General features: G+C 41.9%; 1 protein-coding gene across 1 annotated transcript; it reads right to left on the bottom strand.

The window, feature by feature from the left end:
* Positions 1 to 4,965: 4,965 nt before the first annotated feature.
* spire1b (spire-type actin nucleation factor 1b) lies at positions 4,966 to 85,134 on the bottom strand. Its single transcript, XM_060900303.1, has 16 exons — positions 84,751 to 85,134; positions 73,674 to 73,705; positions 53,663 to 53,896; positions 47,766 to 47,891; positions 31,601 to 31,675; positions 29,367 to 29,531; positions 24,390 to 24,476; positions 23,947 to 24,076; positions 18,387 to 18,535; positions 18,204 to 18,297; positions 17,955 to 18,097; positions 12,617 to 12,754; positions 11,123 to 11,193; positions 11,005 to 11,032; positions 7,438 to 7,574; positions 4,966 to 7,115 (listed from the first exon to the last, which is right to left on the bottom strand). Exons 1-16 carry the CDS (start codon positions 85,037 to 85,039, stop codon positions 6,851 to 6,853), a joined length of 2,163 nt encoding a protein of 720 aa, XP_060756286.1. The 5' UTR covers positions 85,040 to 85,134; the 3' UTR covers positions 4,966 to 6,850.
* Positions 85,135 to 104,702: the final 19,568 nt, after the last annotated feature.

The following is a 104,702-nucleotide window of genomic DNA, read 5'->3' as shown; positions in this document are numbered from 1 at the left end:
TTAAAAACTGCACAACACAAAATTAGAAATAACATAACTTTTTTCTCTGCATTGCAATAGTATACTAATCGAAAATTAAATTATATTGGGCCATAACATAATTAGGCTAATAGCTGGGGTATAAATTCCAGTGTTTAGCACTTTGTGGAAGCCTGTTTTCTTTTTGCCCTTTTTAAAATGAAAAATGACAAGAGAGTCAAGTTTCGTTTACCTTTCATTCTAAAGGAAGTATTTTGTTAATGTAGAAATCTGGAAATGGCATTTCTTTTATGTAATAAATAAGCTACTTGATAAAAATCTGTTCTCTTCAGCAAAGGTGCTCAATTTTCATGCAGGCCTATTATGTTTGGTGACCTTTGGTGGCATTTACTGTTACAACTTTTAATCATTCTGCAAATAAAACAAAGATTCAGTGACGTATTGTGTGATTAGAATTTTTTATTCATTTAAGAGTTGTTAGATTAATGTGTGGCTACATAACTGACTGGACTGGTAGTACGCCCTTGTTGTTAGATACTTTCAGCACTGTTAACTGGTGAGCTTTTTTTTGGGGGGGGGGCATGGCCACTCCTTGTGCATAGGGCCCAGAATTTGGTGCAACGCCCCTGATCTTCCCCGAATGGGTGGCACATGAATGTAGCTAGTGGCTCGAGCAAAGCAAAGCCTTGAAATCGCTTCTCAAACTCTGACTGGAGAATTTCAATCTGCTCAGTGTAGCACGCACTGTTAAGTTGCGCAAACGCCCTCCCTTGCATCTCCAGCTCCGAGGCGAGGTTTCGGAAGTTTCCTAAATCACGGCGCTGCATCTTTGAAACCAGCAGTTTCATTTTGCTGGTTGTCATGGTAACCTAATGTAACAATTTTTTTTGACGCAGCGCTTGGCTGACATTTCGCTTCAGGGAAAAAGCGAATTTGTTTACATGTAAAAATGACCACGACTTTTTTTTTTTGTAATTTCATAACAAATATATTAATATTTACATATCAATCATGAGATCTACCATCCCTGCCTTCACTCTAAAAAATAATGGGGCCAGTACCGGTTCTTCAGGGCGATGCCATAGAAGAACCTTTTTCAGGGCTTCAAAGAACCGTTCATGCAACAGTTCTTTAAAGAACCATTTAAACCATTTGTTTGAGCAGTGAAGACAGATTTGTGTAAACATAACCTATGTGCATTGACCAGCAAATGGTAAGAGAATGCCAGGCTCTGAAGAACCATTTCCAATGTGAAGAACCTTTCGCATAATGTAATGGTTCATCACAGAGTTTTGACTCTCCATGGAACCATCCAGAGATTTGAAGAACCACTGAAGCACCTTTATTTTTTAGAGTGTTCAAGATCGACTGGTCGATCGCGATCGACGTAGTGGGCACCCAGGGTCTAGGCAAATGAAACTGAACAGGCTTAATGTTGAGCAATATAAGATTTATTCCTCAAAATTTGAATGAGAAATTCAAAAAAGGTATGTGGATTCCATGAACAATTTCGCAGACGGGGCGGCACGGTGGTGTAGTGGTTAGCGCTGTCACCTCACAGCAAGAAGGTCCTGGGTTCGAGCCCCGTGGCCGGCGAGGGCCTTTCTGTGCGGAGTTTGCATGTTCTCCCCGTGTCTGCGTGGGTTTCCTCCGGGTGCTCCGGTTTCCCTCACAGTCCAAAGACATGCAGGTTAGGTTAACTGGTGACTCTAAATTGAGCGTAGGTGTGAATGTGAGTGTGAATGGTTGTCTGTGTCTATGTGTCAGCCCTGTGATGACCTGGCGACTTGTCCAGGGTGTACCCCGCCTTTCGCCCGTAGTCAGCTGGGATAGGCTCCAGCTTGCCTGCGACCCTGTAGAAGGAAAGCGGCTAGAGATAATGAGATGAGATGAATTTCACAGACACACACGGACAGACTTCCTCTTTGAACCTTTTGCGCCGTGTCCAAACCTGCATTGCGGTTGGTGCATTTTTAGAGAATTCTCTCATAAATGCACGCTGTACAGTCTTGTTCGACTGTGTTCGAGCGTACTCTAACACACAAAACGCCTTTTCTTTTCCAGTGAATGGCATTTTTATACCTAAAAAGATAAAAACAAAAAACATTCAACATAAAATTTTGACCTGTTTCCACGCATGCTGTTAAAATTTAAGGTCAACTGAACAAGAACTGGCAAAGTTATTAGATTGTGAAATGATATCAATTCTTTTGAAAACGCCTGTATAAGGTAGGTTTCCAACTCCTCTTAATTATCACAACAGCAGTAGCAGTTTGAAGGTATTGCATTTGTTTATTATGATCGTCCAGATTTTGGGAAACAAAAATGATCACGGTCACAGATCCAATGCACAAGCACAGATGTACATGCAATTTCCAGTTGTCGTTTGTATGAAGGTACAGATTCAGCTGAACTCCACAAGTCTTTTTTTTTTTTTTAAACTTCACGCATGACGACAGTCCATCATGGTCCTTCATAAATGCAGAACACCAGATGTTACATGTGCACCTCTCTCAGATTCCATCGGCTAGAAATGCCTGTTTAAATGATGAGGCTCTTGCTCACAGGTCCAGGTTACTGTGCCTCTCAGTCCTGTAAGATCAACCCACAACTTCCTGGTGAGGCAGTGCTTACAGGGCTTGTTGGAACAGCAAAATCGTGTCTAAGGACTCTCGTGCATTTTAGTAGTGTTGTGCTTCGCTTCAGTAGTTGTTGTAGTATTCAAATAGCTGTGCGTATGGTTTTTAAGGAATCTGTGAACCATCATGAACTTCATGGAACAGAGAAAGGCAATAATTATAAGGTGATAAAATACAGGAACATTTCTTTGGGAAAAAAAAAAATCTCAAATAAGCAACCAGGCATCGATGACGTTCTTATATCACCGACTGGAAAAAAATGTCATTGTCTGTGTGCTTTTCTTCCTATATTACCGCCCCAGTAGAGCTTTGAGACTGTTAGTATTCTTAGTTCGTAACCTCATGAACCAGTATCAGGATGCATCTATTGGTAAAGACCTCAAAGCACTTCTGTAAGTCACGCTGAATAAGGGCGTCTGCCAAACGCTGTAAACGTAAATGAACAACTACATAACATACTACTTCATAAATATAAAATAATACAATAAAAAATAATTTGATATGAGGTTGTATACTTCAAAAGGCCTAAAAGATTGCCATAACATTCTATGGATTACTAAACTGTATGTAGTATTGTCAAATAATGCAGAAAATATAACTTGTAATGTTAATGTATTACATTGGGAATTCATTTTTATAAGAATAACGCGATAAGACGTAAACAGTAAATCCGTCAAATGATTCAGACTCAATAAAGAAGGCATTATTTGAGGTACAAAAGAGTTTGTTATTTTTATGATGTTCAATTTGAGAAACCGCAGTTCATTTTAATTACATTTTCGCCTTTTAGAATGCGCACGTTTATTTGGCAAATCATCTGCCAGGATATTTTAATATACACTCGCTGGCCACTTCATTAAGAACACCTGCTGTTTGATGCAGCTCTCTAATCAGCCGATCCCTTGACAGCAGCACAACGCATCAAATCATGCAGATACAAATCAACAGCTTCAGTTAATGTTCACTTCAAACATCAGAATGGGAAAAATTGTGATCTCAAAGTGTGACTTTCTTTCCACACAACAGTCTCTCACGTTTACGCCAAATGGTGCAACAAAAAACACCATTCTGTGGGTGGAAACAAACGCCTTGTTGATAAGAGAGGTCCGAGGAAAATGGTCAGATTGGTTCGAGCTGCCAGGAAGGATATAGTAACTCATAGCAACTCTTTACAAAGGTGGTGAGCAGAAAAGCATCTCAGCATGCAACAGCAGAAGAACACATTGGGTTCCAGTCCTGCAACCAAGAATGAATTCCTATTAAAGTGGCCAGTGGGTGCAAATGTGTTGTGCTTACTAGAGAACTCCTGATTTAGAGAATCACTGTCGCTCCAAACTGAGGCTCTAGTTTCCGTGTCTCCTGTATGAGGCATTTGGGAATTTGTGCAAGTATTAAATACGGATTAAATAAAGTGTAAATTATACGTTGAAGTCCAGTTGTGTATTTGAGAAAGTCAATGGCTTTAAGGTAAATAAACATCTTGTGTGCAGGCTATGTAGCAAAATGAAAAAAAAAACCACCTGCATAATTAGGTTATTTATACAAAAGAAAAACTATCAAATATTTCAGTTCATACCATTATTGACAATGTTCACATAGAGAAATACTGTACATTCTTTCCAGTGGTGCAGGATGGGTAAAGAAAGGGCTAAATAAAGGAGTACTAGAAAATGCAGAGAACCAACATGGCTACCAGTGACACTTCACATCAAACTGCTGAGAACAGTACTGACACTGGTAAAATCTCATCACTGTGGAACTGGGATTAGATTAATAAAGGGGATTTGGAGTGGGACTGGCACCAAGGCATCATTACAACATCTCACATCAGTGGCTAAACAACAGCATGTCACTCGGTTCATATAAAAATAAATACAGCTCGATTGACGGTCTGTACACCTGCAGCAAATACACGTATTTACAAGACAAAACGGAGACTGGTTCAGTCCAGCCTGTTGTACATTACACACATCATAGGATATGACAAGACATCTGCCCATAATCAGTTTTATTCTATCCACATTCACTGAATATGAGCAATCGCACACTCTGATTGGCTACTCTACTACTAGGCTATCAGCTCATATACTGCGAGTAGAGAAAAACAAAATGTTGGAGCGCATCAATTCAGATCACTTTGATGTCAATTATTTAAAAGAAACAGAAATAACTCAAGGGCGGCACGGTGGTGTAGTGGTTAGCGCTGTCGCCTCACAGCAAGAAGGTCCGGGTTCGAGCCCCGTGGCCGGCGAGGGCCTTTCTGTGCGGAGTTTGCATGTTCTCCCCGTGTCCGCGTGGGTTTCCTCCGGGTGCTCCGGTTTCCCCCACAGTCCAAAGACATGCAGGTTAGGTTAACTGGTGACTCTAAATTGACCGTAGGTGTGAATGGTTGTCTGTGTCTATGTGTCAGCCCTGTGATGACCTGGCAACTTGTCCAGGGTGTACCCCGCCTTTCGCCCGTAGTCAGCTGGGATAGGCTCCAGCTCGCCCGCGACCCTGTAGAACAGGATAAAGCGGCTACAGATAATGAGATGAGATCCCCATATCTCCTGTTCCACACTCCAGCCCAGTTGGTGGCGATAATGCGCCTTTAAGTTGGTTTGCCAGCCGCCAAAAACCGTAAAGAAGAAGAACACGGTGAAGCGTGTTGCTGAACCAACTGAGGATGAAATAAAAAACCCCAACAAAATATAGAATGAAAGTATTTCATAGTAAGAACGTATTTTTTTCTGCAAGAATTATTATTATCGCATTTTTCCACAAACTGCTAACGTCATTTCGCTGGTTTGTTTACAGTCTAAGTGGAAACGATTTTGTTGGATGTTCTGTCCGAAGTTATGTATTGGATTTGCAAAAAATAAAAATGATCTGTTTTTCAAAATCCAGTGAACGTGAATAGAATAAAATAATAATTCCACTCAATCTCGTCGTACATGGCTTATAGCCAACTTGGTGCTATGTGCCTCGTCAGCTCATGTACGACTCGATTTTGTAAATAACTTAATCATACCATGACAACAGAAAAGGATCCGGTCAAAAATGTTTTCACAAGTTTTACTTTAAAATCACTGAGAACATTTTTAAATTCGGATAAGGTACCAATATTTTTGCCATATTGATGAGAAATTTCTACACAAACAACCCGGTGTTCACTCCTTTGGATATTTTATGTTCGCTTTATGTTAGCAATGTTACCATTTTTCAAAATGGTGGAACTATAGAAGCCCAGTTAGCAGTTGACGCTAACTGTATTTAGAGCAACATTTTAGCTGTATGGAGCATTTTTTTTAGAAGTTGACCAACACATCTGAGGTAAATATTGATATTCTCTACAACTTTGTCTGGTTTCTGCATTCTCTCTCTTTTGGTTTACATTCTTTACAATAAAAGACTTGCAGGTTACTTGCTAGCTAGCTAGCTAAATTCTTTGCCTCAGTCATTAACTCGCCTCCATTCTTTGCATCCACATTTCCCAGTTGCTTAGCAGCAGTGTTAAACAGCAAATAAAAAATAATACCTAAATAAATAAATATCTCTAAGCGATAGTGCCTTGTTGTGTGAACTTGACCACGTTTTCGCACAATTTTTATACATTACCCACTAATAATAAAGTATTGGTACCCTTAGATTGATTTGGGTGTGATCATGGAGCAACAAACTTGCCTTGGGCAAGAATTTTAAAGTAAAATAAGTTGGTTTTGGGGTTTTTTTGGTGGTTACATTAAAAAGTAGTCAATTAGTCAACTACTTATGTCTGTTATGAATAATCATATCGATTTAAAGGTAAAAATATTAATTAACTTTTGTGTAAATGGATTCCTGAGTCAAAGCGACAGTTCTGTCCATTTTAAACCTTCCAATGAACATTATTATGGTACTGCTTTTCTTCTCTCCTTTATGTTTTCAAAAATAAAGGTTCTCTGTAAGACTTCTGTCCTTGTGTTGCTTTCTGAATGTGGCAGACTTTATCTCAGAAGCTCAGGGAGTGTGGAGATATTTCGAAGCGTCAACAATAACAATGTGTTGCGTATCTTCTAACTGATTATCGACACATGCCTCTTTGTATATACACCTGAACAAATCTCTTTAAGAAGAAGTCCAACGTGTTTAAAACGATTTTATGGCCACCATATTACACAGTCAACAGCTCACGTTGTAGTAAACTCCAGGACAAACAGAGGGACATGAAGACCCCACTTTAGGAAGTACGTCGGTCTCGTAAAAGTTATGATTCAGACCTCATGAATGGTTCTCTCAGACGGCCGGTACTCGGATCCTGTGGCTGAGGGCAGGACGAACGAGTGTGTCTTGCGCTTCATTCGGCTGCGTTTGGTGGCCAGAGAAAGGCTGTGCTTGCTGGACGAGATGATGTCCAAGATGAACCTCTTGCAGTCCACACACACCTCCATGGTGCTCCAGTCTTCAGTCAGTTCCTTGGGAAGCTCGATGTTCTCGCGTGAGGATGATGCTGAGGACTGACGTGATGACTTGGACAGTCTGAGAGATATTTAAGAAGAGGTAAAAGAAAAAGAATGAAATATCAAAAAATTGGATTTGGTCTGGGTGATCGAGTACCCGAGTGTTAAAACGCAAGTCACATCACGCTGGAGAAACAATAATTAAGCTTTTCTAATATTTGGAAATCACTTGTTTCTATGGCAATGCAAACCACACCAAAAAGTGATAGTGATGCTCCAACATCTGGTTCTGGATAGAAAACCTTAGGTAATCTGGACCTTTCACTTTCTCAGGGAACAACACAACATGATGCCATTCAGACCTACTCCAAGATGCCCGTGAAGGCTGAAGAGTATGGTACCTGCTCATGGTGCGCTGAAAGCTAGGCCGGCGCTGGCTTGTGCTCGTCTTCTCCGATTTATCCCGGGACAGCGTGGAAGTGGATGGTCCCAGAGTGTAGATGGGTAGGCTGCTGTATGGTTTAGAGGGCAACCGAATCTGTACAAGTGTCCGGAAACACAAATGTCTGTCAAAATATGGTCTGAGACAAGTAATGAGTACTCGCTTGTCTATTTAGTAAAATCCTTGAATTAAAGGTAGAAAATAAAAGTCTTGAGGATAGGACACCAGGCTTGCATTTTGGTATTTATATACTTAGGACATGTAGAAAATAAATAATGTACATGACGTTTTATTTTATTCTCTCTCAAGTCTGGGTAACTCAGTCAATTCTCAAAATTGAACGGAAATTCATTAAACATTTGTATATAGAGAGAATATTACATGGTTGCGCAAAGATATGAAGTTTATCTTCGAGTAGTGAACAATATATCCACCACTCGAAGATAAACTTCATATCTTTGCTCCACCGTGTAATGTTCTTTATATTACATAGACACATCCAGAATAAAAAAAAATTCAAGTTGATCAAAAGAATTTTAATTTTGAACCGGTTCGCCATTTTGACAACGTGTGTCTAGTCAGCGGGAAAACACTGGGCGTGACATCATCGGAGGGAAATGTTGGGAATTATTATACATACAGGACACTTTTTCGATGGAATAAAAACATGTGTTCTATTCCCTTCTAGCAGGTTTCATTTATTTGGTTTGATAGCACGCAATATTGTTCGCATATCGCTTATCATATGTGGATTACGTCACTCTATCCAATGTAGAACGAGTGTTGAATATGGTTTACGATATCGCATGGTTGTCAAGACAGCATGATGTCACACGTCGGAGACGTAAAACTTCTGCGCTAGTGAGCGACTGTGACAATTTGTAAACAATCATGGCTGCCAAGTTTGCTTTGTTAAATACGGAAAATTTTGAGAGAATTTTGAAAGAGAAAGACGCGTTGAACACCCAAAAGGAATGTGTATGTATAATAATAATAATAACAACATTGGCTGGCTTTTTTTCCATGGTATCCATTCATCCATCCATCATCTCTAGCTGTTTTATCCTTCTACAGGGTCGCAGGCAAGCTGGAGCCTATCCCAGCTGACTATGGGCGAGAGGCGGGGTACACCCTGGACAAGTCACCAGGTCATCACAGGGCTGACACATAGACACAGACAACCATTCACACTCACATTCATACCTACGGTCAATTTAGAGTCACCAGTTAACCTAACCTGCATGTCTTTGGACTGTGGGGGAAACCGGAGCACCCGGAGGAAACCCACGCGGACACGGGGAGAACATGCAAACTCCACACAGAAAGGCCCTCGCCGGCCCCGGGGCTCGAACCCAGGACCTTCTTGCTGTGAGGCGACAGCGCTAACCACTACACCACCGTGCCGCCCTTTTTCCATGGTATATTATATATATTCCATTCAGCTACTCATCTTCGACTCATTTAATATCATGCTAGCTGAATGGAATATATCTGATATCCCACTCAATGCCAACCAGTATTATTTAAATAGGTCACTCAGAGCCATGATGCATTTACTATGAAAAATGCGAGTTTTTCAACACGAGAAGATAAACTTCACATCTTCAAGCCAACATGCGATTTTCTTTTTATTATATAGACACATTCACAAACAAACAAAAAAATGCACATTTATCAAAACAATTCATCGATTTCCTCACAAGTGACATACATACAGGTAGTTGTCGACTTACGACCTATGCGACTTACGACCGATCGACTTTACGACCGTCTGGTTATGACTGGCAAGTGTTTCCCAGCTGAGCGTACAACAGTTTCCGCCCCAGCTCCCGGCAGCGCCTCTCGCTGCGTACAACAGTTTCCGCCCCAGCTCCAGGCACATGCGCAGTCTCTCTCGCGCTCCCTCGCGCACTCCGTCATACAGTTTCCACCCCAGCTCCAGGCACATGTGCAGTCTCTCTCGCGCACTCCATCATACAGTTTCCGCCCCAGCTCCAGGTTTATGAAACGAGCAAATCCTCCCGCCAGCCCGAGCGCTGCAACAGCTGATGACGACGTAGACGACCCACAGCCAAGCACCAGTGATGCCAGTGGTCACTAAGTTTTGTATTTTGCTATGTTTTACATTTGTATTCTGGTACGTTTCAAACTAAAATGTTTTCTATTTTTCACACCTGTATTTCATATTTTTCGTTTTGCACATATTAAACGAATTGTACTGTACGCGGTGTAGTATGCAGTGTTTGACTTAAACCAAATAATGAGCCAAGGTAATGAAATAAGAAAATGTTGATAAAATAAGACTTTAAGATGATTACAATATCATTACACATCACAATATACTTACATTCATTTAACATAGGCCGACTTACGACCAGATCGGTTTACGACCGGTCAGTCGTAACCAAATGCAGTCGTAAGTCGACGACTACCTGTACATGTTATTTACCAGCTGGGAGGTCCGTATCATGAAATACCATGACCGAGGTCTTGAAAGTACTGACCGAGGCCCTCTGGGCCGAGGTCAGTATTCAAGGCCGAGGTCACGGTATTTCACCATACGGACCGACCTTAAGCTGGTAAATAATATATATATTTTTTTCTTTACCAAATTCTAACAGAAAACGAGAGCGCCTGAAAGGGAAAACTGAGGAGAGCCGCCATTTTGAATCCTCATTCACGGCTGTAATGCAAATTGCTTCCTCCTCAGTATACAAGTGCACTTCCATGGCAGGAAAAAAACTACATTTTGCTGCCTATGTAGTCCCCTATTTATACAAAATTGAGTCATTCAGGATTCAGCCATGCTTTTGCTCAGCATTAGCAAGTTAGAGGTTTTTAGCTTTCTCCTGAAATGTTTTCTTTTATTTCTTCTTCCTCAGGGTAGTAAAACTCACTTTCGCTGTGAACACTGTCGTTATCACTATCCATGCTGTAAAATTAATGCTATTCTCCTGAGAAATGCTCACAAAAATTTATAAGACTTTTGATAAAAATCTTATAAATAAATCTTATAAAAAAGATAAATGCTGACAAAAATTGCTACCATGTTTGTTGTTGTTGTGAACGAGCGAGTCGCCAGAGGTCCGTAACTGGGGTTCGTACCGTAGAATAGGGACCCGCTCGCCAGCCAATCATAGCGCGGGATTTGATGGAAACCGCACCGCGAAAAAAATAAAGAGATTTATGTCACGGTTTTCGTTCTCTATGTCCCGGATGTAGCTCATATGAAAAATACAAGTGGCGTATTTCCCAGTAAAACACTCGTGTCCATATAATATATTGTGTTCTGTAACCATTACCTATCCTCACAACAGAGTTTGTGGAAAGTTTCCAAGACAAAATGGCTCACCCATACTTTTCCAGGGGCATGTATTAAATTTGCATTTTTACTGGAGAAGGAGTTTTACTTTCGGCTGTTCTGGATATAAGCCAAGCTATTTGATACATCCATCCTTGACTTCCTGTTTTAATGAACGAACAGCAGCTCTAAACCGGCAGATGTTGATCAGACGTTGAGACTTACCTTCTTACAGCATTGTGAACACACAGGTCTGCAAGGAGGAAGGAAAAATCTCTGATATAAAAGTTGTAACACAGCTCATCTACATCTCAGATTTCATCATGAATCGTTGATACTCTACCTTTTGCAGAACTGGCAGGTGTAAGACCAGGTGAAGAAGGAGAACCGTTTAGTTCGACAGCAGAAGCAGAGCTGCGTAAATAAATAAATCTCTTTTAGCAGGATATTCTACTCAAACTCTCAAAAATATTTGTCCCAAAACGGTTCCAGCCAGCTTTTTGCTTTCATCCAACAGCTACCAAGGGGGTGAAGGCCAACACATGCTTCCTCCAAGAAGTTTAAGAAAAAACGAAGCTAAACCAACCTCATCTTTTGAAACTGCTGCTCAGGCTGTGTCACAAATAGAGGAAAGCGCTATTTGCCCTTTTCTGCATACATCAGCACACAATTGGCTAGTGTCACCTAGGGCGTAATTTTGGGTAGGGACGCTAGGGACGTCTCCCTACCAATATTCAGCCACTACTGTGTAATCACGATCAATAAAACCGATGTCCTAACCTGAGCAATGATTATATGGCACACAAAGGGTTAAATGTATGACACTGCTAATAATCCCCCCTCTAACGTAGATATCATTCTCTGATCAGCTACCTGTTTCTCGCTAACTTACATGGTTGGCTATCCCAGCTGTCACTCCATCTGCTGTAAAAGCAGCACACTTCCCACAGCAGCCGTGACTACCCGCCCATCAACCCCCCGTATCTCACACGTACACACCTGACCTACCCCACGCACCCCCCACTCTCCGTCAGCCTACAAATTGAGCTGGACTTCGATGTCCATGCATGCTTGCCCTACGACTCGCATGCTGACTTGAGTATCATGGATGACGGCCCCCCTCCCAAGAAACGAGACATTCGTTCAAGTCAAGAATGTAAGTGCAGGGTTTCCGTCGAGCTTTAAAAACTCAACAAAATCCTTTTGATGTATGGAAACCCTTCATAAAAGTATTGCTGCGGCTCCTTAGGCAGGTTTAGCAACGTGACAGGACGCATCAGAGCTAGGCTACTGCATAGCTGCAGAGAAAAGGAATGCTGGAGCAATGTAACTTGGTGTTAGATAATATCCTCGATGAATGAATGTTAAATTTATAGACCTAATGGTTTTACAGAATGTAAGTAGTCAGATGTAGGCTACTGCATGGCCATGCAGATGTGCGACTTGCATTTCAGAATCAACAGCGTGACAGCCGCTGAGTCTGCTGCGTTCACCGTTTTACAGAGACCTCTTTCTACTACTACTAGGCTAGGCTAGATACAACAAATCCATGGTCCTTTACTGCCACCTACAGACGAATATTGGTAACTGCCTTGGATCACTTTTGTGTCCCCACCAATGTCAAAATCAAAGTTACTCCCTTGAGTGTCACTATGATTGTCAGCGGAGACAGAGTAAGCCCCTCCCATCAAGAAATCACGGCTAATTTGACTTCCTTTACAATAATTTTCTCTGTGTTTTTTTTTTTTTTTGATCTCTGTTACTTATTCTCTTCATGACTCATCTGTAACATGCTTGATATTCGTCAGGTGTTATGTAAGCAGTAATCCTTTCCTACCTTGCCTTTCTTTAGAGCGTTGTAGATGTCTTTGTACTGCTGGAACTTCTCCAGCTCGGCTTTGACCAGGACCTGCCGGATGTGCATCACCTCCTCCACCGTGAGAGCCAAACACTCCACCGGGAAGCAGAACTCCTCCTGAACACCCACACAGCGAACAATTTAGCACACACAGCACACGTTACAAAGGAGTTAAAGTTTACATAAAAAAAAAAAAAGCCGCACAGAACCATATAGCCTACATATTCATATACGAATGATTCTAAGATTCCTGTGAGTGGGCGGTCACAAAAATTTTTTTTTTACCAGTAAGTTGTTTTATTGACATATATTTTATTAAAATATTATGTTCATTGTTTCACTGGAGCTGTATTGCTAATTTCTAATCATCGTTTGCAAGCAGCCAATCAGAGCAAAGCTTGGGACGCTCCTGCTCGTGCGCCTTCAGCTGGAGCTTTCTGATCTTATGACTAAAATCCTGCTGCTGTAGACAAACCATAAAGGTTTGCACTTCATTAGATAATGTCACCTGGACTCTGATTCACAATACACTCAATACCGTTTGTCTTTACTCTTCTACACCTGCATACTGTAATAATTTAGAATCTCACTATCCACTGGCAACCAGAAAACAAGGAGGAGTTCCCTTTTGACTCCGGTTCCTCTCAGGTTCCTTCCTGATGTCATCTCAGAGATTTTTCTTCATCATTCTCACCTCTCGCTCTTTATCGACATCCAGATTTCTGTCAAGTTGCTTTGTGTCTCATTTACTCAGCCACCAAGTTGTGTATACGTTTTTTTTGCAAACCATGTCAGATTTGCAAACGTTTCAATACCACTGATTTTCTTGATGAATGCCAATAGCTGTAAATTACCAAACTAATTAACTTTTCGTGGAAAAACTTCGCAAAACTCGTTAAAAGGCAAAGCTCACAAACTGAAAACGACTAAATGACAACTAAATGGTGAACGAGCACTTCGTAAGCGAGGTGTGTGATAAATTTAACCTTCCAATAATGCAGCTCAGCCAGTGCAGCTCGTCTCCAACCTCATACACACTAACTCTTCCTCCTTTTATATCTTTTCTAACTGAATAGCTAGTCTTATTTGTTTTCACTTATTGAATTGCCTTCTTTCAAGTCATTAATATCTACTGAATTTCGTACAATTTCCAATCAATTCATAAATACATCAAGGAAAACAAACCAAACGTCCATAAACAATTACAGTGGGGCAAAAAAGTATTTAGTCAGCCACCAATTGTGCAAGTTCTCCAACTTAAAAAGATGAGAGAGGCCTGTAATTTTCATCATAGGTACACTTCAACTAGGAGAGACAGAATGGGGGGAAAGAATCCAGGAAATCACATTGTAGGATTTTTAATGAATTAATTGGTAAATTCCTCGGTAAAATAAGTATTTGGTCACCTACAAACAAGAAAGATTTCTGGCTCTCACAGACCTGTAACTTCTTTAAGAGGCTCCTCTGTCCTCCACTCGTTACCTGTATTAATGGCACCTGTTTGAACTCATTATCAGTATAAAAGACACCTGTCCACAACCTCAAACAGTCACACTCCAAACTCCACTATGGCCAAGACCAAAGAGCTGTCAAAGGACACCAGAAACAAAATTGTAGACCTGCACCAGGCTGGGAAGACTGAATCTGCAGTAGGTAAGCAGCTTGGTGTGAAGAAATCAACTGTGGGAGCAATTATTAGAAAATGGAAGACATACAAGACCACTGATAATCTCCCTCGATTTGGGGCTCCACGCAAGATCTCACCCTGTGGGGTCAAAATGATCACAAGAACGGTGAGCAAAAATCCCAGAGCCACACGGGGGGACCTAGTGAATGACCTGCAGAGAGCTGGGACCAAAGTAACAAAGGCTACCATCAGTAACACACTACGCCGCCAGGGACTCAAATCCTGCAGTGCCAGACGTGTCCCCCTGCTTAAGCCGCTACATGTCCAGACCCGTCTGAAGTTTGCTAGAGAGCATTTGGATGATCCAGAAGAGGATTGGGAGAATGTCATATGGTCAGATGAAACCAAAGTAGAACGTTTTGGTAAAAATTCAACTTGTCGTGTTTGGAGGAGAAAGAATGCTGAGTTGCATCCAAAGAACACCATACCTGCTGTGAAGCATGGGGGTGGAAACATCATGCTTTGGGGCTGTTTTTCTGCAAAGGGACCAGGACGACTGATCCGTGTAAAGGAAAGAATGAATGGGGCCATGTATCGTGAGATTTTGAGTGAAAACCTCACTCCATCAGCAAGGGCATTGAAGATGAAACGTGGCTGGGTCTTTCAGCATGACAATGATCCCAAACACACTGCCTGGGCAATGAAGGAGTGGCTTCGTAAGAAGCATTTCAAGGTCCTGGAGTGGCCTAGCCAGTCTCCAGATCTCAACCCCATAGAAAATCTTTGGAGGGAGTTGAAAGTCCGTGTTGCCCAGCGACAGCCCCAAAACATCACTGCTCTAGAGGAGATCTGCATGGAGGAATGGGCCAAAATACCAGCAACAGTGTGTGAAAACCTTGTGAAGACTTACAGAAAACGTTTGACTTCTGTCATTGCCAACAAAGGGTATATAACAAAGTATTGAGATGAACTTTTGTTATTGACCAAATACTTATTTTCCACCATAATTTGCAAATAAATTCTTTAAAAATCAGACAATGTGATTTTCTGGATTTTTTTTCTCATTTTGTCTCTCATAGTTGAGGTATACCTATGATGAAAATTACAGGCCTCTCTCATCTTTTTAAGTGGGAGAACTTGCACAATTGGTGACTGACTAAATACTTTTTTGCCCCACTGTAACAGTTATTCCACAAAATCGAGTCGTACATGAGCTGATAGCAGCCGAGGCGTGCCAAGTTGGCTATAAGCCATGTACAGTGAGATTGAGTGGAATAACTGTTTTATTCTATCCACATTCACTGGATTTTGAGAAACGAAGCATTTTTATTTTTAGCAAATTCGATAAATAAAAACTTTATACAAAATGTCCGATAAAATAATTTCCGCTTAGAATGGAAACAAACCAGCGAAATGACAGGAGCAATTTGTGAAAAATGCTATAATAATAATTCTTGAAAAAAAAATATAATAATATACGTTCTTACTATCAAATACTTTTATTCCATATTTTGTTGCTTTTTTTTGTGGTTTTGTTTTTGAGTATAGTTTTTATTTCGTCCTCGGTTGGTTCAGCAACACGCTCCGCCATCTTGTTTTTCGTTAGTGGTTTTTTTTTTTTTTGGCGGTTGGCAAACCAGCTTAAAGGTGCATTACTGCCACGGACTGGGCTGGAGTGTGGAACAGGACATATTGTGGGAGAAAAACTATATTCTTTTAGCGATTTCTGCTTATTTAAAATACTCGATAAAGTGATGTATCTGACTTGAGGCGCTCTGCCGTTTTGTTTTTCTCTACTCATGGTATATGAGCTGATAGCCTAGTAGTAGAGTAGCCAATCAGAGTGTGCGATTGCTTATATCCAGTGAACGTGGATAGAATAAATACAACCCCGATTCCAAAAAAGTTGGGACAAAGTACAAATTGTAAATAAAAACGGAATGCAGTAATTTACAAATCTCAAAAACTGATATTGTATTCACAATAGAACATAGACAACATATCAAATGTCGAAAGTGAGACATTTTGAAATGTCATGCCAAATATTGGCTCATTTGAAATTTCATGACAGCAACACATCTCAAAAAAGTTGGGACGGGGCAATAAGAGGCTGGAAAAGTTAAAGGTACAAAAAAGGAACAGCTGGAGGACCAAATTGCAACTCATTAGGTCAATTGGCAATAGGTCATTAACATGACTGGGTATAAAAAGAGCATCTTGGAGTGGCAGCGGCTCTCAGAAGTAAAGATGGGAAGAGGATCACCAATCCCCCTAATTCTGCACCGACAAATAGTGGAGCAATATCAGAAAGGAGTTCGACAGTGTAAAATTGCAAAGAGTTTGAACATATCATCATCTACAGTACATATCATCATCAAAAGATTCAGAGAATCTGGAAGAATCTCTGTGCGTAAGGGTCAAGGCCGGAAAACCATACTGGGTGCCCGTGATCTTCGGGCCCTTAGACGGCACTGCATCACATACAGGCATGCTTCTGTATTGGAAATCACAAAATGGGCTCAGGAATATTTCCAGAGAACATTATCTGTGAACACAATTCACCGTGCCATCCGCCGTTGCCAGCTAAAACTCTATAGTTCAAAGAAGAAGCCATATCTAAACATGATCCAGAAGCGCAGACGTCTTCTCTGGGCCAAGGCTCATTTAAAATGGACTGTGGCAAAGTGGAAAACTGTTCTGTGGTCAGACGAATCAAAATTTGATGTTCTTTATGGAACTCAGGGACGCCGTGTCATTCGGACTAAAGAGGAGAAAGACGACCTGAGTTGTTATCAGCGCTCAGTTCAGAAGCCTGCATCTCTGATGGTATGGGGTTGCATTAGTGCGTGTGGCATGGGCAGCTTGCACATCTGGAAAGACACCATCAATGCTGAAAAGTATATCCAGGTTCTAGAGCAACATATGCTCCCATCCAGACGACGTCTCTTTCAGGGAAGACCTTGCATTTTCCAACATGACAATGCCAAACCACATACTGCATCAATTACAGCATCATGGCTGCGTAGAAGAAGGGTCCGGGTACTGAACTGGCCAGCCTGCAGTCCAGATCTTTCACCCATAGAAAACATTTGGCGCATCATAAAACGGAAGATACGACAAAAAAGACCTAAGACAGTTGAGCAACTAGAATCCTACATTAGACAAGAATGGGTTAACATTCCTATCCCTAAACTTGAGCAACTTGTCTCCTCAGTCCCCAGACGTTTACAGACTGTTGTAAAGAGAAAAGGGGATGTCTCACAGTGGTAAACATGGCCTTGTCCCAACTTTTTTGAGATGTGTTGTTGTCATGACATTTAAAATCACCTAATTTTTCTCTTTAAATGATACATTTTCTCAGTTTAAACATTTGATATGTCATCTATGTTCTATTCTGAATAAAATATGGAATTTTGAAACTTCCACATCATTGCATTCCGTTTTTATTTACAATTTGTACTTTGTCCCAACTTTTTTGGAATCGGGGTTGTACATTTAGAATCTGGTGAATAAAAGAGTTACATCCTGACAAGACACATGGTACAAATGGTTTTGTTGTAGATGTTGATTTAATGCCAGAAATTTTGCGGTGTTTAGGAAAAGGCATGGCTTCATCCTAAGCAACTTTTTTTTTTTCATAAAACCAAAAATCATTAAAATTGAGCATGCAAGAGATCCTTATTGACCCACTAAGGATCTGGAGCTCTGTCTGCAAGGAGGGACGAACTGACGGACGTTGGTGGGCGTCTCCTTCTCTATGGAGTGTCTCCTCTGTGCTGGCTGCTTCCTCTCTGGCTGCGGTGTGGAGGAGATGGGCAGGAACATAGGCGGGGCTAAAGGGAGCAGAAATTGTACATTATTACAAAGAAAACCAAACTTTTTAGATAGTGTATTTGATTTGATTTGATTTTCCAGTGTCTATCACTGCAGGTGACTCACTCTTCTTTCCCACTGCAGACTCCGGCGATGTGTCTTCAACTATCGGTGTGGAGATGCTGGAGCTGCTGGCTGACCTTTGACCCACTGTCTCGTCCTGCAGAATGGAAGATATGTCTCCACTCACCTTCCTGCTAGTCCTATTAGCATTTTTTTTTAATGTAGTGTTCCTTCATACACACTCACGTCTGAGTCTGAGCTTCCCAGTTCAGCAAGAGTGGGCGCATGAAGTCTCTTCCTCTGGAAGCCGCTGGTGCCGTTTGGTTGGCGTGACGAGCCATTAGCTAACGAGAGCGAGCTGGATGTCTTCCTCGCTGCATCAGGGGCGGAGACGTCTGGACAAAATGACATGTTGCTGTTACACAACAGCACACTGAGGGTGTATGGGTGCACGAGTGTGTGTGGTAGAGAAGGTTGGAACAAAGGTGAGCCCGTAAGCTGGTGTTACACACAAACACATACACAACATGTGAGTCACACAATGTGCTTCGTGGATCATTTTGAAGCTGACGGATCCCGTCAGCTGAGCACACCATCATCTGTGCCACCAGATCAAATTCAAAAGGTTGCCAGATTGGATCAAAAGTGACCAATCTGTGGTAGGGTTTGTTCACCAATTAATCGGGTCTTTCGTTCAGTTGAGCTGCTAATGACACAAAAGCATGAAATGATATGACACGCGTTGCACGTTTGACTGAAGCATCACGAACAAACCAAATCAAAGGACCGAATCACAGTGAAAACAGGGTACAGGCAGATCGCATAGCTTTACCTGAGGAGTCAAAACTCTGAGACATGCTAAGCGGCCGAATTACTGCAAGGACAAAACAGTCAGTGGGTTAAAACAGGCAGATTTTCCTGGTATATTAGAAACAGTGGAGAAATCTCTTCCGGTGAAATTATGACGAATATTTAAAAAGTATTCAGTGATCAAAGGTTTAGTGTCTTGAAGGGTCAGGAAATTGCCTTAATGGGATAATATCAGTAGATCATTAGAGCTTCAATCTAAACTTTTAACTGAGTAATGGCTAGACACATTGGGCCTCATTTATCAATACGGATGGATTTATTCATGAATCGTTCATATGCGAGTTTACACAAGAAAATGAGGTACACTACCGTTCAAAAGTTTGGGGTCACTTTGGAATTTCCTTATTTTTGAAAGAAAAGCACTGTTCTTTTCAATGACGATCACTTTAAACTAATCAGAAATCCACTCTATACATTGCTAATGTGGTAAATGACTATTCTAGCTGCAAATGTCTGGTTTTTGGTGCAATATCTCCATAGGTGTATAGAGGCCCATTTCCAGCAACTATCACTCCAGTGTTCTAATGGTACAATGTGTTTGCTCATTGCCTCAGAAGGCTAATGGATGATTAGAAAACCCTTGTACAATCATGTTAGCACAGCTGAAAACAGTTTAGCTCTTTAGAGAAGCTATAAAACTGACCTTCCTTTGAGCAGATTGAGTTTCTGGAGCGTCACATTTGTGGGGTCGATTAAATGCTCAAAATGGCCAGAAAAATGTCTTGACTCTATTTTCTATTCATTTTACAACTTATGGTGGTAAATAAAAGTGTGACTTTTCATGGAAAACACAAAATTGTCTGGGTGACCCCAAACTTTTGAACAGTAGTGTATTCATGAAAATCCTGTAAATTCAGAAAAACATTCATATCCTAGTCACGCTCCGGAATGTGTGTAAATTTATGCATAAAAAGACGAACCTCAAATCTGATCGGCTTCAGATAAAATTTGGCAAAAACCATTGTCTTAGATTACTGCCATTGATTAAAGAAAATGAAAAATAAAGAAAGCAAGTCAAAACAAACCCGTAAATTAAGACAAAAATATACTTTCAGTTCTGACAAATCAAATGCCAACGCATAAACGGAGGATGGGCCGGTCTTTCTCCAAATGCCTCAGCTGATGGAGGATTTAATGCTTGCTTTTTGTTATTGGTATCATATTTTAGTTAATAGTTTTACTGGTATAGAAGTGAGTCAAAATAACGACTATTTCTGCATTACCCTGATCTTTCATTTCAGGCTTCCAGCTGTTTGTGCACGTGACCTTTTATGGAGTTTTGTGGGCGTTACTAAATGCAAATGAACTGTGTTTTTTTTGTTTACAAACAACTTTTAATCATAAAAGATTGATAAATGAGACCCGTTGAAAGTGACTGGAGCAGACTGTGAGTTTTATGCAGCATAGCAATGAAAAGTCTAATGAACATCTTTAAATCAACAATTTGTGGCTCAATTGTCAATTTAAATGGACTTTAGGAGAATATACAGCATATTATCATCATAAGATGAATACACAGTGCTGTGCAAAAGTCTTTGGCACATGTAAAGAAATGCTGGAGACCAAAAATGGCTTAAAAATAATGAAATGAAATGTTTCAATATTAAAAAATACTCTAAACAGTAAGCAGTAAAGTCATAATAAATGAAACAAAGTCAACATTTGGTGTGAGATGACCCTTTGCTTAAAGCAGATACGCAGAACCTTTATTTTTAAATAAATTTGAGTGGGTAGTATCGCCATCCTTGACTCTTGTATGCTGCATAAATGGGAATAAAAAATATATATTTTTGAGAGTTAAAATCGAGCGCAAAGTTGGCATTTGAGCTGCCCCGCTGAGCCAGCCAGCCCTGAGTGCGTGACGTCACAGAGGTAACCGGTTTTAAGGCCGAGGCCTTTTACAGCTCTAGACCAAAGTCTAATAAAAAAATAAAAAAAATAAAAATATCTGGTGAAAGTAAGAAATCCCGTTACCGACTTGCTCAACTAAGACTGATTTGACTTCATTGATTGTGGGTTGACTCTCATTAAAACAGGATGGGTGTTATAACTTATGCAACATCCACGTACATGCACGCATTTTCACTGATAAAACATCTCATCTCATTATCTCTAGCCGCTTTATCCTTCTACAGGGTCGCAGGCAAGCTGGAGCCTATCCCAGCTGACTACGGGCGAAAGGCAGGGTACACCCTGGACAAGTCGCCAGGTCATCACAGGGCTGACACATAGACACAGACAACCATTCACACCTACGGTCAATTTAGAGTCACCAGTTAACCTAACCTGCATGTCTTTGGGGGAAACTAGAGCACCCGGAGGAAACCCACGCGGAGAACATGCAAACTCCACACAGAAAGGCCCTCGCCGGCCCCGGGGCTCGAACCCAGGACCTTCTTGCTGTGAGGCGACAGCGCTAACCACTACACCACCGTGCCGCCCTCTGATAAAACATAAAAGGCTAATTAAATAATCAGATGAACTGAGAAAATCACATTCTGAAGCAAATTAAATACTCATACCGGTAACTTAAACACACAATACAAGTTACATGTATTAATCTAAATGCAGGTAAACAACGTGTTTTTGTTGTTTTATATCCAAATGAGAGTTGGAGCTTACCCGTCTGTGTTCTCACTTCTTGAAGGCCGATCTTGCAGCCGATTGTTTTGAAACAATCTGACTTTCAGTTGTTCGTTCAGTTCTCCGTTCATTCGCTTCTTCCACGTAAGGGCGAAATGGCAGCAATATCCGGTTTAGAAATAAGACGGCTGCTGCACTCATTCTCTCCATACTGTGTACTCCGCCATTACTGCTCGGCTCAGACAATTACTAAAACCCGGGACAGAACAGGATGTCATCGGTTTTAGCAACAACCGCGTGGAGGTCACTGCCCGAGCGATATGTCACGTCCCGTTCCATCCCGGGTTTTACCAACAACCCTCAGCTCACACTCCAGGAGGACTGGTGCAACTGAACTCACTTTAAAAAAATAAAATAAATACTTTCCTTTTCTTGTTTTATTTTCTTTTAATTGTTGGTACTGCACCCTCTTTCAGTATGGGCTTATAGCCAACGCTCTTCAACAGATCAGAGGTCTCGTACGAGTCTTCAGTAAAATGTGCAGAGCAGAGGAGAGACCACTTTGTAGGCGCCCAATGTGCCCGTGAACTTCTCACAAAATGCGTCCAAATCTTTGCAGTTTGAACATTCTTGGGCCATGAATGCAACGTAAATCCACCTTCTGTCGTGTTGCTGCACCGGCCAGCAACACATCTACGTGGCATGGCAATAAATTAGCTCAAAATGGAGGCTCGGAGTTGCAGTCAGCTCTGTGTTTTAGTATAGCGGAAATGGTGATGAGACCGATAGACTTCCTGCTGTGACATTACGGACGTCAAGGTCATTCACTCAGACCGCTACCTATATAAATCACTTTAATCATAAAAATTACTATATTAGCTTTATTGTTAACGCTTAAAACTATTCCTGTGCCATTGTTGAGGTCTCAAGGCATTTATAAACAAAAGTGAGGCTCTGCGTATATGCTTTTTTTTTTTTAAAGAGTAGTCTGAGGTACAGTGAGTGCAGTTTTATAAGGAAATGAGCTGTAGGTTTTACTGAGCATCTTACAGAACCAGCCACAGTTCTTCTGGACACTTTGACTGTCACACTCGCGTCTTCATTTTGCACCAAAACCCAGCAGCCTTCATTATGTTTTCTTTTTTAATCTGAAAAGTGCTCTCTTATGTAATATGCTGCTCAGATACACACATTTTTTCCCGTAACATTTTATTTTGTGCTGGAAAAAACAACAACGAACATTTGGACTCTAAAATGTTTATGTACTGACCTGATAATGTAGAAGTCATAAAACAGAAATCTATAACAAAGTTTGTATGAAAAAAAAATAGGGTGCCTAAGACTTTCGCACAGCACCGTCTGTCTGTATATCATGTGTGCATGTTATTCAAAGCTCTGTATCAAATCACACATTATGCATTACACTCTAAAACTATTCTCGCTGTTCATTACTAACTGGATTTTACAGGGTAATGTAACAGGATCATAGCAGTTTTGAGTTTTTATGCTGAACAGAAATGTAGTGTGCAGTGTTCAGTGTAAAGAATTGAGGAGATTTAACATTTCAAATGTCTCATATTTTAAATACACTCACTGGCCACTTTAGTAGGAACACCCATCTACCTTTGACGCAGTTCTCTAATCAGCCGATCCCTTGATGGCAGCACGATGCATCAAATCGCGCAGATACAAATCAAGAGCTTCGGTTAATTGTTCACAATGTTCAAACATCAGAATGGGAAAAACCGTGATGTCAAAGTGTGACTTTCTTTCACTGTGGCACGGGTGTTGGTTTGAGTCAGATGGACTGGTTTATTTGAGTATTTCAGAAACTGCTGATCTCCTGGGGTTTTCACACACAACAGTGTCTAGAGTTTACACAGAATGGTGCGAAAAACAAAACACATTGAGTGGAGCGAGCGACAGTTCTGTGGGTGGAAACAAAAGCCTTGTTGATAAGAGATGGCCAGATTGGTTCGAGCTTCTTCTTTTTTTTTTTTGCCAGGAAGGCTATAGCAACTCTTTACAACCGTGGTGAACAGAAAAGCATCTCAGCATGCAACAGCAGAGGATCACATTGGGTTCCAGACCTGCAGCCAAGAACGAGTTCCTATTAAAGTGGCCGGTGAGTGTAATTACACACGTCACCACTTGTTTCATTCAAACCCACGCAGCAGCGGTTACTTTATCCCTTCATCTTTTCTGTTTTAGTAAATTAATTAATTAATAGTACAATTAATTCTCATAAATGTGAATGTGGACCAAAAGTGGCTAGCGCGATATAAAAAGGTACAGGATATGGGACGCCACCCAATAGATTTGTGCGTACGTGTGTGTGTGTTTGCAGTCTCACCCAGTCTGCTCCTGCGAATCTGGTCAGGTGACACTGGGCGGAGCTTCCTCTCCGATTTGATCTCCTCTAGGATCCTTTCATGGAGGCTCGGCGGACGTTCCACCTGGGGCTTCAGCTTACGTGCTGCCACCTGCAAAAACACACACACACACACACACACACACACACACACACACACACACACACACACAGAGAATGGTGTTGTGCATCTGGAATTGTCACTGGAGCAGCTGAAAATGAATAGCTGAGCTGAATAACTAGGTTACCGTCACTCACTCACTTACTCAAACTAAAGTATTTCAAGTATATAAAGCAGCGTTACATTCACAAGCTATGCATCACGATAAATGTACGTAACCAAGATCACCAGCTTGCTGAACACGATCATTAGGAGCCCTCAACAATGCTTTTGTGTGTTTTGATGAATGTGTGATAGCACTCACAGGATTGAGGGGAGGTCTGGATCGGATGAACTCCAGGATGACCTCATGTGCGCTCTTCTTTAACCTTGGAGGGATGTCTCCGTTCACCTGAGGGACGTACAAGAGCGTTATGGGTCTCCATTTGGTCTAAGTAACTAGGAGTGTGCAGGAAGTTAAAGGTTTTTTTTATATACATATAAAACCCTTCCACTAGGAGCGTTTGTACGTTTGATGACCCTACATACAGTGCTCAGCGTAAATGAGTCCACCCCCTTTGAAAAGTCACATTTTAAAACAATATCTCAGTGAACACAAACAATTTCCAAAATGTTGGCAAGACAAAGTTTAATATAACATCTGTTTAACTTCTCATCTCATTATCTGTAGCCGCTTTATCCTGTTCTACAGGGTCGCAGGCAAGCTGGAGCCTATCCCAGCTGACTACGGGCGAAAGGCAGGGTACACCCTGGACAAGTCGCCAGGTCATCACAGGGCTGACACATAGACACAGACAACCATTCACACTCACATTCACACCTACGGTCAATTTAGAGTCACCAGTTAACCTAACCTGCATGTCTTTGGACTGTGGGGGAAACCAGAGCACCCAGAGGAAACCCACGCGGACATGGGAAGAACATGCAAACTCCACACAGAAAGGCCCTCGCCGGCCACGGGGCTCGAACCCAGACCTTCTTGCTGTGAGGCAACAGTGCTAACCACTACACCACCGTGCCGCCCTCTGTTTAACTTATAACGGGAAAACGTAAGGTTAATAATATAACTTAGATTACACGTTTTTCAGTTTTACTCAAATAAGGGTGGTGCAAAAATGAGTACACCCCACAACAGTGACATCCAGTCACTAAAAGAGGTCATTGTTGAAGAATGGAAAAAGATTGATGTTGCAAAATGTCGCCAACTTGTTCATTCCATGCCTAGAAGACTTGGTGCCGTCATTAAAAGTCATGGAGGCCATACAAAGTACTAGATGTAGTAGTTTTTGTTGTGGGGTGTACTCATTTTTGCACCACCCTAATTTGAGTAAAACTGAAAAATGTGCACTCTAAGTTATATTATTAACCTTATTTCCATGTTATAAGTTAAACAGATGTTATATTAAACTTTGTCTTGTCAACATTTTGGAAATTGTTTGTGTTCATTGAGATATTGTTGAAAATGTTACTTTTCAAAGAGGGTGGACTCATTTACGCTGAGCACTGTATTTCCCCTGTCAATATTCATATTCTGGGGTAGAGTTTTAAAAAAAAAGGCAGCTCACATGCACAGGGAAAGTGCAGTATTGTTTTTTTTTTGCATACTTATTATCCTTAGGATTGCATTACTGACCTAACCAACATTTTATTCAACAACGTGCAACACGGTCCGTCTCCAATAACAATACAGAGGAATGTCGGTTTCTGTCCTTGCGGCATATCAGATTCTTTACTTATGTGTATTCAGACACGAAATACCAATTAACATCCTCGGAAATGCAAATATCAGTGTTTCGTTGATCTAAAGTAGACTTTGCAGTCTGCAAAACATAGCTTGGTGCTTGGTAGCTGCTGCATTCTCAGGGACTGATGTTCTTCAAATAAATCAAGATTAAAATGCTATACAGGTGGCATGGTGGTGTAGTGGTTAGCACTGTCGCTTCACAGCAAGAAGGTTTTGGGTTCAAACCCAGCAGCCGATGAGGGCCTTTCTGTGTGGAGTTTGCATGTTGTCTGCATGGGTTTCCTCCCACAGTCCAAAGATATGCAGGTTAGGTTAATTGGTGGCTCTAAATTGACTGTGTGTGTGTTAGCTCTGCGATGAGCTGGTGACTTGTCTGGGGTGTACCCTGCCTCTCACCCATGGTCAGCTGGGATAGGCTCCAGCTTGGACCCCACATGGGATAAGTGGTTACAGATAAAACAACAACAAAATGATATACGTTTACAGAGCGGAGTCATTACTGCTAATTCAACCCAATGGGAACTTGAACAGATTTGCTGTTTTTTTCTTGATTTATTATTATCATTATGCCTCATTTAGGCACGGTGGTGTAGTGGTTAGCGCTGCCGCCTCACAGCAAGAAGGTCCGGGTTCGAGCCCCGTGGCCGGCGAGGGCCTTTCTGTGCGGAGTTTACATGTTCTCCCCGTGTCCGCGTGGGTTTCCTCCGGGTGCTCCGGTTATCCCCACAGTCCAAAGACATGCAGGTTAGGTTAACTGATGACTCTAAATTGACCGTAGGTGTGAATGAGAGTGTGAATGGTTGTCTGTGTCTATGTGTCAGCCCTGTGATGACCTGGCGACTTGTCCAGGGTGTACCCCGCCTTTCGCCCGTAGTCAGCTGGGATAGGCTCCAGCTTGCCTGCGACCCTGTAGAACAGGATAAAGCGGCTAGAGATGATATGAGATTATGCCTCATTTATTATTTATTAACTCTCCTCTTATATTACACTAGAAGGATGATTCCACAAATCGAATGTAGCGTAGTTCTGGCAGACCACGAAGTCAAGCTCAGCCCTCAATCCCAGCTACATCAGCTGACTGCAATGGATCTCAAGCCAGCCCACATCAGCTGTCAGCTCAGCTGATTCCCTTCGACGCATTCTATTGGCAAATCTCCCATACAGCACCTTATTTAAGCTGCTTTAACCTGCTTACCTTTGCTGTTTCCTCTGCAAGCCATTTTGCAACCCACCTCCACGCCAACTCCTCCCCTTTCATGCCGTCTGACTTGAAAGGAGAACTGAAGTCATTTTTAAACTTGCTTTATTTCTTAATTAACGTGTTATTCAATGATGTTTTCGGTTTTAATAACCTTATATCATGACTCGTACTGACAACTAATTGAAGTTAAATATTATACTAATCGGCCTATTCGGTTTTTAGCCGTGTTGAATTTAGTTCGTTTGGTCCACGGCAGGCGTCGCTTATCCGCGCGATCTTCACGAGACTTGGGCAAGACTTCGAAACGTCAAGTGTCAGCCAGGTGTCAGTGCCGCCATTTTGAAAACTGTTTTCCAAACTAAATATTGCACAAAAACGAGTTTAAATGACGATTACTGCCTACTTTTTTTTCCAAACTTTCCTGATTGCTATCAAAACAAACAAAACATCAGCGTTCGAAAGAGGGCACGCGCGTCTTTTGACAGCGTTGGCAGATGTCGGTCACTTTGATTTCCGCTGTACGTTTTACTTCCATCCTACAATGTCTCGCACAGGTCTCAACGATTCTCGTTTACGGCCGTCGCTTTGACATATGAACTGATATATTACAGAGCATATTCCAAACACTCCTAACTTGCTATAGCAGTGACACAATAGCGATCAAAAATGCATTCCGATATATAATAAAATGAGATAAATAGAATTTTGATAATAAAAAAATTTCCCTTCAGTTCTCCTTTAATCTATCCCTGTGTCTGAAATCGCTCCCTACTCACTATATAGGGCACTATATAGTGAGGACGCCATTTTGTAGCGCTGTCCGAAACCTTAGTGAGGATTATTTACACCCTATATAGTGCAAAGTATCCCACAATGCATCACGAAAAGTAGTGCACAACTGATGGTCACTAACCAAAGCAATATATCCCATCGTGCATTGCGGTCGCGCTGAAAGAAATCAGAGTCTGAAATTTGATTTAATAAAAGGCAGAGGCAAAGAAGAAAGTATTCAGCCTTGATTTAAAAGAACTGAAAGATTCAGGTACTTTGTATTTATTAATGTTGGAAATGCGTCTGTATAATATGTATTTATCACAAAAATACATGCATGTATTTATTACTTTGAAACCCACCAGCCGACTGATCTGGCACGTTTTAATTGTGCGACAGTAATGACGTAAATACCAGCATGACGGACTAGTGTCCGAAAGCGTTTTTTCATTTTACCAGTGAGCTCACTGTATAGTCCTCTATCTAGTAATTCCCTATATAGGGAGTAGCGGACGAGTGAGCGATTTCGGACACAGGGTATGTCATTTCTGTATCGTTGATGCTGGCTTGGGGCGGCACGGTAGTGTAGTGGTTAGCGCTGTCGCCTCACAGCAAGAAGGTCCGGGTTCGAGCCCCGTGGCCAACGAGGGCCTTTCTGTGCGGAGTCTGCATGTTCTCCCCGTGTCCGCGTGGGTTTCCTCCGGGTGCTCCGGTTTCCCCCACAGTCCAAAGACATGCAGGTTAGGTTAACTAGTGACTCTAAATTGACCGTAGGTGTGAATGTGAGTGTGAATGGTTGTCTGTGTCTGTGTGTCAGCCCTGTGATGACCTGGCGACTTGTCCAGGGTGTACCCCGCCTTTCGCCCGTAGTCAGCTGGGATAGGCTCCAGCTTGCCTGCGACCCTGTAGAACAGGATAAAGCGGCTAGAGATGATGAGATGAGATGATGCTGGCTCACAACCCAGTCCAGGCCACCTCTTCCATTGCTCCATGGTCCAGTTCTGATGCTCACATGCCTACTGGAGACACTTTCCTTGGCGGACAGGAGTCAGCATGAACGCCCTGACCAGTCTGCACTTCCTCAGCCTATACAAAGCAAGCTGTGATGCACTGTGCATTCTAACACCTATCATAGCCAGCATTAACTTTTTCAGCAGTTGTGCAGGTGCTCTTCTGCGGTTCAATGATTGTCCTTCCTTTGATCGCTTTCTGATAGATAATAAATCACAGCATCACCGGTAACACCCCCATGACCTACAATTTTGGAGATGTGTTGACCCAGTCAGCTAACCATTGTATTTGGCCCTTGTCAAAGAGGCCAAGATCCCTAATCCATGCATTTTCGTTGCTCCCGCCCTCCCTGCTTTTGCCGTTCCACGCAGGCACATGGAAGGGCGGGGAGGTGTGCTCTCCCTGCCTCAAGGCTTTCCATGTATGCACGTGGAAGGGCAGGGAGCCACCTGCCAAATACAACTTGTTGCAAATACTGCAATGTAAATAATATTCCTTGACAAAAGTGGTTCTGACAGAATTGGTGTTCAGTGATCGGAGTCTATTTTATTCACCATGACTTTGCGCAGTGTGTAGCGTTTGGCGCGGATGTCGTCCATGAGCATCTCGTAGGGCGTGAGCTGAAACTCGATGGGCAGAGGGTTGTACTGCCGTTCCTGCACCTTCTTCAGCTTCACGCCAGTCCTCAAGTCCCTCATCACCTGCACCCAGAACCGCGCCTGCACAACACAACACACACTTTTAAACACCACAGACCGCAGTCACACACTTTAAAATGACTTTTGAGTTTGTTTGTTTTTTTAAAGTCCTATCTACTTTAAATGCTCACTGGTTAAGATATAACATTTTATTCTATCCACATTCACTTGATGTGAGCAATCGCACACTCTGATTGGCTACTATACTACTAGGCTATCAGCTCATATACCGTGAGTGTCAGTAACACGACAGAGAGCGCCACTTCCAGTCAGACTACAAACATGGCCGATCTGAACTACAACACCCAAGAACCACAGCGCCCTCTATCACTCATTTCCTGGTTAATCAGCCCACGCTATATAAACACCTCTCCCACGCTCATTCGATGCGAAGTATTGTTCAGTGTCTTACCAAGCCTTGTTATTCTGCCTGCCTTATCGTGTTCCCGTTACTCTTTAGTCTAGCCCTCATTACTCTGTCTACTGATCGATTGACCCCTGCCTGTCCCTTGACTTCGATTGCGTCTAGCGTTTTGGATTTGTTTGCCAGTCTGCGTTCCCCGCTCTCACCTGCACATACAGCCGTAAGTGCTTGCATCCTGACAGCAAGTAGAGAAAAGCAAAATAGCGGCACGTGTTGCTGAACTAACCGACGACAAAATAAAAACTCTACTCGAAAACAAAACCCCAAAAATTATCACGTATTTAAAAGAAACAGAAATAGTGAAAAGAATAGTTTTTTTCTCCCCAATATCACCTGTTCCACACTCCAGCCCAGTCGGTGGCAGTAATGCACCTTTAAGTTGGTTTGCCAAACGCCAAAAAACCCTAAAGAAGAAGAAGAAAACCCCCAAAAATACAAAAAAAAAATGGAATAAAAGTATTTCATGGTAAGAACTTTTTTTTTCAAAAATCATCCCATTTTTCACAAATTGCTACCGTCATTTCGCCGATTTGTTTACATTCTAAGTGGAAACGATTTTGTCGGGCCTTTTTGTATAAAGATTTTATTTATCGAATTTGCTATAAATAAAAATGCTCCATTTCTCAAAATCCAGTGAATGTGGATAGAATAAAACAGTCAATCTTGTCGTACATGGCTTATAGCTAACTCGGTGCTACGTGCCTTGTTGGCTATCAGCTCCTGTACGGCTCGATTTCCTGGAATAACTGTTAAATATAATACAGGTAGTCGTCGACTTACGACCTATGCGACCGATCGACTTTATGACCGTCTGGTTATGACTGGCAAGTGTTTCCCAGCTGAGCGTATGACAGTTTCCGCCCCAGCTCCCGGCAGCGCCTCTCGCCGCGTACAACAGTTTCCGCCCCAGCTCCAGGCACATGCGCAGTCTCTCTCGTGCTCCCTCGCGCACTCCGTTATACAGTTTCCGCCCCAGCTCCTGGTTTATGAAACGAGCAAATGCTCCCGCCAGCCCGAGCGCTGCAACAGCTGATGATGACGTAGACAACCCACAGCCAAGCACCAGTGATGCCAGCGGTCACTAAATTTTGTATTTTGCTATGTTTTACATTTGTATTTTGGTACGTTTCAAACTAAAATGTTTTCTATTTTTCACACCTGTATTTCGTATTTTTTGTTTTGCACATATTAAACAAATTGTACTGTACGCAGTGTAGTATGCAGTGTTGGACTTAAACCAAATAATGAGCCAAGGTAATGAAATAAGAAAATGTTGATAAAATAAGACTTTAAGATGATTACAATATCATTACACATCACAATATACTTACGTTCATTTAACATAGGCCGACTTACGACCAGATCGGTTTACGACCGGTCAGTCATAACCAAACGCAGTCGTAAGTCGACGACAACCTGTACTGTATAAGTGTAGTGTAGTGCACTGTGTAGCCAGTGAAACATCATTTGAGATTTAACCACAAACAGGACAAGTCCAATAAGTGCATGGTGTAGGTTCTATTCACATGTAATATCAGTTTTAGAACAGGTATTTCCTCGACGACGTGCATTTATTTGAGCGTCGTCTTTGAAACACAAAGAGATGCTGCTGAAGCTCATCCTAGGATTCTGTTTTTAAAAAGAGATTTCGTGCTGATTCACTCACCCAGTCTGCGTTCTGGAGCTCATTCAGGTCTCTGGCTGAGTCGGCAGTCGTGTTGCCTTCCATCTTCCGCAGGTTCTGACCAATCACAGGCAAAAGAATAGATTTTTACACCTCTGACATCACCACCAGAGACAGCATTCTACAGTACCAGACAAAAGTTTGGACACACCTTCTAATTCAATGTTTTTTTCATTATTTTTATTAAATAAAAGTCACTTCCGGTCTTAAAGTAATGATGGATGCTGTTTTTCCTTACTTAGTCAAGCGATTCTTGACGTAATATGGGTTACTGCATTTGTGGTGTTGAATAGGGCTATTTATTACCTCCATCAAGGAGGTTATGTTTTCGGTAGCGTTGGTTTGTTTGTTTGTTGGTTTGTCTGTTAGCAACATTACGGAAAAAGTAATGAACGGATTGCTCTGAAATTTTTTCCAGAGGTGTGACTGGGCACAAGTAACAATCCGTTAAATGTTGGCGGTGATCCGGATCACCTTCTGGATCCCGGATTTTTTTAAAGGATTCATTTTTCCCCATTGAAATGAATGGGCGCGCGACGCAAAAAACAGATTTTTCCTTCTGTAGGCCAAACCGTAAGGTGTAAAGTCATGAAACTTGGTACACTGATAGAGGAGTGGACCCTGATTGATTTCATCAAGTTTCATGTTGGTACGTCTCACGCTCTAGCGCCACCAACTGATCAAAATCTTACATGCGTTCATGCACGTAACTTTTGATCCATATGTCTGATTTTCATAATTCTGGTGCCGTCGGAATCCTTGGAGCTAGACGATTCCAACGCACCCTATGACGTCATTCTCCGCCTAATTAGATTTTCCGCCATTTTGGATTTTGTCCAAAGTGAAGGTAGAGTGACCTTGGCTGCATGTTTTGTCCGATCATCACGAAACTTGGCACACATGATCTCCAGTCCATGCCTAATGAATGATATTCGTTTCGCTCTCATACGTCGAAACGTTCGGCCGTAGCAGCCAAATGGCGAAGCCACCAAACAGGAAGTGAGCTCATATCATGGAAACGCTTTGATGTATCAAGACCATATTTAGTGGCATGACTTTGGACACCAGCCAAACTACCCTCATCAAATATGGTGTCATTTGGCCTTTAGGGGTCGTCACAATTAGCAAAAACGTATTTTGGCTCATATCTCAGAAATGCTTTGACGTATCAAGACCATATTTGTTGAGATGACTTTCGGCACCAGTTCATGTACCCTCATCAAATTTGGTGTTATTTGGCCACTAGAGGGCGCCACAATGAGCAAAAATGTGTTTTGGGTCATATCTCTTTATGGATTTAGAATTACATCTAAATTTTCATGTTAGTGATGCTCTGGGATGTCCCTGTAAAGAACCTTGCCAGCCTGTCATCTCCGTATGAGAATCCATCTTGTGTCTTGGCCAAACTTTCGCGTGTTGACACAAAATTTGGCGTGCGGCCGCCTCTCTTGCCGGGTCGCCATGGCGGCGCACCTGAGCAAGCACACTTTCGCATTTTCTCCGGAAATGCATTCTAGTTATTATTATTACCGCCGCCAAGGAGGTTATGTTTTCGGTAGTGTTGGTTGGTTGGTTGGTTTGTTTGTTGGTTTGTCTGTTAGCAACATTACAGAAAAAGTAATGAACGGATTGCTCTGAAATTTTTTCCAGTGGTGTGACTGGGCACAAGTAACAGTCCATTAAATTTTGGCGGTGGTCCGGATCACCTTCTGCATCCCGGATTTTTTTAAAGAATACTTGGTGGAGGTCTGCGCTCTCCGAGTGCTTTTCTAGTTATTTACTATTTGATCTCAAACGCATTAAGAAGGCAAGAAACTCGTCTGCTAATTAACTTTTGACGAGGCATGCCTGTTAATTGAAAAACATTCTGGGTGACGACCTCATGAAGCTGGTTAAAATGATGCCAATAGTGTGCAAAGCGTCATCAAGGTAAACGGTGGATACTGTGAATAAAATATGAAAAATTGTTTTTTTTAAACACTTTTTTGTTTACCACATAATTCTGTATATGTTCCATGTGTTATTTCATACTTTTAATGTCTTCAGTATTGTCCTACAATGTAGAAAATACAAAATACAGAAAAACCTATGAAGGATACAAACCTATGAAGGGTGTACAAACTTCTGACCGGAACTGTATAAGTGTCAGTTCAATTAAGTCAGGCTCAGTAAAGGAGGCGTGGCCTCAGTGACGATCATTCTGAGTGAAAGAAGCATGGCTCCTGTGCTCATCATTTCCAGTGAAGGAGGCGTGGCCACTATTTCTGTCACTCCCAGCAAAGGAGGCGTGGTCTCTGTGTCTGCCAGTCCCAGTGAAGGTGTGGCCTTGGTGTTTGTTCGTACCAGTGCTTTCTTTGTGCTTAAATTCAAACAGTTTTGCACAATATTGCAGTGCATTGGATCACAATGTATCAAATTAAAAGCAGACGTAAAGTATATTCTATTAAATCAATGGTTGCTTTAAATCCACCTTTCTTAATGATCATGCACTATATTATATGGACACGAGTGTTTTACTGAGAAATACACCACTCGTGTTTTTCATAAGAGCTCCATCCAGGACATGAAGAACCAAAACCGTGACATAAATCTCGATATGTCACTTGTGATGAAATCGATGAACTGTTTTGATAAATGTGGGGCGGCATGGTGGTGTAGTGGTTAGCACTGTCGCCTCACAGCAAGAAGGTCCGGGTTCGAGCCCCGTGGCCGCCGAGGGCCTTTCTGTGTGGAGTTTGCATGTTCTCCCCGTGTCCGCGTGGGTTTCCTCCGGGTGCTCCGGTTTCCCCCACAGTCCAAAGACATGCAGGTTAGGTTAACTGGTGACTCTAAATTGACCGTAGGTGTGAATGTGAGTGTGAATGGTTGTCTGTGTCTATGTGTCAGCCCTGTGATGACCTGGCGACTTGTCCAGGGTGTACCCCGCCTTTCGCCCGTAGTCAGCTGGAATAGGCTCCAGCTTGCCTGCGACCCTGTAGAACAGGATAAAGTGGCTAGAGATGATGAGATGAGATGAGAATGTGTCGATATAATAAAAAGAAAATCACACGTTGACTTGAAGATATGAAGTTTATCTTCTCATGTTGAAAAAGTTTCATTTTTCATACGAAATGCATCGCGGATCTGGGGGACATATTTAAATAATATTGGCTGGTGTTGAGTGGGATATCAGATACAGTGGTGCTGGGTGAACCCTTTAGAATTTTCTATATTTCTGCATGAATATGACCTAAAACATCATCAGATTTTCACACAAGTCCTAAAAGTAGATAAAGAGAACCCAGTTAAACAAATGAGACAAAAATATTATACTTGGTCATTTATTTATTGAGGAAAATGATCCAATATTACATATCTGTGAGTGGCAAAAGTACGTGAACCTTTGCTTTCAGTATCTGGTGTGACCCCCTTGTGCAGCAACAACTGCAACTAAACGTTTCTGGTAACTGTTGATCAGTCCTGCACACCGGCTTGGAGGAATTTTAGCCCGTTCCTCCGTACAGAACAGCTTCAACTCTGGGATGTTGGTGGGTTTCCTCACATGAACTGCTCACTTCAGGTCCTTCCACAACATTTCGATTGGATTAAGGTCAGGACTTTGACTTGGCCATTCCAAAACATTCACTTTATTCTTCTTTAACCATTCTTTGGTAGAACGACTTGTGTGCTTAGGGTCATCGTCTTGCTGCATGACCCACCTTCTCTTGAGATTCAGTTCATGGACAGATGTCCTGACATTTTCCTTTAGAATTCGCTGGTATAATTCAGAATTCATTGTTCCATCAATGATGGCAAGCCGTCCTGGCCCAGATGCAGCAAAACAGGCCCAAACCATGATACTACCACCACCATGTTTCACAGATGGAATAAGGTTCTTATGCTGGAATCCAGTGTTTTCCTTTCTTCAAACATAAGGCTTCTCATTTAAACCAAAAAGTTCTATTTTGGTCTCATCCGTCCACAAAACATTTTTCCAATAGCCTTCTGGCTTGTCCATGTGATCTTTAGCAAACTGCAGATGAGCAGCAATGTTCTTTTTGGAGAGCAGTGGCTTTCTCCTTGCAACCCTGCCATGCACACCATTGTTGTTCAGTGTTCTCCTGATGGTGGACTCATGAACATTAACATTAGCCAATGTGAGAGAGGCCTTCAGTTGCTTAGAAGTTACCCTGGGGTCTTTTGTGACCTTGCCGACTATTACACGCCTTGCTCTTGGAGTGATCTTTGTTGGTCGACCACTCCTGGGGAGGGTAACAATGGTCTTGAATTTCCTCCATTTGTACACAATCTGTCTGACTGTGGATTCCACAGTCCAAACTCTTTAGAGATGGTTTTGTAACCTTTTACAGCCTGATGAGCATCAACAGCACTTTTTCTGAGGTCCTTAGAAATCTCCTTTGTTCATGCCATGATACACTTCCACAAACATGTGTTGTGAAGATCAGACTTTGATAGATCCCTGTTCTTTAAATAAAACAGGGTGCCCACTCACACCTGATTGTCATCCCATTGATTGAAAACACCTGTGTGGCAGCAGGGGTGTGGCCAAGCAGCAGTCTGTGAATGGAGGGTGGGGTTGGGGAAGGTAAGTGGCTAAGTCATTCCACCTGCTGTCAATTAATATGTGCATGTGTGTGTGTGTGTGTGTGTTAGTTACAGGGACGGAGCATAAAAAGAGGGGGAGAGCAGAGAAAAGAGGCTCCCGACCAGAATGCATGTGTGTGCGCACGCGTGTGTGGGAGTGAGGCTGAAAAGATATATAGCTCTTGAAAAACAAACATTTGTAAGAACTTCAGGTCCCACCTGCCATGCTTCTGTGCTCTACCCACATCAGGGATTTGTTATAGTGGTGCCGAAACCCGGGAGGGGGGTGGAGACAAGAGAAACAAGGAGAGGCGCCTTCGCCTCGTCCACCTGTCGTAGGAACCGCCGCCAGATGGTCCTCCGCCAACTCGATGGCTCGCTGGAGCAACGCCGGGCGGTAACACTGGACCCATTCTGTCATTCCTTCCGGAAGCTGAGAGATGAACTGTTCTAGTGCCACCAGGTTGAAGATCCTGTTGATGTCACAGTCTTCCGCCCTCAGCCACCGCCGGCAGGCGTCCCGGAGTTGTTGGCCAAATGCGAACGGTCGGCCGACCTCCTCCAGTGTCAGTTTCCGGAACCGCTGGTGATGTTGCTCCGGGGAGCGGCCAACCCGCTGCAAAATGGCTCTCTTGAGGTCGGTGTAGTTCAGCTGGCTGTTGGCAGGGAGCTGCTGCGCCGCGAGCTGCGCCTTGCCTGTCAAGAGTGGGAGGAGGCAAGCCGCGCGCTGCTCGATTGGCCACCCCCACACTTGGGCCACTTGCTCAAAGGGAGCGATGAAGGCTTCAGGCCCGTCATGCGGGCCCATCTTCGTGAGGGTGACGTGCGGGGAGTCCAAGGTGGTAATGTTGGATGCCCCTGCTGACGCCAGCAGATGCCAGAATGCCTGGCAATCTTCCCGCTGGGCCAGCATCAAGGCTTCAAAGCCTTGTTCCTGGTCCTTCCGGAGGGTGGTCAGCACTTGATGCTGGTTCTGCTGGACAGCAGCGAGGGCATGGATGAGCTCCATAATTGGCGAGGACTCCATGGGGTGGTTCCCTTCCGTACGTGATCCCAGGTTTCAGCACCACTGTAACAAATCCCTGATGCAGGTGGAGTACAGAAGCATGGCAGGCGGGACCCGAAGTTCTTACAAACTTATTTTTCAAGAGAAAGATATAGCTTTTCAGCCTCATTCCCCCACACGCATTCTGGTCAGGAGCCTCTTTTCTCTGATCTCCCCCTCCTTTTATGCTCCGTCCCTGTAACAAACACACAAACACACACACACACAAATTGACAGCAGGTGGAATGTCTTAGCCACTTACCTTCCCCGACCCAGCCCTCTATTCACAGACTGCTGCTTGGCCACGCCCCCGCCACCACAACCTGACTAATTTCACCTTCAAATTAACTGCTAATCCTAGAGGTTCACATACTTTTGCCACTCACAGATATGTAATATTGGATCATTTTCCTCAAGAAATAAATGACCAAGTATAATATTTTGTCTCATTTGTTTAACTGGGTTCTCTTTATCTACTTTTAGGACTTGTGTGAAAATCTGATTATGTTTTGGGTCATATTTATGCAGAAATATAGAAAATTCTAAAGGGTTCACAAACTTTCAAGCACCACTGTATATTCCATTCAGCTAGCATGATATTGAACGAGTCGAAGATGAGTAGCTGAATGGAATAGATCTGATATACCATGAAAAAAAGACAGCCAATGTTGTTATTATTATACATACACATTCCTTTCAGGTGTTCAACGCATCTTTCTTTTACAAAATTCTCTCAAAAGCTTCTGTATTTAACGAAGCAAACCTGGCGGCCATGTTTGTTTACAAATTGTCACAGTCGCTCGCTAATGCAGAAGTTTTACGTCTCTGACGTGTGACGTCATGTTGTCTTGACAACCATGCAATATCATAAACCATATTCAACGCTCATTCTCCATTGGGTAGAGTGATATAATACACGTAGGATAAGCGATATGCGAACAATATTGCATGCTATTGAACCAAATGAATGAAACCCGCTAGAAGGGAATAGAACACGTTTTTATTCCATTGAAAATGTGTCCCGTATGGATAACATTTCCCAATATTTCACTCCGATGACATCACTCCCAGTGTATTCCTGCTGACTAGACACGCGTTGTCAAAATGGCGAACTTGCGTATTTTTTTGTGGATGTGTCCATACAGTATAAAGAACATTACAGGGTGTAGCAAAGATGTGAAGTTTATCTTCTTGTATTGAAAATATTTTCACTCATTCGCTTTTGCTCACTCGTGAATATGTTTACCACTCCAAGATAAACTTCATATTATCGTGCAGCCGTGTTATATCGTCTGTATATTGTCTCGGAGGGAGAGATAAACACATCTTGTTCAAAATACAGAATGTTTAATAGATACATGTTATTTACCAGCTGGGAGGTCCGTATCGTGAAATACCGTGACCGAGGTCTTGAAAGTACTGAGCGAGGCCCTCTGGGCCGAGGTCACGGTATTTCACCATATGGACCGACCTTAAGCTGGTAAATATATTTATTTTTTTCTTTACCAAATTCTAACAGAAAACAAGAGTGCCCGAAAGGGAAAACCGAGGCGAGCCGCCATTTTGAATCCTCATTCACGGCTGTAATGCAAATTGCTTCCTCCTCGGTATACAAGTGCACTTCCATGGCAGGAAAAAAACTACATTTTGCCGCCTATGTAGTCCCCTATTTATACAAAACTGAGTCATTCAGGATTCAGCCATGTTTTTGCTCGACCAAAGTTATACAGTATTATGACCTTTATATTGCATAAATAAAGCCATTTGGGGGCAGCATGGTAGTGTAGTGGTTAGCGCTGTCGCCTCACAGCAAGAAGGTCCGGGTTCGAGCCCCGTGGCCGGCGAGGGCCTTTCTGTGCGGAGTTTGCATGTTCTCCCCATGTCCGCGTGGGTTTCCTCCGGGTGCTCCGGTTTCCCCCACAGTCCAAAGACATGCAGGTTAGGTTAACTGGTGACTCTAAATTGACCGTAGGTGTGAGTGTGAATGGTTGTCTGTGTCTGTGTGTCAGCCCTGTGATGATCTGGCGACTTGTCCAGGGTGTACCCCGCCTTTCGCCCGTAGTCAGCTGGGATAGGCTCCAGCTTGCCTGCGACCCTGTAGAACAGGATAAAGCGGCTACAGATGATGAGATGAGATGAGAATGTATCAGGATAACATGGTCCAAAATGGGCCTCATTAACTAATGAGATCAAACTGTTAGCAAGTTAGAGGTTTTTAGCTTTCTCCTGAAATGTTTTCTTTTATTTCTTCTTCGTCAGGGTAGTAAAACTTGCTTTCGCTGTGAACACTGTCGTTATCGTTATCCATGCTGTAAAATTAATGCTATTTTGAATCCTCATTCACGGCTGTAATGCAAATTGCTTCCTCCTCAGTATACAAGTGCACTTCCATGGCAGGAAAAAAAACTACATTTTGCCACCTATGTAGTCCCCTATTTATACAAAATTGAGTCATTCAGGATTCAGCCATGTTTTTTGCTCGGCGTTAGCAAGTTAGAGGTTTTTAGCTTTCTCCTGAAATGTTTTATTTTATTTCTTCTTCCTCAGGGTAGTAAAACTCGCTTTCGCTGTGAACACTGTCGTTATCGCTATCCATGCTGTAAAATTAATGCTATTCTCCTGAGAAATGCTCACAAAAATTAAGATTTTTGATAATCATAAATAAATCTTATTAAAAAAAGATAAATGTTGACAAAAAAATGGCTCGCCAGTGTGAGGGAAATTTAGTGGATGAACATTCCTATTCTCTGTTTTTCTGTGTGTTGAGCTCAAGTGGCCTAATATACTGAGAAAGATGTTTTTTCCAATGTTGTAATCGCTTTTCTGTGGCCTTGGTGGTAATGAGCAGGGTGCTTGAGTTCGTCCTAACTACGCATCTTCTCATGATGTAACCACCTTTCCTGACCTCAGTGGTGATAAGCAGGGAGCTTGAGCTCTCTCTAACTTGCATCTGCCTCCACATACCAAAGCATGCCAGGTGCACTCATTAGCAAAGCTTCATAGAAAATCTTGAGCCAATCACGTGAAGACACAAGCAGTGAGCGAATGCTTTCAGAGTATAATAGATAACATTCCTAAAACACAACTCCGAGTGCGCATACTCTCGGCATCATCAGAAGTGGTGTCTTCTTCTATTCTTCTCTTTCCTTTCCTATTTTATATATCTGTTATATGATCTACTATAATAAATAACTGAAAAGACGACTGCTAAGCGTTCTGAAGCGTTTATTGAAAATTTCCATTACACCAGCCAATCAGAGCGCAGGATTTGGACTGCGAAAAAAATAAAAGGCAATATTTTCAAAAAAAATTTTGATGCTTCTACAAATACTTCTCAGATTTGTTTTTATCCACTGTTCGTTTTTCGACTGAACACGATGTAAAGGTTTTGGTGGCACTGGTTCTGTTTGGAGCCTCTGGTAGCTTCCATAATAAAGGTAGAATTCAGAGCAGCTTTTTTTTTTTTAGAGTGGGCTTTTTCTTCAGACGCAAAACAAAAGCCTGTAACAATAAACCCTTGTGGGAACAGACAGAACTGCCTTTAAAAGACAAAACATGAGGGAGGAGAGGGACATCTCATCTTACACACACATGCACGCACGCACAAACCCAGACTGGTAACCCAGGACAGTATTGCTGGTGTAGTGTGGTCCATGAGGAAATCCGAAGATCCTTAGCACTGTTTACAGAAGAAACAGCTTAGCTATATGCACATTTTCAATCTTAGCTGAAAGCTCATACATATTTTATCTAGTTTGAATGATGTACACAATGCTTTCATTACAGTTAACTGAAATCTAATTCATATAAATAAATGAACTTAAAGGTGCCCTTCCACCAAAAACGTTTAATACTGGCTCTTTTTGAAATACCATAGTTCACTCAGAGTTGCATATGCATGCTGCATGTGAAAATGTAATTCTGCTCCCATTCCCTGTATTAGCTTATGAAAGAAAATAGTCGGAAAAACAAGCGGATCTGAAAAAGCCCTACGAACTTGCATCACTTCGAAAATTAGTATTCATGGCCTCGCCCACCTTGGCTTGCGACCGCCCATGGGAAGAAAGCGCGAGGAGAGAGACGTAATTCGCCCCGAGGCACGGCGCGGTGCTCCGCATCAGTTTCGTTTCTAACGGTGGCTCCAGCCCGACTTTGCATGCTCATAACTCGGGCAGGGGAGGTCCCAGCCTCCCCAGACTTGGCAGCCAGCGGCCTCTGCCCTCTCCCGAACGAAAGAGTGCTCCCTGGGCGGGCTAGCTCCGCGCCTCGGGACGTAATTCACCTAACCCTAGGTCCCAGCCTCCCCAGACTTGGCAGCCAGCGACCCCTGCCCTCTCCCAAACGAACCAGCGCTGCCAGGGCCTGTCAGCTCCCAGCCAGGGGACGTTATTCCCCCCACACCCCCCGAGGCGAGCTCCGCTCCGTGCCTCGTGCCTTGATGAGAGCTGCTGCCGCAGGGAGTAGTCAATTAAATAAATGAATGAATGAATGACTCCCTCCCAGTCACACACACACCAAGCGTTCTGGTTGGGGAGAGAGCTCCCTTCCTCTGCTCTCCTTCTCCTTTTATAGGGCACGGTTACTGGGGAAGACACACAAACACGTTAATTCCCGTCAGGTACAGTGATTCTGCCACTTACCTTCCCTGACTCCGCCCTCCATTCACAGACCGCCGCTCGGCCACGCCCCCGCTGCCACATCTACATTGTTATTGGTCAAAACATAGATGTCGAGACCATAATAGCCAATCAAAACAGTTTTTACAAAGACACCCACATCCGCTTGTTCTGACCCACTGGAGGTAGCGTCACAGTGCTGTTAGCCAATCAGAGGTAGCACGTTTACATGTCATGAATATTAATGAGTAAGAGCTGAAATCCTGTCGTTCTCCCGCCACCCACTCCTCCACCAAACTATAGCAGCCTGAAACAGGAGAACCACAGCATTTCTTTCACCAAAACCAGCTCACAGGGCATTCGTTCATACTAGAGACCACCGCACAATTAATGAAAAAACGATGCAAGGAGACCTTTAAGCTGTTTAAGCGCTGCCATTTAAAGTGCTGTTTGTTTGAAAGCTAAAACTGGTGACATAATGATGATTCATTGCTGTCGATGTATCCCAGTGTGCAAATTTACTTGATTCACGCTCTCCTTTGTGTGTGTTGCAGTTGTACATCATTTCATAAACACAAACAAGCAATTATAATAGAAGGCCATGAGATATAGGGGTCCTTCTGGAATTCGGGGTGTGTTTCGCATCTCCAAGATAAACCTTTTGTTCTTTTCCACAAAATAAATCTTTAATGAGTCAGTTTTGAACAATAATGCAAATTATGACAAATTTTCACCAATAGCAGTGCTGGATGTACATTTTAGACCCAATTTATCCATAAAACATTAACTAAATGACTCCTGATTCATCCATTCAACTTGAATAAACATGAAGTGATTCAGTCTAACTATCTGTTTTTGGGGGCTTATTCTATTAACTGTTATAAAACCAATTGCATAGAAAGTCTATTTTCTGTATTATGTGAAATTTCAGTCATAAAAAATATTTTTTTTTTATCCATCCCAATGTTCTTGTCAACTCTGTTATAAAACCACATAAGATCCACAAAGACTTTTAATAATACGCATGACACCTGCACCGAGAGACGTCACTTCCTCTGGCGGGAAACTTCAGAAAGGCAGTGAGGTACGTTCCGTTTCTTCTCTCATTAATTTGAACAAAATGTTGAGGATTTTACACCATCGGTAGATTAATTATTCATCAAATCTGTTATTGTGATATTGATGTGATTATTTTCAAAACAATAATACGATCAAAACCCATAAAATTCTGTTTTCACACATGCCAAGCGGTCGCTAGTTTGAGGTTACAGGGTACCCCCAGGATTGTTAAACCAAAATTTAAGACTTAAGACTTTTTTAATGCCATTTCAAGTGAAATTTAATACCTTTGTCGCACTCATTAGGGAAGAATAAATCATATTGAGCACCAGATTAAACCTCAAATAATTACTATTTACGAGTGTTTGAAATAACAAAATTACATTTATTAAAATAATCAATCAGAATTCATTCTACTCACACCCCCTGGACACCATGCAGAGGAGAGCACCCCCATGTAAGTCCAGACAATCACCCCTCATACACACACGCCAGAGAAGCATTCAAAAGACAAAAAGAATAGTATAGCTATAATAGTATAGTATAGCTACCTGCTTCTGAATTGTGGATGCAAACGAAATATGTTTACCACTTTTCATGTGAGAATCCAGAGCTGTAAGCCCCATTGTCCCTAGTTGAAAGGTTTTTTTACACAAAGTGCATAATGCCTCACAGTCATTATTTGGAACCCCCTTAACCCAGGCGTATTTAGGCCCCGGTCACACCGCCCGAACTTTGCTGGAGCGTTCCTGGAGCAGTGAAAAAAATTCATCACCGCTCGTAACCGTTCACCACCGTTTAACAAAAGTTGGCCCCCGTTAAAGCAACGCCGTATACGCTCGGCCACCGCTGATGTTTCTCGAGGGGCCCTCCTACCGCTCTGAAAGTTTTGAGCTGCACAAAATATTGCGAGCGGTGAGGAGGGGGCAATTTTCCGCCCCGGCAAAGTTCACCCCCGCTCCACCAACGCCCAGTCAAAGTTTGGCACCGCTAGACGCAAGTTCGTGGACGCTTGGGTCCGCTAGGCCAACGCAGAAATCTTGAACGCTGGACCACCGCTGCTTCGCCAGCATTGCCCGGGCGGCGATTAAACGTTGCACAAACTTCGGTGGAGCGGTTGTAAGCGTTTTACGAGCGGACACGGGGTTGCTGGAACGGTGTCGGGCGTTGAAGCAGCTATCCATGGCGGCGATGAACTTTGGTTTGGCATTGGTATAGAGGTGTCGGAGCGGGACCAGAATTTGGCTATAAATACGGGGAGAAATGGACCAGGAGCTCATTTGGAATCGAGCTGCCGTTGAGTTCAGACCTCATCTATATTGAATTTGCTCAAAGTTACAGTAAAACTGTATCACCATGGATGCTGAGAGACTTGCTATGATTGGTGCTAAACCAACTTTATACCCCCGCCGAGCCAAAGCCCGCATGCGCAGAACGCCGCTATACCAACGCTCGCGTCACCACTAAACCAACGCTAAAGCAACGCCGGCTTCAGCGGTGCACCGCTAAGCCAACGCCCGTGTTTTCGAATTTTTTTCCCATTTTGTGCGCGGTGACGAGCGTTGTCGAAATTCGGCCCCCCCTCCCTACCGTTCAAGGAACGCTCCAGCAAAGTTCGGGCGGTGTGACCGGGGCCTTAGGGTCGAGCGGCCACTTCGGGTTGAATCTGCACTTCCCCATGCTCTCTCCCCCTCACCCTCTCTGCTCTATGCGCCTGCTGCTCTCGTTTCGTGTGAACCCTTTACGGCGCGACGTGAATTTCCCGCTGTTTGCGTGTGAACGCCAGGGCAGCGCAAAACATTTTAGATTTTGCTTCATTTTCATCACAGAGAATTTAATCTAGGTTACGCAACGATGTTAGACTTTCTTTGGAAAATTAAGACCTCCGTGGAAAAAATTAAGACTTTCAAGATGAAATTTAATACTTTTAAGGCCTTAATTCTGGAAAATGAAATTCAATACTTTAATACTTTTAAGACTCCGCGGGTACCCTGGGTTAGCATGTGGAGTTAAGACACAAAGTGGTAGAAAATGTCAACTTGGTTATCGTCAGTTCTGTTAAAGGAGAACTGAAGTCATTTTTAAACTTGCTTTATTTCTTAATTAACGTGTTATTCAATTACGTTTTCGGTTTTAGTAACCTTATATCGTGACTCGTATTGGCAAGTAATTGCAATTAAATATTATACTTATCAGCCTGTTTGGTTTTTAGCCATGTTGAATTTAGTTTGTTTGGTCCACGGCAGGCGTCGCTTATCCGCGCGATCTTCACGAGACTCGTGCAAGACTTTGAAAGTGTCAGCCAGGGGTCAGTGCTGCCATTTTGAAAACTGTTTTCCAAACGAAATATTGCACAAAAACGAGTTTAAATGACGATTACTGCCTGCTTTTTTCAAACTTTCCTGATTACTATCAAAACAAACAAAACTTCTGGCTTGATTACATCAGCATTCGAAAGAGGGCGCGCGTGTCTTTTGACAACGTTGGCAGATGTCGGTCACTTTGATTTCCGCCATACGTTTTACTTCCGGCTTAAGATGTCTCGCACAGGTCTCAACGAATCTCATTTACGGCCATTGCTTTGACATATGGACTGATTATATTATACAGCATATTTCAAACACTCAACTTGCTATAGCAGTGACAAAATGGCTATCAAAAATGCATTCCGATATTTAATAAAATGAGAGAAGTAGAATTTTGATGATAAAAAAATTTAATGGGTTGCCCAGTTTAACGACAACAGAGTTGACGATGACTAACAGAGTCAACACTTGAAATGTACCTGCAATTACAGAATGGCCCCTCCTTGAATCGCTACCTTAACTTGGTGGAGGGGTTTGAGTGCCTCAGGGATTCTAGGAGCTATGTTGTTGGGGCACTTGCCCCTGGCAGGGTCTCCCAAGACAAACAGGTCCTAGATGAGAGGTCAGATGAAGAGCGGTTCAAAAAGGACCCTTATGAAAGAACAAACAGGTATCCGAGAACCCTCGCCCGGACCAGGGATACTGGGGCCCCACCCTGGAGCCAGGCCCGGAGGAGGGGCTCGTCAGTGAACGCCTGGTGGTCGGGCCTATATCCGTGGGGCCCGGCCGGGCCCAGCCCGAATGAGCAACACGTTACCACTCTCCTGTGGACCCAACACCTGCAGGAGGTGCCGTAAGGGTCCGGTGCACTGTGGATCGGGTAGCAGCCAAAGGCGGAAGCCCTGACGTACTGATCCCCAGCTGACAAAACTGGCTTTTGGGACATGGAATGTCACCTCTCTGGTGGGAAAGGAGCCTGAGCTTGTGCGTGAGGTTGAGTGGTACCGACTAGATATGGTTGGGCTCACCTCAATGCATAGCTTGGGCTCTTGAACCAATTTCCTGGAGAGGGGTTGGACTCTCAAATAACAATATGCTCTTTCAAAATTGATTAAATGAACATATCAGATGCTTGTGCATTATACACAATATGGCCAAAAGTATGAGGGCACCTAACCAGAACACTCATATGTGCTTGTTGAGCATCCTGTTCCAGATTTAGTCCTCCTTTACTGTTATAATAATCTCCATGTTTCTGGGAAGGCTTTCTACTGGATATTGGAACAAGTTTGGGCCCCTTAGCTCCAATGAAAGGTAACTGTAATGTTACAGCATGCAAAGACGTTCTATACAAAATTTGTGGTACAGTTTGGAGAGCCACCACATATGCTTGGGATGGTCAGGTGTCCACAGACTTGCAGCAGTAAAGCAATTTTTATCAGCTGCTCCATTTTGGCCAATTTGGTACATTAGGTTAATTAGCATTATTCTGTCCACATTCACTGGATATGAGCAATCACACGCTCTGATTGGCTACTCTACTACTAGGATATCAACTCGTATACCATGAGTAGAGAAAAACGAAATGGCAGAGCGTGTTACTGAGCCAACTGAGGACGAAATAAAAACTCTACTCGAAAACAAATCCCCCCAAAAAATACTATATATGGAATGAAAGTATTTGATGATAAGAACGTATCTTTCTTTATTTTATCAAGAATGATTATTATAGCATTTTTCACAAATTGCTAAAAGCTATTCTATGGGGGCGTCGTGGCTCAGGTGGATAAGGCGCCATACCATAAATCCAGGGACCCGGGTTCGATTCCGACCCGAGGTCATTTCCTGATCACTCCCCATCTCTCTCTCCCACTCATTTCCTGTCTCTCCACTGGCCTATCCAATAAAGGTGAAAAAAGCCCCAAAAAAAATCTTTAAAAAAAAAAGCTATTCTATACCTCAGCAAAACAGCGCTTTTTGCAAAAAAAGCACTACTAAAGTCAATTCGCGCAGCTATCGTTAGGTGTTTAAGATGTCCGCCTAAGCGGAAATGATTTTGTTGGACGTTTTGTATAAAGTTTTTGTTTATCGAATTTACAAAAAATCAAAATCAAAATGCTGTTTCTCAAAATCCAGTGAATGTGGATAGAATAAAACAGTTATTCCACTCAATCTTGTCGTACGTGGCTTACAGCCAACTCAGTGCCAAGCACCTCTTCAGCTATCAGCTCATGTACGACTCGATTTTGTGGAATAACTGTTAATTACTCTAGCTTTATACTTAAAATTAGCCTTTCTTCATGATCACCTATCAGAGAATCCACCAGATTAGTCAAATATGTAAAAAAGTACATCATTAAATGACACGTGTTGTCTCAGCCATGCTTCTGATCCCTTTCCCACAGTTCTCTCTACCTGTACAAGAAAGCCACACCTCCGAGATCATCATCGTGTAACCGTCACTGATTTGACTCTTCGTGTCATTTAAAGCTTTGAGTGCAATGCGCTGATCAGAAATAGTTCAAATGGCTCCTCACCTCTTTTGCACTCCGTATTTTTTCCAGAAATGTCCGCAGTTCCATGGTTTCAGCATAGAGTGCGCGACAGACGGCCCGGTAGTGATCAGGGGCATCAGCGGGGCTCGGGAGGTGCATTGTGCACAGCTACGGAACAACAATTAGCAAAACATTATTACTGTACATCGTTATTACTTTAAAGAAATATAAACTAAAAAAAAAAAGTCAACTTTGAACATCATTGTAATTAATCCTGTGCATCACTAAAAATGAAATCTAGTTCAAATTAACAAGTCAAGTTTATTTGTATAGCGTTTTTAAGAACAGACATTGTCATTAAGCAGCTTTACAGAAAATTAAAGACTTTGAAACAGACTCCCTGTCTGGGAATCGAACCCTAGTCTTCTGCGTGACAGGTAGAGATACTGTCTGCTATACTAACAAGGAAAACCTGTAATGCTGGACAACAGTTGAAACTTGGAAAATAATTAAACTTTCTTTAGATGTACACTACCGTTCAAAAGTTTGGGGTGACTTTGAAATGTCCTTATTTTTGAAAGAAAAGCACTGTTCTTTTCAATGAAGATCACTTTAAACTAATCAGAAATCCACTCTATACATTGCTAATGTGGTAAATGACTCTTCTAGCTGCAAATGTCTGGTTTTTGGTGCAATATCTCCATAGGTGTATAGAGGCCCATTTCCAGCAACTCTCACTCCAGTGTTCTAATGGTACAATGTGTTTGCTCATTGCCTCAGAAGGCTAATGGATGATTAGAAAACCCTTGTACAATCATGTTAGCACAGCTGAAAACAGTTGAGCTCTTTAGAGAAGCTATAAAACTGACCTTCCTTTGAGCAGATTGAGTTTCTGGAGCATCACATTTGTGGGGTCGATTAAATGCTCAAAATGGCCAGAAAAATGTTTTGACTATATTTTCTATTACAACTTCTCATCTGATCTCATTATCTCTAGCCGCTTTATCCTTCTACAGGGTCGCAGGCAAGCTGGAGCCTATCCCAGCTGACTATGGGTGAAAGGCGGGGTACACCCTGGACAAGTCGCCAGGTCATCACAGGGCTGACACATAGACAACCATTCACACTCACGGTCAATTTAGAGTCACCAGTCAACCTAACCTGCATGTCTTTGGACTGTGGGGGAAACCGGAGCACCCGGAGGAAACCCACGCGGACACGGGGAGAACATGCAAACTCCACACAGAAAGGCCCTCGCCGGCCCCGGGGCTCGAACCCAGGACCTTCTTGCTGTGAGGCGACAGCGCTAACCACTACACCACCATGCCGCCCCTATTACAACTTATGGTGGTAAATAAAAGTGTGACTTTTCATGGAAAACACAAAATTGTCTGGGTGACCCCAAACTTTTGAACGGTAGTGTATTAAATTTTTTAAAAAATATATGTTTAAATTTAAACATGGTCCTCCCACAATGACTAATTTGTTTGCTACTACAGGTATAGCTAACGTTGCACACTACAGGATTTCCACTCTGCTACATATACATACAAAAAAATAAATTTTCTCCTGGAATCAGAAATCAAGTCAAGTTTATTTGTATAGCGCTTTTAACAAAAGACATTGTCGCAAAGCAGCTTTAACCTCCTAAGGCCCAAGCTGTTTTTTTTACATGCATTTTTTATTTCTCTTTGCTATTTGGGCTTATTAGAACCTGATTAGAATAAAAACTAAGCATCATCTTTTGATAAGATGTACTTTTAGAGAAAAAGTATGTCCACATATGTGGATTCTTGTTCCGAATTTCCATAAAGTGCTGTCCACGCATGTGACCGCTAAGCCCTAGGAGGTTAAAGAAAATTAAAGACTTTAAACATGAGCTAATTTTATTCCTAATCTATCCCCAATGAGCAAGCCTGTGGTGACGGTGGCAAGGAAAAACTCCCTCAGACGACAAGAGGAAAAAACCTCGAGAGGAACAAGACTCAATAGGGAACCCATCCTCATTTGGATGATAACGGACAATGTGATTATAAATAACTTGCTTCTATAACGTGTCCTATAGAGTCACAAAATATACAGTGGTGCTTGAAAGTTTGTGAACCCTTTAGAATGTTCTATATTTCTGCATAAATATGACCTAAAACATCGTCGGATTAAGACGAAACAAATGAGACAAAAATATTATACTCGGTCATTTATTTCTTGAGGAAAATTATCCAATATTACATATCTGTGAGTGGCAAAAGTATGTGAACCTCTAGGATTAGCAGTTAATTTGAAGGTGAAATTAGAGTCAGGTGTTTTCAATCAATGGGATGACAATCAGGTGTGAGTGGGCACCCTGTTTTATTTAAAGAACAGGGATCTATCAAAGCCTGATCTACACAACACATGTTTGTGGAAGTGCATCATGGCACGAACAAAGGAGATTTCTGAGGAGCTCAAAAAAAACGCTGTTGATGCTCATCAGGCTGGAAAAGGTGACAAAAGCATCTCTAAAGAGTTTGAACTCCACCAGACAGATTGTGTACAAGTGGAGGAAATTCAAGACCATTGTTACCCTCCCCAGGAGTGGTCGACCAACAAAGATCACTCCAAGAGCAAGGCGTGTAATAGTCGGCGAGGTCACAAAGGACCCCAGGGTAACTTCTAAGCAACTGAAGACCTCTCTCACATTGGCTAATGTTAATGCTCATGAGTCCACCATCAGGAGAACACTGAACAACAAATGGTGTGCATGGCAGGGTTGCAAGGAGAAAGCCACTGCTCTCCAAAAAGAACATTGCTGCTTGGCTGCAGTTTGCTAAAGATCACGTGGACAAGCCAGAAGGCTATTGGAAAGATGTTTTGTGGACGGATGAGTCCAAAATAGAACTTTTTGGTTTAAATGAGAAGCATTATGTTTGAAGAAAGGAAAACACTGCATTCCAGCATAAGAACCTTATCCCATCTGTGAAACACGATGGTGGTAGTATCATGGTTTGGGCCTGTTTTGCTGCATCTGGGCCAGGATGGCTTGCCATCATTGATGGAACAATGAATTCTGAATTATACCAGCGAATTCTAAAGGAAAATGTCAGGACATCTGTCCATGAACTGAATCTCAAGAGAAGGTGGGTTATGCAGCAAGACAACGACCCTAAGCACACAAGTCGTTCTACCAAAGAATGGTTAAAGAAGAATAAAGGTAATGTTTTGGAATGGCCAAGTCAAAGTCCTGACCTTAATCCAAATGAAATGTTGTGGAAGGACCCGAAGCGAGCAGTTCATGCGAGGAAACCCACCAACATCCCAGAGTTGAAGCTGTTCTGTATGGAGGAACGGGCTAAAATTCCTCCAAGCCGGTGTGCAGGACTGATCAACAGTTACCGGAAACGTTCAGTTGCAGTTATTGCTGCACAAGGGGGTCACACCAGATACTGAAAGCAAAGGTTCACATACTTTTGCCACTCACAGATATGTAATATTGGATCATTTTCCTCAATAAATAAATGACCAAGTATAATATTTTTGTCTCATTTGTTTAACTGGGTTCTCTTTATCTACTTTTCGGACTTGTGTGAAAATCTGATGATGTTTTAGGTCATATTTATGCAGAAATATAGAAAATTCTAAAGGGTTCGCAAACTTTCAAGCACCACTGTAACTGTGAAACCAGGAAATTCATTATAGTTTTAACATCAAGTCTGTTTTGTTGAAGTTATAACAAGAAGTTAATTGACGGAAACTTGAGTGCAAAACTGTTCATGACAACTGCAGTCCGACGGTTAGCAAGTTGACTGTAGTCCTCAGGCATAAAAGCATTACTGTAAGTGTCCAGAGCATCTTCCAAGTGCGACTTTTGACTGTCCATATGGGGCCGTCCTTCACAGGAGCAACGTGATGAGACTCCAGCCAGATGTAGAGCATCAGGATGGAAATGTATTTTGAAGACTACAACAGTGGTTCATTCCATTATTTCAAAGCTAGGACTCTTGGCGAAAGGACATTCCAAGCACCCAGAAGTTCAGGACTTGCACTGGCATTCATTTGGTAGAACTAAACAGACGGCTTTTATGAGTTACTCTCTGCTTGATCTTGGCTGCTGATCAGCCAGTTTTCTCACTCTATCAGCAAAACAGCATTGCACCAAGCAACCACGCAGTTTGCTTACTGACAATTCGAGGGACCTGATCAATCCCTGCAGTACTGGACAGTACACTCAGTAGGCTCAGCAGATTGTATAAATGAAGCCAGAAACTTGTAAAATGCTCAACTAGCCGAAATATTCACACATTGATTTGCGTGCTGTCAATTTTATATTCCCAGGGAATCTGAACAAAAACAAATTATTATTATTAGGGGGCGGCACACTGGTGTAGTGGTTAGGGCTGTCACCTCACAGCAAGAAGGCCCGGGTTCGAGCCCCGTGGCCGGCGAGGGCCTTTCTGTGTGGAGTTTGCATGTTCTCCCCGTGTCCGCGTGGGTTTCCTCTGGGTGCTCCGGTTTCCCCCACAGTCCAAAGACATGCAGGTTAGGTTAACTGGTGACTCTAAATTGACCGTAGGTGTGAATGTGAGTGTGAATGGTTGTCTGTGTCTATGTGTCAGCCCTGTGATGACCTGGCGACTTGTCCAGGGTGTACCCCGCCTTTCGCCCGTAGTCAGCTGGGATAGGCTCCAGCTTGCCTGCGACCCTGTAGAAGGATAAAGCGGCTAGAGATAATGAGATGAGATTGGATACATCATGCCTTTTCAGCGGGTAAAATGGAACAGATATTGCGTAACTTAAGACCCTTAATTCTGATTGGCCAATCACAGCGTTCGATAGTGTGTCATTAATGACTAGGCAGCGTAACATTCCAGAAGATTTTGCTACCCTACCGTCATATAAAGATGTCCCCACTTTACAAACCTTAAAGGAACAGTCCACCGTACTTCCATAATGAAATATGCTCTTATCTGAATTGAGACGAGCTGCTCCGTACCTATCCGAGCTTTGCGCGACCTCCCAGTCAGTCAGACGCAGTCAGACGCGCTGTCACTCCTGTTAGCAATGTAGCTAGGCTCAGCATGGCCAATGGTATTTTTTGGGGCTGTAGTTAGATGCGACCAAACTCTTCCGCGTTTTTCCTGTTTACATAGGTTTATATGACCAGTGACATGAAACAAGTTCAGTTACACAAATTGAAACGTAGCGATTTTCTATGCTATGGAAAGTCCGCACTATAATGACAGGCGTACTAATACCTTCTGCGCGCTTCGGCAGCGCATTGATATCTGAGCTCCGTATCAATGCGCTGCCGAAGCGCGCAGAAGGTGTTAGTACGCCTGCCATTATAGTGCGGACTTTCCATAGCATAGAAAATCGCTACGTTTCAATTTGTGTAACTGAACTTGTTTCATATCACTGGTCAAATAAACCTATGTAAACAGGAAAAACGCGGAAGAGTTTGGTCGCATCTAACTACAGCCCCAAAAAATACCATTGGCCATGCTGAGCCTAGCTACATTGCTAACAGGAGTGACAGCGCGTCTGACTGACTGGGAGGTCGTGCAAAGCTTGGAGAGGTACGGAGCAGCTCGTCTCAATTCAGATAAGAGCATATTTCATTATGGAAGTACGGTGGACTGTTCCTTTAAGATTAATGCTAATCAAGCTAGTCTATTGTTATGTTGCTTTGCTAATCCTCGACATGTTTTTTTCTTAGCCAAAGCTTGTATCCTGTTGTAAAATCTTCACTACTAGTTAAATAGAAAGTGCATATGAATCTGTACATAATGAAAAGGAAACAAACCACAAAAATTTCCAAGTTGAATAATGAAAATGACCACTTGTGACCTTAGGATTATGAGGGGACGAGAACGAGAGCATGTTTAACCAGTATTGCGATGCTCTCCCAATGAATACGTATTAAAGCTTTAAGATTTATTCATAAACAGGACACGGGCCATTACCTTAAGAACATCCCGGTAGCGGCGAATCCCACTGCTCTGGCTGAGCTCTTCATCTTCTTCGTCCTCGGTGGCTTCGTAGCCTTCGTCAGGGCAGGGGTCAGGGGTCAGTTCGGTCATGTTGGTCATGAGGTCAATAAGCTGCTCGAGAGGTGGGCTGAGTTCTCTCTCCTCGTGCTCCTTCAGGCCATAGTCCAGAGCTTTGTAGATCATGATGCCCAGAGACTCTATTACATTCTACACACACACACACACACACACACACACAGTTTTCTCAGGGCCGCATTGAAACCACCAGTTACACTACATTCACATAATTATCTCCTACCTGCATTAAGTTCCCATTGATGTGCAAAAAAAAAAAAAAACACCTTAGTGCTGTTATCTTGTCATATGAAACATAGATTTAAATGTCTATAGGGACATTATGATGAAAAATAAACCTTGGCAGGAAGTAGCAGACATGAGTGAGTGTACGTCGCTAGTACAGCTATTTGTTTATCTGCCAATGAAGAGATTAAGCCGAGCATGACAACCGGTGAACCAGTGACATCTTTCTGTTTTAACCAGCATTAACTTTTTTTCAACAGTGTGTGCTACAGTAGCTCTTCTGTGGGACTGGACCGTATGGGCTAGCCTTCGTGCTCCATGTGAATCAATGAGCCTTTGACAATCATGACCCTGTCGTCGGTTCCCCGGTTCTCCTTCGTTGGATCGCTTTTGGTAAATACTCAGGCCTTTCAATTTCAATTACATAATTTGGGCCACACCCTGTATTTCTGAATTTGGGCTTTTCCCGTCGTGATGCAGGGTAATTTGGGCTTTTCTGCGTGCGCAAAGTGCTGTTTTCCCAGCGCTCCGTGTTTAAACCTGCTGCTGCTTTTTTAGCTACAAAGTTATGAATAAATAAAGAAATCTATGAATGTTATTTTTACCTTTATTGCAAAATGTCTACAGCATTAATCTGTTTTGATGTACATGTACATGACAAAAATAATTAGAATACAGTTAGTATTTAAAAGATGCGTTGGGGCCCGAGGAGAGCCTGGAGGAAAGGAACCTGTGAATGAAAAAGCAAGTTCTGCACTGTTGCCATCAAAGAGACAAACCTGTAGCAGACCTGCGACACAAAAGGTTTTCAGTCACGTCACAAGAATCGGCAGCGCAATCCACAGCATGTAGTCGGGTAAAAGATCGTAGTTTAAATGAAAGGCCAGTGTCTGAGACTATCATCAACAAGAGGACCAAGCTCCAAGTCAGTCAGTGCGTTTACATGCACATAGAGAAAATCGTATTTCTGCCGTTGCTCGACTGAAATCGAAGTTCTAAATGCCATGGAAATACCTTAGCTCGGCTGAAATCGAACCGAACTTGATTTCTCGTAATCGAGCTACACGACCTAGATTATGCGATTGTAGCCGAGCTACTTAGTGCATGTAAACCCTATCGAGCCACGTAGTCGAGCTACTTACTTCAGCACTGCCCCTTCCGGAAGTGACGAGTGACAAGACCACAAGCGGGAAACACAACAGCCTCGGTCGGCATGACAACGAATCATGACAACGGCATGAATCTTTTCTTTTTGTGGCATTGTTTGCACTGTTAAAATTTAGCTCACTTACTGTATCACCAAATACATCTGTACAGCTGTTGCATAGCTGTGAATTGTGTACATAAACAAGTCATTGTATTTGTGTGTGTGTGTGTGTGTGTGTGTGTGTGTGTGTGTGTATATATATATATATATATATATATATATATATATATATATATGTCCAACATCTGAAGAATGTCAATAAAAACAAAACAATTGAACTTTTTGTGTGTTTATTAAGACATAAGTTAAATTGTAAGCAAAAAAAAATATTTTTTTGTAAGCAAAAAATGGACTTTAGAAAAATATACAATTGTGCAAAATAAGTTGTCTTACAAAACAGTGGTCTGCGCAGGACAGTTTGTAGTCATACAGTCTGTTAGAGCAAGCCTAACAGCTTGAACACGGAACTTGTGAACACGGAACTGCCAGTGTTGCCAGATTGGGCAGTTTTAAGTGCATTTTGGCGGATTTGAACATGTTTTGGGCTGGAAAACGTCAGCAGTATCTGGCAACACTGCTGATAACTTTGTTTATACTCTTGAATAGCTCTTCTTCATGATGACAACCGGAAGTGTACCAACACAATGGAGCGTGTAGTGCCACCTGTGGCTCGGGTGCACAATGTACCTCACACAATAGCTCGATTTCCTTGTGTGCATGTAGGATTGGATTTCTCTGGCACCCCTGCTGGGACCCTTAGCTCGATTACTGACAGTAGCTCGATTTGGATGTGCATGTAAACGCACTGAGTGATTCCACCCGCACTTACACAACTGTGTGGATTTCAGATGCAAGCTGTATCTTAAATACACACAGTTGTGTCCTGAATAGCTCTTTTATTCGGTCTTTTACCTGATTTAAATCACGACACTAGGTATCAGAGAGATATTGCAGTTGAGGTCAGATAATGTAGGATCTAGGGCTGTTTTTAGGGTTTTAAATGATGCAGGAATTATTAGGGGAATTTAGCACAATAGGGTGTGAAACGTTCTGGTTGACACTCCAGTCCAGAAGGTGGTGGTAATGCACCTAAAAGCTGTTTGCCAACTGACAGAAAACAATATAAAAGAAGAAGAAAGATTTACCTAATGTGGAAATCCTGCTCTGGTCATTGGTACGCGAGTCTCGCTCCTCCACGAAATCATGATGTGCCGATCGCCATCTGGAGAATTCGTGCTCTGTGTGAGGCTTACGGCTAGTTCAACGAACCCGGAACAACATGGGAATGGTGTGGATTTCGCATCAATTACGAGAAATACATGCTAATTCTCGCTAATTTCGGTGTTTTTAAAGAAGAAAGTCAAGACATTGGGTTTTATGCAGCCAAGTTTATTTAATCAACATTTCAGGTTTTTTTTACTTTTGGTAGCATATTTTGGGTGCTTGACCTTAATTTGGGCGCCTTTTTAATTTGGGCGCTTTTGACGTTATCCGTCGCAGGTTTCATGTAATTGAAAGGCCTGGCACTAACCACTGCATACCGGGAACACCCCACAGAATGTTCCATTTTGGAGATGCTCAGACCCAGTCATCTAGCCATCACAATTTGGCCCTGGTCAAAGTCGCTCAGATCCTTACGCTTGCCCATTTTTCCTGCTTCCAACACATCAACTTCAAGAACTGACCGTTCTCTTGCTGCCTAATATATCCCACCCACTGACAGGTGCCATTGCAATGAGATCCATCCATCCATCCATCCATCCATCCATCCGTTATCTGTAGCTGCTTATTCTGTACAGGGTCGCAGGCAAGCTGGAGCCTATCCCAGCTGACTATGGGCAAGAGGCGCAGCACACCCTGGACAAGTCACCAGAATTGTAACGAGATAATCAAAATGTTATTCACTTGACCCGTCAGTGGTCATAATTTTATGGCTGATTGGTGTATATGGAATGATGTGGTAAAAAAAAAAAAAAAGTGTTTAAAAAACAAAATGTTTTATATTTTAGATTCTTCAGAGTAGCCAGCGTTTACCTTGATGCACACTATTAACATTATCTTAACCAGCTTCATGAGGTCGTCACCTGGAATGCTTTTCAATTAACGGCCGTGCCTCGTCAAAAGTTAATTAATGGATGAGTTTCTTGCCGTCTTAATGCGTTTGAGATCAAATAGTAAATAATAAAAATACAGTAAATAGCCCTATTCCATCCACAACTGTAGTAATCCGTATTATGTCAAAAAACGCTTGACTAAGGAAAGAGAACCGACGTCCATCATTACTTTAAGACATGAAGTGACTTGATGAATAAAAATAAAGAAAAAACACTGAATTAGTAGGTGTATCTAAACGTTTGACTGGTACCGTGTGTATATATAGCGACTGCTGTTTATTATCAGAACGAAACATTGTCCTGAATTGGTACAGATTTTTTAAGACCACAGTCTGTTTCCAGACAAGCCAACATTCTCTCCATGGTAACCAGGACATGGCATGAAATTAATATGGAGAAATGTGTGTGTGTGAGAGAGAGAGAGAGAGAGAGAGAGAGAGAGAGAGAAATCATTTGCACTCCATTACATCGAAGAACCACATCAACACTCAGAACGGCTTTGGTAATAATATACGCTTTGTCCCCATGATACCTTCCCCCTTTGAAGGCAGGAAGGTCAATGATGATGGACACCAGCCAAGTGAAGAGACAGAGGCTGTGTGAATGCATGCACTTCAACAAAAGGACCCTTTTGATATCAAGCAATCAACCTTGGCCTGAAATGACACGACTTGATAATAACCACTCTGGTTTGAAAACAGCTACCCCGCTAGCGTTCCGAATACGTTTGTTTATGGCCCATCGTGGAAGGTTAGGGGGAAAAAAACAACAACACAGCTTTCAAAAATGTGAGGTGAAATAAGAATGCTTATCGCTTAATCTAAGACAATTAATATGTCAGCAAAGATCTGAGGTGTCCGAGATACATCAGTGTTAGGAAGCATTCGGTAGTTTGGAAATAAAACCAGTACGTGGAAGTGCGTCAAGATTCTTTCTGACATTGACGGGGTTCAAAAAGGCTAAACACAAAATCACTTGTAATAAAAAAAGATGACAATATGGAGTTGACATTTTTAGCCAACTCCATATAAGAATCATTTTTTAAAACTTTGTGCATTAAAGGAGAACTGAACACAATTTTTATCATCAAAATGATCTCATCTCATTATCTGTAGCCGCTTTATCCTGTTCTACAGGGTCGCAGGCAAGCTGGAGCCTATCCCAGCTGACTACGGGCGAAAGGCGGGGTACACCCTGGACAAGTCGCCAGGTCATCACAGGGCTGACACATAGACACAGACAACCATTCACACTCACATTCACACCTACGGTCAATTTAGAGCAGACCTGGGCATTTTACGGCCCGCGGGCCGCATCCGGCCCTTTGGTTCATTCTGACCGGCCCACGTAAGGTTAATTAGAAATTACAAAATAAACGTATTTTCTAATTTTACCCCATGCATGGACTGAATGTGCATTGCTTTTATTTTGAAGTTGTGTTCAACAAAATCGCAATGCACGCGACATGAACATGACATGAAATCCCACGAAACCTAATCCCGCGATAACTACTTCTGTAATTTGTCCAGACCAAACACAAACTTGTATGTCATCCTCCAAACGGTCCAACCAATCACATAGTGTGACGTCACCAGCAGGCGCCGGAGCCCGAGCCGATCTGTAGATCTGATTCCTACACCGAATCGACTGATGATCATCTGTCAGCTGTGCTTCGCATCTCCACCTCAGACATTCAACCTGACGCTGATCCACTCGTTAAAGACCAACAGAGACTAGATTTCTCTCACTGAACAAATAAAAAACTGAAAAACACCAAATGAGGTGATTAGACTAGAAATGTGGGCATCATTATTATAATATGATGTATCTTGCTTGATATTTGGAGTAGAAAGACAATATTGTGATGCCTTTATTGTGTTTTGGGCTGAATGTGACTGAAAAAAAAATGGTACAAACGTTCACATTTTGTTAACCATTGTTTTGGGAAATTTGATTGAATAAATGACATTTTTTGTAAGGCAACCTCATTTTTTCCATACTCTTACCAGTCTTAGCAGCTTGTAAAAACAATGCTATTTATTGCTTTATATAAAGAAATAAAATTAATATTATGCAGAATTTAGTTCAGCCTTTTGGTCCGGCCCTCCACAAAATTTTCTGTTTCTCATGTGGCCCCATGGAAAAAATAATTGCCCACCCCTGATTTAGAGTCACCAGTTAACCTAACCTGCATGTCTTTGGACTGTGGGGGAAACCGGAGGAAACCCACGCGGAGAACATGCAAACTCCACACAGAAAGGCCCTCGCCGGCCACGGGGCTCGAACCCGGACCTTCTTGCTGTGAGGCGACAGCGCTAACCACTACACCACCATATCAAAATTATATTTCTCTTATTTTCTTAAATATAGGAATGTGTTTTTGATAGCTATATTGTCACTGCTAAATTTGATTTCTTTCAGCGTGACCGCAATGCATGATGGGATATATTGCTTGGTTAGTGACCATCGTTGTGTACTACTTTTCGTGATGCATTGTGGGATACTTTGAGTGCACTATATAGGGTGTAAATAGTCCTCACTAAGGTTTCGGACAGCGCTACAAAATGGCGTCCCCACTATATAGTGCCCTATAGAGTGAGTAGGGAGCGATTTCGGACACAGGGATAGATTAAAGGAGAACTGAAGGCTAATTTTTTTATCATCAAAATTCTCTCATTTTATTAAATATCGGAATGCATTTTTGATCGCTATTGTGTCACTGCTATAGCAAGTTATGAGTGTTTGGAATATGCTCTGTAATATATCAGTCCATATGTCAAAGCAACGGCTGTAAACGAGATTCATTGAGACCTGTGCGAGACATCGTAGGACGGAAGTAAAACGTACGGTGGAAATCAAAGCGACCGACATCTGCCAACGTTGTCAAAAGACGCGCACACTCTCTTTCGAACGCTGATGTAATCAAGCCGGAAGTTTTGTTTGTTTTGATAGCGATCAGGAACGTTTGAAAAAAGTAGGCAGTAATCGTCATTTAAACTTCAATATTTCGTTTGGAAAAAAAAAAAAAGGAGTTTTCAAAATGGCGGCACTGACACCTGGCTGACACTTGACGTTTTGAAGTCTTGCAAAAGTCTCGTGAAGATCGCGCGGATAAGCGACGCCTGCCGTGGACCAAACGAACTAAATTCAACACGGCTAAAAACCGAATAGGCCGATAAGTATAATATTTAATTGCAATTAGTTGCCAATACGAGTCACGATATAAGGTTACTAAAACCGAAAACGTAATTGAATAACATGTTAATTAAGAAATAAAACAAGTTTAAAAATCACTTCAGTTCTCCTTTAATGACTCCCGTCTGTCTTTCTGTTCATCTATAAGCAGCTAGTCGTTTATTCCTTCATGTGCATGGGATTTTATCTTCAACATTGTGCAGGTAAACCTTATTCCAGACCAGGTCATGACCTTACTGACGTGATTGAATCCGAAGGCTTCGTAGTATTAGAAACTGCACATAGTTGATTCGTAAAGGGTTTTATAATTAACTGGAGAGGTGAATCAGCCATGTTTGAGCTTGTGTTTATGACGGAGTCCTGTTGAGTCACGCACATGTGAGAACCACTGGAGGACAGAATAGTGTAGGATGTCTTTTTTTTTTAGAAAAAAAAAAGGAAACTTTGAACTGCACCTATCACAAAGACATGCACATCCTGCGTTTCTTATCATCGATTGTACCAAGTTTTCCTGGACTCATTCTAACCCATGGGTAATTAGATAGCAGTTTAATTACACGTTATGGAATTATTTAACTGGTTACAGTGTTTGAGTCTTTTAATTTTCCAACATAGATTTCTTCCAGGCGGTGATTGGGGGGGGGGACAAAAAAAATAGGTCAGTTTCTTTACAGGGGAGTGAACTGGACTGCAGTTTCACGCTGAGTGGCAGAATAAGGATAAGACGACGAGAAGAAATTCATCCTGTGCTAATATGAGAGTGTGGTGTAGATATTTCTATCCAAACATGTTAGCTCTATTAGCCTTTTGGCTCCTGTACAAAACCAAAATAGCACAGATCAGACACTGAGTCAAACTGTTCACTTCTTCGTATTAAGACACGTCCTTATTAGTGCTTCCGGTCTATTCTCTGCGCATTTTTGGAGATCGAGACAGAAAAGGAGACGCTCACGGATACACTCCCACCTGTTCTGCTCGAATCATAAAATGAGCACATGCCCTGCAGATAATACATAACTAATACATAAAGCACTCATGCTGTACATCTGAGAGTGCTGCAGCTGCGTTGTCTTTCAGGGAGGCAAATTAATCAATGCACATTAAGACCACATTTTCTCACAATTAGGCACTTTCGCTCCTCTGAGACTGTCGTCACAGAAAACCTCACTGTGACTTAAAGGCCAAAGTCACTTGAAATGCAAATGATAAGGTTTATGCAGGGTGATAAGAGCAGATATGTCTGACTGGTCTGTAAATGTCACCAGCTGGAAACCTTCCAAGTCACAGTATGATAGTTCCTCTCACTATGACCTGCTGAAATATTTTAAGAAATGATAATTGTTCTAATAGCTGCAATAATAATAATAAGTGTTTATGTAATACATGACCTAAAACATCATCAGATTTTCACACAAGTCCTGAAAGGAGATAAAGAGAACCCAATTAAACAAATGAGACAAAAATATTATACTCGGTCATTTATCTATTGAGGAAAATGATCCAATATTACATATCTGTGAGTGGCAAAAGTATGTGAACCTCTAGGATTAGCAGTTAATTTGAAGGTGGAATTAGAGTCAGGTGTTTTCAATCAATGGGATGACAATCGGGTGTGAGTGGGCACCCTGTTTTATTTAAAGAACAGGGATCTATCAAAGTCTGATCTTCACAACACATGTTTATGGAAGTGTATCATGGCACGGACAAAGGAGATTTCTGAGGACCTCAGAAAAAGTGTTGTTGATGCTCATCAGGCTGGAAAAGGTTACAAAAGCATCTCTAAAGAGTTTGGACTCCACCAATCCACAGTCAGACAGATTGTGTACAAATGGAGGAAATTCAAGCTCGCCATTACCCTCCCCAGGAGTGGTCAACCAACAAAGATCACTCCAAGAGTAAGGCGTGTAATAGTCGGCGAGGTCACAAAGGACCCCAGGGTAACTTCTAAGCAACTGAAGGCCTCTCTCACATTGGCTAATGTTAATGCTCATGAGTCCACCATCAGGAGAACTCTGAACAACAATGGTGTACATGGCAGGGTTGCAAGGAGAAAGCCACTGCTCTCCAGAAAGAACATTGCTGCTCATCTGCAGTTTGCTAAAGATCACATGGACAAGCCAGAAGGCTATTGGAAAAATGTTTTGTGGACGGATGAGACCAAAATAGAACTTTTTGGTTTAAATGAGAAGCGTTATGTTTGGAGAAAGGAAAATACTGCATTCCAGCATAAGAATCTTATCCCATCTGTGAAACATGGTGGTGGTAATATCATGGTTTGGGCCTGTTTTGCTGCATCTGGGCCAGGACGGCTTGCCATCATTGATGGAACAATGAATTCTGAATTATACCAGCGAATTCTAAAGGAAAATATCAGGACATCTGTCCATGAACTGAATCTCAAAAGAAGGTGGGTCATGCAGCAAGACGATGACCCTAAGCACACAAGTCGTTCTGCCAAAGAATGGTTAAAGAAGAATAAAGTTAATGTTTTGGAATGGCCAAGTCAAAGTCCTGAACTTAATCCAATTGAAATGTTGTGGAAGGACCTGAAGCGAGCAGTTCATGTGAGGAAACCCACCAACATCCCAGAGTTGAAGCTGTTCTGTATGGAGGAACGGGCTAAAATTCCTCCAAGCTGGTGTGCAGGACTGATCAACAGTTACCGCAAACATTTAGTTGCAGTTATTGCTGCACAAGGGGGTCACACCAGATACTGAAAGCAAAGGTTCACGTACTTTTGCCACTCACAGATATGTAATATTGGATCATTTTCCTCAATAAATAAATGATCAAGTATAATATTTTTTCTCTCATTTGTTTAACTGGGTTCTCTTTATCTACTTTTAGGACTTGTGTGAAAATCTGATGTTGTTTTAGGTCATATTTATGCAGAAATATAGAACATTCTAAAGGGTTCACAAACTTTCAAGCACCACTGTACATGTACACTCCAGCACAGCAAAATTCCTCCTTTGCATTTAACCTATCTGAAGCAGTGAACACACACACACACGCGCACACACACACGCGCACACACACACGCGCACACACACGCACACACACAGCAGTGGGCAACTATGGGACCCTATGGCACCCAGGGAGCAGTTGGGGGTTCGGTGCCTTGCTCAAGGGCACTTCAGCCATGATACAGAGGGAAGGGAAAGTGCTGCTCATTCACTCAACTCCCCTCACATTTCTCCTGCCAGTCCCAGGAATCGAACCAGTGACCCTTTGGGTCCAAGGCTGCCCGTATTACAAATGTATAGTTATGACACAAAATTATTCTTATTATGCATCTCTTTAAATCCATTAGCATTCATTAGAGGCATGTTGCAAATACAATTATGAGAATTAAACTCGATTCTTCTTCTTCAAAAAAAACCCCATCCAGCATCAGTAATTGCTACTTTGCATTTTCTCTCTCTTTTTTCATTATCTTCCTTCAAATGTTTGTCATAAATTTTTATAAGTGTACATGCGTTAGCATAAAGTTACACCTACACTTAATAATAAATTTGCAGTGAGACGTCCTCTGAGCCTTAGCTCCGCCCACTCCGCCGACAATCTGCCCTGTGTGCGTAGCAACAACAGACATCTCCAACCAGCATACGTGACATTAACCATTAACGTCGTTAGCAGAAAGATGACCATCTTAATAAATGACTTCTTTAAAAGATGAAATATGCCCATGAGGCATGCACCAATAATCGATTACATAATGAACACACTTTTTAAAATAATCACCACTACTGCTGTGGATCTCATTGTAGGCAGCATTCCAGACTGCGTTTGAGTTCTATCTAATCTTAAACACATTTGAAAAAGACAATTCTTCAATTTTATGAAAAATAATGAATGGATGGAAATCATAGGTTTCTCTGATGAGGCTTGTTTACTGCTAAAATGCAGAATAAACAAACAGTAGGGTTTTAGAGTAACAGGAATAACTGATTATGACAGGGCTTGACATTAAGGACTGCCTGATTGCCCGGGACAAGTGAAACATGCATTCGGGTAAGTGGGATATGTCCCCGACATGCCTGACCAGGCAAGTTGGAATGAGCATGTATTATGAACTAGCACTACAAAAATGAGGCTTTTTGATATTTCATTTCAGTTCCTAAAAGCGTCCCTCACTACCTATCCGCCATTACGTCTTGGCTGTTTTCTTAGTCTCGGTTTCATTTACTGCTTTGCAAGTTATTTTATATCCCCCCGCTGTTGTAGTATGTTACACGGACTGTTTATAGACCCCTTGTGCATGACGTCACGCATCGCGTGATAATTACAGCTGGGGTCAGACAGACACCGTCTTTCATGCAAGAGAGGCTTAATCCGTCTTCAATATGGTTAATTTTTGCACCGTTTTTGCTTGTTCAAACAGAGAAATAGATAAAAAGGCATTACCGTCTCCCCGCTATCAAGAAAAATGTTAGCAAATAGAAGCAAATGCTTCAAGAACAACGAGGAAATGAGTGGTTAAAGAATACAATGAGAGGAGCTCAGCCTGAAAACTCCAGAGGAATTCACGATTTTACAAAAACAGAAAGTCGGAAGTGAGGATGGAAGAGTTTGCCTAAGAATCTCATTTATTTTTTTTCTGCTCGCATTCGAGTTAGCTCTTTCATGAAAGTGTTTGATTTTCTTACAGGTGAAGCCGCTTCCTTATTCGACACAGAAAACCCAGATTGGTTTCAGACAACTCGGGCATATCGGTTCTTTTCTTCATGCTCTCTCGGAAGGCAGTCGCATTTCTCTGCCTCTCCTTCCCTTATCTTCCCTGCTTCTGCTTCTCTGTCTCGTCTGTCTATTGTCTATACTTTTGAGAGACTCTCTCCACACTGCTCTCCAAACTAAAAATCATGGAATTAATAAATTGGTCTCTTCACGCAATTGACACAATTTTCTCGACAAGAAGCCTGGGTTCGGGGGAACCGGCCTGCCCTGCCGGAACGTTCGCAGCTGGCTACACGATGGACGCGTGGGAGAGGTGGGAGGTCATGTGCCTGGCGGTTCTTTCTGTGGAGGACGTTGAAGACATCTACCTATTCGGAACCATGATTACAGGACTTTTGCTGATTGGATTAGGCATTGCCCTGGTGTATCGAGGAAATCAGAAAACGGTGACAGCTGTCCAAAGCCCCATAAAGCTGCCCGACATGATTGAAGCGGTGGGCAGAGCTGTCAGCACTCAGACTGTGGCTATTCAAAACTTGAACCGCAACATGGATAACATCATGGAGAAGCTTTTGGCTTTGCAAAGGAAAATGGATCGATTCGGGGACCAGAATGGACAAACAGAGTAGTCGTGTAAAAGAATGTGTCTACTCGCCCCAAGACCAAACAATCCCAATCTTATCTGCTTTCGGCCCCCTCAGACAGCACTGGCCTTGGCCAAGGCCGTTGCTGGAATAACAACTCCCCCTGAAGATCACTGCAGTGAGACACTCTTGCATTCCTTCCCCCACTTCCCACAGTCGCTGCTTTTTACCCCCAGTGTGACAAGCTGGGGAAGTGCAGTCATGGCTGCAGACCGGACTGCTCGTTTGCGCTGGGTTACCTATACCTCTGCCCCTTCCATGATCGCCCCCACCCTCACCTCCTCCCCCCTCGAGTCCCAAGTTTTCATGTTGTAAAAGTGTAGTGTTATTTTGTGCTTATGTGCTGAGGTTTCTTTTTTTAATGTTCCCACACTGTACTCCCCACAGGAGCATAGTGTGGGGGTTGCTTTTTTCTCCTCCCCTCCCCTTATGTTACTCTGTATTTTTCATCCCTGTCTTCCTGTCCTGTCTATTCCCCCTGTGTCAACTGTATGTATGTGTATATGTACGGACAGGTTGATGGCCAATTTCGCTGGTACTTGTGACTAGTGACAATAAAGGGTTCATTCATTCATTCATTCATAAAAAACTCAACAAGGAGCGACATGCGTGATAAATCCTGAAAGAACAGAACAGATTAAGAGCAGAGAGAGCTGGAGCTTTGTTTCTGTTATCAGAGGAACACAGTCCTGTGCAAAATATTTATATATCTTTTTTTGTTGTTGTTGTTGTTATCATCCACCTCTAGGTTTATTAAAAAAAAAAAACGCACTGCATTATGACAGACCGCACTGATTCAGTTACAGGTTGCCAGGTCTGTATAAAACACCCACAATCTACCCACTAAACAGTAATTTTAAACTTAAACTTTATCCTATCTGTCATGACGCAGCGTGGGTTTTTTTTTTTAAACCTAGAGGTGTATGATATAACATATATATTCTCAATCACAGTACTGTTCAAAAGTACTGGTACCCTGTTGTTTTCTTCATACAAACTTTGTTATAGATTTCTATTATATGATTTCTACATTATCGAGTAATGAACCTACAGTCTGAGAGAGTTCTACACAAACACTGAACTTTACAACAGCTGCATGCACGTGACATGGAAATAAATCGACTAAGGCAAGAAAAACTATTTTGGATGCAACTGTTATTGTCCGTTACAAATAAAAAGTAAGCAATAACCAAACTTAATAATAGACTTAATCAATAATCAAACTTCAACTCAATGTGTGATCTTCATTTTATGTCACAATTCACAGCTATTCTATGGTTTTCCTAAAAATAAAAAAAAAATAATAGGTAGCACTCGCAAAATAGGGGGAAAGTGATAATATTGCATTTAAATACAATTATAATAAAAATGCTAGCCAGATTAATAATGAACAACAGCTCTTGCCTGTCCCTAATAATGTTAATAAATATTTCTTGTTTAACTACTACTTTTTAGGGCGGCACGGTGGTGTAGTGGTTAGCGCTGTCGCCTCACAGCAAGAGGGTCCGGGTTCGAGCCCCGTGGCCAGCGAGGGCCTTTCTGTGTGGAGTTTGCATGTTCTGTCCGTGTGGGTTTCCTCCAGGTGCTCTGGTTTCCCCCACAGTCCAAAGACATGCAGGTTAGGTTAACTGGTGACTCTAAATTGACCGTAGGTGTGAATGTGAATGGTTGTCTGTGTCTATGTGTCAGCCCTGTGATGACCTGGCGACTTGTCCAGGGTGTACCCCGCCTTTCGCCCATAGTCAGCTGGGATAGGCTCCAGCTTGCCTGCGACCCTGTAGAACAGGATAAAGTGGCTAGAGATGATGAGATGAAATTGCAACAAGTTTCACAGAAATTGGCGTTTGTACTTGTGTGTTCACAGTTGTCGAATTCTCCAAGGCTACGTTCACACTGCAGGCTGAAGTGACTCAAATCCGATCTTTTCGCCCATATGTGACCTGTATCCGATCTTTTATTGACAATATGAACGACACAGATCCGATTTTTTCAAATCCGACCCAGGCCGTTTGGATATGTGGTCCTAATTCCGATCCCTATCCGCTCTTTTCATATGCGACTTCAGTCTGAACTGCCAGGTCGCATTCATCCGACTTACACGTCATCAACAAGCCACAAACGTCACTATTCTGCGCTGAAGTAGGCGGCGGGTCTCTCAAAAAAAGTTACAACAACATGGCGTATAATCACGGGCGCAGATAGAGGGGGGGACTCGTCCCACCCAGATTTAAATTCACCTCATTCGGTCCCCCCCACTTATAGGGAGGAAAAAACGTCTATGCTGTCTTTCTTTGTATAAGGCAAACCTCACGGAAAAATCAAAAGACTAATTACCATTCGGTTTATTGAGGTGCACAGCAGTGTATACATAGTTGCAACAACTCACATAAAACAAAGACTGATATTCGGTTGGTTGAGCTGCGCAGACTGCACAGGTTGCGAGCTCGAGCTTGGTTGCTATGGTTACTAACAACAAGTTTGACAGGCATATCAGGGTTGGGGTTGGTTTGCTGGCAGCTTTGTCCCCCCCCAGTTTTTTGTCCCTCCCAGTTCAAAAAACATATCTGCGCCCCTGCGCATGACATCAATGCGAGGGACGCTTCGGGCTGTGAAGGTTCAGAATCTTCTCAATGGAAGGACGCAGAGGTTAGGGAGCTGATTTCCATTTGGGGGGATGCAGCTATTCAAGCTAGATTGGATGGGTCATACCGCAACCGGGCGGTTTTACTTCTGTAAACACTGGCCATGCTCACTGCGTGTGACGTCGTCGTATCCTGCAATGCGCATGCGGAACACTTTTAGGTCGCTTTTCGTTCATACTAAGGATCACATACAAGTCGCATATATTTGTTAATGTGAACGACCTCACAAAAAAATCGGATTTCACAAAAAAAATCGGAATTGAGCATTAAGCCTTGCAGTGTGAACGTAGCGCAAGTTGTCAGTCACCAATGTTATCTGTATGCCACTAAATAAATTATTCATATCTGGGAAAAACTCTGTGTTGTCCAAGATGGCCTTTGGGCCTTAAAGGGCATATTCTGGACCAACTTCGTTTTTTTTTTTTTATGAAAGTATGTTAACTGGTGACTCTAAATTGACCGTAGGTGTGAATGTGAATGGTTGTCTGTGTCTATGTGTCAGCCCTGTGATGACCTGGCGACTTGTCCAGGGTGTACCCCGCCTTTCGCCCATAGTCAGCTGGGATAGGCTCCAGCTTGCCCACGACCCTGCACAGGATAAGCACTTATGGATAATGAATGGATGGATACTTCTTTTTACATCTTTTTCCCACTTCTATGTGGAGTTGATGTGAATACACTGTTACAAATAGGGGTACAGTAGGAGTCCATTTCTGTCCCCCAAAGTACAAGCTACACTACTGTATCACCGATGGCTCATTACTGGACGTTACGTGTACCTTTTTAGGGCCAAAAAGGTCCATATCTGTTCCTGAGCAGTATATAAAGGGTACAAATCCGTACCTTAGAGTGTACTGCCTCAGTGACAAGCCGTTGTACCCCTATACAGGCCTAGACATTAAGCATTTACCACTGGTGGCCCATTGGACCAGTGGAATTGAAAAGTTACTGGCCCAAATGGAAAATGTGGTGGCCCGAATGCGCACGGTACCTGAACCACAGCTGCCACAGGCAGCTGCTGCAAGCACCACAGGTGCTTGCACAAAGAGGGGGGTCCAGGGGCCCTCCCCTGGAAAATTGATTTTTCAATTCACATTCGTGCATTCTGGTGCATTTTAAGGTGAAATTAATGAAAATAAGATTATTCATATTTTGCTAACATTATTATATCTTTATTGTTTGTTCACATTGATATTTTATTGTTTGCATTTCTTGTTCTATCAATTTCTTAGTTACATAAAAAATTTCCTTTGTTCTTGTTCTCTGTTCGTTTAACACATGCCGTTGATTACTGTTTTACATTAACAGTTGTTTGTATAGGGGCGGCACGGTGGTGTAGTGGTTAGTGCTGTCGCCTCACAGCAAGAAGGTCCGGGTTTGAGCCCCGTGGCCGGCGAGGGCCTTTCTGTGTGGAGTTTGCATGTTCTCCCCGTGTCCGCGTGGGTTTCCTCCGGGTGCTCCGGTTTCCCCCACAGTCCAAAGACATGCAGGTTAGGTTAACTGGTGACTCTAAATTGACCGTAGGTGTGAATGTGAGTGTGAATGGTTGTCTGTGTCTATGTGTCAGCCCTGTGATGACCTGGCGACTTGTCCAGGGTGTACCCTGCCTTTTGCCCGTAGTCAGCTGGGATAGGCTCCAGCTTGCCTGCAACCCTGTAGGACAGGATAAAGCGGCTAGAGATAATGAGATGAGATGAGTTGTTTGCATAAGTTTTAGAATAAGCTAAGTTTTGCCTCACCATGCAACTAACTTGTTTATAGAATAAGCTTTGCCTGTAACCCACCCTGTGTTATGTAGACATATTTTCCTTTTTTGTCATGGTTTCAACTTTGGCTCATATATTCTCAACGTTGTAGATATTCAATTCTCACCACTGTAGATATTCTAATAGAAATAGAGGTACAATTAACTTTTTAAATACACCTTTATATAATAGCCACAAGACACACACAGGCCAGTCCCAAGTCTGGTTGAAAGGTGAGGGTGGCATACGGTACTAACCCTCAGCATGCTGGATTTAAATGGGCATTTTTATTGCCCATGAAGAAGTTTTATTTCTTAATTAATAAAATGTCATGAGAATCATTGACAAACCATATATTTCCTGAAAGGGTGGACTTTGGGGAATAATCTAGTGAGATTTTTGCAAAGCCTTACCTGCTCGGGGGTGATTTATAACCCTAATTTAATTTAATTAGCTAATTAACAGGTATGCTCAGGTGAGCCAAAAAGGGGTGAAATGTTGTATTTTTTTAATGAGACAAGATATAAACACCAAATTTTCAGGATATGTCCTTGGGGGAACTAGTAGTGCATTTTTGCAAATTCAGCTCATTTGCATAAACCGTTGCCATGGCAACAGCAGATACCCTAGCAACTGGGGGTATACTGGGTTTAGCATGGTCTGGTTGTACCAGAGAGGGTCAGAATAGTTATTATTTTTTGTTGTAATGAACTAATGTAGACCTAGTTTGGCTATTTTGATAAATTTCATCATCTTTGGATATTTGAATAATATATGGGATCAGATCTAATTTACCACATTATTTTATCTGTTCTTCTATTTCAGTCATAGCAACCAACATTTATACTTCATTCTTTAATCACTAAAAGTTGATAGATGTGTAGCCATATTTCTTGGCAGTGTATCCTGAAATTTTGATATTAATATACAAAGTCTGAACGATTTTACACCATCTGAAGCTAAAGTGCGTGTGTTGAAATGCTGTTTTACGATTTGGCGAGTTGTAAACCGAGCGTGACGTCGCGCGCTCTGATTGGCTGCCGAGTTCAAAACGAAGCCGTTCGTTAACACCCGATAGTTAATTTATGCACGATCGTATTTAAACTGTTGACCTGGCCTTTGGCCAGGTTGGGGAGCGTAGAGTTTGAACATATTTCTATTTGAATTTCACCGTTCTGATGGTCTCCTTGCCGCAACCGTCTCCGTCTACAAGATGCTATTTTCCCGCCAAAATGACGCTTCCGAACAGCACCGAACATCTCCGAAGATGCACAAAGACGACACACTCCTGCCGCAGGGCGGAGCAGGACGAAAACAAAGACGGCGGACCTCGTATCGAAAAGGTGCATTTTGCGAACAATTTCTTCACAATTCTGGGTAAAATATGAGTAATAAAATTTGTTAATATGTATCGAAAATGTACTGGCCCGCCCGGGCCACTGTTTGGCCAAATTTAGTGGCCCGAACTTGCCCGAAAGACGTAAAAAACACAGCCGGGCCATCGGGCAAGTGCTAATGTCGAGCCCTGCCTATAGGTACAATAATTAAATAATACTGACTGGTGTTGAATGGTATATCAGATATATTTCATTCAGCTAGCATGAAATTGAACAAATCGTAGACGAGTAGCTGAATGGAATATATCTGATATACCACGAAAAAAAGCCAACCAATATTATTATTATTATTATTACAATACAGATTGGGCGGCACGGTGGTGTAGTGGTTAGCGCTGTCGCCTCACAGCAAGAAGGTCCTGGGTTCGAGCCCCGGGGCCGGCGAGGGCCTTTCTGTGTGGAGTTTGCATGTTCTCCCCGTGTCCGCGTGGGTTTCCTCCGGGTGCTCCGGTTTCCCCCACAGTCCAAAGACATGCAGGTTAGGTTGACTGGTGACTCTAAATTGACCGTAGGTGTGAATGGTTGTCTGTGTCTATGTGTCAGCCCTGTGATGACCTGGCGACTTGTCCAGGGTGTACCCCGCCTTTCGCCCGTAGTCAGCTGGGATAGGCTCCAGCTTGCCTGCGACCCTGTAGAACAGGATAAAGCGGCTAGAGATAATGAGATGAGATTATTATTACAATACAGATTACTTTTGGGTGTTCAATGCGTCTTTCTTTTTCAAAATTCTCTCAAAATGTTCCCTATTTAACGAAGCAAACCTGGCGGCCATGTTTGCTTACAAATTGTCACAGTCGCTCGCTAGCGCGGATGTTTTACGTCTCTGATGTGTGACGTCATATTGCCTTGACAACCATGCAATATCATAAACCATATTCAACACTCATTCTCCATTGGGTAGAGGGAGTGACATAAGATAAGTGATATGCTAACAATATTGCATGCTATCAAACCAAATGAATGAAACCCGCTAGAAGGGAACAGAACATGTTTTTATTCCATCAGAAAGGGTCCTGTATGTATAATAATGTACGTTAGTTTCTGAGAGTGTAGGACAGGTTGAGCCAACAGGAATGGCCGCTTGGCAGTTCTGGGGCGCAAACGTTCAACCCACCAACTAGTAACCCAATGCCTTAACCCGTTGAGCCACCATTACCCTTCTGCTTGTTGCGTTAATGATAATTAAACATTATTCACCGTGAAAAAACGGTATGCGTGAATCCCAGTCTCAGCACATATATAAATCTGACTATACTATTTGCATCTGTCTTATTCTCTGTAAAACATAACACTACCTTCTAACCTAGGGCTGCGTACCTAAACTTAACATCAGGTACAGGTACCGGTACAGAGGTTTAGGTACAGGTCCGGACCTGTACCTGAACAATTTGACAAATTCTTCTGAACTTCTTCAATAATGACAGAAACATTAATAAACTGTTGACAACTTGTCAGTATCTTTATTCAAAGAAAACCGAACATAACTAGGTTTCCTACCTCACTTTTCAGTCACCCTATAGTTAACTTGGGACAAAAAGTCATAAGTTGTCTCACAGCGAGAAGTGACTACACTAGAGTACTACAGACTACGCGCAGTCCGCGGCCTTTAACTTACGCGGCAAAATTACACAAAGCAACAAAGGCTGCCAATGCCAGCAAAGGAAAAATGGCTGACCTGCTTTTGAGTCTTTTTGACCAATCAGAACGCTGGATCAGCCGAGCTCTCGCAATGTCTCGTGAGACTGTGGCGAGAGGATCTCAAATCAAAGATGGCTCCGATTTCAAGTTTCAGCGCGGCATTTTATGTCTTTTCCAGGGCTACATTTTCGTCTTTGTGGTAGGATTTACGCATCTTCAGTCACAAAATAAGCAGATACTTGGTGTAAATTTATATCGGTACAGTACTGGTACTTCATGATCCGGTATTTTGGACCTGTACCAAATCGATTTTCACGGTAGCCCTATTCTAACCACAAACAAGCCCGCTTCTGAAAGATACAAACTTTATCTCAATAGTCAAAAATACTGTAAGAACACTGAGAGGAACAGACAGCTTCACTCACCGTAACCACAGCGGACGCCGAGTGCTCTTTTCCTGCAGGGAGAAATAAAAGAAGGAAGGTCAGGGTTTGTATGCAGCTACAATGCATGGAATTACACTACATTCTTAATAAAGAAGTTTCTAATTTTTCCACTGACGACTGCTTTACGGTAACAGTCAGAGGTTAGGGCTGTTCCTTGACGTTTTCAGCCTGCACACAAACTTGTGCTTTGCAGTTTCTCAGTAACACAACAATCGGCATTTTTGTTGTATTCTTGTGTTCAAAAAAGAATTTAAGAACAGGCTGGTAAAGGAGTAACTGTTTATAGCTGCTACGATATACATACGTGACGACAAGAACTAATTTACTCAAGTAACTAAACAGATAAGATTTGTTCTTTAATAAACAACAACAACAAAAAAAGGTAATTGTTGGCTGTCAGATGTGCGAGTATGACGGATGCAAGTGCAGATACGTTTACTAACTATAAACAGTGCGATGTGAACGTCCAAAGGAACAGGAGAGGTAGTAATGGAGAAAACAGGCAGGACGTCAAATCGAGGTGCGGACAGAGTATCGGAGGCAAAAAACAATGATGAGATCATCTCATCTCATCTCATTATCTGTAGCCGCTTTATCCTGCTCTACAGGGTCTTGGGCAAGCTGGAGCCTATCCCAGCTGACTACGGGTGAAAGGCGGGGTACACCCTGGACAAGTCGCCAGGTCATCACAGGGCTGACACATAGACACAGACAACCATTCACACTCACATTCACACCTACGGTCAATTTAGAGTCACCAGTTAACCTAACCTGCATGTCTTTGGACTGTGGAAGAAACCGGAGCACCCGGAGGAAACCCACGCGGACACGGGGAGAACATGCAAACTCCACACAGAAAGGCCCTCGCCGGCCACGGGGCTCGAACCCAGGACCTTCTTGCTGTGAGGCGACAGCGCTAACCACTACACCACCGTGCCGCCCCATGATGAGATCAAGATACGAGAAAACAGGAGTCGAAAACCAGGAAGTCACAGGAATGAGAACAAGGCTTAGTATGCACACAGGACACGGCGTAATACTTCATCCCGTCCTTTCATCGGCACAGTCCTTAAATAGTCCATCTCATCTCATTATCTCTAGCTGCTTTATCCTTCTACAGGGTCGCAGGCAAGCTGGAGCCTATCCCAGCTGACTACGGGTGAAAGGCGGGGTACACCCTGGACAAGTCGCCAGGTCATCACATGGCTGACACATAGACACAGACAACCATTCACACTCACATTCACACCTACGGTCAATTTAGAGTCACCAGTTAACCTAACCTGCATGTCTTTGGACTGTGGGGGAAACCGGAGCACCCGGAGGAAACCCACGCGGACACGGGGAGAACATGCAAACTCCACACAGAAAGGCCCTTGCCGGCCACGGGGCTTGAACCCAGGACCTTCTTGCTGTGAGGCGACAGCGCTAACCACTACACCACCGTGCCGCCCTTAAATAGTCCAAACATGGTTTATTGATTAGAGACAGGTGGGCCTTGTTGACGGCGCGCGCGCAACGCAAGGCGCACCTTAACGTGCACACGCCAAGGCGCGCAGGACTGACATTGGCAAACTGATATAGTATAAGATGAATTTTAAAAAAATGTTCTGTTCTAAGAAAATAAGATCTTTGGACCTGACTGTCTCATTTATTAAATTAATCCATATAGCGGAATGTATTTCTATCAGGGACTCTGAAAGTGCATATCACGGGTAAATTTAGGAGCAAGATCAATGTAATTCTCCTATTTTATATTAAACTTTGGTTAAATATCTGTAACATTCTGCACTTTGTGCAATTTTTTTTTTACCTTACACAATACCAGAAAAATTCAGTTGAAATCAAGCCATTTGAGGCGAATTGGTCCGCCTCTGAAAAAACTCGGCATTTGGATTTCCCGGCAAACGCTGATTTTCGTGACGTCGCGTGCGGGACGCCTCCCTCTGAATCCTATGCCAACGCTGGTTTGTTTATGAGAAAACGACCTGGTGGTTTTCTGCAAATTTCTTCAACGTTATCGCGTAATTATTAAAATGGTTAACAGACGTATCGTAGGAGGGTGTAGCAACACCAATCTTGATGGGATTAGTACTCATCGTTTTCCAAAAGACCGGACAATGAGAGAGAAATGGGAGCGCTTGGTCTACACAGGCTGTGCACTGAAACCGTGCAAAGCTCTCGCAGCCTGCTGGCGCTTCCGCAGGTGACGTCACGAATCTGGCTCCAGACTCCCATGGGATTTTTCCAGACGCGTTTTGTTATTTTATTTTTTTTCTGCTGTAGACAGATGGCCTTGTGGAAAATTACCCTTCTGGATGAGCGTGTAAAGGGACCAGGGTGTCTACAGGTTTGTCCAAGTTAAATTTAAGACTTTTTAAGACCATGTTCCAAAAAAAATTAAGACCAAATCTAAAGTCACGCAAAAACGTATTCTTTTGAAAAAAAAAACCCAACTATATAATTTAATGTAACTTATTGTTCTTGTAAACATTCACCAGAAAACACTATTCTAGTAGAAGTACTTCATTTCTTTTCCTTGACAGGCATTCACACACTCGGAACACAATATAAGGAGGATCGGATAAACTTGTAACTATGTGACAATCAGAATGCAGTCACAATGTTTGAATCCAAGGCCATCCTTAAAAAAAATCCGTTTCCTGTCCACCGGGTGAGCAAAAAAATTTTCAGTCGGGAGGGAGGGATTTATTTTTTAATGGATGGATAAGAAATCGCAATGCTGTGTTTGCTTTTTCTTTCAGTACTTTTTTATTACAAAAGCAGACACATTTAATAAAATGACGGTTTAATCAACTGAAACTTGTACAAAAACTTTAAGTTAGCATTTTAAATGCTGACTGCAACATTTGCAAAACTTTTACAAAGGTACTTAAAATGTCCGACACACGGACTTTTTGTAGTTCTAAATCGACCGTTAGGCCTAGTTCGGATGAAATTACACTATTAAAATGATCACTGAATGATTTGTTTTTCTGAATCTTTACTATTTTGTTGTTCGCTAGAATACCATTTTGCGATTTCACACTTAAGCAAATGTTTGAAAACTCCAGATCTCCTTCCTTCATGGTGGCTGCCATTTTTTTTGTGCCGCACGGCGCATGCGCAGAGCTGATTCGACAGGGCTTTCCACAAGCGCCGGCTGCCGGCCATACAGCCGACTACACAATTAAGTCCATCCGGCTACTTTAATGACTTATTTTTGTAGCCCACAGGCTCTAAATATTAATTTTCGATTTTAATAAAATGAAATGTTTATCTAACGGACTGACAATAATGTCAAACTGAACCGCACTCATTTAAGTTGTGATTCGCGCTGTTTGTACCGATAATAACCACAAATTCCCCGCAGACTTCGTTGATCAAGGGAGAGTCAGGGAGTAGAGAGGGGCGGGGCTGCTCTCTCTCTCACACGATAGGACTTACACAACAGATCAGGCACTGAGTGGTTGTCACGCACGTGCGTGTCTAGCAACCGGTGGATTCGGAGCCTGCGCGGTATAACTGTGAGCATCAAAAACGATTAAACTTTTTCCCCATCCAAAGTGTACCACATTTTAACGATATGACTGAGTAAAATCTCCATAAATTTAAGATTGAAAATTTAAGACCACGGGGTTTGAAATTTAAGACAATTTAAGACTTTTTAATGGCCTTATTTTAGGAAAATTAAATTTAAGACTTTTTAAGGACCCGCGGCCACCCTGGGGACATACTTTCATATAAAAAAAACCCACAAAATTGGTCCAGGATATGCACTTTTAAACATTTCAACTCGCCAAAAGTTACATACTGCTGCTTTAAAGGATTAAAGAACAACTCGGTTAGTAGTGGTGCTGAATCAGGGATGTTATCTGTTATCTTGGGGTGGAATCAGTCTCCTGACAAAAGAAGTAAAAGCAAGCAATGTTCCGTACATTCTGCTTAATTATTCTAACAATACAAGCTTCAAAATATCAGGCACATTATACAGTTCGGAAAAAAGGCAATGCAGTTGTGATCATTGGCGTGAATGATCGCATGTTTGCCAAAAAACCCCCTGAACATCTCATCTCATCTCATTATCTCTAGCCGCTTTATCCTTCTACAGGGTCGCAGGCAAGCTGGAGCCTATCCCAGCTGACTACGGGCGAAAGGCGGGGTACACCCTGGACAAGTCGCCAGGTCATCACAGGGCTGACACATAGACACAGACAACCATTCACACTCACATTCACACCTACGGTCAATTTAGAGTCACCAGTTAACCTAACCTGCATGTCTTTGGACTGTGGGGGAAACCGGAGCACCCGGAGGAAACCCACGCGGACACGGGGAGAACATGCAAACTCCACACAGAAAGGCCCTCGCCGGCCCCGGGGCTCGAACCCAGGACCTTCTTGCTGTGAGGCGACAGCGCTAACCACTACACCACCGTGCCGCCCCCCCTGAACATCTGGTCAACAAAAATTTCCATATCGATATTGCCCAAGTCTGGACTGGAAGGTCGTTGTCCAGCTTTACAACCCACATTCAAGATTCTACCTGGCAAAGGGCTAAATTTTACGGACCTGTGGATCTCAATATATAATTGTTCTTGAAACACTCCTGCAAACTAATCCTGAAGGATGAGGAAACGCGCTGTATGTTTGATTGTGTACAGATATCGGACACACCCTGACACATCCTATAATGAGTCACGGCTGAGTAATGTAGCTTCAGGCGTGACTTTAGCCGAGAGTATAATCAACCAAGCCATGACACATAAAATAAATACACACCTAAATCATTTGGAAAAATGTTTTTTTTGTTTGTTTGATCACATACACCTGTGTGGAAATGTATGAGAATAAGTTTAATCCAATATCAATCATTTAAAAGCAAGTATAAATAAAATCAACTTGAATCAAATTGCAAATTTGTAATAAAATTGCAAAAAAAAAAAAACGTGCTGTTGGTAGAACGTAAAATGTTTTGAAAAATGGCTTAAAAGTACTGAAATGAAATGTTTCAACAATACAATAAACAGTAAGCCATAATAAATGAAACAAAGTCAGTATTTGGTGTAAGACGACCTTTTGCTTTAAAAAAAAAGGTACAGTGAGTGCAGTTTTATAAAGAAATGAGCTGTAGGTTTTACTGAGCATTTTACAGACCCAGCCACAGTTCTTCTGGACAGTTCTTCATTTTGCACCAAAACCCAGTAGCCTTCATTATGTTTTCTTTTTTCATCTGAAAAGTGCTCTCTTATGTAATATGCTGCTCAGATCCATCCATCCATTATCTGTAGCCGCTTATCCTGTCCTACAGGGTCGCAGGCAAGCTGGAGCCTATCCCAGCTGACTATGGGCGAGAGGCGGGGTACACCCTGGACAAGTCGCCAGGTCATCACAGGGCTGACACATAGACACAGACAACCATTCACACTCACATTCACACCTACGGTCAATTTAGAGTCACCAATTAGCCTAACCTGCATGTCTTTGGACTGTGGAGGAAACTGGAGGACCCGGAGGAAACCCACACAGACACGGGGAGAACATGCAAACTCCGCACAGAAAGGCCTTTGCTGGCTGCTGGGCTCGAACCCAGGATCTTCTTGCTGTGAGGCGACAGCGCTAACCACTACACCACCGTGCCGCCCTAGAAGATAATATCTAGAGTCGTAATTGAAGAAGAATAGACAGTACAAACTGAGTAACACACTTCGGGTCATGCTGTTCTGGGAAAATAATCCACTTTGGGGATTATCAAAGCTCCCCAGCTCAGGAAAATCTTCGGGACTGAAGAGTTCATGCTTTCTGTGTTTCTGTGTAAAAGGCTGCAATTTTGAGAGCCAGAGAGAGAGAGAGAGAGAGAGAGAGATGTTGGTGAGAGAATTACTGTTTAGTATAAACATGGAAGTGATTACTGGAAATCGCCAGCACTGATTGGTCGAGAGATTCGGACTATTTCTCAATAATCACCTCAAGCCACTCAGCAAAATGGCGACCAATTGCTTTGTCACCATAAGTGAGGAAAAATTACAAATGATGAAAGAAAATGCTGTTCCTAAAAGCACTAAAGATGCTACGAAGTTTGGTCTAAAACTATTCAAAGATAAGGTGGAATTGTGATTTCCATCCATCTCATTATCTCTAGCTGCTTTATCCTGTTCTACAGGGTTGCAGGCAAGCTGGAGCCTATCCCAGCTGACTACGGGCGAAAGGCGGGGTACACCCTGGACAAGTCGCCAGGTCATCACAGGGCTGACACATAGACACAGACAACCATTCACATTCACACCTACGGTCAATTTAGAGTCACCAGTTAACCTAACCTGCATGTCTTTGGACTGTGGGGGAAACCGGAGCACCCGGAGGAAACCCACGCGGACACGGGGAGAACATGCAAACTCCGCACAGAAAGGCCCTCGCCGGCCCCAGGGCTCGAACCCGGACCTTCTTGCTGTGAGGCGACAGTGCTCACCACTACACCACCGTACCGCCCGCCTTCAGCCAATAATTGTCAATTATTACTGTTTATTACTGCTTATAAACGTAGCTGAGAACCAGATCTAACTTGTCTCTCGGATGTTTGCACTGCATTAACTAACTATAAACCCTAATAAAAATGCACAACGTGTCATTTGATAATAAATAAGACGTTGTAATTAATCACTGGCAGATGCTGTAGTATAAGCAGAATAATAAGGTATAACGATGAAGGGGATTAATCATAACTGGCTGTTTACGGTGTATTTTTTTAATTTTGTTCTTTTTTGAGTCATTGTCTATTTGTTTTGTCTTTATCTTGTTCTTCTCCATTGTGAGCGTGGAATTAGTAGTAAACTTACGTGTAGACATATGGATATACATATATAATTACAACCCCGATTCCAAAAAAGTTGGGACAAAGTACAAATTGTAAATAAAAACGGAATGCAATGATGTGGAAGTTTCAAAATTCCATATTTTATTCAGAATAGAACATAGATGACATATCAAATGTTTAAACTGAGAAAATGTATCATTTAAAGAGAAAAATTAGGTGATTTTAAATTTCATGACAACAACACATCTCAAAAAAGTTGGGAAAGGCCATGTTTACCGCTGAGACACATCCCCTTTTCTCTTTACAACAGTCTGTAAACGTCTGGGGACTGAGGAGACAAGTTGCTCAAGTTTAGGGATAGGAATGTTAACCCATTCTTGTCTAATGTAGGATTCTAGTTGCTCAACTGTCTTAGGTCTTTTTTGTCGTATCTTCCCTTTTATGATGCGCCAAATGTTTTCTATGGGTGAAAGATCTGGACTGCAGGCTGGCCAGTTCAGTACCCGGACCCTTCTTCTACACAGCCATGATGCTGTAATTGATGCAGTATGTGGTTTGGCATTGTCATGTTGGAAAATGCAAGGTCTTCCCTGAAAGAGACGTCGTCTGGATGGGAGCATATGTTGCTCTAGAACCTGGATATACCTTTCAGCATTGATGGTGTCTTTCCAGATGTGTAAGCTGCCCATGCCACACGCACTAATGCAACCCCATACCATCAGAGATGCAGGCTTCTGAACTGAGCGCTGATAACAACTTGGGTCGTCCTTCTCCTCTTTAGTCCGAATGACACGGCGTCCCTGATTTCCAAAAAGAACTTCAAATTTCGATTCGTCTGACCACAGAACAGTTTTCCACTTTGCCACAGTCCATTTTAAATTAGCCTTGGCCCAGAGAAGACATCTGCGCTTCTGGATCATGTTTAGATACGGCTTCTTCTTTGAACTATAGAGTTTTAGCTGGCGACGGCGGATGGCACGGTGAATTGTGTTCACAGATAATGTTCTCTGGAAATATTCCTGAGCCCATTTTGTGATTTCCAATACAGAAGCATGCCTGTATGTGATGCAGTGCCGTCTAAGGGCCCGAAGATCACGGGCACCCAGTATGGTTTTCCGGCCTTGACCCTTACGCACAGAGATTCTTCCAGATTCTCTGAATCTTTTGATGATATTATGCACTGTAGATGATGATATGTTCAAACTCCTTGCAATTTTACACTGTCGAACTCCTTTCTGATATTGCTCCACTATTTGTCAGCGCAGAATTAGGGGGATTGGTGATCCTCTTCCCATCTTTACTTCTGAGAGCCGCTGCCACTCCAAGATGCTCTTTTTATACCCAGTCATGTTAATGACCTATTGCCAATTGACCTAATGAGTTGCAATTTGGTCCTCCAGCTGTTCCTTTTTTGTACCTTTAACTTTTCCAGCCTCTTATTGCCCCTGTCCCAACTTTTTTGAGACGTGTTGCTGTCATGAAATTTCAAATGAGCCAATATTTGGCATGACATTTCAAAATGTCTCACTTTCGACATTTGATATGTTGTCTATGTTCTATTGTGAATACAATATCAGTTTTTGAGATTTGTGAATTATTGCATTCCGTTTTTATTTACAATTTGTACTTTGTCCCAACTTTTTTGGAATCGGGGTTGTCTTTATCTGATATAGTCATAGAGAATTGATATCTGAATAGTTGAAGTAATAAGTAATATACAGTGTATGTATGTATGTGTATATATGTGTGTGTGTGTATATATATAAAAGGAAGCTAGATAATCAATTTATATTGACTAAAGAAGAGGGGTGGGATTAAAAAAGTTTTTACTTCAGCCCACTCCTTTTCGGACATGTAAACTCAAAACTGCTTAGTGAGTCCTTGTTTGTATTTTTGTTTTGTTTTCTTTTGCTTTGATATTATAATTACCTATATTATTTATGGTTTATTTTATAATTTAGTGGCTTTTTATGTGTTCTTGTGCAAATGCTGTTTTGCTTTTCTTGTTTTCTGCTTACTTATTCATTGTTTGTTTACATGTTCGAAATAAACTATCATCATCATCAATAACACACTCCAGTCAGTCAGTCATCCATCCATCCATTATCTGTAGCCGCTTATTCTGTTCTACAGGGTCGCAGGTAAGCTGGATCCTATCCCAGCTGACTATGGGTGAGAGGCGGGGTACACCCTGGACAAGTCGCCAGGTCATTTCAGGGCAACACACACTCACAGTCACACCTACGGTCAGTTTAGAGTCACCAATTAACCTAACCTGCATGTCTTTGGATTGTGAAAGAAACCCACACAGACACAGGGAGAACATGCAAACTCCACACAGAAAGGCCCTCGCTTGAACCCAGGACCTTCTTGCCAATAATTGTTAATTATTACTGTTTATTACTGCTTATAAACGTAGCTGAGAACCAGATCTAATTTGTCTCTTGGATGTTTGCACTGCATTAACTAACTATAAACCCTAATAAAAATGCACAACGTGTCATTTGATAATAAATAAGACGTTGTAATTAATCACTGGCAGATGCTGTAGTACAAGCAGAATAACACACTCCAGTCAGTCATCCATCCATCCATTATCTGTAGCCGCTTATTCTGTTCTACAGGGTTGCAGGTAAGCTGGATCCTATCCCAGCTGACTATGGGTGAGAGGCGGGGTACACCCTGGACAAGTCGCCAGGTCATCGCAGGGCAACACACTCACATTCACACCTACGGTCAGTTTAGAGCCACCAATTAACTTAACCTGCATGTCTTTGGACTGTGAAGGAAACCCACGCAGACACAGGGAGAACATGCAAACTCCACACAGAAAGGCCCTCGCTCGAACCCAGGACCTTCTTGCTGTGAGGTGACAGGGCGAACCACTACACCACCATGCTGCCAACCCACCCAGTCAGTCAGTCAGTCAGTCAGTCAGTCAGTAATATGAAAATAATGCACTTTATAGCTAGCAGCACTCAGTTGTGCGTCGCAGCCCATCACACCCCTCCTTCCTTCCCCCAGGTATAACAAACAGCACAGCCTGTCTCATGCTTTTCCTTACATCACAGCACATCCCATAATGCACTGTTTGAATTTTATAGATTATAAGGAGCGTCAGTTATACAAGCGTGTTACTATAGAAACAATGTATAGCGCCTGTTATTATTCAGAAAACCTGTTATTCGGTTTGAAGCCGGAACTACTGATTCTGACCAATCAGGATCGAGAATTCAGCAGCGCTGCGGTATAAAAATACTCAGCTGTTAACAACAAGGCTCTTACGTCACATCTGCACGCGCGACAGCGTCCGCGTGCCGGACAGCGGTTCAAAAGGAAACAGTCCAGAAGAGAGAGAAAAAAGCGTTGTTGCCAGATTGACTGATTTCCTGCAAAATTATTTTGTATTATTATTATAGCTTGAGCCGATTCAAACACGTGAATCTGAACTGTTGAATCAAAAACAAGCTAATGTTTTGGAACAGACTGGAGACAGAAATAAAACAAAGTGCAAATATAAATCTGTTTAAAAAAAAGGTACAAAAATATTTTTAAACAAGTATATAGAAGAGGAAGTATGTTAACGGAGGATGATGAGGGATAAATAGAATAAGGTTGATTTTTATATTAGAACTAACTTAGTATATGGTATATATTTATGGGAATAGTTTATATATTCATATTTACAGGGACAGGCATGTAGTAGATATTTATTTTTGTAATTATATATTTACATAGATATTTATGAAGTGTATATATGGTATATATATATATATATATATATATATTTTTGTAATTATATATTTATATAGGTATATGAAGTGTATATATGATATGTAGTAGATATTTGTTTTTGTAATTAAATATTTATATGAAGTGTATATATATATGGTATGTAGTATATATTTAATTTTGTAATTACATATTTATATAGATATTCATGAAGTGTATATATGGTATATATTTTTATAGGTGTATTAATGTAGCTTGGATTTCGGGGTAGTTAAAAAGGGGTGGGAAATTAAAAAAGTATTGTACTTCTTCCCACTCCTGTTTCGAACAATGTGCGGTGTTTTGTAATGTCTTATTAGCTCTTTATGTTATTTTATTTATTTATTTTTTAATTTCTCGTTTTCTTTCTTTTGTATGTACAAATAGTTACATACATTTTTTATGCACGTTCGAAATAAAAATAAATTCATTCATTCATTATCTGAGATGATGATGATGATGGTATTTATACCTGGAGATCTTTGTATCCTGACAGTGCCATCTTTATGGATTCTGACATCTCCTGGTCCTCTGACACCCCTGGGCTGATGCGAAACGGATAAATCCCGACAGCACTGATAACACACCGCCCATGCCTGCTCCTCATTGATCGGCTGGTCGTACAGCGTTAAAATCTCCTCCAGCGACAGATCTGCATCTCCAGCATCTCCATCCTCCTTCTCCATGGCGTGGGACACAGCCGGACCCGCGGCATCCATCAGCTGCTGCTCCGAGTTGGCGTCCGCTCGCCTCTTACACATCCTCCTTCTCTCATTTTATCCGTCTTTTACACACACATACACACACATCCTCTCATTATCCCATCTATCCAGATCCCACTGCCACCTGGACGCGTTAGTGACTAACCAAACTGGGCGATTTGCACTGCGCATGCGTGCAGTACAGTTCACCACAGTTTTACGACACCGCCCGAACCGTACTGCGCATGCGTATCAGTTTACAGCTTATGGTGGTAAAGGTGTCCACAGTAGCCCTATTACACAAACATGTTTTTGTTTTCATAAGGCTTCTCAAACCAACCAAACACTAATTGTGTGTTGTGCTTTTCTTATAAAACAGTAAAGTCATTTTCTTAAATGTTTCTCAAAAGATTCTGTTTACCTGAAAAATACACTAAAAGCTATTTTTGATTTTTAGCCTGCTTCCTCTGTCACAGTGTTAGATTTGAGAAATTAAAGGGAAAGTCCATCCTGAAACACATTAAATATGCTTATACTTAGATATTTGTAGGGCGGCACAGTTAGCACTGTTGCTTTACAGCAAGAAGGTCCTGGGTTCGAGCCCAGTGGCTGATGAGGGCCTTTCTGTGTCGAGTTTGCGTACTCTTCCCGTGTCCGGGTGCTCCGGTTTCCCCCACAGTCCAAAGACATGCAGGTTAGGTTAACTGGTGACTCTAAATTGACCGTAGATGTGAATGTGAGTGTGAATGGTTGTCTGTGTCTATGTGTCAGCCCTGCGATAACCTGGCGACTTGTCCAGGGTGTACCCCGCCTTTCACCCATAGTCAGCTGGGATAGGCTCCAGCTTGCCTGTGACCCTGTAGGACAGGATAAGCGGCTACGGATGGATGGATGGATGGATGGATGGATATTTGTGTTGTGTTTAGTGATTCTGGTGCTAGTTTAGTGGTTCATGCTGTATTTGTGTTAGGGCTGTGAGAAGTTAGCAGTTGTATGCTGCACTTATGTGACAGGGGATATTGATACTGCAAACACAGTTACATTACAACCATATTTTTAATAGAAATAAAAAATCGAATATTCTCAAACATGAGTGATAATGGTCTTCATGTTTTGCTGTTAGCACCTGAAAATACAAGCCCAAAAAAGTTGTAGCACTGTGTAAAACATAAATAAAAACAGAATGTGAAGATTTGCAAATCAGGGAAACCCTGTATTTCATTGAGAAATTTTATTGTTTTTTGAAAACATGCTCATTTTTAATTTGATGTCAGCAACACGTTTCAGAAAAATTGGGACAGAGGCAACAAAAGACTGAAAAACAGGAGAGGGACCATCCGGCTTATCATCAGTGCACAGATCAAAAGCCAGCATCTGTGATGGTACGAAGGTGCATTAGTGCGCATGACATGGGTAGCTTGGACATCTGGGAAGGCATCATTAATGCTGAATGATATATACATGTTTCAGAGCAATATGCTGCCATCCAGACAAAATCTTTTTCAGGGAAAGCCTTCTTTCTTTCAGCAAGACAATGCCAAACTGCTTTCTGCACATATTAAAACTGCATGGCTCCATAGTAAAAGAGTCTGGGTGCTAAACTGGCCTGCCTGCAGTCCAGACCCGTCTCTGATTTAAAACATTTGGTGCATTATGAAGCGCAAAATATGACAAAGGAGATCCCAAACTGTTGAGCAACTGAAATTGTATATCAGGCAAGAATGGGACAACATTTATTTTTCGAAACTACAGCAATTGGTCTCCTCAGTTCCCACACATTTACAGAGTGTTGTTCAAAGTAGAGGTGATGCAACACAGTGGTAAACATGCTCCTGTCCCAACTTTTTTGAAACATGTTGCTGACATCAAATTCAAAATGAGCACATATTTTTCAAAAAACAATAACATTTCTCCGTTTCAACATTTGATGTGTTGTCTTTGTACTATTTTTAATGAAATATAGGATTTCCAAGATTTGCAAATTATCACATTCTGTTTTTATTTACAATTTACACAGTGCCCCAACTTTTTTGGAATTGGGGAACAATTTGTAAAACAACAATAGCTTATTTTGTCGCTTTCCATTTTTCAGCAATGTTCATTATCAAAATAATAAGAAATTCAACATAGAAGGAGCAGAGACAGAAAATGCTGCACTCAAAGTTCCAGAATCTACTGCAACTGTTCAATGCAGCTGCGCTGAGATGGACAGAAATTTGACTCGGCTAGTTAGCAATCCACACCCATTGCCATGGGTGGGACTTAAGGGACTCATCTACAGAACTGCTAGTACCTACCCAGTTACTTTGAGTGATACTTGAATGATTTTAAGAGTATTGAATCTTTAGTATTGCAGGCTATTTGATGTAGATGGTTTAATTTTTTTCAACCTTTATTGGTCAAATGTGCATTAGGGTACAGTGAATTTCTTGCTGTGCATTTAACCCATCTGGGGAAGTGAGCACACACACATACGTAGATCAGTGGGCAGCTGTGCTACAGCGCCTGGGGAGCAGTTAAGACTTAGGTGCCTTGCTCAAGGGCACTTCAGCCATTCCTGCTGGTCCAGGTAATCAAACCTGCGACCTGTTGGTCCCAAATCTGCTTCACTAACCTTTAGGCCTCTAACCTTCTCCTAATACGATGAAGGATGATAGTCATACTATCATATTATCTAAATTTCAACTGTATGCATTGGACTTACTTTCTCCTTTGTGTGGTTCTTTTAGGTTCAGCATCTGTTCATTTTGTAAAATGAATCGTTTGCAAAAACATAAGTGTCACTGCTGGGTGCCATTTTTATAAACAGTCTAACCTATGGAAATGCATTGTGAATTTATTACTGAGCTCATTGTAATCTCTGAATTTGAATAATTTCTAAAATAATAGCCTACAACCCCGATTCCAAAAAAGTTGGGACAAAGTACAAATTGTAAATTAAAACGGAATGCAATAATTTACAAATCTCAAAAACTGATATTGTATTCACAATAGAACATAGACAACATATCAAATGTCGAAAGTGAGACATTTTGAAATGTCATGCCAAATATTGGCTCATTTGAAATTTCATGACAGCAACACATCTCAAAAAAGTTGGGACAGGGGCAATAAGAGGCTGGAAAAGTTAAAGGTACAAAAAAGGAACAGCTGGAGGACCAAATTGCAACTCATTAGGTCAATTGGCAATAGGTCATTAACATGACTGGGTATAAAAAGAGCATCTTGGAGTGGCAGCGGCTCTCAGAAGTAAAGATGGGAAGAGGATCACCAATCCCCCTAATTCTGCGCCGACAAATAGTGGAGCAATATCAGAAAGGAGTTCGACAGTGTAAAATTGCAAAGAGTTTGAACATATCATCATCTACAGTGCATAATATCATCAAAAGATTCAGAGAATCTGGAAGAATCTCTGTGCGTAAGGGTCAAGGCCGGAAAACCATACTGGGTGCCCATGATCTTCGGGCCCTTAGACGGCACTGCATCACATACAGGCATGCTTCTGTATTGGAAATCACAAAATGGGCTCAGGAATATTTCCAGAGAACGTTATCTGTGAACACAATTCACCGTGCCATCCGCCGTTGCCAGCTAAAACTCTATAGTTCAAAGAAGAAGCCGTATCTAAACATGATCCAGAAGCGCAGACGTCTTCTCTGGGCCAAGGCTCATTTAAAATGGACTGTGGCAAAGTGGAAAACTGTTCTGTGGTCAGACGAATCAAAATGTGAAGTTCTTTATGGAAGTCAGGGATGCCGTATCATTCGGACTAAAGAGGAGAAGGACGACCCAAGTTGTTATCGGCGCTCAGTTCAGAAGCCTGCATCTCTGATGGTACGGGGTTGCATTAGTGCATGTGGCATGGGCAGCTAACACATCTGGAAAGACACCATCAATGCTGAAAGGTATATCCAGGTTCTAGAGCAACATATGCTCCCATCCAGATGACATCTCTTTCAGGGAAGACCTTGCATTTTCCAACATGACAATGCCAAACCACATACTGCATCAATTACAGCATCATGGCTGCGTAGAAGAAGGGTCCGGGTACTGAACTGGCCAGCCTGCAGTCCAGATCTTTCACCCATAGAAAACATTTGGCGCATCATAAAACGGAAGATACGACAAAAAAAGACCTAAGGCGGTTGAACAACTAGAATCCTACATTAGACAAGAATGGGTTAACATTCCTATCCCTAAACTTGAGCAACTTGTCTCCTCAGTCCCCAGACGTTTACAGACTGTTGTAAAGAGAAAAGGGGATGTCTCACAGTGGTAAACATGGCCTTGTCCCAACTTTTTTGAGATGTGTTGTTGTCATGAAATTTACAATCACCTAATTTTTCTCTTTAAATGATACATTTTCTCAGTTTAAACATTTGATATGTCATCTATGTTCTATTCTGAATAAAATATGGAATTTTGAAACTTCCACATCATTGCATTCCGTTTTTATTTACAATTTGTACTTTGTCCCAACTTTTTTGGAATCGGGGTTGTACTTTGTGACATATACTGTACAGTACATCAAGATCAATTTGTGATGTTTGTGTCAGTGCTGCTGAATGCAATCCCCCCCCCCAATTAAAATTGAACCATGATGGCAGTATTAAGATGAACGTTGAAGCTTTGGAAGCGGGTCTGTTTGAAGGGAGAGTGTACAGATGAGGAGGCAAGAGAGCCTGACAGACTAAAGGACTAAAGACCTGCAGCATCACTCTTTTTAGGTAGAGATGGAGCAAGAGCTAAATCCCAATGCACTATTATCATCATTCTGGATAAAATACGTAACCACTGAGCAAAGTGAAAATAGGCCAATGTGGCAATGAAAAATTAAACTCAGCATTTCTTGCCATGGCCTAATGGTTAGAGAAGCAGATTTGGGACCAAAAGGTTGCTGGTTCAATTCCCTGGACCAGCAGGAATGGCTGAAGTGCTCTTGAGCAAGACAACTAACCCACAGTTGTTCCCCGGGCTGCTCTGGGCATGTTGTATGTTGCTCTGGATAAGAGTGTCTGCTAAATGTCATTAATGTAAAATAAATATTGGATACCATTAAAGATCACAGGTTAATTATAAAGATTAACATGCATGTTGTTTTGCTCAAAGTTTGAAGTCCTGCTTTACCGTATCATACAGTTTTCTAGTGTCACTAGTGCTCAAATGACATGCCTACAGCATATACCTTTAGTTTTGTCTAAAACCACAAACTACACAAACAGAATGTTACAGGAATACATCACCTACTGTTGTTACCACAGGTGGAGTACTATTTGCACAACCAGCGTGACAGTAGTATCTGGTTTGGGACATAGCTTATGAGTTTAATGAGTGATGAATCACTATAGATTTTGGTGGGGACTGTGGGTTATGATGTTTGCACAGTGTATATAAAGCACATATTACTGAATAGTCTATGGACATGAGTGTTTTACTGGGAAATACACCATTCATATTTTTCATACAAGCTACATCCGGGACATGGAGAACCAAAATCATGACATAAATCTCTATATGTGACTTGTGAGCAAATCGATGAATTGTTTTGATAAATTTGGGTACTTTTTGTTTGTGAATGTGTCTATACATGGAGTGCAGAATTATTAGGCAAGTTGTATTTTTGAGGATTAGTTTTATTATTGAACAACAACTATGTTCTCAATCAAACAAAAAGACTCATAAATATCAAAGCTGAATATGTATGGAAGTTAGAGTGGGGTGTTTTTAGTTTTGGCCATTTTAGGAGAATATGTATGTGTTCAGGTAACTTTCACTGTGCAGAATTATTAGGCAACTTAATAAAAACCAAATGTGTAGCCATTTCACTTATTTATTTTCACCAGGTACACTGATATGACAACTCCAGATTTGCAAATAAACATATCTGACATTCAAACACAAAACAAAAACAAAATCAGTGACCAATATAGCCACCCTTCTTCATGAGGACACTCAAAAGCCTTCCATCCATAGATTCTGTCAATTTCTTTATCTGTTCACGACCAACATTGTGTGCAGCAGCAACCACGGCCTCCCAGACGCTGTTCAGAGAGGTGTACTGTTTTCCCTCTTTGTAGACCTCACGTTTTATAATGGACCACAGGTTCTCTATGGGGTTTAGGTCAGGTGAACAAGGGGGCCATGTCATTATTTTTTCACCTTTCAGACCTTTACTGGCTAGCCACGCAGTGGAGTATTTGGACGCATGAGATGGAGCGTTATCCTGCATGAAAATCATGTTCTTCTTGAAAGATGCTGACTTTTTCCTATACCACTGCTTGAAGGTTTCTTCCAGGAACTGGCAGTAGGTCTGGGAGTTGAGTTTGAGTCCATCCTCAACTCGAAAAGGTCCAACAAGCTCGTCTTTGATGATACCAGCCCATAGCAGTACTCCACCTCCACCTTGCTGGCGTCTGAGTCGGAGTGGAGCTCTGTGCCCATTACTGATCCAGCCACAGGCCCATCCATCTGGCCCATCAAGAGTCACTCTCATCTCATCAGACCACAGCACCTTAGAAAAATCAGTCTTAAGATATTTCTTGGCCCAGTCTTGACGTTTTATCTTGTGTGCCTTACTCAGTGGTGGTCGTTTTTCAGCCTTCCTTACCTTGGCCATGTCCCTCAGTATTGCACACCTTGTACTCTTTGACACTCCAGGAATGTTGCAACTCTGGAATATGGCAGAACTGGATGCTAATGGCTGCTTGTTAGCTTCACGCTTGATTTTCCGCAGATCATGTGCAGTTATTTTGCGCCTTTTTTTTCCCCACACGCTTCTTTCGACCCTGTTGACTATTTGCAATGAAACGCTTGATTGTTCGGTGATCACGTTTCAACATCTTCGCAATTTCAAGAGTGCTGCATCCGTCTGCAAGACATCTCACAATTTTATACTTTTCAAAGTCTATCAGATCTCTCTTCTGACCCATTTTGCCAGAGGAAAAGAGGTTGCCTAATAATTATGCACACCTGATATACAGTGGTGCTTGAAAGTTTGTGAACCCTTTAGAATTTTCTATACTTCTGCATAAATATGACCTAAAACACCATCAGATTTTCACACAAGTCCTAAAAGTATATAAAGAGAACCCAGTTAAACAAATGAGACAAAATATTATACTTAGTCATTTATTTATTGAATGAAAATGATCCAATATTGCATATCTGTGAGTGGCAAAAGTATGTGAACCTTTGCTTTCAATATCTGGTGTGACCCCCTTGTGCAGCAATAACTGCAACTAAACGTTTCCAGTAACTGTTGATCAGTCCTGCACACCAGCTTGGAGGAATTTTAGCCCATTCCTCCGTAAAGAACAGCTTAAACTCTGGGATGTTGGTGGGTTTCCTCACATGAACTGCTCGCTTCAGGGCCTTCCATAACATTTCGATTGGATTAAGGTCAGGACTTTGACTTGGCCATTCCAAAACATTAACTTTATTCTTCTTTAACCATTCTTTGGTAGAACAACTTGTGTGCTTAGGGTCGTTGTCTTTCTGCATGACCCACTTTCTCTTGAGATTCAGTTCATGGACAGATGTCCTGACATTTTCCTTTAGGATTCGCTGGTATAATTCAGAATTCATTGTTCCATCAATGATGGCAAGCCGTCCTGGCCCAGATGCAGCAAAACAGGCCCAAACCATGATACTACCACCACCATGTTTCACAGATGGGATAAGGTTCTTATGCTGGAATGCAGTGTTTTCCTTTCTCCAAACATAAAGCTTCACATTTAAACCAAAAAGCCCTATTTTGGTCTCATCTGTCCACAAAATATTTTTCCAATAGCCTTCTGGCTTGTCCACATGATCTTTAGCAAACTGCAGATGAGCAGCAATGTTCTTTTTGGAGAGCAGTGGCTTTCTCCTTGCAACCCTGCCATGCAGGCCATTATTGTTCAGTGTTCTTCTGATGGTGGACTCATGAACATTAACATTAGCCAATGTGAGAGAGGCCTTCAGTTGCTTAGAAGTTACCCTGGGGTCCTTTGTGACCTCACCGACTATTATGCGCCTTGCTCTTGGAGTGATCTTTGTTGGTCGACCACTCTTGGGGAGGGTAACAATGATCTTGAATTTCCTCCATTTGTACACAATCTGTCCGACTGTGGATTGGTGGAGTCCAAGCTCTTTAGAGATGGTTTTGTAACCTTTTCCAGCCTGATGAGCATCAACAACGCTTTTTTTGAGGTCCTCAGAAATCTCCTTTGTTCGTGCCATGATACACTTCCACAAACATGTGTTGTGAAGTTTCAGACTTTGATAGATCCCCGTTCTTTAAATAAAACAGAGTGCCCACTCACACCTGATTGTCATCCCATTGATTGAAAACACCTGACTCGAATTTCACCTTCAAATTAACTGCTAATCCTAGAGGTTCACATATTTTTGCCACTCACAGATATGTAATATTGGATCATTTTCCTCAATAAATAAATGACCAAGTATAATATTTTTGTCTCATTTGTTTAACTGGGTTCTCCTTATCTACTTTTAGGACTTGTGTGAAAATCTGATGATGTTTTAGGTCATATTTATGCAGAAATATAGAAAATTCTAAAGGGTTCACAAACTTTCAAGCACCACTGTAGGGTGTTGATGTCATTAGACCACACCCCCTCTCATTACACAGATGCACAGCACCTGATATACTTAATTGGTAGTAGGCTTTCAAGCCTAAACAGCTTGGAGTGGGACAACATGCATTAAAAGGATGTTGTGGTCAAAATACTCACCTGCCTAATAATTCTGCACTCAGTGTATAATAAAAAAATTACATGTTGGCTTGAAGATATGAAGTTTATCTTCTCATGTTGAAAACTTGCCTTTTTCATACGAAATACATTGCGGATCTGAGTGACATATGTCCCAGTATTTCACTCCGATGACGTCACTCCCAGTGCTTTCCCGCTGATGAGACGTGTGTTGTCAAAATGGTGAACTGGTTCAAAAGTAAAATTCTTTTGATTAACTTGCATTTTTTTTTGTGCATGTGTCCATATAATATAAAGAACATTACACAGTGGCACGAAGATATGAAGTTTATCTTCTTGTGTTGAAAATATTTTCACCCATTCACTTCGATCACTCGTTATATTTACAGTGGTGCTTGAAAGTTTGTGAACCCTTTAGAATTTTCTATATTTCTGCATAAATATGACCCAAAACATCATCAGATTTTCACACAAGTCCTAAAAGTAGATAAAGAGAACCCAGTTAAACAAATGAAACAAAAATATTATACTTGGTCATTTATTTATTGAGGAAAATAATCTAATATTACACATCTGTGAGTGGTAAAAGTATGTGAACCTTTGCTTTCAGTATCTGGTGTGACCCCCTTGTGCAGCAATAACTGCAACTAAACGTTTCCGGTAACTGTTGATCAGTCCTGCACACCGGCTTGGAGTTATCACAATTTATCATTAAACTATACATGCCTTTTTTCATTGTTCTACACAATTACAAAACTTCAATATTGAAATAAAGTTTTTAAAACCCACGTCATGGGTGTGGCTTAGGTGGATAAGGCGCCATACCATAAATCCGGGGACCCGGGTTTGATTCCGACCCGAGGTCATTTCCTGATACCTTCCTGTCCCCCTCTCCCGCTCGTTTCCTGTCTCTACACTGTCCTATCCAAATAAAGGTGAAAAAAGCCCCCCCAAAAAGTCTGATAACCTCAATTGACTTTTTGTACTACTGTGAATGCCACTGTTCAGCAAAAAGAGAAATCTATGTTGGCAGAATGAGGAATTGAAAATTGACTTAATTAAGAATTCTTAATAAAGATAACAGTTTTATCATAGTTTGGATTATCATGGGCACATCATTGGCAAAACATAAAATTCTTAATGCAGACTGTTGCCTTGAAATTTCAAGTATTCTCAACTATTCTTTTTTTACAGTGTAGAACTTGCCAAGTGTGTTCTTTAGGACAGAAAATTATATTAAAACTCAAGTTCTATAGGAAATCTATATTTGAACATTATTTATTGGCTTGGTGTTTTTGTGTCTACCCAAGAATATTTCCTTTATATGATGGTGGTGGCACCACTGTATGGTAAACCATACTAAAGGAACTGGAGAGAGCCCAGAGGACCCCAGATCATTATACAGCTTGCTGGCATGCAATATGATTTGTCTTTTTGAACTTTAGGTTGTAAGTATGGCTAAAATGTCATGACCATGTGATGAAATTTCAGTGCCTCAGCCAATTGGTTTCAACTTAACTCACCTGATCACCAGAATTATTTGGAGGAGGAAGTAGGAATAATTTTTAAATACAATATGGATTTATTAACAAACAGGAGCTTACATGTAAGAGATGCACAAATCATGAAATTATATGTTATTAAACCAAAATAAGCAAAACAACAAAAACACAACTAAAATTCAGTTACAGTCGTAGGTTTATTTTTCTTTGGGAAAATATGGTCATTTATTGAATTTATACATTTCATACTAGTTGAAACTTCACACCACCTGCAGTAACTATTTTAGTGGAAATAAACCACTGCATCTATCTTGATGAGTATAAATCCATTAGCAGGATACACAATGACCTGTCTTAAAATATTTAGGTACAGCATATACTTGGTCATTTATTTCTTGAGGAAAATGATCCAATATTACATATCTGTGAGTGGCAAAAGTATGTGAACTTTTGCCACTTTTACTTTGATGATAAACGGTGGGTTCTCTTTATCTACTTTTAGGACTTGTGTGAAAATCTGATGATGTTTTAGGTCATATTTATGCAGAAATATAGAAAATTCTAAAGGGTTCACAAATTTTCAGTCCAAAATATACTGCAAGTATTTACTAGTATGTGTATATCGAGGTGACAAATTTGAGGGACTGATCAACAGTGCAGCTTGCATGGAAGAATGCCAAAAGCACCTGTAGCAATAGTAGCTGCGGAATTGCTGGGTATATGGAACTGGTCTATGGAACTGGTCTAAAGGATCTGCTCTATCAGAATTTTTTCTATAGAATGTGCCTATTTTTTTTCCTATAGAACTTGGGTACAAAATTTCCATTAAGTTTTCTATAGGATTCTTTTAGAGCTTGTTCTATAGGATTCCAATAGAAGATTTTTAGCAGGGCACGTCCACAAACGTGTTGTGAAGATCAGACTTTGATAGATCCCTGTTCTTTAAATAAAACAGGGTGCCCACTCACACCTGATTGTCAACCCCTTGATTGAAAACACCTGACTCTAATTTCACCTTCAAATTAACTGCTAATCCTAGAGGGTCACATACTTTTGCCACTCACAGATATGTAATATTGGATCATTTTCCTCAATAAATAAATGACCAAGTATAATATTTTTGTCTCATTTGTTTAACTGGGTTCTCTTTATCTACTTTTAGGACTTGTGTGGAAATCTGATGATGTTTTAGGTCATATTTATGCAGAAATATAGAACATTCTAAAGGGTTCACAAACTTTCAAGCACCACTGTAGTTAGTTAGTTAGTTAGTTAGTGTGTTTGTTTGGCAAGATACAAACCTTTTTGCACTCAGCAACTTGCCTTTATTGTTTCCCTTCAATAAAATGCATTCAAAACAACTTTCTGCACATTTCTGTGACTTTCTTAAGCTAGACAACCTCTTGCTAAAAAATGAATGTTTACATCTATGAGGTAGGGGAGAGTGGGGAAGCTTGGGACAAATTTTCAGCGTTTGTAGATTGTGTGAAATTCTTTGCAGGTAGCATCACATTCATACTGCATCAGAGAATATTTACTATACCGTCTTACCACAACATTAGTATCTCGGCTTGTCACATATACTGCCTTCAGGCTTCACTTTTTCTGCCATTATTTTTTGCTTGGAGATATGAGACATTGAGGAGAAACATGGGACATTATGTTGGGAGACTTGGGACATCGTGGGGAGACTTGGAACAAAAATAAAATACTTAGCTTAAGCCTACATTTTTTTAAATTTATTATTATTAAAAAAAAAACCTGTAACATATGAACTGTATGAACACACAATGCTGGTACAGTGATAGAAAAATATCGGTTTACCCAAAACCTGATGACACAAATCAGTTGCATTTTCAAGAAGGAATGCCATCCATCCATTATCCGTAGCTGCTTATCCTGTCCTACAGGGTCACAGGCAAGCTGAAGCCTATCCCAGCTGACTAGGAGGTTGCGCGGGAGCGAGGCTGCGCGAGAGCGGGCCGAGAGGTTGAGCGGGAGCGAGGCTGCGCAAGAGCGGGCCGAGAGGTTGAGCGGGAGCGAGGCTGCACGAGAGCGGGCCGAGAGGTTGAGCGGGAGCGAGGCTGCGCGAGAGCGGGCCGAGAGGTTGAGCGGGAGCGAGGCTGCGCGAGAGCGGGCCGAGAGGTAGCGCGGGAGCGAGGCTGCGCGAGAGCGGGCCGAGAGGTTGAGCGGGAGCGAGGCTGCGCGAGAGCGGGCCGAGAGGTAGCGCGGGAGCGAGGCTGCGCGAGAGCGGGCCGAGAGGTAGCGCGGGAGCGAGGCTGCGCGAGAGCGGGCCGAGAGGTTGAGCGGGAGCGAGGCTGCGCGAGAGCGGGCCGAGAGGTAGCACGGGAACGAGGCTGCGCGAGAGCGGGCCGAGAGGTAGCGCGGGAGCGAGGCTGCGCGAGAGCGGGCCGAGAGGTTGAGCGGGAGCGAGGCTGCGCGAGAGCGGGCCGAGAGGTAGCGCGGGAGCGAGGCTGCGCGAGAGCGGGCCGAGAGGTAGCGCGGGAGCGAGGCTGCGCGAGAGCGGGCCACGTAACAACAACCAACGCAATGCCCCCGAAGAGAGCTCCTACGGTCGAGGAGATTGACGACATCAAAAAATCCCTCGACTTTCTGGGTGAAGAAATCTCTGCTGTCAGGATGCAGCAGAAGACCATCCTGGACCTGGTGGAAGAGGTCAAAGCTCTGCGGCTGCAGAACACGGAGAAGGCAAAGAGGATCACCTTTCTCGAGAACCGAGTGGAGGAGCTGGAGCAATACACCCGGATAAATAACATCATTGTGACCGGACTGTAGATTAAACCCTGGTTATATGCTGGAGCAGTGGCGAGAGGAGACGGAGAGGAGCAGAACGAGGAGGATGCTAACTCTGTGGAGCAACAGGTGACAGCATTCCTGCACTCCAAAGGGATAGAGGTAAAAAGTACTAACATTGAAGCATGTCACCCTCTCCCACGGAGAAGCAACACAGGCAAACCGGCTGTAATAATAAGATTTGCCAACAGAAAGTATAAAATGCAACTGTTAAAGCAAGGGAGGAAACTAAAAGGCTCAGACGTTTTTTTTAAATGAGCACTTAACCAAAAAAAATGCAGACATTGCAAGAAAGGCGAGACTCCTGAGGAAACAGGGGAAAATCCAAAACACTTGGACACAAAACTGCAAGATATTCATAAAGCTGAAGGGATCTCCAGAAGAGGCCAAGATCCTGGTCATCCGAGATATTGGGGAACTGGACAAATTCTGAGGGAGCCAATCAAAGCAATTTACAATCATGACACAAGGATTGGACACTGGACACAAGAACTGGACACTTTCCTTTATACTGAACATAAAACACAAGATATGGAAAATAATATTGATCCGGAAAATAATCTTTTCAGCAACATCAATATCAGCTGCCGGTATTACACTGAAAATCAATACAATGCAACAATCAGAGAAGGAAATAAGATATCAATTATTCATTTCACTACCAGAAGTCTGTATGCCAATTTCCATAAAATGAAGGAATATCTCAGTCAGTTCAATACTCCATTCAATATAATAGCCATATCAGAAACTTGGATCAATGATGAGATGGGAGTAGATTTTGAGCTGAATGGGTATGAATGTAATTATATCAACAGAATGAACAAAAGAGGAGAGGGAGTGGCAATATATGTTGATAATAGTTTGGAATATAAAATTAATAATAAAATGACGGTAGCTGTTGATGATTGGATGGAGTGTATTACAGTAGAAATATGTTGTGAAAAAATGAAAAATATAACAGTGAGTTGTATATACAGATCTCCTGGATCAAGCATAGAAGTTTTTATAGATTGGATGTTTATAAAATCAACACAGAAGGTCATGTACATCTGTGGTGATTTTAACATCGACCTCTTAAATCATAAGAAACATAAAATGACAGAAGAGTTCATTAACTCAATGTTCAGTATGGGACTGTACCCAACTATTACTAGACCAAGCAGGATCACTTCTCACAGCGCCACTTTAATAGATAATATATTTACTAATATCCTGGAAAATAATATAGAGAGTGGACTACTATTAACAGACATCACTGACCACCTACCTATTTTTAATGTATATTACTGTAATTATAGCAAGAAAAAGGATACTAAAAATTATAAATATATAAGAGTGAAAACTGAAGAAACCATGATTGCACTAAAAAATGACTTAATGATACAGGACTGGAATGTAGTTTATAAAGAAAAAGATGTTGATAAAACATATGAGGAATTTTTAATAATATTCAATGAACTATATAATAAAAATTGTCCTATAAAGAAATACAGTAATATACATAAATATACAAATAGTCCGTGGGTCACCAAGGGGCTACAAAATGCCTGCAAAAAGAAAAATATATTATACAGACAATTCTTAAAGCATCGAACTATAGAGGCAGAGGAAAAATATAAAAAATATAAAAATAAATTAACTAATATTATGAGGATATGTAAGAAAGACTATTATAATAAATTAGTGGAGAAAAACAAAAACAATATTAAAGGTATATGGACTGTACTACGTAAATGGTATTGTGAGAAATAGATCCAAAACTACAAATTACCCAGAGTACTACACTGAAAATGATAAGACCATAAATAATATGGAGGATGTGGTGAATGGTTTTAACCAATTCTTTGTAAATGTGGGACCAGATTTAGTGGCAAAAATAAAGGAACCCGAGACAATACAATGTGGGGAAATAGAAGACATGGGGGACAGAAATCCAAGTACATCTGTGGTTGGTAGAAGAGAGCAACTGGACTTTCTTGAAAAGTCTTGAAGACGTTTCGCCTCTCGTCCGAAAGGCATCCTCAGTTCTGTCTGTCTAATAGGGAGTATCAAGTATTTATCCTCTCATGGATCATAATAGAATCCGAATCAGAATGCTGATGGCTGCATTGTAGGTGGCTGATAGATGTCATAGACACCCACCTCTGTTCAGTGATGGTTGTTCCAGGTTGACAAAAAAGAACGATCCTCTCTGGCTAAGATGTCTGCCAGTTTTCTGGAAGTCCTCTCATACTCCCGCACTAGTCGAAGGGAACTCATCCCAAAGTGCGTAGAAACATATCTGTGGAGATACTATTGATCTATGAGAGGATAAATACTAGAAGTATTTATCCTCTCATGGATCATAATAGAATCTGAATCAGAATGCTGATGGCAGCCATCAGCATTCTGATTCGGATTCTATTACGATCCATGAGAGGATAAATACTTGATACTCCCTATTAGACAGACAGAACTGAGGATGCCTTTCGGACGAGAGGCGAAACGTCTTCAAGACTTTTCAAGCAAGTCCAGTTGCTCTCTTCTACCAACCACAGATTACTATGTACCTGGACGACTGAGTATCTTCACAGATATAAATCCAAGTACAATTTTTCTAACTGCAACTGATGAGGAAGAAATTATGCAAATTGTAAGAAAATGTAAAAACAAAACCTCTGCAGACTGGAATGATATAGACATGTTAACAGTAAAGACAGTTATTGAGGGAATTGTGAAACCACTCACCCACATCTGCAATTTATCTTTTCAATCAGGTACATTTCCAGACAAAATGAAAATTGCAAAAGTGATACCATTGTGGCGGCACGGTGGTGTAGTGGTTAGCGCTGTCGCCTCACAGCAAGAAGGTCCTGGGTTCGAGCCCCGGGGCCGGCGAGGGCCTTTCTGTGCGGAGTTTGCATGTTCTCCCCGTGTCCGCGTGGGTTTCCTCCGGGTGCTCCGGTTTCCCCCACAGTCCAAAGACATGCAGGTTAGGTTAACTGGTGACTCTAAATTGACCGTAGGTGTGAGTGTGAATGGTTGTCTGTGTCTATGTGTCAGCCCTGTGATGACCTGGCGACTTGTCCAGGGTGTACCCTGCCTTTTGCCCGTAGTCAGCTGGGATAGGCTCCAGCTTGCCTGCGACCCTGTAGAAGGATAAAGCGGCTAGAGATAATGAATGAATGAATGAATGATACCATTGTTTAAAACCGGAGATAGACACCATTTCACAAACTACAGGCCTGTTTCTTTACTCCCCCAATTCTCTAAAATACTCGAAAAACTTTTTTCAGATAGACTGGACAAATTCATTGAAAAACACAACCTCCTTACAGACAGTCAATATGGATTCAGAACGGACAGATCAACATCGATGGCACTAATGGAACTAATAGAGGAAATCACAAAATGTATAGACAATAAAAAAATAGCAATTGGAATATTTGTGGACCTAAAAAAAAGCATTCGATACCATTGATCATAGTATATTATTAAGTAAACTAGAAAAGTGTGGTGTTAGGGGAGTGGGGTGGAGCTGGCTGTCGAGCTATCTAAGAAACAGGCAACAGTTTGTGCAGATAGGTGACCATAAATCTGATTTCATGAACATTACATGCGGGGTACCACAGGGGTCAATATTAGGTCCGAAATTATTCATATTATATATCAATGACATATGTAGAATTTCGCAAGTACTGAAATTTGTTTTGTTTGCAGATGACACCAATATTTTTTGTTCCGGTGAGAATTTGCAGCAGACTTTAGAGACAATCACAACTGAAATAAATAAACTAAAACTATGGTTTGACAAAAATAAATTATCATTAAATCTAAGCAAAACAAAGAGCATGTTGTTTGGGAGACACAAAATAGATTGTAATGCAGAATTGATAATAGACAATACTTTTTTTTTTAAAGATTTTTTTTTGGCTTTTTTTCACCTTTATTGGATAGGACAGTGTAGAGACAGGAAATGAGCGGGAGAGAGAGACGGGGAGGGATCGGGAAATGACCTCGGGCCGGAATCGAACCCGGGTCCCCGGATTTATGGTATGGCGCCTTATCCACCTGAGCCATGACACCCCCATAATAGACAATACTAAGATAGAAATGGTACAGGAAATTAAATTTCTTGGTGTGATTTTGGATCATAAAGTCTGCTGGAAACCTCATGTAGGATACGTACGAGCAAAACTGGCAAAGTGCTCGGCAATTCTGTGGAAAACAAAACATATTCTTGATTGCAAATCTTTGCGTACTCTATATTACTCATTATTTTTGCCATATCTGACTTACTGTGTCGAAGTCTGGGGAAACACCTACAAAACCACTCTGCAGCCGATATGTACAATACAGAAAAGATCAATAAGGACCATAAACAAAACAGGATACAGAGATCTCACAAACTCACTATTCATAAAATCACACATGTTGAAATTTATGGATCTGGTCAAATTCAGAACAGCACAAATAATGTACAAAGCGAGAAATAATCTATTGCCAAAAAATATACAAGGAATGTTTAGTGAGAGAGAGGGGGAATATAATCTAAGGGGAGACCTAAATTTAAAAAAAACAAAGGTTCGAACAAGTATGAAAAACATGTGCGTATCGAGCTGTGGGGTGACTTTATGGAACAGACTGGAGACAGAAATAAAACAAAGTGCAAATATAAACCTGTTTAAAAAAAGGTACAAAAAATATTTTTAAACAAGTATATAGAAGAGGAAGTATGTTAACGGAGGATGATGAGGGATAAATAGAATAGGGTTGATTGTTATATTAGAACTAACTTAGAATATGGTATATATGGTATATATTTATTTATGGGGATAGTTTATATCTTCATATTTACAGGGATAGGTATGTAGTAGATATTTATTTTTGTAATTATATATTATATAGATATTTATGAAGTGTATATATGGTATATGGTATATAGTATATATATATTTTGTAATTATATATTTATATAGATATTTATGAAGTGTATATATATGGTATGTAGTATATATTTATTTTTGTAAATATATTTATATAGATATTCATGAAGTGTATATATGGTATATATTTTTATAGGTGTATTAATGTAGTTTGGATTTCGGGGTAGTTAAAAAGGGGTGGGAAATTAAAAAAGTATTGTACTTCTTTCCACTCCTTTTTCGAACAATGTGCGGTATATTGTAATGTCTTAGCTCTTTATGTTATTTTTTTTGTCACTTTCTCGTTTTCTTTCTTTTGTATGTACAAATAATTACATTTTTTTATACATGTTCGAAATAAAAAAAAAAAACTACGGGCGAAAGGCGGGGTACACCCTGGACAAGTCACCAGGTCATCGCAGGGCTGACACATAGACACAGACAACCATTCACGCTCACATTCACACCTACGGTCAATTTAGAGTCACCAGTTAACCTAACCTGCATGTCTTTGGACTGTGGGGGAAACCGGAGCACCCAGAGGAAACCCACGCGGACACGGGGAGAGCATGCAAACTCCACACTGAAAGGCCCTCGGCAGCCGCCGGGCTCAAACCCAGGACCTTCTTGATGTGAGGCAACAGCGCTGACCACTACACCACCGTGCCGCCCCAAGAAGGAATGAAATAAGCTTAATCCTCATGCAGGTACACTCCTACATTTTTAACAAAAACAATTTAAACTATTTTATATTTGTAAACCACAAGAAAAAAAAACTGCATGATGAATTTTCTCAACTCTCCCCATCTGGTCTCATCTCATTCTCATCTCATTATCTCTAGCCACTTTATCCTTCTACAGGGTCGCAGGCAAGCTGGAGCCTATCCCAGCTGACTACGGGCGAAAGGCGGGGTACACCCTGGACAAGTCGCCAGGTCATCACAGGGCTGACACATAGACACAGACAACCATTCACACTCACACCTATGGTCAATTTAGAGTCACCAGTTAACCGAACCTGCATGTCTTTGGACTGTGGGGGAAACCAGAGCACCCGGAGGAAACCCACGCGGACACGGGGAGAACATGCAAACTCCGCACAGAAAGGCCCTCGCCGGCCCCGGGGCTCGAACCCAGGACCTTCTTGCTGTGAGGCGACAGTGCTAACCACTACACCACCGTGCCGCCCTCCCCATCTGGTCATTTTGAAAAAAAAAAATCCTTCAATGTTTTTCCCCAGAATTTAGGTTTAATAAATGATACTATATATGGTAACTCTAGGCTACATACTTTAATTCCTAACAAATTTCTAATTCACCACAGCATACGTTACACCATAGAATGGAGGTGGAGGTGAAGTGGAAAATACAAGTTTTGGTTGACAAACATATTGAACTGCACCGATCTTGCTGCAGTGTCCAGCTTTGTGACTCCAAAGGAAGTAGGGTACTCTAAGGGGCAACATCTAACTTCTGAAATTAATTTAAGGGAATACAAACTGTCTCCCCATTACCTTACATTACTGGCATTTAGTAGACGCTCTTATCCAGGTCAATGTACAACATACCCAGAGAAGCCTGGGGAGCAGTTGGGGGTTAGGTGCCTTGCTCAAGGACATTTCAGCCATTCCTGCTGGTCCAGGGAATCAATCCAGCAACCTCCAGGCCCTAAAGCTGCTTCTCTAACCATGGCTTCCCCCATCCTAAGTCTCCCTGCTCTCCCCTACCTTTATCAATAATAATCATCTTCTTTCAGCTGCTCCCATACATTTGAGCTCACCAGAGCTGAT

Source organism: Neoarius graeffei, chromosome 19 (assembly GCF_027579695.1).
Source record: "Neoarius graeffei isolate fNeoGra1 chromosome 19, fNeoGra1.pri, whole genome shotgun sequence".
Classification (NCBI taxonomy): domain Eukaryota; kingdom Metazoa; phylum Chordata; class Actinopteri; order Siluriformes; family Ariidae; genus Neoarius; species Neoarius graeffei.
The sequence above is the reverse complement of the archived record's forward strand: the minus strand, read 5'-3'. Positions and strand labels throughout refer to the sequence as shown.

What these genes read in the sequence shown, in the direction of transcription:
- spire1b (XM_060900303.1), bottom strand. Translation starts at nt 85,039, where the DNA reads ATGTGTAAGAGGCGAGCGGACGCCAACTCGGAGCAGCAGCTGATGGAT. An exon ending in AGCTCCAGAACGCAGACTGG is followed by an intron (nt 29,532 to 31,600) that starts GTGAGTGAATCA and finishes TGTGTTGTGCAG; the next exon opens with GCGCGGTTCTGGGTGCAGGT. An exon ending in ACACACTGCGCAAAGTCATG is followed by an intron (nt 24,477 to 29,366) that starts GTGAATAAAATA and finishes TACGTCCCTCAG; the next exon opens with GTGAACGGAGACATCCCTCC.